At 35.2% G+C, this 130,526-nt stretch overlaps 5 protein-coding genes, 1 long non-coding RNA gene and 2 pseudogenes across 10 annotated transcripts; 5 read left to right on the plus strand and 3 right to left on the minus strand.

Annotated features, from left to right (window-relative positions):
* Positions 1-7,034: 7,034 nt before the first annotated feature.
* Positions 7,035-17,519, plus strand: LOC124846778 (uncharacterized; annotated as a pseudogene). Its single transcript, XR_015785191.1, has 9 exons — positions 7,035-7,259; positions 7,333-7,486; positions 7,706-7,824; positions 7,906-7,987; positions 13,997-14,145; positions 14,579-14,735; positions 14,842-14,906; positions 15,750-15,861; positions 17,107-17,519. The product of XR_015785191.1 is annotated as an uncharacterized LOC124846778 (transcript).
* Positions 17,520-28,883: 11,364 nt separating this feature from the next.
* LOC148201508 (uncharacterized) lies at positions 28,884-29,944 on the plus strand. Its single transcript, XM_088109414.1, has 3 exons — positions 28,884-29,318; positions 29,410-29,633; positions 29,710-29,944. The coding sequence occupies exons 1-3, from the start codon at positions 28,884-28,886 to the stop codon at positions 29,942-29,944; spliced, it is 894 nt and encodes a 297-aa protein (XP_087965540.1).
* Positions 29,945-37,421: 7,477 nt separating this feature from the next.
* LOC124825395 (late embryogenesis abundant protein 3-like) lies at positions 37,422-39,252 on the plus strand. The gene is made up of 2 exons (XM_047297997.2): positions 37,422-37,805; positions 38,968-39,252. The coding sequence occupies exons 1-2, from the start codon at positions 37,422-37,424 to the stop codon at positions 39,139-39,141; spliced, it is 558 nt and encodes a 185-aa protein (XP_047153953.1). The 3' UTR covers positions 39,142-39,252.
* A 1,404-nt stretch (positions 39,253-40,656) lies between these two features.
* On the minus strand, positions 40,657-45,020 carry PPH (pheophytinase). 2 transcript variants are annotated; one of them, XM_047297998.2, is made up of 6 exons: positions 44,863-45,020; positions 43,891-44,656; positions 42,770-42,996; positions 42,122-42,313; positions 41,863-42,019; positions 40,657-41,098 (listed from the first exon to the last, which is right to left on the minus strand). In XM_047297998.2, exons 2-6 carry the CDS (start codon positions 44,584-44,586, stop codon positions 40,844-40,846), a joined length of 1,527 nt encoding a protein of 508 aa, XP_047153954.1. In that variant the 5' UTR covers positions 44,587-44,656; positions 44,863-45,020; the 3' UTR covers positions 40,657-40,843. The 2 variants fall into 2 exon arrangements, with proteins under 2 accessions (XP_047153954.1, XP_087966679.1); XM_088110553.1 differs by having other exon boundaries at positions 43,891-44,766; positions 44,863-44,986.
* A 19,943-nt stretch (positions 45,021-64,963) lies between these two features.
* Positions 64,964-65,615, minus strand: LOC148201509 (uncharacterized). Its single transcript, XR_015785325.1, has 2 exons — positions 65,480-65,615; positions 64,964-65,344 (listed from the first exon to the last, which is right to left on the minus strand). It is a non-coding gene; the product is annotated as an uncharacterized LOC148201509 (long non-coding RNA).
* Positions 65,616-65,654: 39 nt separating this feature from the next.
* LOC124825397 (Plasma-membrane choline transporter family protein) lies at positions 65,655-68,834 on the plus strand. Of its 2 annotated transcripts, none has more exons than XM_047298000.2 (5): positions 65,655-65,806; positions 65,894-66,178; positions 66,382-67,296; positions 67,938-68,171; positions 68,302-68,834. In XM_047298000.2, exons 1-5 carry the CDS (start codon positions 65,789-65,791, stop codon positions 68,476-68,478), a joined length of 1,629 nt encoding a protein of 542 aa, XP_047153956.1. In that variant the 5' UTR covers positions 65,655-65,788; the 3' UTR covers positions 68,479-68,834. The 2 variants fall into 2 exon arrangements, with proteins under 2 accessions (XP_047153956.1, XP_087967230.1); XM_088111104.1 differs by having other exon boundaries at positions 66,496-67,296.
* Positions 68,835-86,227: 17,393 nt separating this feature from the next.
* Positions 86,228-87,005, minus strand: LOC124825409 (putative anion transporter 6; annotated as a pseudogene).
* A 4,651-nt stretch (positions 87,006-91,656) lies between these two features.
* GCT (RNA polymerase II transcription mediator) lies at positions 91,657-129,996 on the plus strand. Of its 2 annotated transcripts, none has more exons than XR_015784880.1 (23): positions 91,657-92,194; positions 93,715-93,969; positions 97,553-97,626; positions 97,701-97,840; positions 103,957-104,043; positions 104,166-104,253; positions 104,336-104,416; positions 106,858-106,935; positions 107,019-107,095; positions 107,235-107,313; positions 107,409-107,732; positions 108,486-108,545; positions 108,968-109,211; positions 109,870-110,130; positions 111,126-112,496; positions 117,424-117,667; positions 117,742-117,889; positions 118,264-118,351; positions 118,486-118,564; positions 119,005-119,300; positions 119,534-120,602; positions 125,188-125,334; positions 126,141-126,281. XR_015784880.1 is itself a non-coding variant. In XM_047298001.2 (23 exons), the coding sequence occupies exons 2-23, from the start codon at positions 93,844-93,846 to the stop codon at positions 129,639-129,641; spliced, it is 5,955 nt and encodes a 1,984-aa protein (XP_047153957.1). In that variant the 5' UTR covers positions 91,661-92,194; positions 93,715-93,843; the 3' UTR covers positions 129,642-129,996. The 2 variants fall into 2 exon arrangements, 1 of the variants encoding a protein (XP_047153957.1); XM_047298001.2 differs by lacking the exon at positions 125,188-125,334 and adding an exon at positions 129,073-129,996 and having other exon boundaries at positions 91,661-92,194; positions 126,141-126,512.
* The last annotated feature ends 530 nt before the right edge of the window (positions 129,997-130,526 follow it).

The raw sequence follows: 130,526 nt of genomic DNA on the forward strand, positions 1-130,526 counted from the left end.
GACATGAGCTTGGGCAAAATTTTCTACGCCAACATCGCGAATCATGTCCTTTAATTTGTGTTCTTCTGGTCAATCTTCCATGGTGGAATCAATAACATTTCCAATTTGGGAGACAAACGGAAAATGTATTTCTTCATCGTGACATATCCTTGTTGTATAACATCGTAGGAAACCATCACAGATAAGATGTTCCTTAATTTGGGTTGTGTTCAACTTTTTCCTATTCAAGCAATTGACACAAGGACATCTAAACTTCACTTCATCATCACTTCTACCCTCATTATGTTGTGCAAATTGTATAAATTCTTCTACCCCTCTCTCGTACTCCGCACTAATGCGTGGTAAATCAATCCAATCTCGATCCATACGTAACTATACTGAAATTATCTACAATATTAAAATAATCTTAAATGATCAATTTGATCGTTTTTATATTCAAGGTTTGATCCTATCTCATTCAATCAAACATAATTACATATATTCAACATACAAAAAATTAAAAATTAACAAAAGAAAATTAATAAACACAATAATAGGAACCTGGGAAGTGAAAAAGCAGACTACAACAGAGAAGATGCGACTATTCACGTTTTGGAACGAAACATATTTCACAGCAAAAACACCATACCTAAACACAACTACAACAAAAAGTAAGTCTGATAATCCAAAACAAAAAAAAACGTATCAACATACTTAAAAAACGCATAAAAATAATCCAAAAATGCAAAATAAAAAACGGAAGAAAATGGTTGTTACCACAGTGATGGAAGCCAAATTTGATAGGATGAAAACATTCGCGAGGAAAAATGAGCAACAACTTCATCAACGGTGACGACGACGACACAAGGAACAATGTCAAGAAGCATAGAAAAATATGGGAGTCACGACGCGTGCCAGAGAGAATTACAGAGATCAGTGAAGAAGATGACATTGTTTGCGTTTTCATGAAATTTTAACCCTAGTAGGGGATACTGCCTCGACTAAAATTAAAATTGAAGCAGTAGAGGGTCTATGACATCGATTATACAAAGAGCCGAGGCTTAAAGTCGCTATAAAAAAATTCAAAAATAATTTGTAATGGAAATTTTGCAAATAAAAATGGTTCCAAAAACTAAAAATTATATCTTAATTATTTAAAAAGGGTTCTGTAAACAACCGAGGCCAAAGGACTGCACAGAGATTTTCTTCGAATTATAGAAGGGAATGTGTCAGTTGGAGCAGAGGGTCTATGACCGCAGTTCTGAAAACAACCAAGGCCAAATACCCTGCATACAAATTATGGTAAGATTGCATATGAGAATCTTAGTGAGCGTAGAGGGTCTATGGCTTCGGTTCTGGAAACAATCGACGCCAAATATCCAACACAGATAGTTTAGTTAGATTGCATATGGGAAATTCAGTGTGCACAGAGGTCTATGGGAACAGTTGTCCTATGAACCAAGGCCATAGATCCTTTACTGCTTCGGGTGGATTGGAACCGAGACATATACTTTCGCGAAAATTTCAAAAATGTCACCGCGACATTTTATGCTTCCTTTTGTTAGTAGTGATTGCTAATGACAATCTCTTGTTCCAATTCTTGTTTTATTATATGTTTCTTCCCATTTAAATTTTCAGTTTTGTTACTTTTAGATTTTGCTTTGATACATGAATTCTGATATTGCTTTTTGATTTTATGTCTTTCCTTTATGATTTCAGAACTTGTATTATTAGAAATAATATTTTACGGATTTTGTTAGGCTTAGTTTTATTGCTTTGTTTCAATCTTGATTCAATATGTTTCTTACTTCCTTTTACTTGCATTTTCTGAATAAAGTCATCCTTGGATTAGTGTTTATATGAACCTGAATTAGTGTTGCTATTCTATCCATTTCCTGTAGTAATTATCATTGTTCATTACTTTGTAAAGAGTCCTTTTGGAATTGATTGTGTAGTTTGTTTTGTTTCTTTAACTAGAGTAGTGTAGATAGGTAATTGCATAAATTTGATTATACATAGTAGAGATTAGGTTTTAATTCTTTTAATATGGGTAATTTGGATGTGTTAGAGTATTGATAAGAGCATTTTAGTGTAATTGAATTTGATTTGAGACTTAAAGAAAACCATGCACATTATTAATGTCTAGGTTAGATACTATAGGACTCCAAAGAAGGCCTAACTTTTCAAGATGTCTTCTTGAGGACATGGGTTGCTTTAAGGATTACGTTTAATTCAATAACCAATTTGTGTTTGACCTTTACTTCCTCTTTTATCTCAATTCTTTTCTGATTTGTTTGATATGTGATTAGGATTAGTTTTCAAATTTGTTTTCTTTGATTGCTATAAGGTTTTCATATCTCCTCTACTTTTTCCATTATTAGTTTCAATATTAGTTTCTTATAAAACATTCAATTCTATTGTGTTTTGTTTCATTCATTTAGTGGAATACCCAACTTGGTTTCTTTTGTAGTAATTGTTCTCCACATGGTGTAACTGAAATTCTAAGTTTAGGCTATGTTATTCATTAATCCAAATTATGTTAGTTGCATTAGTATACCATTTAGGATAGGTGTCATGCATTGTCTTTTCATTTATTTTCATTCATTCACTAGTTTTAGTTAGATACATGTATTATTAGTTAGTTTTATATTTTTCCCCACCTTGTTTTTAGTAAATAATAATTAGGACCCAATTCTACAATTTTAAATTTAATAAGTACCAAGTCCTTGGATTGATACCCTAGTTACCTCTATACTACATTAGTGGGGATTAGGTTTTGTTCTATTTTAACGCGACAAAAGGCGGTTTAACAGTTATGTCAATCCCTTATGTGGTTGGGCTCAAATGAACCTTCTTCTCCATAGACCCAACAATTGGTATTAGAGCTCAGCACAATCATCTTTCAAGAGAAGCTATATGTAGAAGAAAACTTGAAGAGAAGTTGTTGATGATGAAAAAGCGCAAGATAACATAAGAAGAATAATAACGTTAAAAGAGAGAAAAACTTAAAGTGTTCTTACATCGTCTAACGCTCAATATCTTTTGAGGAAAAAATCTTTTTAAAGAGAGAAACATTTCAAGTGTTACATAATGCATTGTATTTTAATATATATCCTCTCATTGAGAGTTATTTGTTTGTACCTTGTAGAAATCTATTTAAGAATTTGTTGTAAGTTCTGAAGAGAACTCAAATAAGGTTGAGTTGAACGTCTAGACAATTGTCTAGGGTTAGATCCTGGAGAGACTAAACTCGGTCTAGTCGTGTTGACTTGGATACTAGGAGTGGTACTAATACTCGTTGTAACCAAGAGTGATGAGAATACTTGGTGAGATCCTCCAGAGGCAAAACTCGTGTAACCTTGAAAAGGTTAGTGGAACTGCTTAAGACTTGTTAAGGGAGAACTAGACTAGCTCAGATTGAGCAAACCAATATAAAAATTTATGGTTTATTACTTTCCTATTCAAAACATTTCCCATTTACTGATATTGTAAAACCTAGCATTTAGTCATCTTAAAACATTTTACACAGTCTCTTTATAAGATATTACACATTGCTTTGTAAAAATATTTTGAAAACATTATTCACATCACCCCTCCCCTCCCCTTTTAGTGTTTTTTCTGTAATTTCAAAACCATCTATTAAATAAAAATCATTGAGTGATAACACATAGTCTACACTAAATAGAAAAACTCTTCATTCTATCATAATACCAATATGCATCTTCACACAGACCAATGTAGCATCACACAAAGGATTATTCCTATTATTATCTTCTCTTTTGTGTTTGGAAATGGCGAAATCAAAAGTGAGGAAGGAATGTGTATCTTCTAAATTGTTTTCGATCCCATACAAACGTACCTTTAGTCATTTGAAAGAAAAAGTGTATATTGCTTTGGATCTTCTTGATGACAACATTGAAGAAGTCGTACTTTGGTTAACCTAAAGTAATTGATCAACATCTAATATGGTATGGTGCGACTAAAATATTAACATGTCCATGTGTATCAAATGTTGGCCTATAAGTTCCAATTTCCTTTTAACATAACGATTGAATTGAATGCTAAGTTATGAAGATATACAAAAGAAATTATTAGACTTTTTAACTCATTTATGGTAAGTTCTTCTACAAATCTAAACCTCGTCACTTTATCAAAATAATATTTTACTTGAAAGCAATTATCTAACGACATACTATGAATTTAAAAGAATTACTATCTAACCTACAAATATTGGAATTCTAGAAATAATGACAACCTAACACAACTAGTCCTTGAATAAGTTATTTCATAAATACTACAATACAAATACTTTAAACAAGTTAGAAAAATTAATTACCCACGTTTGCTACTAAAAAATTGTTATTGACACATCTAAATTTATTGAAAAATGATTTGTAATTTTTATTACACTAAAAACACATTTTTATTAGAAATTTATTTTTTGTACTACGATAAACCTTTAAAAATAATATAATTGATGTCATTATTTTAATCATTACATTTTTTATATTATTATAATGATATCTATTAAAACATTGGCCCACAATAGGAACAGTAGAGGCCCAAAAGCCTTCAGCTCAGATACGAAAAAGTTAAGTTTCACTAGAAACTTCTTCTCATCAGAACGCTGATGGGGCTCAAGGCTGTGCGACACGCAATGAAAAAAAGGAACGCGTGTTCTTCCAATAAGCTATTCCGACGAGGCAGACATCGACACCGCTTGGTCATAAAAGAATGGCAGGGTTCAGGGAGAGAAGACACGGTGATAAAAGGTAAAAAAAAAACTATATCTTTTTCTTATTACAATAGTGTTTATTTCTAAGCTTTCTTTTCTTCTTCTTCTTACAAAAGAAAATACCGGAACCCCGTTATATAGGATTCCGGTGAGTACAAAAGGACACCGGGATAATTAATTATCCCTAACAGAAAAATAAAAACACTAAACAGAAAATCCTAAAACACAACAAGATGATGCTCTAAGGAGAAATAATGACAAAACAGAAAATTAATAATATCTTTTAACATTTATCGACCAAATGAACTTATTGGCCCAACAAAGTTATTTCCAAACAAACATGTCTAATCGTCTTTATGAGCATTCTAAATTTTAATTTAGTGAACTGTATGTGAGATTTCTCTTGCTAAAAGTAAATAATAGTATCTAGTTTAATATATGAGTAATTTCTTCAACAAAAGCCCTCTTTCTTCAAATTTTAAAGACTTAGGTCTTTGTTTTTAAATTTCATTACTTTTAGAGCTGTCAAAACGGGTAACCGGCCTGACCCACTACGGGTTGGCCACTTAGTGAGTCAACCTAACCCGGCTCATTTATTAGCGAGCCAAAAAAATTCGAACCCGACCCGACCAACCACGGGTTGGTGGGTTAAACGGGTTGGCTCATTGGCTCACTTAATTAACCTTTTTTTCACCCTCTTCTTCTCAGATTCTTATAACATGTTACTTTGATCGATCAAATTGAAACAGTAATAATTGGACCAATTGATATAAAAAAAAATGAAACAAAAGAAATATATTGTTATATATATTCTAAGCTATCAAGCATAAAATTTTGCCAATTTAATTTACTGAGATATACACAACTGTTTGACCAAGAAACTACATATAGCCGTTAACAAAAATATATAATAGAAGATAAAATTGTCATGCTTGTAGATAAGTCTAAAAACAAGATAAAACAAATGATATATTCCTGAATTATCCAATCTATAATATTATCCATCTATTAAATTGGAGTCCCGAATGGATAAATCCACAAATATTATGCTCTCTTGAAGCATCTTCTTCTTTATCTCCATCTATAAGTTTATCCAATCTATAATCTTAGGGTTTTATTTGCAGAGGAGAACTTTTGGAAAGACAGGCTATATTGCTAAGTAAAGGTTGTGCATTTTGAATAATTAATTTGATTTCAATAAAAAAAATAGGATTTGAATAATTAATTTAATTAATAAAATAGGTGGGTTGGTGAGCCAACTCGACCCACCACAGGTTCAACCCGTGTGAGCCGTGTTCTTAGTGAGCCGGGTCAAAATTGGCTCGCATCAAAATTTTTGCATTTTTTTCCAACCCAACCCGGCTCAAACCCTTGGTGAGCCGGGTTGACTCACGGGTTTCAACCCATTTTGACGACACTAATTACTTTGGTTGGTTTTTCTTCTTTCTAAAATAGGATGACCTATTCTTACTTTTATTAAAAAATATTGATAATTTTTATTTAATTAAACTATTTTTTATTTGATGTCAAATATTTAACTTCTAATTCAATTGATTTATCTCCTTTTATCACCAAAATCCTAATCAAAGTTAAGTTAGGATTTATGGTAAGAAATATTTACAACTCGAGAGTACACTTCCACTTTAAAATTATTATCTCTTGTTTTTCTAATCGGAGGATTTTTCAAACTTCTACTTGCAGCAATCGATTTTCGAAGATTTTGGATGACTCTTAGTATCAGATTTATAGTGTGAAAGATATTTTTTACAGATTTTAATATATTTTATTAGTGACTATTATTTTGTGAATGCTTGAAACCTCTTTTATTTATAATAATCCACCTATATTAATAATTTATTAATTTAATGAATTTTTTTTTTCTATAACAAAAATAAATCAAATGTATAAAATTGTAAAGCATACAAAAATTAATCAAAACTAATTTTATTAATGATTTAAAATAAAATACATTGTCAACTACAATGATATAAAAAGAATACATAATATTTAAAGAATATTACAAGATTGACTAAAAAGCATAATATGATCGAAAATAACTCAATCAATTGAAAGCACATGGCTAATGTTGATGTCCCAAAGTCAGTAGACATCATCTTGCTTTTAAGTTTCAACTTTTAAACAAATATATGTTGGACTTTGTTGAGTTTTATGATGTTTTTACATTTGGTAGGTACTTCCACGGTATTGTCATACACCGAAAATAATTGATGCATTTGCAGAAAGATCCTGATATGTTAATAATTTCTTTTAATAATTTTTTGACAATAAACAGTGTATCATTGTATTGGTCTGTCTGCTGCCTAGTAAGCCGTTAAAAAATGTTGTCAACAAAAAGTTCTTAAAAAAACATTTTCCAGTGAACTCTAAAATTCCCTGAACCCCTTTCTTCCCGCGCCTTTCTCTTCCGTATTATTCTCAAATTTCTCGGTTCTTCGCCGTTTTCTCTCTCAAGAAAATGGTTTCACAGTTCGGCATCAAATTGGCCGTCCACCTCATCACCAAGCACTTCGGCAATCTTGTCGCTGTAATTCTCTCACTTTCGCGTCTCTCTGATTTATTTTGCATCGTCACTGATATTGAAAGTTCTGTGTGTGCAGAAAGTATGCGAAAATCTATTTAGTCATGGAGCCCTCACTTTGGATCAATTGGTTCGCTACTCGGAGCTTACTAAGGACCAAGTTAAGAACTCCCTACTCGTCTTAGTTCAACACAATTGTTGCCAAGCATTTGTTTCTGCTCCTAAAGATGACGGTATCATAGCACTATTTTTTTGTTTAATTCCTTTCTTGTATTCTTTTTTTGCTTTTCTTTTTCTTTTTAATTATCGTTGTCTACTTGCAATAAACATGTTGGAGTAAAATAATTTTTATAAAACGGACTTCCTAGATGTAGTGGTAATGTTTGCAACGAATACTTCTCCATTAGGGCGTGATTGGCTAATTATAATGTTCTGAATTATTATGAATGCAGATGATGATGTAGACAGATTGAGAGTTAGGACTCAGTAATTGGTGTTGTTTGATAACATAATCCACCGATTGAGATTTTCCAAATTCTTGGAGACTGTGTCTCGGAAGCTTGATGAAGAAGTCGGTTTGATCCTTATTGGTTTCTTTGATGCTTTTCCTTTTATGAGTTAGAATGCTCAGTATTTTCCACTTGTTTTGCAGTGTGTGGAACTTCTTGATGGTTTGCTTCGTGATGGTAGGCTTACCCTGAAACAAATGGTTGACAGAGCAAGTCAAGGGAAAGGCAAGTGTTTTATGATGCACTTGATAGGTCGAGTGCTGTTTTGCTTATATTTGTTGATTTAATTATAACAAAAGGTATTTTTTTAAACAAATCCGCACATGTTTTCTTTTAAAATTTGTGTAACCTAACGACTGAATCATATGTGGTTTAGTCATAATTCCTTTTTGTGAATCAGATGAGGGCACTGCAGATAATTTTTAAAACTATGAAAACAAAAGGTATGTTTGGAGTGGATCAAGGTACATGTACTAGCATTGTGGTCTGATTTGGGTTGGGTTATAAGTGTGGTACATTTTACACAACTTACTAAATTTGTTGTACATGAAGAGAAGGCTTAATTGGGTTAAAGTTAGAGGTAATGATACACAAAGAACTATACGTGTCTTTCTAAATTATGTTAAAGAGTGATATATTATTAGGCCTATAATTGAGCAGGATATTCATTTTAATCAAACACATAATTGACTCTGAATAATATGTTGAAATTGTAGTAAAATGTGCTGACAAAAATCGAACTGCAATTTCCTGAGGCGTGTAGATTCACTGTCCTTAAGGACTTATCCACGATGTATTGCCCAAGTCTCCCAGTATACAACAGGAACTTCTCGAAAATATTCGAGGATCACAAAACTAGCAAGAAACTCTATACGAGTACATACCCAGGATAGTTTTAGGAAAGAAAATGAGAGAATGAGAGACAAGAATTTTATGATGATGATTTTTCATAAACCTGGAAATGAGCAAAGGGTCCATTTATAAGTGGCAAAAACCAACCCTTGCACTGAATGTTGCTATAGGAACATTGCCAAAAAGGACATTGGAAATGATCGTTGCGAAGGAACGTTGCAAAAGTTTCTTTTGCAATATTATAATAATATTTTACAACAATCCCCCACATATTGCAAAAGAAAGTTAAAAGAAAATGTCTTTGATCCAAACAGTTCTGTCTCAAAAGTGATTTCTCATTTTGCAGGTAATCCTTTTTCAAAAGAAAGTTATGTCATCTTTGTGTAAACTTGGAAAATGATTATATATAAAGCAATAGCGCAAATCTTTGTTCTGATGGATAATCAGAGATTGAAAGTAAGATAAGAGTATTTATATCCTGGGTCTTATAAGATGTAATGCATCAGAGCTGGTATAGTAAGCTATATGAACCAGTCTTAGATCGAGAAACTTAACACACAATGTAATTGGTATAGCAAGCTATATGAGCCAAAGACACTTGACGTGTGTTAGAGGTTTATCAATCACAATACACCCCCACAATTCTTGCTGTTATCGCTGTGTTGCGCTAATTAGGCCGTGCGCATTCCCGGTATTCATGAGTGTTCTAGAGATCATGCCAAGATCTCATACAAGCGGCCCCACTCGACACTCATATAGGTGATTTCATCAAGTGTATGCTGCAAATCATACACCACCCCATAAGGGATATGAAAATCATTAAAACTTTGTTTAAGCTAAAATTCTTTCACCATAAAGAATTTTAATGACAAAGTTTAACCTCTCATAATGCAGTCTCTAACACTTTCACATACACCATAGGAATGGACATGATTAAAATCAATTTAGTGTTATCAGAACTAACAAGTGACTTGTTTTTACCCATATGAACCTTATTCATGGGATCTCCAATCACAAAGGTTGGGTTACCATCACTTGTTTGTTTCAAGTGGCTTAAGTCCCATTCCCCTCGATGTTTCTAATACATTTGTCTTCCCAGGGGTTTTGTTAGAGGATCCGCTAGATTCCGTTCTGACTTCACATAATCAATGGAAATAGTTCCACTCTTTAGTAGCTGCTTCACCAAATTGTGTCTCAATTGTATATGTCTATTCTTTCCATTGTAACTCTGATTTTTAGCTATAGCTATTGCCGATTGGCAATCACAGTATATTGATACTAATGGGGTTGGTAGTGGAATGTTCGCTAAGAAGTTTTTCAACTACTCAGCCTCATTACCAACAATCTCAAGAGCAACAAACTCAGATTCCATTGTTGATCTTGCAATAATTGTTTGTCTGGCTAATCTCCATGTAATCGCACCACCCCCGAGTGTGAATACATAACCACTAGTGAGTTTTGTCTCATTTGAATCAGAGATCCAGTTAGCATCATTGTACCCTTCTAGTACAACGGGAAATCCACTGTATTCAATGGCATAATCCATTGATCCTCTTAAGTATCTCATAAGCCTAGCAAGCACATCCCAATGTTCTTGATTTGGACATTGAGTGTACCTACTCAGTCTACCTCTTAAGTGCAGTAAGCTCCCAATTATCTGGCATACTGAGGTTGAGATATAGATTTTCCTTTATTTTTCATTAATTTAGAATTACCATCATAAGGGGTACTCACTAGTTTAAAGTCATAATACCCAAACTTCTTAAGAAGTTTCCCAATGTATTGTTCTTGGGATAGTAATATATTATCTCCCTTCCTTATGTTTCTAATACCTAAAATCACATTGGCTTCACCCATGTCTTTCATTTCAATTTTCGATCCTAGAAACAATTTAGTTCTAGCAACAATTTCATTGCATGTACCAAAAATTAACATGTCATCCACATACAAACATATAATGACACAATCACCATTTTCAGATTTAGAGTACACACATTTATCTGCATCATTAGGTGAAAAACCATCACAAAGCAAAACATTATTAAGTTTTTCATCACCATACAAAGATTTTAAAAGTTTACAAACTTTATTCTCTTGACCTGGTACAACACACCCCTTAGGTTGAGTCATATAAATTTCCTCCTCTAAATCACCATTTAAAAAGGCTGTTTTGACATCCATCTGGTGTATCACTAGTTTATGGATAGCTGCTAGAGCTAACAACACTCGAATGGAGGAAATCCTAGTCACAGGGGCAAAGGTATCAAAATAATCTATGTTGGGTTTTTGAGTAAAACCTTTAGCTACTAATCTTGCCTTATACTTCTCTACGGATCCATCAGGATGATACCTTTTCTTAAAGATCCACTTACAACCAATGTGTTTTGCTCCTTTAGGCAGATCTACTAAAGTCCAAATATTATTTTTCTGAATTGATTCAATTTCAGTCTTAATGGCCTTATCCCACTATTTTGCATCAGGAGCATTAATGGCTTCTACAAAGCTACTAGGATCATTATCAACTAGATAGGTATAGAAATCATTACCAAATGAAGTTTTTTTCCTCTGTCTTTTACTTCTTCTTAATTCCTCACACAAGGCATCACTATTATTATTATCTACAGGTTGAGATGTTTCACTAACCTTTAAAGGAAAAAACATGTTAAAAAAACTCAGCATTTTTTGTCTCCATTATAGTGTTACGCTCAATCAGATCACTTTTAAGAACTAGAAATCTATAAGCAGCACTGTGTTCGGCATAGCCTAAGATCATACAATCAGAGGTTTTAGAACCTATTTTCCTTTTCTTAGGATCGGGTAACATCACCTTAGCTAGACACCCCCACACTTTTAGATATTTAAGGTTAGGTTGATATCCTCTCCACAGCTCATAGGGAGTTTTACCAGTTTTCTTATGAGGTGTTCTATTTTGTAAAAAACACGCAGTAAGTAAGGCTTCTCCCCAAAGGTTATCAGGTGCCCTAGAACTAATAAGCATGGCATTCATCATTTCCTTAAGAGTTATATTCTTTCTCTGAGCTACTCCATTAGACTCAGGTGAATATGGTGGGGTTACTTCATGGATAATTCCTTCTTTAACACAAAATTCATTAAACAGTACATACTCTCCACCTCTATCTGATCTAATCTTCTTAATTTTCTTATTTAATTGGTTTTCTACTTTTGCTTTATAAGTTAAGAACACATCAAAGGCTTCATCTTTATGTTTGATTAAGTACACCTTAGTGTATCTAGAGTAATCGTCTATAAAGGTCACAAAATAATTTTTACCTCCTCTAGACATGGTTTGTTTTAAATCAGCTAGATCAGTATGAATTAACCTTAAGAGTTCAGTTTCACATTCTACGGTATAACATGTTTTCCTAGTCATTTTAGATTTTACACATATATTACATTTACTACTCTGTTTATCATACATATTAATTAATCCTAATCGTTGTAATTTTAAAACATACAAAGAATTCACATGTCCTAATCTAGCATGCCATATATCATACGAGTCAACAATATAAGTAGAAGAACTTGATTCATTAATAATTTCAGAAATGTTAAGTACAAAGAGACCTTGATCACAATATCCCTTCCCCATAAAAACATTATTCTTTGTCATAATGATCTTGTCAGACTCAAATGACACTTTAACCCCAGCTTTTCCCAGTATTGATACCGAGATTAAATTAACTCTGATAGAAGGCACATGTAGGACATCATTTAAGGCCAGAGTCTTCCCAGATGTGAGTTTAAGAACCTTTCCTTTTTCTAGGACAGGAGTTGTCCTAGAATCACCGAGATACACATGTTCTTCTCCTTCTCTTACACTGATGTAAGAGGTAAAGGCACTTCTGTTTGCACAGATATGCCTGGTAGCCCCAAAGTCTACCACCCACTTGCTCACATTGGTCATCAAATTTGCTTGTGAAACGACCGCAACAATAATGTCATCTCCTTTGGCTATATTAGCTATAGGAGGATTGTCGTTTCTTGCTCTTCGCCTGCACTGAGGTGCATGATGTCCCGACTTTCCACATACAAAGCAATTTCCTTTCTTCTTAAAGGTAGGGTTAGATCCATTGGGACGAGATTTTTGGAAATAGTTTTTCTTATTCTGATCAGGTTTGTGTTCGTACCTTTTCAAAGCAGGTCTGTCTTCTACCACATTTGCTCTTGCAGACAAGGTTTTGGCTCTTGCAACAGCACATTCTTTCCTGTTGGTATCTTCAACAATTATGTGATTGATGAGCTCTGAGAGTGACATCTGCTTGTGTCTGTGTTTCAGTTGTTGCTTGTAATCAGTCCAGGAAGGTGACAATTTCTCGATTAGAAGTTCTGAAACAAATTCATCCGGTAGAAGGATGTTCTCAGCTTTGATATCTTCGAGCAGCTTGTGGTACTCATTGATTTGCGACTTCATGTCCTTGTCTTCAATCATCTCCCAGCGGTAGTAGTTTCCTATCACGAACCTTTGTCTGATGACATCTTCGGCAGTATATTTGAGAATCAACGAGTCCCAAATATCTTTTGCTTCCTTGTAGGAACAATATACATCAAACAAATCATTAGAGAGTGCACTAAGCAAAGTGTGTCGGCATACCTTGTTCGCGTAAATCCATTCTTCAACTAGTTTTGAGTTTGAAGGAAGACTGGAGTCCGGTTTCGGAGATGAAAGAGCAGTTGCAACTCCATACATGTCAAGAAGGGTGGACACACGTTCTTGCCAGCGTTGGAATTTCTGTCCTGAGAAGATTTCGACTTTTGACACGTCCGGAAGTGGTTTTGCAAAGACCGTCTGAGTTCCAGAAACAATGTTCTGACTTTCCAGAATCTGGTTGTTGATGTTAGCCATAAGTCCTTAAGATTGTAGTAAAATGTGCTGACAAAACTCGAACCGCAATTTCCTGAGGCTTGTAGATTCACTGTCCTTAAGGACTTATCCGCGGTGTATTATGCAAGTTCCCCAGTATACAACAGGAACTTCTCGAAAATATTCGAGAATCACAGAACTAGCAAGAAACTCTATACGAGTATATACCCAGGATAGTTTTAGGAAAGAAAATGAGAGAATGAGAGAATGAGAGAAGAGAATTTTATGATGATGATTTTTCGTAAACCTGAAAATGAGCAAAGGGTCCATTTATAGGTGGCAAAAACCAAACCGTTGCACTGAACATTGCTATAGGAACATTGCCAAAAAGAACGTTGGAAATGATCGTTGCGAAGGAACGTTGCAAAAGTTTCTTTTGCAATATTATAATAATATTTTACAACAGAAATTACTGTATTTAAAACATGGTTGAGCTCATCTGGATCTCGCAAAATCACGAATCCTTTCAAATTATTTTATTTTAAATGATATACTTGCAGAAAATTCCTTGGATACAAAAGTTGTACGAGAGATACTGAGTAAGCTTTTAACAGCTAGACTTGTCAAAAGCTGCCCTGTCCCTGAGCCAGTTGTTTCTATCTCATTTAAAGAAACTACTACTAGGAAGCGGGGTGCTAAGTCTGCCAAGGTAAATGACTGCTCACTCAGGTCAATTTCTTTAGAAAGTTGGGTGATCTTTGGTTAATGGTTTGGGGTGATAGGCATTTTCTGTCTATTGGGTGTGAGCAGGTGAGATTTCTAATGGGGTTCCACTAACAGCTTTGTTGAGGAATAGTGAAGCTTTTTTCCCTTTGATTTAGCTATATCCTAGTCGATATAAGATCTCTAACATATAGTGAGATCAATTTACCAATTAATTGTTGTTTTTTGTATGCCCGATGATCCTTCATTTATTGCTTGTTGTTTAAGATGCTTAGTCAAATAAGTGCTACTAAGTTGAAAATTCACAAATATTCTTTGTTACCATTTTATTGAAGTTGCACAGCAATGTGTTCACTCTTGGAAGCTGGATAATAGAGTTTTCTAAAATCACTTTAAACTTTGTAATGTATGCCTTTCAGATATTTGAAGCACCCGAGACATTAGAGCAACGTGTTGTAGAAGCAGCAGTGCCTGGGGATGCAATCAGATTTTCATTCGCTGCGGATATGAAATCTAATGTTGACAAAGAAACAAATTCAGATGATAATGAAATTGTTAGCGTTCAACAGAATGATGGTAGGACTATTGTCATCTTTTGTGGTCAGATCAACTTAGTAGTTTTTAGTTAACAAAATTTTTCATACAAGTATAATTTTTTTAAGTCATACAAAGTTTGGTGCAGAAAAAGAGGAGGAAATTCTTTGGCGTGCCAATTTTGAGGAGTTTATTCGTCATCTTAGACATAAGGTAGATATTACAATATATTTCTTATCTAACATGGTGCTATCACTACCCAGTCTACCTTTTTTCCTTGAATTTTGACCTTTTTTGTACATATCTTTTATTTAACTTACTGTGAAAGGATATTGAGCTTTGGAGTTATAAAAGCATACTAGATGGTTAGTGATAGTCAAACGTTTTGAATAAGAATAACAGATATTTTATTTTCTGAAAAGCTATTTTCTAGAGTATATAAGTGATGAAAGTTAAATTTGAAATTCCCTTGTCTTTCAAAGAGCAAAAATTCTGTTTAAAATTAGTCAAATGAAAACTAGTAATAATAAATGTCAATCTGGATAAACAAAGCATGAAATCACACAGATTGCTTGTTGATTGACACTGCTCTTTAACATTTGGCTTGGTTAAATTTAAGTTGACAATATTTTTGAAGCTATGTTCAATGGTCATCTTTGCCATAAGTTAGCATCAATCTGTATCACGTTACCTTTTGTACTTATAAATTTATGGAATCAGATAAAGGAAGAAACTCATTGTTTTGGGTGGGGGCTATATTTACATGAATGAACCATTATGTATTGTTTCCTGTAAAGCAGTTTGACATTTACTTATTTTTCCTTGTTGATGCTACTATATTTACTGTTGCCTTTGTGAGAAATGTGACAACAGAGGTTTTGTTATATTGTTTATGTGCTCTTTGTTTTCTTTTTAATTGTTCTAATTAACGATTGTAAAGGTTTCATGGATATCATATTTATAAGCTGTGTTGAATTGATTGAGATAATTTTTTTATTCTTTTGTCTGCATATTGTTGTCAGAAGCTTGCAATTAAATATTCTATGCATATTGTAGGCATTGATTGAGAATATAAGAACTCAGCATGATGATGGAACTGCTACTGTCTTAAGTGCAGTATTGGAGGCAACAAAAACTGTAGAGAAAAAAGTGAAAATGGAGAATTCAGGTGAACCAAATTCCTTGCTTTATGATTGGGTTTTTTTTTTCACTATTGAGAAAGAATAGAGGGAAAACACAAGATCTTTGAGGAAATTATTAAAAGGGATCACGTGGTGAAATATACTTGATAATTTAAGTTTTTAACTGAACCCAATCTATGTAGTTGAGCCAGTGTGACAAGGTTGCTGTTGAGTGTGACCTGTCTCTCAAATGCGGAATCTCCTTAAATTTATTAATTCATGAAAACGAAAATTCAATATTCAATAACGGAGTATTCCCAAATTCATAAGAGATTTATTTGTCTATGTATTATTGCATTCGATCTTTTAGGTCCAAACGCCGCCTCGATAGTTATGTCAAGCTGTCCTTAAGCCTATAAGCGATATATAGACTTTAGCAACCACGATATAGTTCTTTATTTGAAACATAATTTCAGTTCTTTCTAAAAAAAAAGATAGAATAGCTAATTCTACAAGAAATTCCTAGGATTTTGGTGTAAGTAATGAGGCCATATATAGATGGATGGATGAACTGATGGATAGAGGCATATGGCCTAGCCTCTTTATAGGGGTTTCTGGTAGGTTCCTGAATTGGGAAACTAATCAAAGACTCTCTCACTCATCAAGAAGACATAAGAAAGAGAGAAAGCTGAATATTAATAAGAGTGTCTGTACATAAAGAATTCAGAGGCTTAAGAGTGTCTGTACAGAAAGAATTCAGGCTTAACCCTCTTCACAGGTCATAACTTGTCTACAATCAATGTACTCAAAAACTGCCTTCTAACTATCAATCAATCTATTTATACAATTCCTCTGCCTTCTATCCTAATCCCGTTTCCCATTATATCCAAATACCCTATAACCTAACAGTTTCTTAAGTAGTTTTGTTGTATGGTGCATCTTGTTCCGTTTGCTGCCTCCCTCTAGTCCTCTATTTTTTTCTTTTATTAAGGATTCCCTATCCTTCCTTCTCCTTTGTAATTGTTTTGTTGTAGATAGATGGAGGCATACGACCTCTTTAAAGGGGTTTCCCTAGTAGATATGTTGGATGATGTAGCTTGTTTCGTTGATTCTCTCTCCCTTGTTCTCTGTTTTATTCTTTTGTTAAGAAGGATTCCATGCCTCCCTTCACTTTTGTAACTTTCTTGTTATAACGGATTTTTGTTTCACCATATAGAGAAAAGAAAGACGTCCATGGGACCACTGTTATCTCATGGTTTTGTATTGATTTATGCTGTTATCCTATGTTTCAGTTCCCCTGTCACTGGATACAATTATCGCAGAGGTGAAGACTAATACAGGACGAACGATGACTATAGATCGTATCAGTGCTTCCCTTAGCCAGTTGGGCTGTTCACAGAGGATGATTGTAGATGATGCATATAGTATTGGTAAAGTTGATATTTTCCTCATGGAGGACTACTTTTGATATAAAACATCTATCATTTTATTTTCTTATTTGCTAATGTTGAAGAACCCTTTCAATGTCCTGGTTTATAATTCCTTTAGTGGTTTGTAATTCAGAACTCTTCCCTTTTCAGATTTGAAGAAAATTATTGAACGGGCTCAAAATGAAGAGGTTTTAATCTTTGTGTTGTTTAGTAATTGCACCATACACACATGCAGACACATACATATTTTGGTTGTGTAAAACTGTCTAATTTTACGTTCCGTGTTGCGGGTTGAGTCAATTGTGTTGAAAAGGTATGGAAGGGATGCATACTGAATGTTCAGGCTACTGTCAAAGGATGGTTGTTTTCATGACACAGATCAGGTGATTTACTCATTAATGAAGTTAAAATTAAATTTGCTAATAAATGTAGTGATTCTGTCAGTCTTCTTTCATTGATGCTGACAGTTTGTGATAGGAGATTGAGAGTATATGAAAGGCGAAGGAAGTGTTAGTTAGCCTAACTGCCCTGACAGTTAGGAAAGGCGGGAATGTGTCTGTATAAATAGATAGGCTTTGTTAGTTGTTGGGGGATTTTAGACTGTGGGTAATCTGTACAAGAATTGTTAATCCTGTAGGGGGAGGTTAGGCTCTCATAGTGGCCTTATACTTGTATTCTTTGCTATTGATAATAAAAAGAGAGGTTATACAGTGTTCTGTTAGTGCATTTGTGGTAATAGTTTGGGTTTCTTGATCAGAAACCTATCAATTTGGTCCGACCTCCCGGATCGAGAAGCGGCCCGATCATCCAGAGCGTTGTCGTTTCAACAGGAGCACTGCCGGTTTTCCTAAGGAGAGGGGTGCCGGAATTAAGAAGTAGTCAAGAAGCTGCCGGATTGAGACGCCGCCGGATCTAAATTGGGTGTGAGAGCGAGAATGGAGAGGGATACGGAGGGAAGATTGGAGGCAATCGAAATTACGATGGAGGGGATGAAAGCAAAGTCCGCTGCAGTACGGAGGGATTTACAGTAGATAATGAGGATTCTAGGTACTCAGGTCAATAACTCGGAGGGACATTCTGACGATAGCTCCGTGAACGAGAATCAACATCGAGTAGTGGGGGAAATTGGAGGCAGAGGGGTGGGTGACCGCAGTGAGGACCAGAGACCATGGCGGAAACGGGTAGAGTTACCCACGTTCGACGGGATGGAGCCCCTTAGTTGGCTCAATAGAGCGGAACGATTCTTCGACATACAGAAGGTGACGAGCGATGAAGAGAAGGTGGAGATTGCGTACGTTAGCATGGAAGGAAGTGCGACTTACTGGTTCACGTTCTGGAAAGAGAAGGCCAAGAACCGTTCTTGGGAAGGCTTGAAGGCGGCCATGGTCAACCGTTTTGGAGGAGGATTCAGGGGAACGGTGTTTGAGAGGTTGGCGACACTGCGCCAGGAGGGTACCGTGGAGGAATTTGTTCGCGATTTAGAAATTCTGATGGGCCAGACCAAGGGCGTGCTGGAAGAACAAGTACTGGGTTATTTTCTCGCCGGATTGCGCGAGGACATCAAAGGGCAAGTGAGGATTCAAGATCCCTAGGAATTGATGGCAGCGATGCGAATCGCTCGCGACGTGGAAGATGAGACGCTACGAGCGAAAGGGGGCAACTGGAGTGGGTTCAAGATTAACCCATCAGGGTCGCGATCAACGAGGGTAGTGGTGCGATCCGAACCTAATAGACCCATGATGAACCAGTCCGGAGGAATAGAAAGTATAAGGTCGACGAGAAGAGACGGAGTCGCGACGAGTACTAACGCGGAGGTGAACACTACCGGAGGGAGCGATAACAGGGGAAGAATGGTGAGGAATCTTCCTTACCCAGAATTCCTTAAGAGGAAGGAAGAGGGTCGATGCTTTCGTTGTGGGGGCCCTTTCGGCCCTGGCCATCGTTGCGCTGAGAGAAGTTTGCGCGTGTTACTCTTAGCAGAGGATGAAGAAGATGATGAAGAGGAGGATTTGCCACCACCCAAACCTCCTGATCAAGCTTACCTGTTTCAACCTTGAGGACAAGGTTGTTTCGGCCGGGGGTGTAATGATAGGAGATTGAGAGTATATGAAAGGAGAAGGAAGTGTTAGTTAGCCTAACTGCCCTGACAGTTAGGAAAGGCGAGAATGTGTCTGTATAAATAGATAGGCTTTGTTAGTTGTTGGGGGATTTTAGAATGTGGGTAATCTGTACAGGAATTGTTAATCCTGTAGGGGAGGTTAGGCTCTCATAGTGGCCTTATACTTGTATTCTTTGCTGTTGGTAATAAAAAGAGAGGTTATACAGTGTTCTGTTAGTGCATTTGTGGTATTAGTTTGGGTTTCTTGATCAGAAACCTATTAGTTTGAGATTTTAGTCCAATTAACTTGATGCTTTGGATTATAGCTCACTGCAGTAACCCCAATCCAGTTTTAAAGTTTGAATTGAGTAATGACATTTAGGGCTGTTTGAAATATTATAAATGTTCTCCCAGCAATTTCTAAATATTATCTTCATTTTTGTTATTTAAAAATTATATTAGTGTAGACACATACCTTTAGTTTTGTTAGATATATTATATCTTTTATCTTTTAGTTAGTTTGTTATTATTTCTGATTTGTATTTTGGGCTTAGCCCATATTTTTTCTATTATAAATAGAGAACCCTATGTGTGTATTTAACACAAGGGAGATTAATCCCAAATATAGTTTTTCACTATATTCAACTTGGTATCAGAGCAGGTTCTCTGATCTTCTTCCGGGGTCTCTACCGGCGGCCGGCCGCCATGGCCGCCGGTAGCCCCTAAAATTTCAGTGGGCAGCCCTTTTTCTTCTTCTTAAATCTGTGCCACAGTCAGCACCAGTGCAGCCAGTCGCCTCTGCCGTTGACCATCGCTGCTATCCGCCGCCGCCGATCGCCGTCACAGTTTCGACCGGTGACCAGCGGATTTGAAGCGTCTCCTCGAGCGATGGCCAACCCCGTCGGAGTCAAGACCAAACTCATCTTCACGCGCCTCCACGCGTCGCCTGTCTTCAGCTGGTCTCGGGTGCGTGTGTTACCACGCGCTGCCTTGTCGCCGGCCACCGTCACAGTTCCGACCGGTAACCAGTGGATCTGGATCGTCTCTTCAAGCGCAACCTAGCCCTGGTGGTCGCCGTCTCTGTCTCGTCCGCATGCTTTGTCACGCGCCTCCTCTCTCCGGTAGATCTCAGACGCGTGTTCATCACGCGCCGTCTTCTCAGCGTCGGCATCAAACCGCGCTGCTGCCGGTCGTCTCGCCGGAGCTTCTTCTCTCTGTTCTGACCCTCCATAGCAACCATAGCTTCCATCTTGTTTGGTCTTCACAGAATCTCCATCTTCTTCCTTTCTCACTAGATTTGCCGCAGTCGGCACCGGCGTAGTCAACCGCCGCTGCAGTTGCTACCGTCTCAAACGGACGCAACTACGTCAGTTCTTCTTGGGCTAGAGTTTAGCTCGATCTTCTTGTGATACACTGCTAAGTATCACACCACTTGGGAGTTGTCCAACAAAGAATTTTGGACCTCCAACATGTCTTTGGATCTTTGATGCCTTTGTTTAGCTTAATATTTTGTTTTGTTTTAGTGGTCCAGCAATTGTGATATTTCACATTTCCGCCGTTCACATTAAGGGGGGAGTACGTTTCCAAGACACTGCAAGTCACATAAATATGGGTGTAGTCCGTGCAGTTTTGTAGATTTCAGCTACTACTGTTGATCCCGTCACCCATCCATCATTGATGAGGATTTAGTGTAGTCCCTGCAGTTTTGTAACTCTTAGCTTTCAGCTACTACTGTTGATCCCGCCACTCATCCATCATTGATTGGGAATCAGTCCTTGCAGTTTGTCACTGTCCACCACTGCTCTTCTTCATCCACTTTTGAAGTTGAAGTTTCACAAGCTATTGTTAGTCCATCTATGTTCGCCTCATACTCTTGAAGACAAATCATCTAGTTCAACATTGAGTTCATCGATTCCAAGCTTAGTTCATACAATTTGTATGCTCCAGTCTGATTTCGGATCGCAATCCGATATTTTTAAGTCAATTTTGGCAGGATCTCTTCAAACTCAGCGGCACCAAGCTTCAGATGTCAACAGCGTATCACCCACAGAGTGATGGCCAAACGGAGATAGCTAACAAAGTCCTTCAACAATACCTTCGTTGTTTTGTCCACCATCGACCCTCATTATGGGGGAAATTCTTCGCTTGGGCCGAATGGAGTTTTAACACAACCATCAATGCATCCACTGGTCTCTCCCCATTTAAGGTTATATTTGGATGTAAGCCCCCTGCCATTTCGTTTGGCTCTATCGAGTGCACATCGAACGCTGTTGTCCAGTTCGAATTAGCCACTAGAGCAGATATTTTGCAGAAACTGGAGCGCAATCTTGCAAAGGCGAAGGCTTCTATGAAAAAATGGGCTGACACTAATCGTAAGGACATTCAATTCAGTGTGGGTGACTGTGTATATGTGCGCCTCCGCCCCCGCAGGCAAGTTTCCGTTGCTGGTCCTTACATTAGCAAACTCCAGGAGCGTTTTTTTTTTGCCCTTTTAAAGTCACCAATAAACTTAGGGCAGTCGCATATGAATTGGAACTTTCCCCTTCTGCTCGAATTCACGTCTTTCGCGTTAGCTTCTTACGCCCACACAAAGACCCTCTTCCCAATCCACCACTCCAGCTTCCTCCCGAAATTGACAAGCATCAGCCCATACTGGAACCCGTGGCTATTCTAGATTGAAAGTGGGATAATTCTACCCCCGACCCTCAAATACAGGTCCTCATACAATGGTTGGGATTACCCCTCGAGGAAGCAACTTAGGAGCCTTGGCATGTCATTAAGTCTCAATTCCACCTTGAGGACAAGGCGACTCTTGAGCCCGCGGGAGATGTAAGGATCACTTGGCCTATTACACTGATTCCCTCCAATGAGTCCACTATAGTTGCATCATCACATTTGAGCCACTCCACTGATTCTGAGGCTGTGATATGCAGGACTAGTAAAAGGCAACTTCAGCCACCTCAACACTTTAAGGATTATGTGGTGACTCTACCTCATGTACGTGAGAAAGGGAAATCTGTTAGGAATGATTAGGGAATCACAAGTTTGTTATGACTTTTTCTGCTGTTCCTCTTCCTTTTATTTTAATTGCCTTGTTATTGTTAGGAAGTTGTAAGTAAGAAAGTGCATATATAGCACATTTTGGGTGCAGTAAAGGGGTAACAAAAATGAAAGTATTTGGTTGATTATTCTCTCTCTGACTATTCTGCTCTCTCTGCTCCCCTTTTCTGTTATTCTCTCTCATATTTACCTTTCAAAACCTCTGCTTTGGGAACATGTACTGGATGAGATGTATCACACTGCCTTAAATTTGAGCCTAAGAATGGCTTTTGAGCAGGAAAAGGATGAAGAGGTTAGTACATCTAAAGTTGTTCATAAATTGATTATAAGATTAGGTTATAATATCTTAAGCAAGTGTTATTTTTGTGTAAACCTCGTTGTGAGACGAATGTGGTTGTTGTAATTTCCCATCCTCCATAGATTTTTTTAAGGAGTCTTTCATCTCTTTATTTTTATTCCTAATATAGTTGATATTTGTATTGATTTACCATCATCACTGTATTTTTGCCGGTCATCAATGTCTTGCAAAATTATTGAAAAAAAAATCATAGCTGAATTAATAAAATGTTATATTCAAGGAATGATAATGATCCTATTATCTGCAAAAAGGGATACATTAAGGACGTGTGAGATATCTGTGAAAATTAACATATAATAAACAGTGAAAAATTATCGTAAGTTAAATTGTTAGATACATAAAATCAGCTTTTTAATTTTCTTTTTTAAATTTAAACAAATGTCCCCCAAAACCATCAATAACTCCGAAAATAATTTCCTTCCTCCAACACCAGCTAAAAAATAAAAAATTTAAATTATTCCCAACATACTCCGAGACTGTTGAAGTTAAGTCAGTCAAGTTTCTGATATGTAGACTATACGGATTTGTCGTCTATTTTAAAGCATACATATATTACAACTAATAATCATGTCTTTGTAAATCTTTTAGGTGCAAATGGTTATAAATTTTGCATTGTACATTGTTTTTGCCCGTTATCAAATAGTCATTATCTGAGCTGTTGTCAATTGAGAATAGGGTTCCCCATTTTTGTACTTCGTCTGATACTCGGAAACAAAATTGTTTCTGTTGAAAGAGATCGAGAGAAACTTTTTCTGCTGATCGGTCTAACCTACTCAGTAACGACTAAGCATATCCGGTCAGTTCATCCTACTCGGTAGTAACAAAAATATATAATGTAGTTGGTACTTTTTGGTGCTAATGGCATGTTGTTGTACAACAAGCAATGCTTTTCATTTTTACTACATTTGCTGCGTTAAGTTTAATATATATGTTGCTTGGTTTGCACTGAAGTGTTCTTGCTACTTGTTTCAGCTTTTAAATGTTCCTAAAGTAAAGCTTAATGAGCCAGGGCCACTGCAGAAGAAATACTAATTTGGCAAGCTACAAAACGTACACATTTTCTAAAGTACATATTTTTTTACATAAAATTAAAATAAAGGCTTTCCAACTAATTCCATGGATATGAAATCCAATTCTTTACACATTCATTTATTTTCTTAAAGTATGAGAATATTAAAATAACGCTTTAAATAAAAAATTATCACTGAAACAAAATTTTTAGTTACAAATTTTAATTCTACAATAATCTATAACTTATATATGAATTAATTTTAATTATAAATTTACTATTGTTTTTATAAAGTGTTCGTAGAGAAATTTATAGATAGTATGTATCTTGAGGCCCTTCATAATCTTGCCCTGTGTTTCACCCATGATTTTTTTCCCACTGTTAGAGACCTAACATACAATTATAATTCAACTTCATAGAATGAATAACAATTATTATAATTATAATAATAATATTAATTATCAATTAAGTAACAATACAAATATTAATAATAAAAATAAATATTTTAACATAATTTACATTAATTATTTTACATTTTAAATTACTTTTATAATCAAAGGTAAAATGGTAATAATCTAATTTTATACATAAAAATGTACATTAAATTGAATAAAGCTTTATTATTTGCTAAAGATGAGGCACTTAATTCAAAGGAAAACAAACTTTTTCTTATAGGAATTCCTTTGGGAATTTAATCAACTTTGTTATTTTAATCTACACGTATTAGACGGTATCATCATACAAATTAAGTATAGAAGTATTCAAATTTACGGTTAAATTTTTTTTTACGATCCAAAACCATATGGGTGAAGAAAACCTATATGACACTTTTTTTTATAAATATGTATAGTATATCCGTCAATTTACTCTCCATGGTTTCCCCCAACTCACAGGAGGCTAGGGTCAAAATATCCTTAATGAAAAAATTTATAAGATCAAAATATCTAAAAAAAAACACTATGGATTAGGTCAACCCAAGAATTTTTTCTTTAAAAAAATAATGTTCATTTTAAACACACAAAAAAATGTAATTAATCGTAATTTGTTACATATTTAAGTGTTATAATTTCTAAAAATGATCAAATTATATTTGATAGGCCAAATTATTGTCAAAAACATCTATACAAATTTACTAAAAATAAAAAAGTAACAATATTTTTATAAAAATACTTAATTACTTAATTCATTGTCACATAAAATAGTTTAACAATTAACTGAAACTTTATTTCAATTTAAGAAAGTTGTATTCTACCTTCTTCAATTTTTATTTTTTTTAAATGTTCAAAAACCATTTTTGAAAAATATTTTTTACTGAAAATGTTATTTATTTATTAAATTCATATAGAAAAAGTAACAATAACTTAGACCCTCTTTAAAAAAAATTAATAACAGTGATCAATGAATAATTAAGAAAATAATTAAATTATGGTTATAAATACTGAAAAATTATGGTTATAAATACTGCACCGAAAAAGTAATAACAGTGATCAATAAATAATTAAGAAAATAATGAAATTCATAATTTCCTCAAATTGAATTTTTAACATGAAAAATAATCTCACATTTTTTTTCTTAAATTAAAAAATATATAAAATCTAATGATATAAGGAATTTGAGTTTGAATAACTAAATTATGAATTTGTGAAAAATAAACAGGTTTAAAAATTAAAGTAAACATAAGTTTATTTAATGGGACTAAACTCATTTTAACCCTGATCCCAACCCACTTGAGAGAGGGTTTTGGGGGTTGAGGTTTTTTTTTTACCCCACTTAAGGGGCTTCCTAAAATGGAGCTTTTAAAAGAATGGTTTAGAGCTAACCCATGGGTCATGGATCAAATTAACACCTCTATTTGACACAGAGCACAAAGGTAAAATGGTTTAGACCTCTAACTGAATTAAGTTTATTTTGATTCAATTTGTTTTTATTATGAACTTTGATGTTATATTTGAAGGAAATCAAGAACGAAGTCAAAATATTTTTGACTTTATTATCTTTTGGTACTACTTTATATTTAATAAAATTGAGATATGATGGAAAATGTCAGCAGACAAAAACAAGTATGTAAATGTGTTGTGATTTTAAATTTCGCTATAATTCTTTTTTTCCTCTAATTTTTATAAAATATTTAATTAGATCCTTAATTTTTATTTGATTTAATTTAGTTTTCTAATTTTTTTAAAATGATCCAATTAGGTTTTTTCAATTATTAGATTTATCTTAGATTTATATTAAAATTTATACATTAAATTACTTCACTATATAAATCTAAATATTTAAATTAATTTTAATTTTAAGGTAGAATGATTTGATTGATAAATTATAACAGAAATCTAACATCAATCTAACATAATGATTGAATTGAATATTTTTTAAAACTAGAAGACTAAATTGAACCAAATAAAAATTATGGATCAAATTATATTTTTTATAAGAATTAGAGGAAAAATAATTATTTTAGGCTTTAAATTTCCTATTTGGTTGTAAGTTGTAAGCATGTTGATACGACAGTTCAAATGTTAAAACAATATTTTGTTATTTTATAAAGGTTTAATCCTTTTCGACATCCCTATTTGTGCAGGAATGTCTCAGACAAGTACTCGTTTTCTATAGTGTGTCAAAATGGTCCTTAATTTTGAAAATTGAAATCAATTGAGACCTTCCCGTTAAGTTAGCTGGACGGCGTTAAAGAAATTGATGTGTGGGTTGATGAGATGACCAAATGGTACTAACGTGGCACAATACTGTTGTTGACATGGCTTATTGGTGAGTTTTTATATTTAAAAAAGTAAAATTTTTAAATCAAAATGCAACGTTTTGATTTTTAATAGAATAAATGAACGTTACGTTAGTTTTAATTAATTTCAATGTTGGGGAATTTGGGATAATTGGGAGAATAGGGTTTTGTCGAGGGTTGGCTTTTGTGTTCGAATTTGGGGGACAATAGGGTATATCGGTGTTATTTGGTATAGTTGGTGACTAAATAGGTATCATTTCTAGATTTGCGAGTGATCTATCGGTGCTATTTCAGTAGAATCAGAAAGGTGTTGGCGGTGAAGCACGTGGAAGGCAGTGGCGAAAGTGTTGGAAGTGAACCACGTGTTCAGGTTAGTAAATGTGCTTTTGATTGAATTTTTTGATGATTTTGTCCTTTATGGTTGTACTCCACTATTGCATGTTGTATATTGTTTTGTTTTCGATTGCAATGTGGTCCCCCATTATTAAAGTGTTGTTTGATTGTCTTTTTCAGTGGGTTATGGTTTGTATATATTGTTAATGCTTTTTGTTGTGGTCGGTTGCAATGTGGTCCCTCATTGTTAAAGTGTTTTCTTACTTTATAGGTTAAAATATAATTGTTGTGTTGTACGTAATGGAAGAAAATTTTGAAGTTGTTTTCCACCATGGTGGAAAGTTCATAAATGAAGGAAAACTTAAGTATGAGGGGGAGAGTACAAGTTTTTCCTTTGACCCAGACATGTGGAGCTATTTCCTTGTAGTCAGTGTAGTAAAAGGTCTAGGTTATGATGGGTTTAAGGAGTTGTTGTACTGTGTAGGTGGTGGTTCTTGTTGGAAAATAGGTTGGAACCTTTGTTGGATGACATAGGAGCCATGCACATGATTACCTTAGCCAGGCTTAATGGTGAGGTTCATCTATTTGTTGTTCACAATGTCTCTGAACCTGAGGTGATACATATGTTAGAATATATTCCTCAAAATATAGATGAAGTAGAAGTTGAACCTGTAGGTATGGTTAAGGGTGAAGGTGAAGAGCAAGGTGGGGGTATGGTTGAGGGTCAATGTGAAGAGCAAGGTGAGGGTATGACTGAAAGTGTTGTTGTTTTAGAAGAAAGAGTTGAGGCTGATGATGTTGTTGAAGGAGAAATTCAAACAGAGGTTGGTGGGGGTGAATGTGAACAGGATAGTGAAAGACAATTTGAGGTGGCTGTCAATGAAGGTGAGAGAGGTCAGTGTGATGGAACCACTGAAACTGTTGTTGTTTCAGAAGAAAGACTTGAGGCTGATGATGTTGTTGAAGGACAAATTCAAACAGAGGTTGGTGGGGGTGAATGTGAACAGGATACTGAAAGACAATTTGAGGTGGCTGTCAATGAAGGTGAGAGAGGTCAGTGTGATGGAATGACTGAAAGTGTTGTTGTTTCAGAAGAAATACTTGAGGCTGGTGATGTTGTTGAAGGAGAAATTCAAACAGAGGTTGGTGGGGGTGAATGTGAACAGCATAGTGAAAGACAATTTGAGGTGGCTGTCAATGAAGGTGAGAGAGGTCAGTGTGATGGAATGACTGAAACTGTTGTTGTTTCAGAAGAAAGACTTCAGGATGATGATGTTGTTGAAGGAGAAATTGAAACACACGTTGGTGTGGGTGAGGTTGAAGAGGATGCTTGTGATGTTCGTAGCTGGACCAGTAGTGGTCATGATGATGGCAATGATGAGGTTAATTATGACTGTATGGAAGGTCTGGTTGATGTTAATGTTGAGTGTGATTTAGAAGAGAAGGTAGGAGATAGAGTGGCAGATTGGTTTGGTAATGTCCAAGTTGATGTGCAATCTGATGATAGTGATGTGGATGATGGAATGAATAGTGATCATCATAGAGGTTTGTCCGATGATGAATGGAAATCTGATGAATTAGACAGTGGAGCAGAAAGTGAAGCACAAGATGATGAAGAGGAGGGTTATGGGAAGTTTGTAACCTTTTGCATGCCTAAGACAATGGTAGATTATAAATGGGATGTGGGAACTTATTTTACTGACAAGCAAGACTTTGTGGATGCCATCAAAACATATGCAATAGAAAATGGCAAAAATATTAAATATATTAAAAATGATAAGAAGAGAATGAGGCTAAAATGTATGGGTGCTAAAGGAGAGTGCCCCTGGATGGCATATTGTGCTTATATGGAAGCCATTCATACGTGGCAATTAAGGACTTTGTTGACAACCACAGATGTAGTAGAGAGCACAAATTAAGATTACTTAATGCAAAATGGCTGAGTAAGAGGTTGGAAAAAACTGTTAGAGAAAATCCCCAAGTAAAGGGAAAGGAAATTCGTGAGAAGATAAATAGAAAATGGAATGTAGGTGTATCTAGATGTATGGCTTATAGGGCAAAGGCCATTGCTTCAGACCATGTTGATGGGTCTTTCAAAGACCAATATAGAAGGATTTATGATTGTGCGAATGAGGTTTTAGCTCTTAATCCAGGATCCACAGTAAATGTCAAAGCTGAAGAGAATGTGGATGGACCCATTTTTATGAGGTTTTATACATGTCTAAAGGCCTGCAAGGATAGTTTTGTGTCCTACAAGCCAATTATTGGGTTGGATGGTGCTTTTCTGAAAGGAAAATATGGTGGTGAAATGTTAACTTCTGTTGGTAGAGACGCAAATGATCAAATGCTACCTCTTGCGTATGCCGTGGTGGAAGTAGAGAACAAGGATACTTGGAGATGGTTCCTTGAACTTCTGGTTGAAGATCTCGGTGGGGAGGAAGTAAGTTCATCATTTACATTCATGTCGGACCAGCAAAAGGTAATGCACATGAGCTATTCCCCGATTATGTTAATTAACTTTCATATTGAAATCATATTTCTAACAACACTGTCATAATTTCATTCAACAGGGACTACTACAAGCTGTACAAGAAGTGGTGCCTGGAGTTGATCAACGTTTCTGTGTTAGGCACTTATACGCTAATTTTAGAAAGAAATTCCCTGGAAAACAACTAAAGCGTTTGATGTGGAAGGCAGCTATAGCAACCCATCCACAAGCATGGGAAGCAGAAATGAGAAATATTAAACAGCTTAACGATGAGGCTTTCAAATACTTGTTAAAAATCCCTCCCAGGTTTGTATTTAAATTTCTATTGTTAAAAATGTGCCAACTTTTCATAGTAACATTGATGAACAAATATATGTTTTAGGTACTGGTCAAGATCAAGATTTAGCAGCAAGCCTCAGTGTGATACTTTGGTTAACAACATGTCTGAGGCTTTCAATAGTGTAATGGTGCATACAAGGTCTAAGCCAATCGTAACCATGTTGGAGGAAATCCGCCTTTACTTGATGAAGAGATGGGCAACTAACAGGACAAAAAGTCAATCACTTTCTGGGAACATTTGTCCAAAAATCAAGACTAGACTAAAGAAAGAGTCTTAGTTAACTAAATGTTGTGTTTGTAAGGAATTCGGACACAACAGGACTTCTTGCACCAAAGCAAAACAAACAATTGATTTGAACTCTCAACAAACACAACAAAGTAACCCATCAACTCAACCAATCATGTCATCATCAAATCAGGAAGAAGCTGCAGTTTAAGGGGATAAATGAACAAATTTAATGTTTTTTTTATATCTTTTTGTAATGTCTGTCATTTGAACAACAGTTTGGTAATCTTTTTCTATTAGACAACAGTTTGGTAATCTTTTTGTATTAGACAACAGCTTGGTGATCTTTTTGTATTAGACAACAGTTTGGTAATCTTTTTGTATTAGACAGCAACTTGATGATCTTTTTGTATTAGACAGCAGTTTGGTAATCATCTGACAATGTCATTCTGCTTTTATCAGTCTGTATTTTGATGTTTTATATTGGTTTCTTCACCTCTGCTTATCAATGAAATCAGTCTGTTTCTTCACCTCTGCATATCAATGAAATGAGTCTATATTTTGATGTTTTATATTTGTTGTACACTTTTGTCCAAATATATGCCTTATTATTGGGTGATGCAAAATTCTTTAAAAAGTGACCCTGAGCAATGCAGATTTTTTTAGACTCATAAAAACACCTCAGATATGCATGACGTAGGTGTATGATAGCAATATATAGACTCATAAAAACATAACAACTTCAACATAATAACATTATTTACTCATCACATTCCATAACAAAAATAGAATTTTTCACTAATAACAAGTCTGACTTTCATTGAAATGGAAGAAAGGTACAACACGGTTACAACCCATCAGCCCATTCTCATCAACATTGATACGCAAATTGTGTTTATTACACATAAAAGAAAAACCAAAAATATCAACACCTTCATCCACTTTTCAACAACCAACAAAGATTTCTCAAACTTAACTAAAATTTTCCTATTACTATCCATTTCTTCACTGTGCATCGAACTTTCTTTGTTTCCTTCACACTTGAAGCATTTGCCCCTTTCCTCTTCCACAACATAATTGAACCATTTGAAGTAGTTGCAACCACCCTCTTCAGCACCACTCTGTATAAACAACAATCTCTTCTCAAAAACACTTCCACATAATAGAAACGTCAAATAAATCATACCTTATACTTCGAGCATCCCCAAAATTGCTTGCCACGATTCTTCAAAGTTTTAGCAGTTCTCATCGCACATCTGAGTCCACAGTGGCAAATCGGTGAACACACATTACGGTTCTCCTTCCGCCACACATTGCATGTCGACGAACAACAAGAATGCTCCTTCGACATCGTCTTCGAACAACTACATTCTTAAACCCACCCACTTGTGTCAAACCAAAATTCCCTTCTTGCAACAAGCTCAACAACCTCCAACACGAACCTCGCTCCTCGCTCTCGTCAACCAATTTGGGGATTTCTTCAATTTAGGGATTCCTTCATTTAAAACGTTCATTTATTCTGTTAAAAATCAAAATGTTGCGTTTTGATTTAAAAATTTTACTTTTTTAAATATAAAAATTCACCTAATAAGCCAGGTCAACAACAGTACTATGCCACGTCAGTACCATTTGGTCATCTTAGCAACCCACACATCAATTTCTTTAACGCCGTCCAGCCAACTTAACGGGAAGGTCTTAATTGATTTCAATTTTCAAAATTAAGGACCATTTTGACACACTATAGAAAACGAGGACCTATCTGAGACATTCCTGCATAAATAGGGATGTCGAAAAGGATTAAACCTAAAAATACACAAAGCAAACAATAATAATTTTGGTTTGAGTTAAAGTTATATTTTCAGTTTTAGTGTAGAAGTTATAATTTTTAATTGGTGAAGATAGATAGATCAGTGAAGTTTCAACTTATAATTTTGAATAATAGAAAAACAATAAGGTTAATCTTTTTTTCAAATAGCCATGAGACACTTGCTTGGGTATGCTGAGTTTTAGTGGAGAAGATACACATCAATGGTATAATTATACTACTTTTGACACTTAGAAAACTAGTTGATGGGTTGCCACGTAACAACTAAATATACCAGCAAATATACTAGGTAGTTTGTATTGAATCAAGTATCGTGTTCATAGGGATTTGGTAGAAAACACGATGTTTCAACTATGATATTTGATAAAACAGTAACAATGATTTTGATATGTAGAAAACAAATTGGTTTTGTGAAAATAAAGTAAAATACTTTGAAAAACAATTTGGATTGCAAAACGAGTGACTTTCAGAAGATTGGACTGTGTTGAAGTTTGACTCCACCACTTTATTCCTCCCTTATACCAGATTTATATTAGATATGACGCTGCAGATGATCAAGTCCTGGAAGTTCTCTTAAATGCAACTCTAAGTTCATTCTTGGCACCTAAAGGCTAGGATCACCAAACTTCAGTATGATTCCTCAATGACTACTTGAATGGATCACCTCTATTAAGATTAGGAATTTATATCCAGCTACAACCTTAGATATATTCTTAACATCTAAAAGCATACAGGAGAAATGATTGAACCACAAATTGAAACTAGTTTCCACTTAATCCCAAGCCGGTAAAATAAGATGACGGATCAGTTTATCCAAGAACAAGCATAAATCAATTCACAAATGTGTGATCAAAAACAAACATTCATAAATACAAATAGTACCGAATACAAGAGAGTTCAAAGTAGTTAACATCTCACTTTAACAACACCTAAGAGATTTAGCTCCTCATAATGGATGGAAAGAAGTTAATACATGGAAGAAACTTCATCTCCTATTCCTCTAAGGATATTCTTTAAAATGCAAAGGAAGTGTGTGAGAAAACTCTTTAAATTCTGTCTCTAAATCTCTCTAAAATAGTCTTTCAAAAGTTCTCCAAAGAGCTCTCCAAAAGTCTCCTTAAAATATAGGTGAAATCTTGTTTTTATAAACTCTGATAGCGTGGCTTTCATGGCTCCAACCATGAGGTTTCCTCCTATGTAGGTTTCCTCTATGGCTTAGGCTGTGAGCTTTTAGGCTGAATCCTCCTGAGATTGCTTCTAGGTGAAGGACTCTTCATGGCTTGAGCCTCAGGTTAGGGCTTGAGGTTTCCCTCCAAGATATGTTTTCTTTATGTGGCTTAGGCCCTAGATTACGTTGCAGCCACACTGAAGTCAGTTTGTTGTGAAATGCTCAAAATTTTTTTGCTTTTGTTTATAATTCAACTTTGACTCTTGAATTTCATCAAAACCTGCAAAACAAATAAAATTGAGATTATTAACACAAATATTTAACAAATTCAAAATAAGATAAGTGTCAAATTATCATAAAAATTACCTCATATTGGACATTTATCACTAGTATGCTAGGAGAAACACATCAATGACTCCCTTTAATAGTTTGCTAGGAGGAACACAAACTATGTTCTTACAAAGACTTTTAGCGAAAGGATAAAATTCAACAAAGTTTTGAAACATGCAAATTAAGATTGTTCTTTTTGTCTTCTTTTCGGAAAACTTTTGAGCTCAGGTTCTCACTCTTCGTCTCCAATGGCAACCTCTCTTCCGAAAACTACACCCAACGTGTTCCGAAGACAACCCCAAATCGGGTCCGCCCATCAGCCTCCGTCGCGCCACCAGGCGCTGCTGTCACAGGGGCACCATGAAGTCATCCCCATCATCTCCACGATCCGCAAACCGAAAATCCCAATCCCCAAAATCGGAGAACAGCAGGAACCCTAAACCCAAAGCTCAATGGCGCCGCCGCTTTTTCAAATCACTGCGTCGCTGCCCTCGCCATCTTCATGCATTCAAAATTGCGAATCGAAACCCTAAAATCCCGAATCAGAGACAAGCCCTTTCGGCGCCTCCAAGTCCGCCGCATTGTCCGACCCATCTTCCGCGTCTTCCGCAGCACCCACGGCATCCACGTGCCGTTTTGTTTCTGCCTCCACAACGTTCAGTTTTCGAATCCCCATATGTCATCAACAATTTAGGGTTCCCGAATGAATCTCTGACCAGATGGTTCCTTCTCTGTCATGGAAGGTTTCATCCAATCTCGCCTCTGTAGGGCCTCGGCCAGCATTGTCAAAATCCACCGTCACCCATTGTGAACGCAACAATTAAATTTGGCCTGAACCCCACTTTTTCTGAACCGTCTGATAAGTCCGACACATGGACTCAGCGTCCCTCCAAGGTCGACCATCTCCTTGCCGTTCGACCATTTAAAGGTCGACCATCAAAGACGCACCACCCTCCAGGGCGTCCACCTTGGTCGACCAACAAAACCGAATGTCGACCGTGACCGATCGACAAAACCTGCCTCATGGTCGTTCGACAATGTCCAGCTCGACCATCAAGAATGAGCCACCACCAAGGTCGTCCACCTTGGTCGACAAGACCGAGTGGCCTCAACGTTCATCCCTGGCGATCAACCATTCCGCCTCACTCATGTTCGGCCACCCTCCTCCATAACGTTCGTCCACTGGATCCCCAACGTTCGACCATCCTTGGCCTCGACCATTCGGCCACCCGCCTCAGTAACGTTCGTCCACTCGAATCCGCAAGCGTTCGCTCATTCGACTACATCTGATGCTCGCACATTGGTCCTCAATGACGTTCGGCATCTTGGTCTCTACCGCTCGACCATACTTCAACACGAGCATGTCAGCGTTCGAGCGCCACTGACGTTCGAACACCGCTCGACAATCCATATCAACGAACGTTCAAAAACCGCTCGACATGCCATGTGACGAGCGTTCAAACCGTCCACGCGTTCAACCTACGTGTCGAGCGTCCAAACCGTCCTCACGTTCTACCGCTCGACACTTCATTTGGATTCGGCCACTCGACGCCAACGACGTTCGTTCTCTTGGGGCCAATCGTTCGCCCATTAGATCTCACGGACGGTCGGCTTAGAGCGTTCATCGGTTCGCTCAACATCGATGTCAAGCAGTCGCCCGTTCGTCCTCGCCCTTCGGATCCGAACGCTCGACAACCCCAGTGTACGAGCGTTCAAACAGTCGGCCGTTCGGCATCCCTTTGGTTTTCAACCACTCGGCCTCACATTTGGCCTCTACTGTTCAACCATACATCTACACCAGCACTCAAGCCTTGGGCCGTTCGTCCGCTTGCCTCAGTTGTTCAACTGTAGGTCTCAATTACGGTCGGCCGCCTGGCCTCCACCCTTTCGCCTCAGTCGTTCGGTGATTTGCGTCTCAAGCAATTCCAGCATTTGTTATCACGGCCGTTCGCCCTAAAGCGTTCGGCCAATTGCGTCTCACACGTTCGAGCACTCGTTCTCGCGGCCGTTCGGTCTAGAGCGTTCGGCACTTCGCTCGTCATTAACGTTCGGTCTCTAGCGCTAGGACTCATGTGCCACTTGGCCGCTCGACAACCTAAATGCCGAGCGTTCACACATTCCTCACTTTCGACCTCACATGTCGCTCGGTCTCTACTGCTCGACAATAAACCAACACGAGCGCTCCAACATTCGGCCATACTCTTGTTCTAGGCGTTCGGCATTTCGCTTACCATGGACGTTCGGTCTTTATCGCTCGACCATAATTCAACACGAGCGCTCCAGCATTCGGCCAAACTCTCATTCGGACTCACTGTCGCTCAGCCGTCCAATCTCTTTGACGCTCGGCCTCAAGCGTCCAGCATTCGGCCTAAATAACGTTCGACTGCCAGGTTTAAATCGCAACCGAACGGTCTTATCTGTATTTTATATATTATATTTCTCATGCAGGTCACAGTAGACGGTCAACCAAAAACCGCGTGTTCTAAGGGATACACTCCCTCTGGTAGTTGTTCGCCCAAGAACACCCAGAACATCAACCGCTCGACAATCCATGTCCACGAGCGTTCTAAGGGATACACTCCCTCTGGTAGTTGTTCGCCCAAGAACACCCAGAACATCAACCGCTCGACAATCCATGTCCACGAGCGTTCTAAGGGATACACTCCCTTTGGTAGTTGTTCGCCCAAGAACACCCACAACATCAATCGCTCGACAATCCATGTCCACGAGCGTTCTACGGGTTACACTCCCTCTGGTAGTTGTTCGCCCAAGAACACCCAGAACATCCGCTCGACAATCCATGTCCACGAGCGTTCTACGGGATACACTCCCTCTGGTAGTTGTTCGCCCAAGAACACCCAGAACATCAACCGCTCGACAATCCATGTACGAGCGTTCAAAGAGTCGACCGTTCAACCTCCTCGCTCGACAATCCCTATGCACGAGCGACCAAGCTATCGGTCGTTCGGCCTTAAAGGTGTTCGACCTTTAGGTTTCGACCGCTCGACAATCTCTATGTACGAGCGTTCAATCAGTCGGTCGTTCGGCCTCACTCATTCTAACTTTTTGCCGTTCGTCTCCACCTCTTTTTCATCCATCAAACTCAACTGCTCGGTTATCCTTGATGTAAAACGTTCAATTCACACATTAGCGACAACCAGAAACACGCCCCCCAACACAGCGAATACAGCCTCCCTCAAACCCATAAGTCCTATAGTTACCACGTCCATAAAACAGAACGGTTAACTCGGACTTGGGAGGCATGTTATGTAGTAAGATATTTTATCTTAAATATTATATTTATTACATAAAATATCTTAAACGGTTAAGATATTTATAAAGCCACTAACCACATTTTTAGGTAAGGTGGTTATTTCTTATTTTGCTTATAAATACAGTAACAGGGCCAAGGTCCAGGTACGTTCTCTTTATGCTCTAGAGACCCTAGACAGTATCATAATCACTCTCTTGAGAGCTGAGGCTCCATAATTCACATCTGACTTGAGCGTCGGAGTATCTTTGCAGGTACCTCCCCTACTTTGGCGAGTATGAACAACAATGATTGGAGAAAAGCACGCGTCCCAGACAGCGTTCCAGACAGCCAGGAGCAATAAAGACACACCGGACAAATGTACACCGAAACACAAAGACTTTTAGCGAAAGGATAAAATTCAACAAAGTTTTGAAACATGCAAATTAAGATTGTTCTTTTTGTCTTCTTTTCGGAAAAAAAAAGTTTTATCTTTTATATATTATATATTATATTACATTTATATATTAATATTATATTATATATTATATTTTAAAATATTATATTATCTTTTATAATATTTGTTTAATATTTTCTTAATTAAAATATTATTTACCATATCTATTTTTTAAAAGAATCTTTTAATGTAAATAAATTCTTAAAGTATAATTTTGTTGGTAGCTTAATAAAACATCCGAAGAGTTGCCTAGCCACCCTTTTTGCCTAGCCACCCTTTTTTCCAAACTCCTAAAAGGTAAATTCACTGAGTTAACGTTCAATTCATCCAGATAAAAAAAAATCACCATTTTTTGTACACGCACTGCTAAAATCCACGTGTTATATTATCCTACACCACAACACAAGTAAGAATAGTGCATAACCAACACGTGTTGTGCATGCACGATCCATAACATTCCAACACTTGCATGCTTATATTTAGAACAAATTGCAATAACATGAAACATTCTAATCTCATCCCCAGAATGAGTCATCAACAGCTCAAGAAACCACAGGCAGATCTTGAGATCTCCAATTACGGCGACTTCTCGGAGAAGACCATCGACCGTCTCGAGCCGGTGGTTCCCACCGGCATCGGTTCTGCCGCCATAGATGGCGACCCTATAACCATCGGAGAAGCTTTGGAAGCGGCGGCCATAGCGGCGGGGAATAAAGCGGTGGACCAAAACGACGCAGCTGCGATCAGGGCGGCAGAGATTAGGGCTTCCGGAGAGAAGAGCGTGAGGTCCGGCGGCGTGGGTGAAACGGCGCAAGCGGCGGCCACTTTCAACAGTCACGTCAAGCGAAACCAAGACAAGACGAAACTTTCCGATATATTAACGGTAAGAACATTGCCATTTCTTTCGCTTCTTAGTTTTCTTCTAAATAAAAATTAAATAATAATGACACAAAAAAATTTGCTTAGCAAAATTACATTAGAAGAGATTATCACTTAGATTTTACCATATATATCAAAAACCATGGATAGATATACGTTGAATCGAGTTTAATGTTTTTAAAATTTTATATACTTGTAAGAAGATATTTTATTTATTTAAATTCATTTAAAAAATTATCTCCTATACAATAAACATCTTGAATCATTATTTAGGTGATTTCTTATGTGAAATAGAAATTAAACATTTAAAAATATTATTTTTTTATTTTAAATTTAAATATAATTTAATTTTAGTTTAGCCTTTTTATCTACTATTCTAGAAGTCATAAATTTTAGTTCATAATCCAATTAAAATATATAAAATTTTTAATTGATCAAACTGTATGGGTATGAAAATAAATTAGACAAACAGTTAAATTAAAATACAATTTGAGAATTATATTTAGTTTTAATTTTAAATTCTATCTTACTTTAATATTTAAAAGCTGATACATAAAAATATTAATAAATAACTATTATGAAGACTAAAATTGTATTCAAGTATTGGTTTTAAAGTTATGACTTTTTTATAAGTCACGTCCTAAAAAATATTATATAGTTTTATTATTTTCTTTAGTTATAAAATTATTTTGAGTACATTTAATATATGAAATATGTAAATTATTATAGAAAAAAAATTATTAATTATTACATAACTAATTAATGTTCAATCTTGTTAAAAGTATTTGCAGAAGTGTTTTTTTATGTGAACTTAAATTAAAGTGTTTGAAAATAGTAAAGTTTAAGAACTAATTTAGAAAATTAAGATGTTCAATTTTTTTAATACTTTTTACAATCGTCACTCGTCACTTTGATAGATAAGTTTTGTTTGTGTAAATAGATAAATTTTTAGTACTTCATAATTGTTTTTATTCTTTCTAAATGGTTTTTTAGATGGTAGATAGTTTGTTTTTGTAAATATATTTTATTTTATTCTTCTAGAAAGTTATTGTTTATATTTTTTTATGAGATTGAATGAGTTTGCTTTTTCTTTTAAGGAAAATGTTTGTTTCATGTGCTTAATCATTTTAACAATTTTGAATGGGATGACGATGGCATCTTAAAAGGATGCCTCAGAGAAGCTCTCAGTGGACAAGGCAGTGACGAAAGAAGATGCTGACGCTGTGTATGCGGCGGAGGTGCAGTTTACACGGCGGGGGGAGGCTGAGGAAGGGGTTGCTAAACCTGGCGGCGTGTCGGCATCCATGGCCACTGCAGCTAACCTTAATCAACAAAATTGAGGCTTGGAGTATAGTGTTTGCCCCTTTTTGAAAACGTGTTTTTGGGTAGAAGCAGCTTAATTTGTAACTACTGAATATGAATACTGATTTTGATTTGTGCTTTTGTTTTAACAGTTAAACGTTTGTTTTATTGAAATTGATAATCGCAAATTTACTATCAATATAATTAAATTATAATTATGGTTAAATATGTTGCCACATCATATTAAATGATCCAAAACAATTATAGTCACAATTCCCTATACTCAATTATTCAAATAATTTTAATGCACAATTTTTACCTAGTAAAGTTAATCTTTTTACTGTCATGAAAACTCTAATTCTTCTTTATATAAGAAGCTCGTGTTAATCTTTCCACCTAATTCATCCTCTATTTCCTCTATTTCAATGCATACCTTAAAAATCATTAATTAAACTTTGGAATTTCATACATCTCCAACATTTCATACATCACTATATTCCAAAAGTTTATATTAAACATTTAATATATTCTCATAATTACAAAGTCAAATCTGATAAAATTTCAAATAAGTAAAGATAATTTACCTATACCAAAATCTCAAGTTTCTTTTTGAGCTTTGAGTAATTAGACCTCTTTATTTCAGGTTCTTAACTCAAGTTAGGACAAATTACACCATTAAAGGATTTCATATATAGATGCATACAAGCTCTAAGAGAAAACCGTAAGTTTTTCACAGAAATCAACATACAACACAAGCTTAACCGCAATTCAGCAACTTTAACAAGCCACTCAAAATTTTAGATCATATAAACAATATTGTGCACAATTCAACATACTACACAAGTTTAGTATCAACTTAACAATTAAATCATGCAATTCATTACCATGGAACAAGGAAATCACATATTCATAAATTTTAACAAATTAACAATCTCAAAATGTAAAAGCTAGAATTAAATTAGTTTCACTTACCTGCAAAAGAAAAAAAAATAGCCATAGAAAGCTTAAAAACCAAAATACCATGTACACATAAAAACATCACAATAACAACTTACAATGAGAAACCAGTACACATAAAAACATCACAATAACAACAACTTAGAATGTGAGAAAATGATCGTAAAAAGAACTTTAAAAAAAGTGATTTTTAGAGATGAGAAGATCATCGTAAAGAGCTTTAAAAAAAGTGATTTTTAGAGATGATATGTTTAGAAAACAATAAAACTTACCTATGATAAACTTTTGGATATATATTGACTTTCTAAACTTAAAACATTTTCACGTTGATTCTATTAAAAAATGTTATTATAAACTTAAAAATATTATTTTTTTTAACCTCTTTATATCTTTTAATATAATATATATTTAAATATCTTTTAATATAATATATATTTACTAACATAAAAAATACACACAAATATAACAAGTAGAATGAAATTTTACGACTTCAATGCTTATTTTACCTTAAAACAAATAATGACTGAGAAACGTGTTTTTTTTTTTTTTTTTTAATTCTTATAATATGTTACATTATTCAATTATAATTCATTCACTGTTCTTAATCAATTCAATCATTAATCCAATATTATAAACACAGTAAATTGAAGTTACAAATATGTGATGGTTCTGAATCTAAATATAACTTCTTGAGAGTGATGATAGTAATACACTAACCTACTTCTTTTAATTAATCACTATACAAAGTTGATTTATATTTGAAGATCCATGAGCTTCACCACGTCACTGAGATTTGGGTGCCAGAATATTTTTCAACTTTGATTGAAATTTGATCAAAGATCTTATCCTGTCCCAAAGTGAGACATTGGAAGTGAAAAATCTCACCATCACTGACCTTCTTGAACCTTCTCTGGGAAATTCTAATTCCTTGTTAATAACAGTGTGCTTTATACTGTCTACATCTTCAAGCAGTGGTAATGACACAGAACCCTGAGACTCAAGGTTTCTGATCCACCCACGAAGTAAGAAATTTATGATCTGCAAAGAAACTTCTAACATTAATTTTTGAGATCATGACAATCATAATATACAAGGAATACAATTTAATAAACGTTAAACTTCAATGAATTCCCATAATCAATTCGAAGAACTTCATGAAGTTAAATATTAACATTCTTTTCTAAACTCTCAAGCCTGACAAAGTTGAGTAACTCGACAAGTAATTGTGGGAAGATAACAAAAATAACAAAGTCCAGCTCAATTCTTCCCTATTAAAATAATATGCAAAATAATGGGATGTATAAGAAACAGAAAAAAGATAAACTAGCAAGCTCTTTTCTGGGTTTTATTTACCTTTATGTATGATTCAGTTTGGTATTATCCTTTCTAATGAAACCCAGTTACAGAGAACGTGTTTCTAACAATGAGGGAAACGGCATAGCCTCTTGTCTAACCCAGAAAAGGGTAATGATAAATGTACACCCCATTTTCAAGGTGAATATGTAGAAACAAGAGGGAAAAAACGATAGATGAAAAGTTGGACCCACTAAAATTGGTGATTTTTCAACTACTCCCAATAATAGTGGATAATGTGTTGTTAACATTTCTCAACAGGGAAAGGCAAGCACATGGAAGAAATTATTCCTATTCATTAAGCAATATAGCAGTAGTTCCATAATCCAATTTTTAGTGCATGTTTATTATCATGTAAAATTGATAAACTTTTAATCTTCATGGTCTCAGATTGCAATTAAAAAGCGCACAGACAAATTTTCAATCTGGTATGAGAGGATTTTTCATACCTCAGGAACTTCATCATGAGGGCAGTGACCAGCAGGGCTGATTTGATAATATGGAGCATCAGGCACCTGTCTTTGAACCTGGAATCCCCAAAGTGGTCCCACCCAGGGATCTTCTTTTCCATACATGAGGCAGATTGGCACATTGTTTCCTCGACATCTAAAATGCAGAAACCATGAAAATCCTTCGTGAATTCATGCATATCTGGTACCGAATTGAGTGAAGGATAGTGTTTCACTACAGAGAGCTTGGAATATCTACCTGGATAATGTTTCACTGAAGGATAGTTCTCCCTGAGGAGCAAACATTATTGAGGCAAATGATGCAGCTGCAGCTGGATGCCTTGTGGTTTCAACTATGCGTGAAAAAACGTTATCTACGTTTGTGGAGTGATCTGCATAAACCTGACTAAGTACTTCAGCAATGCTTTTAGGATCAGAAATTTTCTCCCACCTAAAAGATAAAAGATTATGTTAATGGAAAACATAAAATTGAGTACACCTAGAGTTGCACTCTCCCTCTCACCAATTATGAACATTACGGAATGATGCCTCAGAAACTCGTCCTGAACACATCAAGGACAAAAAAATAAACCATCCAAAACAATCTTCCGCATTGTAGTACATATTTTAGGGCTAATGGTAATAAACCTCAGTGGCTTTGTCTGTATGATAGTTTCTTCAGGGTTAATGCAGTGATGTTGTTGTTAATAGTGTTGTAAAGTTTCTTCTTCAAAATAGAACACCAGGTTCATTAAACAGGGTTTCTTATTTACCACTCACATATTAATGGATAAGTACGTAACATGCATAAACTCTACTTGTATTCAAGTTCTTAACTAAAATATTGAAATCATGTCAGCAGAAAAGATAGAAATGAAGCAATAAATAAAAATAAATCCATACTTACAACAACTCTGTAAGTTTCTTTATACTTGAAGGTAGGGGGAAAGTTCCAGCCCATGGAAATATTTTGGCTAGTCTTGGATTTTTTATTGGATTTGGAAGAAACCCCCAAAAAGGTGTTGCATTAAGCAACGTGACACCTTTCACTAAATGAGGGTTGCAAGCTGCAAAATACAATGCAACCAATCCTCCTAGTGAGTTGCCCACGAGGTATACTGGTTCACCAATGACCTGTTGTAACAAATAATTAATTTGGATAATTTCTTCAATGATTAATTTCCAAAAGCAAATTAGCTTCATATTAAAACTAATTCTCCCGAGTCTTCAAATTATAGAATATCAAAATCCTTTGGATCAACTATTTTTCAGATTAGCCAATGTGATTATAATAACATTTAGAGCAAAAGATTGCAGAAGGTTACAAAGATCTAAGAAAGATAAAATCTTTAATGTAAAAGTATTTGAGATACAGCAGGTTTATTCTCTTATTTAGACTTCCATTAGAGATTTCATTAAACATCACAAGTATATGAAACATTGAAATACTGACTATTGTTCACGGCTCTTTTAGAAACAATCTAGCATATGAACCAAATTTTTGCAGCATAGAATAACTTAATGGCAGTGGCAATATTTTTATTGTCATGGCAGTAATGGTTTCGCAGACAACAACTCTAGATATTGGAGGAGGGAAAAATGGTGCATCCCAATAATAATCAAGCAAATATTGTCTTGGTAAAATGTCATCAATGCAATATAAATCATACCTCAGTAGTTGAAAACGTATTGTTACTAGACCGACCAAAGGAACGAAAGAACAGAAAATGAGAACACTTACAGATCCAGTCCCACGACGAATATCAACAGAAAATCAGAGAACTAGCTAGTAGTAGAAAATTTTTCACCTCATTAAACAAATCTTTGGTATCATGTGACAAACCAACTAGTCCAAAAGCTTAAATTGTTAGATGTAGACTTGTGACGATGTAATCCATCTTACAACAAGAAATCTAAAACTACCGAATGAAAGATGCAAATTCACCTAGAACAGCTCTATCATGTAGCTAAAAAACTGGACTCAGATAGCTAAAAAAGGAATATTAACAAACAATTCATGTGCCTTACCTCTTCTACAAAGCAACGAACTTGATCTTGCCACAGATCGACTGAGTAAACAAGCTTAGCCGCCCACGGTTCAGTTTCATCTCCAAAACCCCATGAAGAAATACCTTCATTCGATGCAACCTCTTCCTTAGACAGAGGGGCAGGGTCTTCAAAAGGCAAAGACATCCCTTGGCCTAGAAAATCCAGAGCCCAAACTCTGTAGTCACGCCCCAAATCCTTAAGTTGCTTCTCATAATGGAAAGAGCCAACACCAAAACCTGGCAGAAAGAGAACATTAGGAGAATCCACGTTTTCGCACCCTGCTTTCTCATAGTGCACGTTGAGTTTAGGCTTCCATCTCCAAAAGCAACTACTTATTTCTGTACCAGATTCACCATTTGAACCATCAGGTAGACCTGGAATCAGAACCTTTGTTGCAAGCTCCTCTACCCCTGAAATATCCCTTGCTCCCTCTTCAATCACATAACTCCCACTACAAACTTTGAAATTGAGTCTTTTAGAGCCTCTTAGCTGCACCCGACCCATATCACAAAATCTCAAAGACCCACATGTAGAAGTAGTGTTGGTGAAACAACCTCCTAGTTTTCCTATAGAAGAAACTATTGATTGACGTGAATTCAAACTGTTTTCAACCAGTTTCCACTTTGAGTTCACAACTTGACAGCATGGTGCTGACCCATAAGAAAGAGTTTCCATACCCAGAAACAGTGTTCAACTATAACAGCAAGAGGAAGAAAACGGTTCACTGCAAACTCCACTCGATTTCCTGGGATAATATAGAAGAAATAGAGCCAAATTAAAAAAAGTTCGTAGTTCTTAACGCCGAATTGATCCTGTTTTATCACCGGGCAAACAAAGCACGCAATACATCATGAACTGCGTTTACAATAAAAGTGGACTATGATTTTTTAGCAATTCGAGCTTAAAAACAATCAGAATCATTAAACCTTGACTTGTTTAGGGAAAAATTACCTTTAATTTAGTGAAAAAGGAACATGAAAATCTGCTGCTTCCCCAGTTTTTCAGAGTGTAGAACAAGAGTTAATGAACAGAGACATGTTCCAAGATCGTAGATATGTTTCTACTTGCTTGAAAGATTCTCTTTCCTTTTTATCACATCACATTGGTATGATTTGTATGATTTTTTTTTTTTCAATTAGATCACGTGGATCTAACTTACATAACTATTTCGTCATTTGTCAATTTAATTAAATTATTTGTCAAAATTTATAATCTGGCATATTATATATTTTTTAAAATTTACTTAATGCCTCATATGTATAAATTAAAATTATTACATATTTTTAAAATATTAAAATATAAATAATTCCGCCATTTCTTATTTTTATAAACTTTAACACATAATTCAAAAATATATATCTAAATATTGAAAAAAAAGAAATATATATATATATATATATGAACTATTTTTTTTAATTAATATAAACTTTATAAACATGCTTTCTATAAAGAAATAAATTTAATTATTTTTGAGGTAAATATTTGAGTACAAAAATATTCAATGATTAAGATTTGGTTCAAATTTAAGATTTAATTATATTTTAGTTTTAAAATTGATGTCAAATCTATTTTTAATCCCTTAAATTAAAAGAACTTATTTTAGTCTCTTAAATTTAGTAAAATATACTTTAATTTCTTTTAAACACCAAATTTGAAAAATTAAAAATAGCTAAAAAAGAATTCATTGTAGTTCCAAAATTTAGTATTTAAATTTTAAAGTCTTATTTTTTAATTTTAAATATATATATATATATATATATATATATATATATATATGTGTGTGTGTGTGTGTGTATATATATATATATATATATATATATATATATATATATATATATATATATATATATATATATATATATATATATATATATATATATATATATATATATATATATTCTAATTTTATGTATACTCAATATACTTTTAATTTTTTATATAATTTATAAATTTATCATATTTAATTTGTAAGTGTGAATACGGGTTTCGTTGTTGGAATTGGTGTTGGTGTGACTTCTTTTTTTGTTTGAACTCGCGTTAGTACGTTATTTTATTTTTTAAAATTATTAAGTTTAATTTTATGTTTAATATACATATTAAAAAGTCAATTAATATTTTTATTTTTTAATTAGTTAATTTTTAAAGAATAGGTTGAACTTTAGAAGTATCATGTTAAAACTACAATATTATTTATTTGAATTTTGTAAATAATATAATTAAAAAATAAAATTTTAAACTATATTCTTATTTTTAAAAGAATGAGTTAGCAAACATTCCATCTTATTTCTGATTTAGGTATTGACACGTTAAACCGAACATCCCAATCAGATTGAAAACTAAAAATACCAAAACCCGTTTGAATAGATTGGCGGATCACGCTTATCCGACCCATTTAGTCATTTCCTCCAGAATGTTCTGGCTACCGTATGAACCACCCACCTCACCAGCCTCGTGCTCAAATAGTACAATTTCACACTAATTTTGCTTTAAATAGATAAAAATGGTTTGCCAGTTGATTAATTATAATTTTGATTAATTATAATTTGGCATGGCTGAAAAAGTTTTTTTTGGTTTAAAAATTAAATCCCACGACTCTTTTCATATTTTAATGCAGAACTGATTTTGTTAAAAGAATACAAACGAAACTATTGATGTTATTTTGAAAAAACTAAAAGATGTTAAATAAAAATGTAGTATGACCATTTCTATTTTAATGTTATCAGGTAAAGAAATAAAATAGAGTTTACGTTTTTACTTTAATATCAATTTAAATTGAAAATCTATTGTTGCCTTTGTTAATAATATTATTGTCTAGTTCATTTTATTATAACAACTATTATTATTATTAGAATAGTTAGTTTCATTATTATGCTATATTTATTATCATAATTATTTTGTATATTATAATTACCATTATTTGACTATTTTCCTCATCATCATTGTCACATATTATAATCTATTCCTTTTCGTAGTGAAAATTCTATCTCTAAATAAGATTAATATTAATTTATTTTTATTCTTTTGGGTTTTACCATATTCATGTCTTATCTCATTTATCATACTCCAACTATCAAAAGAACGTAAACCTAAACGTGAATGCATTGAGAATTTTAAGAATTCTTTAATAAATTTATCAATGTTTTAATAATTATCCTAAAAATTGTACTAATGATTTGTGATTAACTGATTCTATAAAACTTTTCTAACACTACATAAAAAAGGTAAATTAAAATAGGCTTAAATAATCTTATTAGTTCATTTATTCATTATCTAATAAATAATGAATGAACTAACTGATAATTTATATATCATATTTTTGTATATTTATGGATGAGATAATTTGATGTGAATGTTATGAAGAATACCTAAATATTAATAATAATTTTGTTTGTTTTTGTGCAATGGTATGAAGAAGTAAGGAAAGTGAGTGTGTGGAGGAGAAAGATTGAGATGTAGAAGAAAACAAAGATAACTTACCGTAAAGGGATTCTCTTTAGGTTGCGTGGAAGCGAGGCGTATTTACATTGGGTCACTGTCTTTTTAGCCAACTCATAAGTCAAAGACAAATGCCAAAGTGAATCAATTTAAATTTGATATAGATAGGTTAGGTTTTGTTCTGGATGTTAAATCTAATTTCATTTTAATATTTTTTTTAAATATATATATATATATATAATAGGTATATGCTTTCATTTATTTTTTAATTTAACATTTAAGAAAGTTATGTTTTATTATATACATCTGATATAGAATTAAATTTGTTTGGCTTGTTAATATGCGTGTTGGAAACCATTACGAATGGTAAGTTGACTATGTTTGATTTTTTTTTCCTTTTCACAAAAATAATAATAATAATAATAATTTTAATTAATAGAATTATTCAAGTTTAAATTAATTTATAGTTGAAGGTTTTGCTGGAGGAATTAAATGAGTAAGTGTTATTCAAGAAGAGATGTTCTTGAACTATTGTTACTGATTATATTGGAGCTCGTTTATTCTAACTAGCTATTACAAAAAAATTTATACATGCTTTATTTAAAATAAACATAATTTAAAATAAAATAAGATTTATATGTATGTATATAATATTGGGTTTTATTTTATATTATTTTTATAGTATGTCTCATTTTCCTATTTTATGGTTTAAAAAACAAAATTTTATAATTTCATCATAGTAGTCGTCTCCGAAAACACATGACAAACTAATGTTGTGAATGATTCAATAACGTTTCAGGGAACAAGTACCTCTACCCTCGTCTTTTTGTTCGCTCCAAAATGCACCTCAAGTTACTTTCTATATTCCTCTACACTTTAAGTGAATCCTCACCTTAACATTTTTTCTCCGCTTGAAGATTAGTAGTTGAATAAGGGACTGTAATTAAATAATACTCCTTTCCCTCCTAATGTAAATGAAGTATGTAATATAAACTAGGTAAAATATAAGATGTATAATATATATATATATATATATATATATATATATATATATATATATATATATATAAACTGTGGTTATAAGTTATATGGTGTAACATTATAGACATATGTGCAATTATGTTCTTGATTTCTATATTTATAAAAGAAAATTAAATATTCATGATATAATAATAATGGTTAAGTTAATTATGGTAAAAGATGTCCCAAGATGAAACATAAATAATGGTTTGCAGCATTGAAATGGAAATTAGGTTTTCAAAAAGAGGTATGTGAAGGGAGGGTTAACACAAAGGTCTCTATAATGGTAAGATATTATCCATTCTAGGTTAAGCTTTTACGAATTTTATTTTGGTACCACTTCAAAAGACCTCTTACTCATTGAGGTATCTTATGTGTATATAAACTCATTTTCATCTCTTTTTTTATCTAATGTGAGACTTTTGTTTGTATCCTAACAATCATTCCCTCAAACAAAGGACTATGGTTCTCCACCTCACCTTCAATGGAAGTTTTTTTTTAATCCACGAGTACACCATGGTCTATAGACCCATGGTCACGCCATTGAGCATATCTTGCTCTCCACCTCTCATGATTCATCTGGTTGTTTGCCACCAGTCTTGAGCATCTCTTGCTTTTCACCTCCCATGATTCATCTAGTTGTTTGTCACCAGTTGCCTGCTAAGGCTTCACCTTACCATGGAAGGATGTACTCATCTAAGTCGGTCACCAAGACTAACCATTAGGTATGATACTGATTGTAGGGATGGTCAACACACATAGGTCTCCACAATGATAAGATATTGTCCACTCTATGTTAAGCCCTCACAGATTTGCTTTTGATACCACTCCAAAAGGCCTCTTACCAATGGAGATATCTTATGTGTATATAAGCTCATGTCCATCTCGTGTTTTTTATCCGATATGGGACTTTTGTTTGTATCTTGACAGTCTGACCATTGGACAAGTCACGGTCTTAGAATTTGGAAAAATAATTTGAATGAAACAGGAAGCGTAATGTATGAAAAGATGAAATTTACACTGATTAGGTTCATCTAACATAAAAATATCTTATTGTACCATATGACCATCCAATTAGCCACAACCTGAACGGTTAACTATAGCCTAGGTGGTCAACTAGTGAGCCCGACCAATCGTGTACCAGTCCGAAGCAGAAATCAGTGAGCTTGGATGAAATGTCAAACAAGTCAACTGATCATACACTAGCCCGGATAAAGGTTCCAAAACTCAAAGCTCATACCTAGAACATGGAGTATGCATCATCGAGATCGACCGATCACCAAACAGGTTGATCGACCATGTACCAACCTGGAGCACAAGCTAGTGAGCCTGACCAACCACCAGACAAGTTGACAGGCCATGAAGCCTAGAGCACAAGTTAGCGAGACTAGCCAATCATGTACAAACTTAGACAGTCAACCACTAACTCAGCAAGCAAAAAAACGAGCTCGATTAGCCACCACAACGACCGATTAGTCATGAATTGGACTGATTGGGATGAACAACCCCATAGTAGATTAACTCTAAAGTTGATCAAGTTAAGTGTAAAGTATTATTACCTATTATTAGGTCATAGTTAAGCTAACGTTAATAAAAAAAATACCACGAAACCTATAAATAAAGATTTGAGGTACAAAGGTAGGTTACGTGCATTAACTATCACATTAATTGTTATCTGTCAAAGGTTGAGCTAACTTTCTACATGTACCTTTATAACAATTTGGACGAACAAAAGCTCGTTTTCTAGATAGCATTTGAATTTTGGACGACGCAACACAAGTTGAAGCATTGACCTTGATCACATACCCGAAACAGTTAAAACATCAATAAAGATTAGACCTTGCAAGTAATATAGAGTGAGGGAAAGTAGGGTTTGAGAAATTGTAACAAAAACAGGCATAGTAAGAAAGGTGTAAGTACATCAAACATATTAATCTTACCATTTTTAGTTTCTAGTGATGTTAAAAAGTAAAAAAATAGTGATTCCTATTCAACAATTTCACTAAGTAGTGTTCTAAAAGGAAAACCACAATGTACAATGTCTAAAGAGATTTCAGAAAAGGGGTTTCCAAGCACGAAAAGTATATTAGCATTTTAGATTGAAAAAACATTTTAAAGAGCATTTTAACATTATTTGCGAAAACATAGAAAATGGAGAAGATGCATGTTGTTAGGATAAACTTAAATTTTAGAGGTTTATTAATAATATTATTTGAGTCTTATTTTATTAGTTTGTGTCTAGTAATATTTAGTTTGAATTTGATATAGATAAATGTCGCAATTGGGATCGGGACGGGACGGCGAACCAAAAATATTTAAGAAAGAAGGTTTTGGGAGTCGTCATCATAATATATTCTGGAAAAACTATGGAAAGCCATAAAATAATACATGGTCTACGAAAATTAGATTTTGGGTTCAAGAATTGGTTAGGGAAGGTATTAACATCCTATCGCGTCTACCCAAAAGCAGTACCTTTAATTAATTGTACAAAGTTGATATGGTTTTCAAAATATTTAATTTTCCCCAAAAATTATACTATAAAGAAACCAAAATAATTTTTTGTTTTATAAGTCCGACAAAGATTGACTTTACTTCTACGTATCTCAATTTATGATGGAAAATCAGGGATCACGTAGTTCTCGTAAAAAAAAGTTTGTTTAATGTTAATATTTTGGTTTTGAAGATTTTGTATTTTTTTTATTTTAGGAATGGTGGAAAAAAGGAAAGCAACAAGTACTAGACCGATGAGGACGGTCACACGGGTACCTGTACCTTTAAAACAATATTTAATTATTTAGAAAAGAAGAGTTATTAAGCACTAGGACGATGCAGACAATCTCATAAGTGCTGATATTGAAAGTCATATTTAATTATTTAAAAACATTTATTAAGCACTAAGACGATGCGGCGATCACACAAGTGCTTATACCTTGAAAGTCATATTTAACTATTTAAAAAATATATATTACGCACTAGGACGATGCGGACGATCACACGAGTGCTCATACCTTTATAAATGTGAAAACATCTTATCTTTTATTTTATGATTTATTATTTTTTGAAATGAGAAAATATGTAATAAAAAGTATTCTTTATTTTTTGGGAATTGTTTATTTAATTTTTTTAAAGGAAATTTGAAAATAAATAAATAAATATATATATATATATATATATATTATGTGATGGGAGAGATCTATCCAATACCAAAGCAAACAAGGGAAGACCTTATTTTTATGATTTAAAACAAGATATTGTTAGTGGTAAAAATAATGGTCCTAGAAGAAAATGTCAAAGTTAAGTGTAAAAGTAAAATGCGTATAATATGAAAACATAATATAATGTCCAAATCAAAAGAAAAAAGATGGAAGTGACATACCTCCCAACCATTAAACTTTTGATACTCCAACAATTTCTTCCTTAGTAATTGTTGTTAGCATAACCCATTTTATGTGAGAACTTATTCACCCTACACCTTCCTTTCCTCTTTCTATGTTTTTCTATGTCCCTATTATTTATGTGTGCCTCTCTATCTTTTTTGTCATATTCCTATCTTCTATGATAGGGTGTGTATCTATATACACATTGTAATATTATGGTAATCTTGCTTTAATTGTGAATTAATTGACATTGAACAAAATAGAGAAAGAAATAGCCTTAGTTGCAATATATTTAAATCAAATCATTGATTATAATTATTGTCAAACACTTTTTCAAATTTTAGGATTATCGTCAAACACTTTTTCAAATTTTAGGATTATATCTTTCTCTATTAAAAAGAACTTGACGCAACAAATTATAGTATAATATCAAGATATTGTTTCTAATTATCATAAGGAATATTGCTTATAGTTATTAACATAATATATTGATTCAAATTATTACCATATTAAAAATATTAGAGTAAACAAAAACAGAACATTCAGTTTAAGTTTCAAGCATATAAAAGTTGTAATCTCATACTTTTTCTGTTATATGAAATACACAGAAGTTTATTCAGCACCTTGTTTGTGTTCTCTTATGCTCTCTCTCGTTTCCATTGCTTCCATCATCATCTTCTTCACCAGCGTGTGTTTGTGGACGAACCCTAGCAGAGTCGTTTTTCTCTGCCTTCTCTCTAGAAGCTTATCAGCAAAATATTTGTTTCTCTCTCTTGCCAGCACATGTTTTCATATAATAACGTTTAAACTTTGGGTGCTTTTTACTCTTATGCCCTCACGTCTAATATGGTATCAAAAGCATAGGTTGTGTAATTCCTGGTGAGTACAGTGAGTGTGTGATTGGTGACTGGAATTGTGTGTATCCAGAAGAGGAGAAAGAAGGTTTCTTTGGGTGTGTAAAAATCAAAGAAACTACAAGATTCTAGCAAGAAAGGGATGACAGGCATTGGAGGTATATAGGGTTCGTTGCCAGTATTTGATGGGAAGCAGTTTGATGACTAACCCATCAAGATGCAAGCCATCTTTGACTTCCAGGATGTTTCAGAGGTTATAGAAGATGGACTACCTGAATTGGGTGCAAGAGCCACTGAAGAGGAGAAACGAAGTTATAAGATGCAGGTGAAACTGGACAACAAAGCCAGATTTCTGTTGTATCAATGTGTCAGTCAAAAGATCTTCAACAAGATCTCCAAGGTTGCCAGTGCAAAAGAGGTGTGGGATATTCTGGGAAGACATATGGTGATGGTGAAAAAAACAAGAAGTTAAAACTGCAGGCACTGAGGAGACAGTTTGAGATTCTGATCATGGATAAGGGTGAAACCGTGGCAGAATACTTTGACAAAGTGCAGGAGTTGGTGAACAAAATGAGGTCATGCAAGGATGCAATTTCATATGAGGACATAGTGGATAAGATTCTGAGAACCCTAACACCCAAATTTGACCATGTAGTGGTTGCAATTGAAGAATCTCGTAATCTGGAGACCATGGAGATTGAGGAGTTGTTGTATTCATTAGAAGCTCATGAGTATCGCATCAATGAGCGCAAGCAGTGTCAAGAATAGGCCCTACAGGCTAGATCACAATTTAAGGGCAAGAAGGGGTTCAAGAAAGGAGGAAAAGGCAGCAGAAAGTGTAAAAACTCACAAGACTAGTAGGGAGAAGAGTCTAGTGAGTCAGAAAAGGTGAAGAACCAAGAGATTGGAGATAGAGAGTGGAAATTTGAAAAAAAGAAAGTTAAATGCTATAACTGTCAGAAACTTGGCCATTATGCCAAAGAGTGTTGGAAAGGTGAAGGGGCTAAAAACAAACCCAAGAAGAGGGCCAATCTGGCCCAAGAGGAGGAATCAGATTCGGAGGCAGTAATGTTGATGGCTAAAACCGAGGATGATTCATCTGAGAATATTGTGTGGTACCTAGATTCTGGGTGTTCCACCCACATGACAGGGAGGAAGGATTGGTTTCTGAAGATGCAAGGGGCTACACAAGGAAAGATTCGGTTTGCTGATGATAGAAGTCTGAATGTAGAGGGATCTGGCAGGGTTGTTTTAAGGGATACAGAGGGAAAAGAAGTGATAATTGAAGAGGTACTGTATGTACCAGGGCTAAAAATGAATCTGCTAAGCTTGGGGCAGCTACTGTAGAAGGGATATGTGATGAAAATGGAGAATAACTATCTCAGCATTTTCAATCAACATAAGAGGATTGTTGTGCAGGCTAAGCTATCACAGAACAGGATTTTTAGAGTAGTAATGAGTGCAGTAAAGCACCAATGCCTCACTACATCAGAAAGTAAGGAGGAATGGCTGTGACATTTATGGCATGGGCACTTAAACTTTAAAGATTTATCTCTGTTAGGCCAGAAAAATATGGTGAATGGCTTGCCTAAGGTGGAAGTTCCAGAAACTGTTTGGAAAGAGTGTATTCAGTGCAAACAAACTAGGGGCAGTTTCCAGAAAAGTTTACCCCATAAATCTACAGAGAAACTAGAGGTGATCTATTCAGATGTGTGTGGTCCTATTCAAGTAGAGACACCTAGATGCAGCAGGTACTTTCTACTGTTTATTGATGATTGGACTAGGAAGTGTTGGGTCTATTTGATTAGAAGAAAGGGAGAAGTGTTGCAGGTATTTCAGAAGTTTAAAAACATTGTGGAGAGAAAGTGTGGGCAAAAAGTTAAGGTGTTGAGAACAGATGGAGAAGGGATTCAGAAATTTCTGTGAAAATGAGGGGATTGTGCATGAGTTTACCCCTCCCTATACACCACAACACAATGGTGCAGCAGAGAGGAAGAACAAAACCATATTGAATATGGTCATATGCATGTTAAAGAGTAAGAGTTTGCCTAACTTTCTATGGGGAGAGGCTATGCTGACAACCACCTATATACTGAATATGTCTCCAACAAAGAGACTTTATTCAGTATCTTGTTTGTGTTCTCTTGTGCTTTCTCTTGTTTCCATTGCTTCCATCATCATCTTTTTCACCGGCGTGTGTTTATGGACGAACCCTAGCAGAGTCGTTTTTCTCTGCCTTCTCTCTACAAGCTTATCAGCAGAATATTTGTTTCTCTCTCTTGCCAGCACACGTTTTCATATAATAACGTTTAAACTTTAGGTGTTTTTTACTCTTATGCCCTTATGTCTAATTATCTTTATCTAGAAACCGATATTTCAAACATATTTTCTAGTGATTGTGAGGGGTATGAAGAACAAAGAGGGGGTGAAGATATGCATAAAACTCTTGGACTAAATTAAAGTTTGAAAATATATATATATATATAAGGAAATTTATTTTATTTTTCTCTTCCTTTTTTCTTTACCCACCATTAATTATTAATCTTTTATTTTTTATTATTTTTTTAAAAAATTACTGACTTATCTGGACGAAATTGGGTATTGACAATAAAATAGGGATTAGTAGTTTTGATTTTTCATTTATTTAGGTGCACTATTATTTTATTTTGTTAATATAAGATATAGATAGATTAAGTAGTTATTTTTAGGTTTAAGGTTTAATCATTTGTGAGGTCCCTATTTGAGGTTCAAATATCAAATTGGTATCTTTCTTTGTTTCGATCTCAAATGGGTCCTTAGCTTGTGAAAATTGATTCAATTAGAGCCCTACTATTAAATTAGGCCCAACGACGTTAGAATCATGTTGACATGACATGCTGATGTTGATTTTTTAAATGACGTGACATGCTGATGTTGGTTTTTAAAATGATGTGGTCACTTATTTTTGTTTGTGCAAGGATGGTTGGTTTCCATAAAGGTTGGGTTTGTGCAAAGGGATTTATTGTGCTGTGAAGAAGGGTGTTGTTCACTGATGGGGGCGCTATTTTGGGGTTCTGCACAGTTAGAGTTTCCTTCTCGCAAAGTCATTATTCTGGGTTTCTTGCTTGGTTCTTTTCTTGCAAATTAGTGTTTCGTGAATTCTTGCTTTGGAGCTTGTGGTTGCGCGATGAAAAATAGGTTTTGTGGTGTTTGTGAGGAAGAAGGGTTTGTGGATTGCTTAAGTGAGATTTTGTGGTTTCTGGTTTCCTATGCAGGTACGAATTGGGAAAAATATGAACGCTAGCTTCGCGGTGGTGGTTGCTCGAGGAAGATGGAGGCGCGATTTGCACAAACTATTGAGATGGACCTACGATTGGGTTCAGTGGATTAGCTCTAGAAGTAGAAGATTGGTTTAATCTGGATGAGTCACGGTGGTCCGATTTAGTGGATGCGTAAGGAAGGGTTCTTGTAGTGGTGCGTTAATGGGTTTCGCAGGTTGCGAAAAAGATGGTGGGTTTTGTTCGCGATTGGGTTTTCTTATGTTTATAGGTTTCTCTGTGTGCAGATGGATGCTCATGGTGGTTGTTTTTCATGCTCGTGGTGTTGTTGCGGCGGAGAAAATGGTTGTTGTCAATGTCAACTACGAATGAACCCTAATTTTAAAAATTGAATCCCCAATTTCTTAAATTGATTCCCCAATTTATCCTAAAATCTAACTTCCTTTTTCCCAATCTCTAATTCGAACAAAGTACTCAGTTTAATGTTTAATTCATTTTTGTTTATTTAAGAAAAAAATAAAATGACACGTAAGAATCACGTACACCAAATAAGAAACTCCACGTCATTTAAAAACCAAGATGATCATGACACGTGAACGTCACAATAACGCCATTGGGCCCAATTTAACGATAGAGCTCTAATTGGAACAATTTTCAAAAAATAAGCTCAATTTACCAAAAAAAAGAAAGGGACCAATTTGAGATTCCAATCCCAAATAGGGACCTCACGAATGATTAAACCTTATTTTTATTTTGAGTTAATTGATATTTTGTTTTTAGTTTATATTATTTGTACTTGGCCCAAGATCATATTTAGACTTATTTAAATGGTGTTAAGATTCAATGAGAAGTATCATAGTGATTTAGAGTCAAATACTCATTTGTTCATCACATTTTTTTTAACAAAGTGGTATCAGTGCTTTATGCTTTGATTACCGAGAGAAAAAAACTATAGAGATGGGAGACTCAAACACCATGAGGGAAACAATGAGTACTTAAGTGTTCTGTGAGAGAGATGACAAAGATAGTCAACGAAATGAGTGTGTCCTAGTTGTCGGAAAAGATTAATTACGATAATTGGTCTTTGCAGATGTAGATTCTTCCTAGATCCCAAGATGTATGGGACATAGTGGGGGACAGGTACAATAAACCCGCAAATGATGAACATCAAACAATAACCTAGATTATTGCATTGAAAAAGATACGGGTGAAAGACGGATCGACTTTGTACTTTCTATATAATACAATGGATGAATTGGGGTTCGAGAAAATAGCTAATGCAAAGTCAGCAAAAGAGGCATGGGAAATTCTAGAGGTGGCATACAAAAGAGATACTCGCGTGAGGCAGGTCCGCGTACAAGCTCTCATAAGAGAGTTTGAACATATGAAGATGGATGAAAAGGAGGGAGTTGTCGAGTTTATAACTCGAGTGCAGAAGATGGACAACCAACTCGAAATGAACAGAGAAGAGGTGTCTCCTAACCGGGTTGCAGACAAGATATTGAGAAATCTAACTAATGATTTTGAAAGTATCGTTGTCACTTTTGAAGAGACAAAGGATCTGTTAACTCTCACTATGGAGGAGTTAGTTGGGTCATTAAAGGCCTACGAATTAAGGAAGAAAAAGAAAAAGAAGAAACCTGACGATCAAACACTACAAGCATAGTTTAACTCAAATGGAACTCAGAATACTTAGAGTCAAGGTCTTAGAGGTAACACACGAGGAGGCCGCGGATGATTGTGAACGTGGCCAAGGAAATTTTAAGGTTGATAATGAAGAGAAAAATAGTTAGTAGAATTGGTGTGGTCAAAGACAAGGGAAAGGTCGAGGAGATCAGTCAGGAATGAAGTGTTTTAAGTGTCGCAAGCACGACTACTATGCGAACGAGTGTAGATCGAGGAAATGCTACAATTGATGTAAGGCTGATCACATTAAAAAGTATTGCCAGGCTGAGACAAAGGAGGAGCCAAAAATCTCCTTAGTGAAGATGTAGAGGAAGAGTGTGGAATCTTGTTGATAGCAAAGAGCTCGGATGTAGAGAATATGGACATGGAGAGGCCGGTCCCAATAATGGATGAAGTGATATCGATAAATGACGCGACAATTGTGGAGAAGGAAAACCTGAAAAAGAAACTCAAATAAAAAGATGAAGAGATTCAGCAGATAAGGAGACTTTTGGTTTAAGCTAATGAGATTATGAATAAACAAATGGTTGAGCTTGAGAAGATGAAGAAGGCGGTTGATGTCAAAGAGGAGGAAACATCTAGTGTTCTTGAACCAGATAAAATAGGAAGAGGAAGATGAAGATGTTGAGAAGAACCACGGTATGAGAAACTCAAATACTAAGATAGCAAAAAATATGATAAGTAAAATTTTAGACGAGATGAAAAAGTTGGCCAATGTTATTGAGAGGCCAACCAAAGTTGTTGAAAAATCATCTAAAATCAGAAACGAGTTAGTCGAAGTTACTGAGAAGTTGAACAAAACAAAGAACAAGTCGGTCAAAGTATTAGAGAAACTTTTGTTAGAATAAATTTAAATTTTAGAAGTTAATTAGTAATTTTGTTTGAGTCTTATTTTATTAGTTTTAGGGATTGATAGTTTTGATTTTTCATTTATTTAAGTGTAATATTATTTCATTTTATTGATATAAAATAACTATAAATTAAGTAATTATTTTTATTTTAAGTTGATATTTTATTTTTTATTTTTATTATTTATACTTAGTCTAAAAACCCTATTTATACCTTTGTCAAAGTTCAATAAAAATTAACACATTAATTTACATTAATTTAGAATCAAATACTCATTTATGTATTTTTTTTTAACACAATTAGACTAAGAAACCTTCTTTTTTTAACACAGTAGACTAAGAAAGCCCATGCGTGATTGTATGCGGAAAGGAAAATAAAGTCTGTCATCTGAGTGGATGTAGGGTCGAATTGAAATATAGGGTGAGAGACTGACATGACTAGGTTTCAGAAGATAAAAAATTGACTAAAAAAAGAAACAAAGGGATTGGGTTTAACAGACGAGGGTGAGTTTGGGATGTTGCAGGTCACATGTTTGTGTTTTACTCTTTCACGTCTTCAAATTTCCTTCTATTTGTAGCTAATTGAGGATTGTTTTCTTTTAGTTTTTTTTTTATTGTAATTTATTGTGAACGTGAAACGTATATAGAGCATGTGTTTTTTACTCCCCCCTTTGTAAAAATTATAGATATATTATTATAAACTAACCATACTTTAATATCATCTAAAAGAAATACATAAATTTCCTACATTAAAAATTATGAAAAATAAAATCAATATAAAATAATCACAAACATAAATTAATAAAAAAATTAATTTGATATATTTACATTTTAAGTCGCTATATTTTTTTTATTAAGAACCATATAATCAATCCTTACAAAACATTTAACTCTAACACTTACAAAATATAAATAACATTTTTCTTACAAATTCTCTATATTGAAGTGTTTTTTTACATAATTTTACTAACGATTCTTTATTATCATTTATTTATTTTATTTTCCGGACTAAAATAATATATAAGATTAGTGATTTTCAAGGATAGCAATTTTACCATCATTGGATGACAACACTATTTTTCTCATTTTTTTTCATTCGTGTATTTGCATTTACTTTTGAAGTAGAAAAGAGAGAGGAATAAAGGAAGTCATTATTTATGTTTGGATAAAAGGATATGAGTGAAAATATGAGAAAGAAATAGGAGGGGAGTAGAGCTACCTCACTGATGCAATGAAAAAAAAAAAAGTGGAGATAAGAAGAAAAGAAAGTTGTTTGGTTGGGAACTTCTCCATAGTTGATGGAGTTTTTAAGAAGAGTTTTTTTTTTTTTTTATATTCATCCTTAGTTAAATGTTTTAGTTTAATCGGAAGAAGTTTTTTAAGTTAGAACTCGTTCTTATTTAATGCAATTTTTAAGAGGATTTCCTTAATTAGAATTTGTCCTTATCCAATATAATTTTTGGAAGAGGTTTATTGGTTGGAACTCATCCTTAACCAAATGTTTTAGCTCGATCATGAGAGGATCAGGTTGAGAAGTTGTGGTCGATTGGTTAAAAAGGCCGAATGGTTAAGATCGACTGGTTGAAGTCGAATGGTCGAGCCGAATGGTTGAGGCTGAAATGCTAAGACTGAAAAGTAAACAAAGAAATTCAGGTCGAGTGGTTGATGTCGATAATGTCAAGACTAAAATGTCGACAGAGAAATTTAGACTGAATGGTTGAGGTTGAATGGTTAAGGTTGACTTGCTGAGGTTGAATGATCGAGTTGAATGGTTAAGGTTGGATGACTTAATAGGTCGACTAGACAAATAGGTCGACTGGACAAATAGGCCGAAAGGATGATGTTGAATGGTTGAGGCCGATTATTTGAACAGGCTGACATGGTGAGGGTGAAGTGTTGAAGCCGAATGGTTGAGGCCAAAATGTCAAGAATGAAAAGTAAAGAAATAAATTTAGTTAGTTGGTTTGTGGTTATCAATTGTTAAGTGTTAATCTGACATTTATTCTATAACTGATCTGTTTGCCAATCGATTAAGATAAAAAACTAAGATTACTGACAAGGAAGATTGATCAAGATAATCGATCAGTATGATTAGCTAAGATTATCAATCCAGATGATCGGTTAGAATGATTAATCAGAATGATCAGTTTAAGATTAATCGACTAGAATGATCAATTTACGAGTAATTGATTCTTGTAGGTTATTTTATTGAAGGAAAAGTTGAGAGAGAGGAACACAATATATAAAACTGCATTGATATTTTATTGAGGAGTGCTATTGCTTTTATAAAGCAAATAACTGAACGTAAATGCACGTAAATGTTGGCATCTATAACCACTAACAAATTAGTGCTCTTAGTGCCTAAAAAATAGCAAATAAATCCTACCAGTCAACATGACTTTTATTTTCCTAAAAAATAGCATAACATATTATTTTAATTTCTAAATTTCCAATAGTCATCAATCAACACTCCTCCTTGACTTTGGAACTGCAAACTCTAAGCTTTTGTCTCAAGAACTCAAATCTAGATTTTGGAAGTGCCTTGGTTAGGATATCAGCCACTTGATTTTCTGTTTTGCAGTAAACTAGTTTCACTTGTCCTTCTCTTAAAAAGAAAAGCTTTATCTTAAAATGCTTTGTTTTGCCATGAAAAACTGGATTATTTGCAATTGAAATTGCAGCTTGATTATCCACAAAAATCAGCCATGATCTTTCTTATCCAAACAGTTTGATTGACAGTAGCTGCAACAGCAACATACTCTACTTCTGTTGTTGATTGGGCTATAAGTTCTTGTTTTTTGGAACTCCATGAAAAAACTCCAGAACCAAGAGAGAAACAGTAACCAGAAGTGCTTCTCATATCATCAACACATCCTGCCCAATCACTATCTAAATATCCATGAAAACTTAAGCTTTCAACTTTGTTGAACCATATACCATAATCAATTGTGCCATTAACATATCTAAGAATTCTTTTTGCTGCTTGAAAATGAATTTCACTAGCACAACGCATGTACCTTGATAACAAACTCATCGAATGCATGATATCTGGTCTGGTGGTAGTTAAATACATTAAGCATCCTATTAAGGATCTAAACAACTTTTCATCAACCTTTTCAGCACCATCTTCTCTGCAAAACTTTTCTTTTTGGTTCATTGGAGTTACAGCTGACTTACACCCTTCCATGTTGAACTTCATAAGGACTTCCTTTGCATACTTTTCTTGGCACACAAATATTTCATTTTTCTTTTGCTGCACTTGCATACCAAGAAAAAATGTCATCTTTCCAAGGTCTGTCATTTCAAAGATATTTTCCATTTCTTCTTTAAACTTGTCAATCATCTCCTTAAAATTTCCTGTAACAAATAAGTCATCAACATATAGAGATATCATAAGTATATCTTCGTTCACCTTTTTAATATATAAGGTGTACTCACTTAGACTTTTCACAAAGCCTAAGCTCATTAAATGTGCATCAATTCTGCTATACCAAGACCTTGGTGCTTGTTTCAAACCATATAATGCCTTTTTCAGTAGATAAACCTTGTCTTCTTGTCCTTGAAGAGCAAAACCTTTTGGTTGTTCCACAAAAATTTCTTCCTCCAAATATCCATTCAAAAATGCTGATTTTACATCCAATTGATGTATAAGCCAACCTTTTTGTGCAGCTAGTGCTAGCAGCAACCTTGTTGTGTCTAGCCTGGCAACTAGGGCAAATGTTTCAGAGAAATACACCCCAAACATCTGAGCATATCCCTTGACAACAAGTCTTGCCTTGTATTTGTTCACAGAACCATCAGGATTGAACTTGGTTCTATAAACCCACTTTACTCCAATGGCCTTTTTATGACTAGGTCTATCCACTAACTCCCACGTATGATTTTTTTTCAATCATTTTAAGCTCCTCTTCCATAGCATTTATCCACCTCTTGTCAGTCGCAGCCTCTTCATATCCACTAGGTTCCATGACCGCAACATTACACCTTTGATAAATGTCAGAAAGCAATCTTGTTCCTCTGACAGGTTCATCATCCACATCTTCATTCTCCTCCTGCAATCCAAGCTCATTGTTGCCTTTCCAGTTCAAACAATCAAATTGTTCAAGGAATTTGTTGTCTTTCCAGCTCCAACAATCAAACTCCAAGAATTTCACATCCCTGCTAACAATGACTTTGTTGTTATGTGGAAGATAGATCCTGTAGGCCTTTGAAATCAAGCTATAGCCTACAAAAATTCCAGGTTCTGCTTTCTTGTCCAATTTGTCTCTCTTAATATGAGGAATATAAGAGAAACACAAGCAACCAAATATCTTTAAATTAAAGAGCTCAGGTTTGTAACCGTACCATGCTTCAAAAGGCGTTCTTTGTTGTAAAGCTTTTGTTGGCAGTCTATTGAGTAAAAATACTGATGTATTTACAGTCTCTGCCCAGAATTTTTTAGGCAACTCTTTGTCATGAAGTAAGCACCTAGCCATCTCCATAATCGTCCGATTTTTCCTTTTTGCAGTGCCATTTTGCTGAGGTGAATAAGGGCTTGTAAGTTGGTGTTCTACACCTGTATCTTCACAAAACTTGTTAAATTTTTTGGAAGTATATTCAGTTCCATTGTCGGATCTGATCATCTGCATTTTGCACTTGCTTTGATTTTCCACCAAAGTTTTAAACTTCCAAAAAATGCCAGCAACTTCATATTTAAACTTCATAAAATATATCTAACACATTCTTGTCATGTCATCAATGAAAATAATATAATACCTACTGCCATTCAATGATTTTGTGCTCATAGGACCTTCAACATCTGTATGTGTCAATTGTAGATTTTGTATAGCCCTCCAAGTCTTGTGTTGTGGAAATGAGAGTCTTGTTTGCTTTCCATATTGACAAGCAATGCATGTAGGAAATACTTCTATATCAGGTAAGCCTCTGACCATGTCATTCTTCTTCATGAATATTAGAGCATTATGATGAAAATGGCCCAATCTTTTATGCCAAAGTATTGTACTACTGACCTCTTTGTGCACTGCAGCCTGTTCTTCACTCATGAAGTCCAAAGTAAAGTTTTTTCCTTTCATTCTAACTTTAAATACTTCCTTGCCTGCTGAATGTTTAAACATGCAGTTTTTGTCTTCAAACAACACCTTATAACCTTTTTCAAGCAATTGAGGAACACTCAACAGGTTTTGGTTAATTTCTGGAACATATAAAACATCTGAAATCAGTTTCAAACCTGTTTGACCTTCAATTGTTACTGTTCCTTTGCCTTTTACTGCAATATATGCTCCATTACCTACTCTGACTTTAGAAAGTGCAGTTTTGTCAAGTTCTTTAAAGAGTTCTCGATCATAACTCATGTGATTTGTGCAACCACTGTCTATGAGCCAACTTTCTGTGGAGCTATTGGTAGCAAAGCATGTAACAACAAATAATTGTTCCTCTTGTGGTTGATCCTCAGCAACTTTAACTTCTCATTGTTGTTGATGAGATTTGCAAATCTTTTCCATGTGCCCTAGCTGCCCACACTTATGACACTTTACATCCGGTCTCCACCAGCACCTTTTTTGTGGATGATTGGTTTTCTTACAGTGAGGACAAGGTGGAAAAACCTGAGTATTATTATTCTTATTGTTGATCTTGTTTAATCTTCCAAGTCTGATATCAGTGTTCTACTTCTTCCTTTGTTTGTTGTCATTGCTCTGGAATTTGACTTGAAAAGCACCCTCCACAGATCCTTCTTGCCTCATAAGTCTTCTTTGCTCTTGGGCTTGTAAAGCATGTAGCACCTCTGCTAAAGTGATCTTAGATAGATCCTTTGTGTTCTCCAAGGTAGCTATAGAAGCTTCATATCTTTCTGGTACTGATACAAGAATTTTTTCAACAATTCTTGAATCAGAAAAAACAGTGCCCAACAATCTTACTTTGTTGGCAATGCCAAGCAACGTATTTGAGTACTCTTTGATGGTATCTGATTCTTTCATTCTTTGCAGTTCAAATTCTCTCATTAAATTCAATACTTGCATGCTTCTAATTCTCTCATCTCCTGCATATTCTTCCTTCAAGTAATCCCAAATTGCTTTTGTTGTGTTGTGAGACATGATCCTGGTGAAAATTAGTTTTGAAACACCAGAAAATAGACATGCCTTTGCCTTTGCTTTCCTGGTTTTTTTCTCCTTGTAGGTTTTCATCTGGGCTACAGTGGGGTTGTCAGGCAGCGGAGCAATATCGTAATCGTCCTCCACCGCTTCCAAAGATCCAAAGCCTCTAGAAAGTTCTGCATTTTTATGGCCCAGAGATCATAGTTATCTCCATCAAAGATAGGAGGAGCAACTTGAGAGAAACTTGTTTCAGCGTCCATAGGTCCCGTAAGATATAGCTGTTGATACCAATTTGTAGGTTATTTTATTGAAGGAAAAGTTGAGAGAGAGGAACACATTAATATAAAACTGCATTCATATTTTATTGAGGAGTGATATTGCTTTTATAAAGCAAATAACTGAATGTAAATGCACATAAATGTTGACATCTATAACCACTAACAAATTAGTGTTCTTAGTACCTAAAAAATAGCAAATAAATCCTACTAGTCAACACGACTTTTATTTTCTTAAAAAATAGCATAACATATTATTTTAATTTCTAAATTTCTAATAGTCATCAATCAACCATTCCAAAGATATACCAAGTGGTTTTCTTAATTGAAGGAATAAAGGGGTTTGAAAAAAAAAAATCTAACCACAATATATATGGAATGTTACAATCCGAAAGAAATTTGTTAATTGAAACTCGTCATTAATCAATGAAGTTTTGGAGAAGGGTTTGTGGTCATTATCTTCAATTTCTATTTCCTTTCCCTTTTTGAAGTGCACTGTATAGCGAAGGCCCACGTACTCTGTAGCTGTTCTCCAACTCGCTACCCGACACCCCAATTCGTAAACAGAGCTCATGTAAAAATGTGTCACCTATGAAAAAAAAAACATCGTAAAAGCACTTCTTATGTTAACGGAGTTACAAACGAAAGATTAACATTTTTTCAAAAAACAAAAAATGTTCATTTATTTATTACTGAGGAACAAGCATGGTACGCAAACATTTACTTTCTAATTCTGTACTTTCCTTGCATGTCTGATAAAATATTCGCGTTTTACGAACCCATTTCCACGTGCTGTGTTTTCTTCTGACACGTGACAGCAGCGTTGCTCCACGCGCTGTTATGGCATGTTTGCAGTTCGCAACTCGTGGGTCCAACATAAAAGATACTTTCTTAGAAGGCAAAGGCATGGTAAAAAAAAAAGTCCAAATGAAAATAAAATATAACAGTTCAAGACAGTAACGTCATCTCTCTACCAACATTCGTTTCTCAACTCAGCTGACACACCGCAACGCCGCCGCCGTCGCCGCCGCCAATGGGTGTCGGAGAGCCTGTGAGTTGATGGTTTCAGCTTTTTGTGTCTAAGGGGGTTGCTATTCTGTGCCAAGTTTTAATCTTTCTTTTGTTTTTGGCATGGTAGGTGGTGGTTGAGAAAGAGAATGAAACCGTGGTTGGAGCAAAGAAGGAGGAAGACTTGGAGAAAGGGGAAGTGGATGTTGAAGAAGAGAGAAAGGTTAAGAGCAATGATGTTGTGGATGATCAAAGTTATGATCATGAAGAATCTCATCTCGCAGGTTTCCACAGGTTGAACCCCACGAACCCTTTGAGAATTGTGATCAATAGTTCCACAAGAGCTGCAACTCCTTCTGCTGCTCAATCTCAGCGTCCTCACACTCAAACTCGCTCCACTCCAACCCCACTACAGGTACTTTTCTTTCTCTCTGCAGAGGAGTGAAATGCCTTGTTCAACTCAATTTTTTTAAGGAAATTTGCATCTCTTTTGCTAAAGATTGTAATGGGTTCCTTGAGTTTGCAGTAATTCTGTATGTGTTGTGTTTGTTGTTTTTTTCGTGAATTTTTTAATGTTACAATCTTATAAGGTATTGTTCTATTCCCCTGTTTTAACAGCAACCCGAAGTAGCGAATCTGAATTCGAGAAAATATACCAACAAAATATCCTTGTTTCTCTTTGTTCTCCACTTGTTTATAGCTGTTGCGTTGGTGTGCTTTCTTGTGTTCAAGGGAGTTCAAGGGCTTATCCAAGAATCGGAATCTACCAAGAGGAAAGAGAAAGACGTGTTAAAGTATTTTCTTCCACAAGTGGAGGCTTCATCTTTTATGAGCATAATCCTTGCGTTCATTTGGCAAGGGGCGATCAGGAAATGGCCCACTTTGATGCTTCATTTCATACTTTGGTTTACTTTTGTTATGTCTCTGGCTGCTGGGATTCTCCTTATTTGCTTTCAAAAGCCTGCCACCGATGGTGTTGGAGTGTGTTTCATTGCTTTTGCAATTGGCAATGGCTTATATGCTTGTTGGGTTAGTCACAGAATTAAGTTTTGCTGTAAGGTCTTGAGTCTGTCTCTTCAACCTGTGTCCAAATTCCCTGATCTGAACAAACCCACATATCATGTTCTTGGGGCTGGATTCTTGTGGATATCTCTGTGGATTTTAGCTGTGATTGGAGCACTAAACTTCTATTTTCCTCCTTTAACCATCATTCTGTTGGTGCTGAGTTTGCAATGGACTACTGAGGTCATGAGGAATGTCGTTAACATCACTGTTAGTAGGGCCATTGCTTTGTATTACCTCAGAGGAATGCAATCTAACACCCAATTTTGTTTTCTGAGAGCTCTGACGCGGAATCTTGGAAGTGCTTGTTTGGGGTCTCTCTTTGTGCCTGCAATTGAGGCCCTGAGGATTGTTGCACGGGGACTCAATTTGCTTGAGGGAGAAGATGAATTCATGTTCTGCTGTGCTCGTTGTTGTTTAAGAGTCATGGATTGCGTTTTCAGAAATGGCAATGGCTGGGCATATGTTCAGGTAACTCTGCAAATTAACAGATTTTAATCGGTACACATAACTGCACTTCATGAAATTCAGTCAATGTGTGATTCTCATTTGTTAATCTTTCACTTTTGGTAAAATTGAGTTTTCCCTATTGAGCCTACAATCAATGTGTTTCGATGGCTAAAAGCTAACGCTTTGCTCAGACATGCCTCTCCATAAGAACTTATAGAACAGAAGAAAAAAAAATATTACATAAGTTTATTTTCATAAGTTCTCATGCATAAATTGTATTAACTTATATTAAACTCATTTCATTTTTTTCTTAATTTTCTCTCCTACAATACAAGCCATTTAACAAACATGCCTTTCTTACGTTTTATTGGTTGGTTTTCTCAAAGTAAGATTTACCTGTAAGCTTGATAATTTTGTGTGTTTGTCATATACCCTTTGGATTCTTTCATCACATGGCCCCTACCGAGTTTCAAATTTTTATAGTGGTCATTTTGCTTGTGATGAAGATATGACTGAACAATCACTATCTGACTGCCTCTGCTTCAGAGTGGTCCTTGCTCCAACTTTATTTGACTACACATTCAACACCGTTAGTGCATAGTTCAAGAAAAGGTATTTAACTAAACTAAGTGGTTTGAACTCATTTGAATTCATCTAAACAGATAGCAGCATATGGAAAAGGGTTTGTGAAGGCATCTCGAGACACTTGGGGCCTCTTTGAGAAGGAAGACATGGTGCCAATTGTAGACTCTGATATAACCAGCTCAATTTGCTTCCTCACAGGAGTTTGCAGCGGCTCTATTTGTGTCATTTTTGTAGCTGCTTGGACCCATACAGTACACCAATCTTTCACAGCTACCTTATCCCTCCTCACATTCCTCATTGGATACCTTTTGGTTGGTACCCTTTATCTCACAACTTTTGTATTATTATTATTATGATGATAGTAGCAGTTCACAAATGAATGATTAACATGTGAGCAAGTGGTGTTAATTAATTAACATATTCAACTTTTTGACTCTGCAGACCAGAATTGCCATGGCAGTGCCTCATGCCTGTGTGAGCTGTTACTATGTATGCTATGCTGAGAATCCAGACAATAGATTGTTTGATAAAACAATTAAGGATCGCCAAGGCTTGTTAAAAACTGGCCGTGATGTGGTTCCAACACCAAGGGGATTCAGGAGGTATACGAGGAACTGATCCGACTTCAAAGTTCTTATCTGGCTTCTCTATTTTCATTGATTTTGCAGACATGGTTTGCTAGACCGTGTTGTGTCCAAAAGGGTTGAAAAATTGGAGTGAAAACCAAACCATGGTGATGGTTTTGTTGAGAATGATCTGGTTGGCACAAAGGTGGAGGGTTATCAACATGGCCACTGCAGAAAGTGATTTGTGGCCCCCTCTCTGTACTGATATGTATAGTTTTTTGCATATATACTTTTAGGATATTCGTTAGGTGAAGTTATTTATTGTATCATGTGCGTAGAAGCCACTAACTTTTTATTTAATTATTCTTGCAAGTGTTCCACGACAAAAATCAAAACCGAGTTATTGCATATTGTTTCATGCTCCATATAAAAGGTTGTTTTTTTTTATTCAAACCAATGGCATAAGATTTTATTGTATATTGGAACAGTTACACAACTTCGAAAATTTTAAATTTTAAATTTACAGAAAGGCCATAAAGTTTATTTCCAAAAAAAGAAGACTTGAAGAAATTCTAGGACTAATTACTTCATCCGTGTCCTTCATTTTTCTTTTCTCAGTGTAATAGTTTTTGTGAAGTTTTATTTTCAACTAAGATTAAATAAGGATGAAGATGAATGCATTTTGTTTTCAACTGTTCTGATTTTTTAGGGAGTATATTGCTGTATTTGTTGTTACTTATGTCTTGTGTTTTGTTTTCGATTAATGATTTAAATATATTAATATAACTTTTGAAAAAAGGAGAATTTGTGGTTCTTTTATTTAGGTTTCAATTTAAAGGCATCAAACTACCTAACATTAAACACAAAAAAACATTAAAGTTGTAATACTGTTGATGACATCAGGAAGTGGAAAGAAATTATTAAAGAGATCAAGGGTTGCTATAGGTCAAAAAGTTAATAAAGTAAATTGCATATAGACCATCAATAGTTAGACTTCAGACTTCAATCCGGTACGGAGATGGCGTGAACAAAAAACAAACAGTTTTTTTTGTTGTGAGGTGCGGTGTTTAAAATTATTATTATTATTATTATTATTATTATTATTATTATTATTATTGATTATGTAATAATTTTAGATTAATTATATAATGATCGTAGATAATGTTAAATTATTACAAAAAAAATGTTGGTAAAGTATTATTATTTATCTCGAAAACCTTAGTAGGAGTGTGTTGGTTATGATTGTTGGTAACAATGAGATTAGTAGGAAGTAAGCACGGTCTGAATTTTGGTGGTTATTACTCTTGGTAATATAACTTCTATTATATGTTGCAATTTGCTTTAACTTTTTTTGGTGAAAAATTTAAAAAAAGACAATTTCTGTCGAAGATGGAATGACTTGTAAAGAAAGAAATATATCATTGTCGAGTAAGTAATTCAGCTTCTAGAAAATGTTGTCCATTGGTTAATTAAGTCAAAAAGTCTATTAATTTTTACATTCCAACTCTTTCCTCTATATAATAATGTCAGTGGGAAGAAAAAAGCTAGATCCTTCATGTTCCAATACAATATTTTCCATGGTTTGAAAGTTTTAAGTATGTGTTGGTAGAGAAATATTAGACTTAGGTATGTTAGTTTTGAGTGATTAACTGTTTACATAAAATTGAAGGTGGGAATTTGCGATCATATTTTAAGTTCATTTGCAGTGAATTGAAAGTGACGAGTGCGAGATTCGTCCTTCATCCCATCTCGTGTATTATGAAAAGGTTTATGGGTAGGTTTAATCATTTGATAAAATTATTTTTGGTTTAGCTATTACGTGTAGTACTGATTTTTTCATCCCCTGTCTTTGCTTTTTGCTTCAACCAATTTGAGAGATTCATAAAGTACTGTTTAGTTTTTTTTTTCTTCCACAAAAATATTGAACATTTTTTTATAACAAATACATTAATATTTTTTATTTATTATAATAATAATCTATTATTTCAAATGATTTTTACCAAAAAATATAGGTTAAACTCCTCTAGTTGTCCCTATTTATGTAGGTTTTTTCCATTTTAATTTCCGTTTTTTAAAAATCTCCAATTGAGTCCTAAATAGTGTTAATTTGAAATAATTGAGCATGTGCCGTTAAATTGACTTAACGAGGTTGGAGGTTGACGTGTTAATTTTTTTAAACGTGGCATGCTGAGAGTTGAATCGTGGCATGGTGAGAGTTTTATATGTGAAAATTGGTAAAATGTGATAATATAATATTATGGAATTCTGAAATGGGATTTAGGGTTCAATAAAATTGAAATTGGGATTCAATTTGGGATTAAAAAACTGAGAAGAGAGTGCACCGCAACCTTGCGCGAAGTCCTTAGTGGAGACGATACATACTTAATTAGGGATTTGAAGCTTCATCATTGGAGTTTCGACGTGAATCGCGAAGTCGTTCAACGTGTGCGTGAAGTGGTTCGACTGGAATTTGGTGGAAGGTTAGCATCTCTACTTTAGATAGATATGAATTTAATATTCGGTATTTTTTGTTGTTATCTGGCGATGCTTTTTTGAATGTGAGGTTGGGATTGTCTAAAAATGTGGTGTTTGCATATTGCGCTTGTGGTCCCCATGTCCCCATAGTTACACTTCGTTTGTTTTGTCATTATCACTTTAGTAAGAGTGTTTTTTTGTTGTTTTAGGCTTATTTCTAGGTGTAGAATATTCTTGATTGTGTTGTCTGTGATGGATGATGATATAGAGGTTGTTATTCACCATGGGGGAAGTTTGTCAATGACGGCTGCTTGAAGTATGAAGGGAAAAGTGATACAATGTTTTTTTATCCTGACTTATGGAGTTATTTTATTGTAGTCAGTATAGTCAAAAGTGTTGGGTACGATGAATTTAAGGAGTTGTGGTTATCTGTTGGATGTGGTCCTGTATTAGACTATAGGCTAGAAGCCTTGTGTGATGAATTTTTAATGGATAAAAAATAAAAAATATCAAATTATCTTTAGTGATAATAGTAATATAAAATTATATTTAAAAATAATATATTTTTTGGTAAAAATTATTTTAAATAGTAAAATAAAAAATAAGTAAATAATTAATATAATATTTATTTATTAGGAAACTGAAATTTTTTTGTTTAAAGAATATTTTTCTAAAATATAATTTAGTCGTGGTTATAAAATCGGTTAAAAAAATGTTAGAATGGTTCACGTATTCCATTAAGATGGTGGAATCGATTACATTCTGCAAAGTAATCAATTACGTCCTCCCACAAAACTTTAATGAAATCGATTCCACTCCTAACTTACACCATAGAATCGATTACATGATGGAATGATTCTTGATTCATCTTCACCTCAAGTTGATCTTCATTTAGATGGGTTAATTGTTCATCTTCAACCTTAACTCCTCTTCAATTGAAAGACCATGGACGCTGTAAGTTGGCCTACTTGCAACCTGCATCAAAACTCTGTAAACCATGAACAATGTTTTCTATGAACGAAGAAACTCACCTCAAATAATTCGCAAAAGACTCCCTTAACAACTGCCAAACACTAATGACCAGTGTCTTTCTTTCTGGGCAAAAAGAGTTTTTCCCCTTACATACCCTCAAATATTCCATTAGTGATGAATGAAAAACCGCAAATCATCTAAACAAATGCAATTTTAAAAGGCAAATCTGTCTCCACCGCAGAGATTCTGTCTCTTCCTATGTCCTGATGACTCTCTTCCTCCGCATTCAACTCTCTTCCTTCGTACTCAGTAGTTGCAGCAGGGTGTTTTATTGATCTCCATTTTACATGAATATTTTGCTTTCATTTGTACATTAAGAGTGATCGTGGTGTGTGGTGGTCGGTTTGAGCAGACATTGTGGTTGGGGTTTTGGGGGAGATTTGGTGGTTTTCTATTTTGGTGTTGCGTGCTCTTACCCTTTTCAGGTGACTTTCAGACGACGTTGAGGCAGCTTTGGGTGTGTTCTTGAAAAAAACGGTAACACTTTTTGTCTATTTTTGAATATTTTTGATTACGTGTGGAACTTTTGTCGTTGACGTCTGCTATGGGATTTGAGGTTCTGACATTTGAGCTCGTGTTAGAAAATTTGTAGAAGATTTCTGAAGGGATTTACTTGAACTGAGTTGCGGATTCGGGATTTGGTCATTGTGTCAGATCCATCGTTCATAAGATCGTATTTTTTGCATTATTTATTTTTTAGTATAATTTTGATGTGTTATTTTTTGAGGTTGAATTGAATTTTGGTTTCCTAGAGTTTATAGTGAATTGAACTTTGAACCGATTGATGAATTGTGATCTTGTAAGTACTTACATACAATCAATTTTGTTCACATTATTTATTATTTATATTATTTATGTTAATCATATATTGTATTTTGAAACGTAATTTTTTATCCCAACTGTTGCGAGTGGTGGTGTTATGCAGTCAATTGTCTGAGTAAGAAAGTGTTTATACTGAATTCATTAGGACACAAGGGTCGAGCACGAAAATGGGTAGATTAGGCAATGGTAAATGAATTTGTCGTCTTACGAATTTTGATAAAAACTATATTTGTAGATAAAAGTATACACAATGGTGGTAGTTGCATGGGCTGGATCAGTTGTTATCTTTGGTCGACAACGATGGAGGCAACCATCATTGACATCTTAATGTTATCGAAGCAGAGCTATTTTCCCAACCAAACACGTAAACGTTAAGTTGAAATGTTTTTTCAATGGTGTAGGAAGAATGTCCAAAACTGTTTTACAAATTAAAATAAAAATTTAATTTATATTTTATAAAGTTAAATTTAATTAAAATTAAAATTAATTTATATTTTATTAGATTAAGTTTAATTAAAATTAAATTTTAATTTATATTATATTTTGAGTAGTAATTTTATTTATATTTTATTTTAAAAATTTATAAAATATATATTTTTTTAATATTTGCGATATCTACAAATATTTTTTAAATGAATATTCAATAGGTAATAATTGAGATTTTTTATTACAAGTCGAATAACAAATAGATACATATCTAACCTGATCCATTACCATCCTTAGGAGAAAATGATATACTTGTGAGTTATCCAGTTTAAATAATATAAATTCATTAAATTCTAGATATTTCAGTATCAGTTGATCAAGACATGACAACTAAAAACACAAAAAGTGAATAATTTGACAAGAAAGAGATTGTGATTAGATATTTTAAATATAGATAATATATTATATATATGATTGTAAGGTTTTTTGTTTATGAGATGACAACGAGCAATAAATTCATTCCACACATAATATTTATCAGAATCAAATGGATAAAAATGCCTTTAAGAGTAGTTGGACACATAATACTACCATGAATGAAAATCAGTTTGAGACATCTCCATTTCCAAACCATATCAATAGATAATTTGTATACACAACTTAGGAGTTTGGGATGCCTTGTCTAGTAAACTTAATTGACATCAATGTATCATTAGTACACTCCACCTATATAAGAAATTCACCATCTTTCGGGTTCCGACAAGTATGCTCTCACTCGAACCCTTCACGGAAGATCAGGGTCGATCACCAGTGCAACCCACAAGGGGATCCCACTAATCAGATTCCTTACACCTTACAAGTAGGGATGACAACGGGTCAGGTCGGGTACGGATAATAATGCCTACCTGCAACCCAACCTGACAAGAAAAAATCCACTCGTTACCCGCACGGATACCCGCTAAAAAAATACCCGCGGATATTTTAAAACCCGTGGATACCCGCGGATATCTACAAATATTTAAAAAAATATATTTTTATAAATTATTAAATAAAAATTTAAATACAATTAAAAATATATATATAATATAATATAAATTTAATTAAATATAAATTAAAATTTAATTTTAATTAAATTTAACTTTATAAAATATAAATTAATGTTAATTTTAATTAAATTTAACTTAATAAAATATAAATTAAATTTTTATTTTTGTTTTTTTCGAGTAGCGGATATCCGCGGGAACGGATAGTATAATACCCGCACTCGACCCATTTATAAGCGGGTATTAAAATACTCGCTACCCACAACCCGCAGGTAGTAAATATTCGCAGATATTAACTATCCGTCGCGAATTTTATCCGCGGATATCCGCAGGCGCGAATTTTTTTGCTATCCATACTTACGGGTTTACTCAACCGTTGACTCGCACACATGTCACACTCCTTGGTCCATGTTTCAAGACAGGCTGAATGGGGAGCCCTCAAGCTGACGCTTGGAGCATGCACATGCCGAGACACACTTAAGGCATGCGTTGTCGTCCACAAACGTGACGATGACGTCTCCATGAGCATTTCAACAGCCCGATCTTAGGCCACCATCACAATCTGTGTCGGTCAATGTCTCGAGTCGATCGATAGACTGGCTTTCACCATTCCACGTCCGACTGAGACACATCGTCAGCCCCTATCCGCTTCCCTCTTGATAATTTCAATCACTCTTTGACTCTATTTTCAAAGTTACTTAGGGATATAAAGAGTGCATTCCAACCCCTAAGTCTAAAAAATCATGACTTTGAAAATTTTCCAAATCTTAGCACCAAACACCAACCTACCCAAGTCCCACCACTAAACTTGGTTATCTTGAAAACCAACCAAATTGACAAATTTCTTGCACTGAGATTTTTATTATGGTCATTTGGGGATATAAAGAGTGCATTACAGCCCCTAAGTCACAAAAACCATGACTTTGAAAATTTCCCAAATTTAGGCACCAAACACCAACCTAGTCAACAGGAAAAAAAATGGAAAAATGCATCTATAGGTCGAATTTGGAGCTGATTTTTTGTAGTCCACTATATACCAACATAATTAATTTTCCGTACAAATTTCATTCAATCCGTTAAAGGAAATTAATTTTTATGAATTTTGAAGAAAGCGGCTAAACTTCAAAAATTCTGAACTACTTCAAGATGGATTAGTTTAGCAACCAAGTCTTCACAACACCATTTTCATTCCATTTGAAGTGTTTTCCAACTTATGAGTCTAAAAAACCATAACTTCGAAATTTTCACAAATCTTAGCCCAAGCACCCAGCACAAACCTAGCCAAGTCCCTCCACCAAAGTTGGCTAGCTTCAAAACCAACCAACAAGACAAATTTGTTACACCAAGATTTTTACAGTAGTCATTTGGGATATGAAGAGTGCATTCCAGCCCCTAAGTCTCAAAAACCATGACTTTGAAAACTTTCCAGATCTTTTCACAGCGCACAAACTTTGCCAACTCCCACCACCAAATTTGACTAGCTTGAAAATCAACCAAATCGATAAATTTCTTGCACCAATATTTTTAAAGTAGTCATTTTGGGACATGAAGATTGAATTCTAGCCTCTAAGTCTAAAACTCCATGACTTTGAAAAATTTCCAGATCTTTGCACCAAGCACCAATCTAGCCAAGACCTACCACCAAACTTGGTTAGTTTAAAAATCAACCAAATTGAAAATTTTCTTGAAACAAAATTTATTGTAGTCATTTGAGGACATAAAGAGTTCATCCCAGCCCTTAAGTCTAAAACATCATGACTTTGAAAATTTCCCAAATCTACGCATCAAGCACAAACCTAGCCAACCAAGAACAATGGAAAACTGCATCTATAGATCGAATTTGGAGCTAATTTTTTGTAGTCCACTATATATCAGCATAAGTAACCTTCCCTCCAAATTTCATTCAATCAGCTCATGGAAATTACTTTTTATGAATTATGAAGCAAACAATTCAAATTAAATTTTTTTGAACTACTTCAAGAAGGATTGATATTGCAACTAAACCTTCAAAGCATCATTTCGTTCCATTTGAATTGTTTTCCAACCCATAACTCTCAAAAATCATGACTTCAAAATTTTCACAAATCTTGGCCCAAGCACCCAGCACCAATTTAGCCAAGTCTCACCACCAAAGTTGGTTATCTTGAAAACCAACCAACAAGACAAATTTCTTGTGTCAAGATTTTCACAGTAGTCATTTGGCAATATAAAGAGTGCATTCCAACCACTAAGTCTCAAAAACCTTGACTTTGAAAATTTCTTAAATCTTGAAACATGGCACAAACTTAGCCAAGTCTCACCACCAAACTCGGCTAGCTTGATAACAAACCATACTGACAAATTTATTGAACTAGGACTTTTACGCTAGTCATTTGGGGACAAAAAAGTACATTCCAGCTCCTAAGTCTAAAAAACAATGACTATGAAAATTTCCCAAATATTGGTACCAAGCACCAACCTAGCCAACTCCCACAACCAAACTTGGCTAGCTTGAAAACCAACCAAATTTACAAATTTCTTAAACTAAGATTTTTTCACTAGTCATTTGGGGATATAAAGAGTGCATTCTAGTCCCAAAGTCTCCAAAATCAAAGCTTTGAAAATTTATCAAATCTTTGCACCAAGCACCAAGCACCAACACCCGCACCAAACATGGCTAGCATGAAAACCAACCAAATTGAATAATTTCTTGCACCAAAATTTTGACACTAGTCATTTGGGGATATAACGAATGCATTCCAACACCTAAGTCTCAAAAATCAATGTTTTGAAAATTTTCCAAATCTTAGCATAAAGCACCAAGTTAGCAAACTCCTACCACCAAACTTGACTAGCTTGAAAACCAACAACACAAATTTCTTGCACCAAGATTGTTATAGTAGTCATTTGGGAACATAAAGAGTGCATTCCAACCTCTATGTCTAAAACACCTTGACTTTGAAAATTTTCTTAATCTTGCCATCAAGCATCAACTTAGTCAAGTGTCACCACGGCTAGATTTTAAACCAACCAAGAAAACAAATTTCTTGTACCAAGATTTTGACAGCAGTCATTTTGGGATAGAAAGAGTGCATTCCATCCCCTAAGTCTAAAAAATCATGACTTGCAAAATTTTCCAAATATAGGCACTAATCACCAACCTAGCTAAGTCCAACCACCAAACTTGGCTATGTTGAAAACCAACCAACAACACAAATTTCTTGTACCAAGATTTTTAAAATACTCATTTGGGGACATAAAGAGTGTGTTCCAACCCCTAAGTATAATAAACCATGACTTTGAAAAATTTGCAAATCCTGGCACCAAACACCAACTTAAATAAGTTTCAACATCAAACTTGGCTAGCTTGAAAACCAACTAAGAAGATAGATTTCTTGCACCAAGATTTTGACAGTAGTCATTTGGGGATAAAAAGAGTGCATTCCAGCCCCTAAGTCTAAAAAACCATGACTTTCAAAATTTCCAAAATTTAGGCACCAAACACCCACCTGACCAAGTCCCTTCACCAAACTTGGCGAGCTTGAAAACCAACCATATTTCCAAATTTCTTGCACCTAGATTTTTGCAATAGTCATTCGGGGATATAAAGGTGCATTCCAACCCCAATTCTAAAACACCACGAGTTTGAAAATATTCTAAATCTTGGTTCCAAACACCAACTTAGCCAAGTCCCTTGAAAACCAACCAACAAGAAAACTTTCTTGCACCAAGATTTTTGCAATAGTAATTTAGGGATATAAAAAATGCATTCCAACCCCTAACTCTAAAAAACCATGACTTTGAAAATTTCCCAAATCTAGGCATCAAACACCAACCTAGCCAATCGGGAAAAATGACAAAATGCATTTATAGGTAGAATTTGGAGCTAACTTTTTGCAGTCCACTACATATCAACATAAGTAACCTGCCCTCCAAATTGCATTCAATAATGCTCACAGAAATTATTTTTTATGAATTTTGAAGAAAATGACTCAACTTCAAAAATTTTGAACTACTTCAAGATGATTGGTTTTTGCAACCAATCCTTCATAGCACCATTTTCATTCCATTTGAAGTGTTTTCCAACCTATAACTCTGAAAATCATGACTTCAAAATTTTCACAATTCTTGGTCCAAGCACCAAGCACCAATTTAGCCAAATCCGACCACCAAAGTTGGCTAGCTTGAAAACCCACTAACAAGACAAATTTCTTGTACCAAGATTTTCACAATAGTCATTTGGTGACATAAAGAGTTCATTCCAGTTCCTAAGTCTAAAGAACCTTGAGTTTGAAAATTTCCCAAATCTTGAAACAAAACACCAACTTAGCCAAGTCCCACCACTAAACTTGGCTAGCTTGAAAACTAACTAAATTGACAAATTTCTTGCAACAAGATTTTTATAGTAGTCATTTGAGGTTATAAAGAGTGCATTCCAACCTCTAAGTCTAAAAAACCATGACTTTAAAAATTTTCCAAATCTAGGTACAAGCACTAAGCATCAACTTAGCCAAGTTCTTCCACCAAACTTGGTTAGCTTGAAAACCAACCAAATTGAAAATTTTCTTGCACAAAGAATTTTATAGTAGTTATTTGGGGATATAAAGACTCCATTCCAACGCCTAAGTCTAAAAAACCATGACTTTCAAATTTTCATAAATCTAGGCATCACGCACTAAGCATGCCAAGTCCAAACACCAAACTTGACTAGGTTCAAAACCAACCCACAAGAAATATTTCCTGCTCCAAAACTATTACAGTAGCCATGGAGTACTATAAAGAGTGCATTACAGCCAACAACCATTATGAATCATGTTTTTCATTGCACAAGTATATAGTCTTTCGTCTTCCTCAATTTTTCACAACATTTAAACTGAAAAACAGACAATTACTTTTTGGGCAACTTAGAACAGAAAAAGAGATTAAAATTTTGTTTAAGATGAAGGGAAGGGAAGAATCAAAGCGACAATGGCCAAATCTTAGTGGATCTTGGCAGCAAGGTCACTCTGCCACTTACAATACTATGTCGCGTATTTTAGTCGTTTGCAAATGATTCTGCCTGACGCTCGATGGGAATTGCGCTTCAAGGCGTCTTGTAAGGCTGATTCACCGTACGAGGTTCACCCACGACACGTGCCTCTAGGGGACAAGGCCTCCTATTGATGGTCGGTAAACAAACGCAAACACACTCATCGCTTCTAGCCCGACTTCTAACTTATAGGCGTCCCGTCATAATCTAACGCACATTAGATTCACGCCACTAGCTTTTCAACCAAACACGATGACCAATTATGCAAAAAAATGGTTCATCTCATACTAGTTTGAATTATTATTGCATCACTGTCATCAGTAAGGTAAAACTAACATTTCTCACGATGGTCTAAACCAAGCTCATGTTCCCTATTGGTGGGTGAACAATCCACCACTTGGTGAATTATGATTCATAGTGATAGGAAGAGCCGATATCGAAGGATCAAAAAGCAACGTTGTTATGAACACTTGGTTGCCACAAGCTAGTTATCCTTGTGGTAAATTTTCTAACACCTCTAGCTTTAAACTCTAAAGGACTAAAGGATCGATAGGCCACACTTTCACTATTCATATTCCTATTGGAAATCAGAATCAAACGAGCTTTTACCCTTTTGTTCCACACTAGTGTCGCACCAGCCAAACTCCCCACCTGACAATGTCTTTCACTCGGATCGACCGACCGAATTCGGTTTTAGCACCCACTTGTCCTACACCTCTCAAGTCATTTCACAAAGTTGGATTAAACTCAAGCTCAACAGGGTCTTCTTTCCCCGGTGATTTCGTCAAGCTCGTTCCCTTGGTTGTGGTTTCGCTGGATAATAGACAAGGACTATGAGAATCTCGTTAATTGCGCTGTTAATTGAATGCACAATTAATATAATCGATTTGCAATAAATGTTTGGTCAACATATTTAAAAATATGACCGTTGTGACAGTTATGTCAAGCATTTAACCAGTTTTCAAATATTAACAAACTTAGTCGAATACAAGGAGCATGCAATCGATTAAGTAGAAACACTCAGCATATATTTGAAAACTTTTCTTCTGAAAATACATCACAGCACACTTGAAAAATATTTGTGCAAAAATACGAGTTTTAATCGATTTAGTCAATAATGTGATCGACTTAAAACTTGTTGTTTTGCCACACTTTAAAGTTCAAACAGCCGAAGCTAGGTGCTTGTGATTTTTCATTTCCGAAACCTCATATTATGCATACACAGATAAAATCACATATCAAACATAGTGGTATGCTATAATCAACACATTATGTTCACAAATATGCATGTACTAATACAACACAGTAAGCATAAACATATAACATGTATAACACAGTACATACACATGTGTTAATATTAATTATGTGTTGTCATCATCAAAAACACAAATATTACTGAGATTGTGGGTTCAGCTAAACCTGTGCTCCCCCTATCAACAATCTCATCAAATATATAAAGATCTCACTCAAGGACACCACCAAAAATCTGGTATCAGCTATTTATCGTGTGATAATCGATTATCCACTTATGGTGATCAATTATGCATTTAATAAATGCACAACGACTAAAAATATGCCTAAAAACTCTAAGGGCTAGTCGTGATCATCGATTATTGTAAGTCATAATTGATTATGGATAATCGATTATCATACACTAGTAATCGATTATTCTAGAGACAAAATGAGTTTTTAGCAAACTTGAAATTCTATTTGTGATAATCGATTATCTTAAGTGGTAATCGATTATTGCAAAGGTTTTGTGACTCCAAAATAAATTTTAAAGTAAACAATGTAGGGAATCAACCACAAATACAACCCTATACATAAATCTACTTATTACAAAAACTTTAACACAAAACACAAGTCTTCAAGAAGATCTCCTTGCAACATGAGCACTTGAGACTTGATTTAGGCATCATCAAAACTTCTAACTTCAAGATTTTGCTAACAATCTCCCCTTTTTTTATGATGATCAAAACTCCTTTGATTTAAAGCTTTTTGTAACCTATACTTATATCCTGTAACTCATACATAACTGAAACAAAGGGATTAATAGACAATAAATAAATATTTTAAAACCTTTAAACATATTTCTCTCCCTTTTTTATCATTATTAAATAAAGTTATGTATGATTAATTTATTTCTCCCCTTTAATATAATACTTCCCCGAAATATAAGCCATAAATAAATAAATAAGGCAAAAGTAATGATAAAGCAAATTTCTATTAAACACAAAGCACCGAAAACATGAGGTAAATATGCAACAATCTGGCGGTGGACATAAGTATTACCCTGAAAGATAAATCTGGTGGAGGGAAGAGGCCTCAATCTGACTTCCATTATGGGTACTCCGAAACGCTTCTTTTGAGACATCTACCCCTTTATATTCAAGAATTCTTGAGACCAATAAAGCGTATGGAAGAGGGTAGTGTGGAAACCTCTTGGCCTTCATCATTGTGTTCAGATGAGGCTAGACCAATGGATCAGGATGTCATTGATTATCCCATATATAATCATGAGATCAGTTTCAGAGCACTAGACATGGTTTGAAGCACGGGGACATAGTAGCCAAATAATCTAAAAGTGGATCAGTCTCTCATCCTTCTTGAGACCGCCCACAAGCAACTGGTTCTTGTTGATGAGCACCTCAAGATCCTTCAAAAAAGAGCATAAGACCATGATTTTGTTGAATCCTGCAAGGCCTTGAGAGAGAAGAACCACGTTTGTGGAAACTGAAACATATATACGTGGAACCAGTTTAAATCAACATATGTGGGAGAGATCAACCTCCTCTCCTTCCAAAAGGTGGTGAATTATCTATGTTTTTCTTCATCAGAGATCCAACCACTCAAGTTGTTACGGCGAGTCCTGGGTTGAGTAGAGGAAGAAGGATGTGAACTTCTTCTTATAGGAAGCTTTCTTCTATAAACCCTTTTAGAAAGTAGAAGAGGGGAAAACTAGAGGGGTGGATGACAAGATGCACACAATAGAGCGAAAATGTGAACTAGAATGTATACAAATCACAAAGTATGAGATAACAATCGTTTATGGACCCCTATATATAGTATTCAGACCCTAAAAGCTTCATAAATGCATAATATAACCATTTATGACTGTTACAATGACTATATTTTGAGTTTCCAATGGTTAGAACTCATGATAATTGATTATTGCTTTAGATAATCGATTATCGTTTCAAAACCAGCTTCTCTAACTTGTGAACTGTAATGGTTGCAATATCTTTTAAAAGATTTGCATATACCATGCCCGACTCCTTACTCAGTCTATTGTGACAACAATTCTGCTATTCACATTTCCAAGAATCCCACCTTTCATGAAAGAACCAAACATATAGACATAGACTGCCACAATACTAGACAAAAGCTTCAAGATGGTCTCATCAAGCTTCTCCATGTGCCTTCTACCAATCAAGTTGCGAACGTTTTCACCAAATCTCTTTATCCTTCTCCTTTTAACACTATTACTTCCAAGCTAAACATGCATGATATCCATGTTCATCTTGAGGGAGGGTGATAGAGATCTTCACAGATTGCTTCTTCCGTATTACTGAACGGTAGAAAGAAGGAACATGTCGAGCGATATTGAAGATGAAGAGTATCGAACGACTGTAGACAGTAAGGTTACCAAGCTCTCGAACGGCTGATGGTAGAATGGCTGAAGGCTACCGAACGATTGCTTCTTTCGTAGTTACCGAACGATTACTTCTTCTGTAGTTACCGAACGATCACTTCTTCCGTAGTTACCAAATGATCGCTTCTTCCGTAGTTATCGAACGATCGCTTCTTCCATAGTTACTGAATGGTAGAAAGCAGAAACATGCCGAGCGGTAAGGGAGGTGAAGGCTACCGAACGTTATAGGCGTGAGGTTGCCGAGCGGCTTAATACTACCGAACGGTGGAAACATGGAAACCATTCGGTTGTAGTGTTATAGTATATTTTTGAATATACTATAACCCATCAGCCTATAACTTAAAATAATCGATTATGGCTTCATGATAATGGATTATTGCAAAACATATTGACATTTTCTAAAGGGAAGGATAATCGATTATCAACAAGGGATAATCGATTACGGCACGAGGTTTTATGAAAAACAAGAAAATGCAACAAACAAGACCTTTAAGAGATTTCTAAAAATCCCAAATCCCTTCTAAGCTCATAAAATATATCTTTGGGCAATGTTTTGGTTAAAATGTTTGTTAATTGGTGCTTGGTATCTACATATTATATCTCACAATCTCACTTTTGAGCATGGTCTCTAAGAAAGTAGTGCTTAATCTCTATATGTTTGGTTCTAGAGTGCATAATGCGATTCTTAGTAAGATTGATGGCACTGGTATAATCACACTTAAGAGGTATATGGTCAAGGTATATTTCAAAATTCTCTAATTATTGTTTCATCCATAAGATTTGTGCACAACATTTACCTACAATAATATACTTAGCCATAGTATTGGAAAGGGCTACACATGTTTTTTTCTTAAAGTGCCAAAAAACTAAGGAACTACCTAAAAGGTGACATGTACCACTAGTGTTTTTTCTATCTATCTTACAACATCTATAATCTGCATCTGAAAATCCTACAAGACTAGGTTCAACCCTAAAAGGATACCACAAACCAAAGGACACAGTTCCCTTAAGGTACATAAGGATACGCTTAACTACGGTGAGGTGAGATTCTCTAGTACAAGCCTGGTACCTTGCACATTCACAAACACTCTGCACGATATCTGGCCTACTTGTAGTAAGATATAATAAAGACCATATCATGCCTTTATATAGAGTTTGGTTTACAAGTGTATCTGATTCATCCTTGTCAAGATAACATGATGTTGCCATAGGAGTGGATGCCTCCTTAGCTTTTTCCATTTCGAACTTTATCAGGATTTCTTTACAATATTTAGTTTGGGAAAGAAACGTACCTTCTTTCGTTTGCTTTATTTGTAAACCAATGAAGAATGTCAACTAACCCATCATTGACATCTTAAAGTCACCCTGCATAGTCTTAGCAAAATCCTCGCAAAAAGATTTATTAGTTGATCCAAATATAATATCATCAACATATACTGGGTAAGCAGAATATGTTTTCCTACTCTTTTAATAAATAAAGTGGAATAAACTTTAGCTCTATTAAATCTATTTTCTAATAGAAAATTGATAAGTCTTTCATACTAAGATCTAGGAGCTTGTTTTAAACCATAAAGGGCTTTCTTTAATTTAAAGATGTGATTTGGATTTCAATGATCTTTAAAACCATGTAGTTGTTCAACAAATACATCTTCATTTAGAAAACCATTTATGAAAGAACTTTTAACATCTATTTGATATAATTTGAATTTCATAATAGATGCATAAGCAAGAAGTAGGTGTATTGCCTCTAACCTGGCAAGAGGAGCATATGTTTCATCATAATCAATATCTCCTTCTTGGCTATATCTTTGTGCCACAAGCCTAGCTTTGTTCTTGGATATATTTCCATCTTCATCTAATTTATTTTTGAACACCCATTTTGTTCTTATCACTTGATGAGTGTTTTCTCTATGTTAATTCTCCCACTTGATTCCTTTCAAACTTGTTTAGTTCTTCTTGCATTGCTATACACCATTGATTGTCTTGAAGAGCTTCCTTCAACTTAGGTTTTAATTGTGAAACAAAAGCCACAATCATACAATAATTTTTTAAGCTTCTTCCAGTACTTACCCCTTTTGAGACATCTCCAGTAACATTATCTAATGATAATCCTCAAGATAGTTGGCATGTCTTAGCCAAATCTTCAAGTTGAGGATTGTAAGAAAAGAACGTCCTTATATCTCAAGCCAAGAGGAGGAGGGGGTGAATTGGATTAACCCTTTTTAATTATCTTTTTGAAATCTTTATGAGTTTTTGGCTTCTTGAAATCAATAAACAAATAGTAATGAATAAATAAGTAGAGAAAGATCAAGCACACAAACAATCTATATTGGTTCGGCTATCACAAGCCTACATCCAGTCCTTTTTCAACAACTTTAGTTGAAGGGATTCCACTATAATGATTGAGTATACAAGAATATAGAGACAATCCTCTCCATGCACTCGTGTCACCACTCAAAATCAAAATAGCAACCCAAGAGATGAACAACCTTAATCTCTTACAAATACAAAGAGCAATCCCAGCTCTTAACCCCTACTACACTCGTATAGATACACAATATAAATTGTTTGAAGAACCCGATCTTGAATACACTCTTCAAAGTGCAAAATTAATCAGAACCTATGTAGCCCAATTGCCTTGAATGAATCCTTGTTGATTGATCACCAAGAAAGCTTTTTATTCCTCCAAGAACATTTCTTTGAGAACACCTATACACAAACTCAAAATATTTATTAGTATTTGAAAATGTTAAAGTTATGGAAAAAGGTTTCAAGACACATATTTATAAGTTTTTCAAATCCCATTGTAGTATAATCGATTATGTTAATCGCATAATCAGTTATGTTTTTCCTTTGTTTTAACAATTTATCTTATGTTTGTAATTGATTATTTAAACATTTAAGCATATTATTGATTCATTTAAAAATCTTAACAAATTAGGCTATATGTAATGGATTAGACTGAGTTCTCTATTTTAATAATTTATCAAACTTATGTAATCGATTATTTCCACACTTAGTTATATTAGCCATCCATTAAAAGTGTTCTTTATTTTTATAATTTCAGTTGAGCGAGAGACTTTTCTTTTTTCTTTTGTTTGGTATGAATAATGTAAGGTGGGATTGTAACACATATTTACAATTTGCTATAACACTTTGAAACCTTGTTCTTAACCTTTACTAGCCAATAATGGTACAAGCCAAAGAAGTAATAATGACGGAAAAAATCATATCCAGTTATAACAACATGACCTCTTATATCCAAGAATGATATAACATGGAGATGTAATAAAAATTAAATCCCCAGAATAAGAATACCTCTTAAGCTATGAAATTGAAAAGGTTACTTGAATAAAAATTCTCTCCCCATTAAAAATAGTAGAAATACAAAAGAACTAAAAATGCATAAAAATCAATGAATGAAAAACACTGTTCTCCAGCTTTATGGACTTGAAAGATCAGAATTAGTAGCCTTAGCAGCCTCAATAAGCTTTCATGTTAGGTCAACGTCCACACTTAAGTACTTGTAGTATTAGAAACACCCACCACTATTCCAGCGTATCTCGAAGAAACATCCATGTGAGTCACTGTAAATCTAGCTCTGCCAAGTGCCAAGGAACCAAGAGCCACAAAAGAATAAAAGACAACAACACCAAAAGTTATGAAACTGGGAATCACCACCAAGGCAAAAGAAGTAACCAAGAATCCTACGATGTTTAAGAATTTCCTGGTTTTGGTGACAAATAATATTCTCCTGGTGATCAGGTAGTCGATAACAACACTTCCAATGTCGGAGAACAGGAACATGTTGAGATAGGGCAACATTTTAAAGTAGGTTGGAGCCAGTTCATAAGCACATATAAAGCATAGTGAAAGGTGAAGTTATTGACAATGATCGCCCAAACAAGGAAGCTGGTTAAAATTTTGACCTAGGGAATTTTGGGTGAAAGTACTTTTCTGATGTGAGAGTTATTTTTTTTTATTGATGGGTAAGATTGATTCCCCACAACTATGGATTTGGGATTAATGGTGTATTTGAACCAAAGTAAAGACCATGAAGCACCCAATGTCGCCTCCGCAAAGAACATAGATTGAGGGCCTCTATACTTGACCAGAGGAAGAAGAAGAGTTTGGTAAAGAACATTTGTTGGACAATGTTGATATTTTTGGTTTCGAAGATTTTATACTTTTTCGGTATTTTAGGAATTGTGGGAAAAAAAGAAAAGCAACAAGTATTAGGCCTATACCGACGATCACACGAATACTTATACTTTTAAAGTAATATTTAATTATTTAAAAAATAATTATTAAACCCTAGGACGATGAGGATGATCTCGAGGGTGCTTATACCTTTAAAGTCATATTTAATTATTTAGAAAGAAAAATGATTAAACACTAGGATGATGTGAACAATCACATGTTCATACCTTTATGAATATGAAAATATCTTTATCTTTTATTTTAGGTTTAATCATTCAGGAGGTCCTTATTTATCGAGGAGAATCTCAATTTCGTCCTGTTCTTTTTCGGTTTCTCAATTGGGTCCTAATTTTATGAAAATTGCAACAATTGGGTCCCTACCGTTAAATTGGACCCAACGGCGTTAGTGTGTGGTTGACGTGGCACGCTGGAGTCCCTTTCTTAATTGACGTGGCATGCTGGAGTGAGTGTTTTTAATTGACGTGGATTAATGATGTGCATTTGAGTAGATTCCAGAACTAGTAGAAGGTTATTTAGAGGAATTTAAGATTTTGGAAGTTTTCCCCATACGAATACACAAAACGGTGTGTTGTCCGAGATCAAGGAATATCAAAAATCAATGAAGAATCAAGGTTGAGGTCACTGATGTAGTTGGAGGAGAGACTACACCTTCGACGTTGTCGCCGAATTCAATGCCTCCCCCAACGTCTTCTTTCCATCCACTGCATTTTTCCACCTCCTATTTCACAAGGGGCCATTTTTTTAGTATGACGAACCCTTATCAAAAATTCTCCCAATTCTTGTTTTTTACTCCTCGTACAAACCCTAGCATTAGAGGGTTTTCTCTCCTTTCCTGTTTTATAAAGAGGCTTGACAAAATAGGGAGGCACCATTCTCCTTCCTCTTTTGGCTCTGGTTAAGGTCTTTAGAGAACCGATTTCTTCTCCCCTCTTTCAGGTTTTGTTTCGCATCAGGAGGACGTCAATCTCCTCTTCTTTTTTTGGTTATAGCGCGGTCTTTGCAAGGAAGGAGATGATGGGTCAGATAGGCGCGGTGTTTCTGCGACATCTGGGTTCGCTCTCCGACGACGAAAGTCTCTGTTAGTTGGCATTCTCGTGGCCGCACATGGCACTGCATTAGGGTTTCGTTTTAGGGATTTTGGGGTTTCTGATTTTGGGTTGAGTCTGAAGAAGAAGACCTGCGTTTTGTTCTTGTTTTTTGTGTTTTGTTTTGATTGAATTGAAAAATAAATAAAACGAAAGAAATATAACGTAGATAAACTTTTAAAATGAAAAGTAATCAAAAGGAAATAAAAACGTAAGGAAACTTTTAAAATGAAAAGTAATAAAAAAAAAATCTGCTTTCTTCTGTAATGTGTCAGCCACCTCAGTTAAGTAACCGACTCCAGCGTGCCACGTCAATCACACACTAACGTCGTTGAGTCCAATTTAACGGTAGGGATCCAATTGTTGCAATTTTCACAAAATTAGGATCCAATTGAGAAATTGAAAAAGAACAAGACAAAATTGAGATTCTCCTCGAAAATAGGGACCTCCTGAATGATTAAACCTTTATTTTTATAATTCATTGTTTTTATAGAAAGGGTAAACACGTGAGATAATAAAGAGCACAAAAACAGAGGTCTAGAAAGCAGGCAAAAACTCTTAAAAAAAAGGGTGCAAATTTTAAAAAGAGGTGTAGGAAGAAGTTGTGAGTTCAGGCCCAAGCAAAATCCAGAACATGAAATATATGTAATAAGATTTTTATTTTTAGTTTTTGGAATTGTTTATTTAATTTTGTTCTAAAAAAATATTTAAAAATGGATATCACACAGTGTGATGGATCAAACCAACACCAAAAGAACGAAGGAATACATTCTTTTTATGATTTTTAAAACAAAATATTTGTGAATAGTAAAAATAAAGTTTCTAGAAAAAAATGTCAAAAGTTAAGTGTAAAAGAAAAATGGAGGTGGCATACCTTCCAAACTTTACAGCTACTTTTTATATCCCATGTAAACTTTTGGTGCTCCAACTATTCCTTCATTGGTATTGTTGTTGGCATAACACCCTTTTCCCCTCTCTTTCTTTGTCTCTATTATTTCTGTGTGTTTCTCTATATATTTCCAGTGTCCTCTTTGTTTTATGATGAGATGAGTACTTATAAACACATTGTAATCTTGTCTTAATTGTAAATTAATTGACAATGAACAATACAGGAAAATAATTGGTCTTGATTGCAATATATTTCAAAAATCAATCAAATCAAATAATATCTAAGAAATTGATTAAAATAAAATAAAATCAATTTTTTAGATCTTTCTTTTTTAAGAAGAAGATGATGCAACAAATTATAGTATAATATCATATATTGTTTCTAATATTATTAGAAATATTGTTTCTAATTATTGACCTAATATTGATTCAAATTATTATCTTATTAAGAACATACCTTTATCTAGAAATCAAGATTTCAAAATATTTTCTAGTGTAAAGGTATGAAGAACAAATATGGGGTGAATATATGTATACAATTCTTAGGCTTTTGGGTAGACGAAAATGATTAAAAATAAACAGAGTCATTTTATTTCATTATTATTTGTTATCATAATTTCTCTTTTGAGCTAAATTAAAGTTTAAAAATTAGAAAAAATTTGTTTTATTTAAGGGTTAAATATGTTTTTAGTCCCTAAACTATCAAACGAATTTTTTTTAGTCCCTCTTTCAAACTAAGCTACATTTTGGTCCTTCTCCTTAAGGAAACCATAATTTTTCATCTTCTAAAACCGACGACGTTAAAAATAAGTTGAGGTGGCTAATGGTGGTGTGCCACGTCATTTTTTTTTCTGACACTAGTAAACTTTTCCCAGCTCCTTTCCCTCCCTCTCCCTCCGACTCTACCACAACTACCTCCGGCGCCACCTTCAACGCTACCTCCGGCGTCACCTCGAACACGTCCGCCGTGATCGCGAGCCGCCCCTTCCTTCCCACGGCCGTCCCCTGGCCACGTTTTCCTCCTTTGCAATTTTTGTTTTCCTCGTTTTTGGATCTAGTGTTGTATGGGTCATCAAATGCTTTGATGGATTTTTGTTCTATTAGAACCTTTTAGTTTAGCTTACTGATATGTAGTATGATTATTTCTTACTCTATAATAGCTAATTCGAATTCACCCTTCCAGATCTTACTTATTCGATTCACCCTTGATCGCAAGCTAATTACTGATTACTAATTACTTCCCTGTCCAATTCTAAAAGCATGAATTATGAGTGGCTAATTACTTTTGAAAATATTTGAGGTCGATATTTCGATGAGATATTTGCACCGTTCAATTTTGTTGCACGAGCTAAAAGACATTGGAATGCATCTTGATTTGTTAGGATATGGAAATTGTTAGTGGAAATGCATTTCACGAGAAAGCTAACATTTGAACCGATAATTGGTGAGATCTGTATTAGAAGCTGACCTTATACACTCTGATGTTTTTCTGTTTAAAATATGCCTTGGATTCACTTTAAGTTTATAAAATTGGGACTAATTCTACTATTACTAGAAATGGAGTTTCTTAAACCATAGTTTAGAATCTAGTCGGTGCTTATGTTTTTAACATGTCCTTGTTTTAGTTTCGTCGTTGCATTTTCCCTGTTTTAAGTAGTTGCGTTAAATTTCAGATTTCCAAGGTCAAGCAAATAAAATCTTAAAATATTAAGATGTGCTGGGGAATGGAGTGCGAACATTCGACTGCTTCTAATCTGAAAGTTTTTATGATAATGATGAACGTAATGAAAGTGAAGTGAAAATCATTATCACTAGAAACTTATTATTGTATTGAATGAGAATTTATCCTATCCCAATGGTTGGAAACTTTACTGTCAGACTCTCAATGACCATTGCTTCTTTGTTTTCTTGATTTCAGATCATGGGGAAGTCCAGAAGGGAAGTGCAGAGATATTTTTCCGCAAAGTAAAGTTTTGGGAAGATAGGGACCTGTAGGAGGCATCACGACCAGGGGGTTGAGTTTCACAGCGGTGGAGGTGAAAGACTTCAAGATCCGGCTCTAGGGGACGATCGTGGAAAGGAAGGGGCGGCTCGGCTTGCGATTACGGTGGAGGTGTTCGAGATGGCGCTAGAGGTGACTGTGGTAGAGTCGGAGGGAGAGGAGCTGGGAAAGGTTGACTAGTGTTAGGAAAAAATATGACGTGACACACCACCGTTAGCCACCTCAGTATCGTTTCCTTAAGGAAAAAGACCAAAATGTAGCTTAGTTTAAAAAAGGACTAAAAACAATATAGTTTAGGAAATAAAAACATATTTAATCCTTTATTTAATTATATATATATATATATATTTTGAAAAAGGAAATTTATTTTATTTAATTTATTATATTTTTTTCTTCCTTGGTTTTTATTCATCATTAATTGAAAATGTATTAAATAGTTATTTTTTTAAAAAAAGAAATAATTTAAATATTTGTTTTAAATAAGAAGTAACGTGGGCGATAAAGAATAATTTAAATATTTGTTAAATAATTACCTATTTACGAGTGTCTTTTAGCCTAGGGGTGGAACGTTGGGTTGAAGAGGTTGAGTGTTCATATCCCGGGCATCCTAAAAGGGTTTTTGATTTTCTAGAAGAGGTGAGTTGGACCGCGAACACCTCCTTTTTTTTTTTAATTATTAATTGCCTTGAGTGACTTAGGGTCTGAGGGGCAGCGGCGCGAGAGAGAAAGAGAGAAAAAGAGAAAAAGAGAAAACGTTCTTTGCGAAACCATCCAACCCCATATCCTTAAAGTGCGAAATTTTCGTGCAACCGCGATTGGCTCCTTTCATGTTCGGGGATCGAAATGGGAAGGGAGATCTTTCATTTTAGAACCCAGGCTTGGGGCGTGATTCATTGAGGGAGAATTCTTCGGGTTTTCTTGGGATTTTGGGGGAAACACGGGGAGAGCTTAATTAGTGGCTAAGTGAGGAAGGCGAAGAGGAGGAGAAGAGAAACGCGGCAGAATGGCCGAGAGGAAGACTCGAGAGAACGCGGAGGGCGAGTGAAGAGCGTTAGGATTGAAGTCTTTCGGTGACAAGGGTGTGAACCGTGAGAGGAGCTAGAACCAAATCAAGGTATGGGGAGCTACTCTGGTTTTGTTTGATTGCTTGTATGTGATAAAATTGTGTGTTCGGGAAAGGGACATTTGGGCGATGATACTTGGTTCAGTTCATGGTATCGAAGGGTATAGGGAGTTTTTTCATTTTGATTGGTTGTTCGATATTATTGAAGCATGTAAGTATAGCTGTGTAAGTTGCGAATTGGGAATAGCCTGTGTTGTGCGATTAGGGAATGAGGATTTATTTTCTGGTTGAGATTTTTCATTAGTAATGATGATTGAACTGCGTCAGTATGTGTTTAGTGATTCAAATGTGGTTTAATTTATGATTGGATTAATTATTATAATTTTACTGTTTTAAGCATTATAATTGTTGGTGCTGTTATTAAATTTTGATCTTGTGTCTGAACCAGTATTTTTGGTACGGAAAGTTGGTGTAGAATTTAGGAGTAAAATACTTGCTGTTTTCGGTTCAAAGGAGTGGGTACATGCTGTTTTTAGTGCAGAATTAAGTTTAGAGTGACTTAATCGTGCATTAGTGGTTCAATATATAGAAATGAGAAGTAGTATATTTTGCTGGACAAATAAAATTCTGGTGATGTTTACTTAGTGAAGATGAGATGGTTGAATGGAGTAGTTTAACCTGGTGAAAGTTTGAGAAGAAAAATTAATCTGCAGGATTTTATTTATGGGTACTTTGGTGGCGGTTTTTATCTGACTAAGTCCTTGGACATTTCATTGAAAGTTAGTGAAGTTTTGGAGATTGTATGTTGTAAATTAATTTGGAAAAAATGGTAGGACCGTGGAGGACTTTCTTGGATTGGTTTGTGAATGCAATTGGTTTTTTTTTTCAGTACCCAATGAATTTTGTTGACTTATGATAATAAGTCTTGATGTGGGGTTAATGATTATTAAAAGAAAAATTTTATGTGAGAAAGTTAGTGATGTGGGAGAGTTTGGTACGTATATATTGAGATGTTATGGTGACTAGCATGGAAGAATGTAGATAGGCAATAAAACAAAGAAGGTAGGGACATGACTGAATAGTGTGGTTTGACCATTTAATTTGAGGTGTTGCATTGGATTGCTAGAAAAATGATTAGAAAAATGATAGACAACTATGAACCATTGTCATTAAGTATTTTGTATGATGTTGTGCTGATCGAATAAGGATAGACCGAATACATATCAACTTAATAATCCGATATGTATTTAACAAGAGATGTATACATGATAAATAGGATAACCCTAGACACAATATAATCATGATAAATAGAGTAAATATCCTAAGAATAATAAAAATAATAATAATAATAATTATTAGATGACATAAGAAAATATACAAAGATACATGTTTAAAGTTATTATAATAAATTAATATATTCAATCAGAAATTAAAATTATTTTAAATTACTAAATTAAAAATCACATCTTTTATCTGAAGAAAGATTTCTTATGTTTCATATTTTGTTGATGGTGGATTTCCTTGTAAATATGTTTTGTTATTAAATTATATTTTTGACCCCTGTGCAAAAGAAACACTCGTGAATCAGCGGTGCAGTCTGAATCAGATTCGGAAATTTCAAAAGGAATGGGGTGCTTTTATGGTTGGTTTGTGCAAGAGCAGAAGCACGTAAAGGATTCCTAAACCCTCGTCCTATTTTTATGAGGTCGGAGTCTGACCCAAACATAAACAGATTCGCCGTATCTCATTTGCAGCAAAACCCTAACTCAATTCATCGAAGCCTTCGTAACAATATTCCAGTTATGTGGACAAATGTTTTCAAAATCGTAAGTCTTTTACTTCTCACTTTTGTTAATATGATTTATTTTGTCTAACCTTTATCCGTAAGCTGATTATGTTATTTGTGCTGTGCTCACATCATGAATAAGTTTGAACTCGTTTCAGTACTAAAAGTATTGCAAATTATCACATAATCCCTCTTTCTTATGATCTCATGTAATTTTATTCTAGACATGTTCTGTATGCTTGCAGCAGGAGGCTTTAACACGACCAGCTTTTATTTTAACTCGTTCTTTCTTCCCTATTTGGTCCAATACTGCAATCGTGGTTTTTCCTATAAGTATCACAATGGTTGACAGGATAATCCTTTTGACCGTAACTGCAAAGAATCTTTGTGCTGAAATGCAAATTTTTATATGCTTTGGCCTCCTCCCACAATGGATGGCCAGTATCACTATCTCCCTGCACAGGCTTATAATTATGTTGATGTTGCTTGGACTAGTGAATCACCTGATCCAAAACTCAACTTATCTATAGGACTTTATCTTCCTTTGATCACCATTAGTAAAACAAAATGAAAAGGCTCTTCTGGATGCAGGGACAACTAATTTTTTGTCAGTTTAATTTCTCAATTTTATCAATCAATGACATGAATGTATATCTACCTCATAAAAAAACCAACTTAAAACTTGTTGCTTTTGTGGGAAAGATGTCAAATGATAATAAAAGAACCTGTTGGTCTAATCAGAAATCTCAAGGTCAAATCTTTCATTTCCAAGAATAACATCAATATTATAACTGGGACTTCAATATTATAACTGGGAACTAATGGTTACAACTCAAGATGTGTTTTGGTTAACTTTTACTATAAAATCATATATCCGTACTTGCTTCTTCTTTATAAATTGCTTTCATGTCTTCTTATCTGTGTATATATTTGTTAGGTTACTTTATGCCAATAACCTAATCAAGACTCTCTTCTCACCACAACTCTCGAATAAAGAATGGAAAAGTATGTATATATGTATTAATGATGAATGAGTGAATCAGAATACAAGAATCACCCCCAAGGAAGCCTAACCTTCCTCCTCTGGAAAATATCCAGTCTGAACAAATTCTCCGATCCCCCTCTCCCCCTACTTAGTTTATTATTTATACCTTCTCTCTCTTCTAACAACTATAACATATTACTCTCCTTACACGTGTCTCACACGTGTCTAACTCATTCTCTTTTATTCCTAACATTACTCCCCCCCTCAAAATCAACCTTGTCCTCAAGGTTGAAGTTAGGGAACTGTTATTTGCCGTAATGCTCCTCTTCCCTTCCCAGGTGATGCCCTCCAATTCAAGTCTGGAGGCTTGGGTGGTGGCAAATCCTCCTCCAATATCTTCCATTCTTCCTGGATTCTATCAACTTCCAACATTCTGCTCCTCGAATCCTCCACCGATGTCTTCCATTCTTCCTGCTCAATCTCCATGCTCAACTGCCACCAATCTACTTTCATTTTTCCCAGGGATGCCAAACAGGTAGCTCCTAAATTCACATCCAAACCTCCCGACTCAAAGAAATAACGTTTGTCTCTGATTTCTAATCCCTTCATCTCAACAATATATTCATTTCCAGTGCTCAATATGTCCATTTTGCTAACAGACTCACGTAGTCCACTCATCATCGCCCCCCAAGCAGTATCCCAATCAGTCACCACATATGTAACATGATCTGGAACTGAATCCTGCCCAAAAAATTTTCGGAGAACCTTAATTGCATGTTTGAGATGACCCGAAGAGCTCCAGCTTTGACCATCTGTGGCTACTTTACCAACTTCTAATGCAATAAGGGCAGGAACCCCAACTGCGTTCCTAACATTACAAAACATAAAGTAGTGACCTCTAGTGTTTCTCCTCGCATTTGTTGCTTCCAAGTAGTCCCCAGCATAATCCCAAACTTCACTAGGAAATTCCAGAACCACTGTATTTAGAGTTCCATAACTAAAACGCTTCCCCGAAAAACATTTCCATTGTGGCAAAGGTGGGTACCACTGTATAGTTCCAGCCTTCAAACTGCCCAGTAAAACAGTAACAAGAACAGTATCACCAAAGAAATCGTTGTTGTTTGCTGTAGAAACTTTGATTTTATAATTTTGACCAGGCTCCTTGATATCATTTGACACATTTGTTACAATGTGGTTCACGGGAATTGTGATTCTTTCTCCCAGATACTCAACAACGAAACTGTGACCCCTTATAATCATACCATGATCTCCTCCAAAACTCCTATACACTTCATCGTGATTCCAATCGGAAAGAGAAACATTATTAAGTGAAGCAGCACAATCATGCTCCAAGTGAGTGTAGTGCCAATCCCTAACCCTCCTCTCCTGAGAGTTCAAAATATCCTCATCAAGCTTTCTTTCCACCGAACTGTCCCTTTCGGAATTAAATGGTCTATTTGCCGAATGGTTTTGTTTGGTTTCTTTGTCATTGCGAAAGTAATCACTGTTCATCATTGTCGACCCAAGATCGAACGGATCACCAATCAACGAATAAGTATCTGATCTTCGCTCAATAGCCCCCACAGCCTCAACACCATTTATAATGCCAGCTCCAAGATCGACAGAAACAGAAAATGAGTGATCTGGTTTTCCCGATGCTTGTGGCACCGAATTTCCCAACTCCTGGAAGTCCTTGTTGACGCTTCCCTCCTGTAGCTCCGCTGCCAGCTCCTCACACACGGTGTCTCGATTCAGTTCGCCGAACCTCCGCGTCAGCGCTTCCGTGAATATCTTCCAATTTGGATGTCGGGTTTTCTTCCGCCAGAAACGAATCCAATAGTAGCTCGCGCCTCTCTCCATACAGGTATATACCAACTTCATCTTCTTCCTCTCCGTCAAGTTCTGTAGATCGAAAAATTTCTCTGCCTTCGCGATCCAGCCCATGGGGTCCACTCCTTCGAATGTTGGGAGTTCAATGCGTTTCATCCCGCTACGTTGCACGTCTCCTCTGTCCTCTTCCGCTTCGTCCTCCGACTTCTCTGGTGGTCGCCGTTTGCGTTCAGCGTTGACGGAATCGCGACTCCCTTCGGAGCTCCGACGCTGGTTCCTTCTTCTCCCACGGTCTCGATTAATGTTTCGTCTTCCACGGTCGCGACTCTCATTTCGAGCCCTTCCTCTCATCTCCTCTCGAATCTCTTCCAACATGGCTTCCATGGACTCGAACTTTCCTTCCCACCTTTCCTCCAGTGCTTTCATCTTGTTCTCCATCGCGCAACTCCTCCGATCTGGATCCGGCAGGTCGGACCAAATTGTTAGGTTACTTTATGCCAATAACCTAATCAAGACTCTCTTCTCACCACAACTCTCGAATAAAGAATGGAAAAGTATGTATATATGTATTAATGATGAATGAGTGAATCAGAATACAAGAATCACCCCCAAGGAAGCCTAACCTTCCTCCTCTGGAAAATATCCAGTCTGAACAAATTCTCCGATCCCCCTCTCCCCCTACTTAGTTTATTATTTATACCTTCTCTCTCTTCTAACAACTATAACATATTACTCTCCTTACACGTGTCTCACACGTGTCTAACTCATTCTCTTTTATTCCTAACAATATTGTTGGAAATTTGTACAGGGAAGTCTGCATCAGATATCATGGTTCCAGTATCTTCCTCATGAACCTGACCTAAACCCTCTACCTGATAAAAGGTTAGATTGAATGCATTTTCTTTGGTTTTGGTTCCTTGGCTTAATAATATCAAGGCTAACTTCTGTTTGAACAGTGTAAAAGTGGACCAAAAGGATGCCGCAAATTTACTGGTGCTTTCATCACATCTGCAGCTGCAGAAGGAGGGATTTCTCAGCACATGGACCAATTCCTTTGTTGGACCTTGGGATCCATCCCAGGGCTTGCATAATCCAGGTGGTGTGTTTTGTATAAACGTTTTCACACTTTCCAATAACTTAAACCTGAGACATAAAAATTATAGGATTGACATTGAATTCCATTTAAAACAGAAAAAAAACATGCTAGTCGATTGTTGACTTAGTGTTTTTGTGATCCTTTGCATGTGTCTTTTTACAAGAAGGGTGGAAATGGTTACCCATTTTCTACTTACCTAACACTTTGTTTGGAGTGGGAGAAAAAATAAGAACAAAAGAATAAAAGGAAAGACAGTTTTCTGTCTTTTCATGTTAACTTTTGTGTTGTTATATGTCTGACTATACTTTATGGTAGTGAATGTTGGACTTTAGAAGGACATCGTAAAGAAAGGGTGAGAGTAACAAACATTAGAATGTTAAGATGAATGTGTATCCACACAAAAACGGTTGGGATACAAAATGATTGTCTACAAAGGGATACTGATGGAATACAAATTAAGGAAAATTGAGAGGAAATTCGTCAAGGTGGTTTGGACATGTACAAAGAAAACCATTGGAAGCACCAGTGAGGAAATTAGAGTTGGGACGAGAAAGGTGAAAAGAATAGGTGAAGGCACTAATATGCAGTCCTGGGACTGTTAACATTTGTGCTGCATATTATTGTTAAGAAAAACCATGCATTCTGTTCTGTTCTGTCAGCAGATTTTACAGAAAACAAAGAGGAGTTACAGGGCAGTTATGGACATTAACTTATGGTTATAAACCAGTGTAACATCCTAGAATTATAAATAATTTAGAAAATAAAATAGACAAAGCCATGATAGGACAATTATATCAAACAAGTAACATATAACACTAATATCCCCTTCAAACTCAAGGTGAGAGATTTAGGCAAATGAAATCGGTCACATTGAGTTTGCTTCTACGCAAGTGAAAGCGAGTGGATCAGAGTGGTTTTGTGAGAACATCAGCCCACTTATCAAGACTGGGAATGTGAGACACCACAAGTTGCTTGGACAACACTTGTTCATGAATAGAAAATACATCAATCTCCATATGCTTGGTCTTGGAGTGAAAAACAATTTATGAGCGATAGCAACAACACCTTGGTTGTCACAAAGAATGACATGAGTGGAAAAAGGAATTTGTAAGTCTATTGCTTGGATCCACGAAAGCTCAACAAAGGCTTGGGCTAAGTTGCAGTACTCAACTTCAATGCTGGAACGAGTAATGACATGTTTGTGAGACCACCATGAGAGACTGGGACTTAGAAAAATAGTAGTGCTAGAGGTGGATTTTCGGTATCGGAGGCCCAATCATCATCACACATGGAGGTGATGTTGAAAGTGGTGGAAGGAGAGGCAACATCTAGATGAAGACCATAGGAAGTAGTGACCCTGAGATAGCATAGAATGCATTTAACAACGATCCATTGAGTTTCCCAAGGGTGAGAAAGAAAGTTGTAAACCTTGTTGACAACATAGTTGATGTCGAGCCAAGTGCATACTAAAAAGAACCAACCACAGAGAGATAGAGTGTAGGATCTAAAAATGGGGTAAAGCCAACGTTGGAGAGTTTGCAGGAAAAGGTAATAGTAGTGGAGATAGAGTGAGCTTCAATCATTAGGGTTTTGTGTAGGTCATGAATATTGCCTTGAGTGAGAACTACAAAATTGGGAGAATGATAATTGATCTCAATACCCAAGAAGTAGTCTAAGATGACTAAGTTTTTTGAGGGAGAAAATGGCATTCAATTGATGACTAAGCTCTTGAATAAGAGATGTGGAGGTTTCTGTAACAAGAATGTCATCAACATAGACCAAGATGTAAACAATGTGACAATGTTGATGGCAGAAAAATAAGGAGGGATCAAATTTGTTGAAATGGAATCCAAGAGAACTAAGGGTGGACATGAGCTTATCTAGGCGCCTGTTTGAGGCCATAGAGAGCTTTGTTGAGGCAGCAAACCTAGGATTTTTCAGGGGTTCAAAACCAAGGGATTTAGTCATACAAATAGTTTCATCAAGAGACCCATTGAGTTAAGGGTTGTGGACATGCAAGTGAAATAAGTCCCAACCATGTGTGGAAGCCAAAGTGAGGATAATACAAATGTTAAAAGGCTTAATAACTGGAGAGAAGGTTTCTTCTTTAAAATCAAAGCCTTGAACCTAATTATAGCCCGTAGCAAGCAAATGGGCTTTGTACTTGTTAATACTACCATAATGATTATATTTAATGTGGAGAACCTATTTGTAGCCAACAACCTTTCGATCAAGAGGTAAAGTCACCAAATCCCATATGCATTGATGAAGAAGAGTGTCATATTCAAAATTCATAACAACAACCAAATGGGGAATTTTAATGGCTTGGGAAGACATTGGTGAGAAACTGTGAAGGACGAGTGTGGCTTGTGGCAGTAGTTTTGGAACGTGTTTGCATAGGATGAATGTTGGATGGGACAGAATGAGGGGGAGACTAGAAAGAAGGAAGGGAAGGATGACTGGTGGAAGGGGAAGACTCATGAGGTGAAGACTGAGATGAAGAGGTGGGAGAGGAAGACTCAAAGGATTAGGAGGGGGAGTGATGGATGGGGAGACAAATTAGGATGAAGATCAAAGTATTGAGTAGGGAGAGAAATAAAGGTCGTGGCTTCAGGAAAAAGGGTAGAATAGGGAAACTAGAGTTAATTGAAAATAAAATCTTTAGAAGTATAGATGCGAGCAAACTTGGACAAACAGAGATAACCCTTGTGAGAGGTGGAGTACCTGAGAAAGACACATTCTTCAAAGTGAAAGTCAAGTTTGTGAATGTAGTAGGGGTGAAGGAAAAAAACAAGCACAACCAAAGAAATATAGAGTTATTGGGAAACTTTTATTTAAGACAGTGAGAGGAAGTTGTGGGTAACCTATTAATTAAGTGAGCAATAGTTTGAAAGGAAAAATTGTAAAATTTTAAGGGAAGAGAAGCGTGATGCAAAAGTGTTTTAACCCCAATTTAGTAATATGACAATGTTCGCGCTCCAAACACCATTTTGGTGATGAGTGTTTGGACAAATGAGCCGACAGTTGCAAGAAAGGATTCAAAGATCTAAACTCACTACCCTAGTTAATATGAATACTGTTGAATATAACGAAAAACTATGTATGAGATTAATCTCCCTTATGTTGAATATATACATAAGGTACTTTATTTATAATAGAAGAAATATGGTCTAAGTCCAAAATACAAATAAGGAATAATATCAAACTAGATAAAGATAAAAGATAAAGATAAGATAAAACTAATATATCTAACATTCTCCCTCAAGTTGGTGCATACAAATCATATGTACCAAACTTGTCACTAATATAATCAATAGACATAGTGAAAATATATGCTTCTGCACTCGAGTGACACCAAATTGTTAATGATTTACGAAGACGACATAGAAGATGAAATACCAACCCAAAAGACTCCTCCTGAGGAACAAATCTAGGAGGTTGCTTCATGTAAATTTCTTGCAAATTGCCTTTGAGGAATGCCTTGTTGGGATAAATAGTCGTTGTTGAAGAGACATCACGACTATAAATAAACTAACAAAAGCCATCTTTGCCATGGGAGAGAAAGCATATATGGATGGGTTAAACGCAATGGTGACAGAAGGGAGGTCAGAAGAGACAACAACGGAAGAAGCCATCGATGAACGTAAGAGAGAAACCTTAAAAATCCAAGATTCTTTAATCAAGGCACCTGAGCAAGGAAAAAGAGCAACCTCGATGCTCTGAATGCTGCCACAAAGGAGACGGGACGTCCGATCACGCACAACAAACCTGAAAGAGGAAAAAGAGCGACCTCAACACTTTAAATTGCTACTTGAGAAGAGACAAGACATTCCACCATCCACGATGAAAAAGGGAGCAAATCCATAACTTCAAAAGGCGCTGAGAGCGCGTAGGAGCTTCGATGAAGACGTTGTTGATGGCACTTTGGTCTCTTGACCAAGACAATTAAAACCATGTGATCGTCGGTCGAAACTGGAACTCTGGTAGTGGCAGTGGTAGATGACGGCGCCAGCAGTGGCGGGTGTAGTAGTAGAGGCAACGGAATTTTTTTCTCAAAAGAACCTTATGCTTTAGATACCATGTTGAATATAGTGAAAAACTATGTATAAGATTAATCTCCCTTGTGTTGAATATATACATAAGATACTCTATTTATAATAAAAGAAATATGAGTTAAGCCCAAATACAAATAAGGAATAATAATAAACTAGCTAAAGATAAAGATAATATATCTAACAAATACTATTATTTTAGTATCAAATTGATGATCAACATGAGATTTTAAAGTTTTGAAAAATAGAATAGGCTTCAGAATTTAATGTAGGTGGGTAAAGCAACGTAAACTTGGAAAAGGCATTATCAAAGGATACAATGGAGGGGACATGGGATGGTCCCCACAGGTCACTAAAAATTAATTGAAGTGGTTGTTTATAAACTGTGGTAGAAGTGGAAGAAGGTAAATGATAAGACTTGCCAACACAACAAGATGAAAAGAAAGCCAAATTTTTATTATGAAAAGGAACATTAAGTTGAGTCATTACAAGTTTAATACATTGACATGATGATGACTTAATCTAGAATGCCATAAAATGAGAGCCTCTGAGGGAGATGGAGCAATTGTGGAAGACACAACAGCAGCAAGAGTGTTTGTGGACAATAGTGAGGTCAAAATAAACATCATTATCAAGAGCAAATTGACAAACACTATGGAGATTTTTGTGATAGATTGAACAAGCAGTAAAGATGTAGATTAAAAACAAAAGATGAGTGGGTACGATGACGAAGAGAAGTGGAACCAGATGTAAGAACATTCAAACCTTCACAATTGCCAACATATTTGTGGTCCAGACCATCAGAATGTTTAATTTGTTGAATATTTTGGGAGTCACCAATAACATGAAAAGAGGCTCCAAAATCAAGGATCCAAGAACTGGTCTTCTCAGGAGTGGAGGAAGAAGCGAGCATGGCACTGGGAAGAGTGGAGGCAGACTGGGGAGGGGTAGTGGCAGGAGCAGGAGTTGTTGAAGACGAAGCAGTTGTGGATGTGGGAGGAAGGTGCAGAGGTTGATTGGTGGTTGGATCATAGGACCAGTGTATGATATCGGATAGTGGAAAATATCAAAGACTCGAAAAATCCTTTATAAAATTATAACGGAAATCATAATGGGTTATAGTGAAAAATTTGGTCGAAAGAAATATAATATATGCAAAAGTAATGATATTACGTCTACAAATTCAGATATGAAACTAAAGAAGAAAAGAAAAATTTAAGAACATAGGTGGAAATTGACAAAAAATAAAAACAGACATGCAAGGGCAGTGGGCTTACGGAGAAGAAGTTTAGGCGTTAAAACCGCCTATCGCCCGTCAGCTGCAGTTGCTGCCGATAGTCGACTGCATGTCTGGTTTATTTTTTGTCAAGTGTCATCTATGTTCTTAATTTTTTTATTTTCTTCTTCTTCACTTCCATATTTGAATTTGTAGACATAAAATCATTACTTTTGCATAAGAATTGTATTTCTGTATTTTTTTAATATTGTATATATTATATTTCTTTTGACCGAATGTTTCTGCTATCACATGTTATGATTCTTGTTATAACTTTATAAAAGATTTTGGGGTCTCCGATATCTTCTGGTATACAATATCGATAACACTGGTTGTTATATTTGTAGAAAAGGGAGGGCTGAAGAAGGATATTGGAGATTTTTTTTAAAATGGGGTTTACGGAAAATAATGTCTTTGAAGATTTGGTCTTTAATCAAGCTTGATGGTGTCATGTGATGCCCTTAGCCTACCTTATTTAGTGGGACAAGGCTTTGTTGTTGTTTTATGTTTCAATATAAAGAAAATGAAGGGAAAGTGGGAATAAAATATGTAATCATGTTAAATACTTAACTGACATTTAAACCTTTATAATGTACAAATATAAATGAAATAAGTATATGCCTGTCATTTTGCTACTTTTCTTCCGCCTGTGTTCTTTCCTATCATGAGTTGAAAATAATTAAAACACAAAATCACCCGTTATTTTTTTTTTCTTTTGAGCTTTCCAAACATTAAACTTTTTAATTCTTCCAAATGATTGCAAACTTTCTTCTATATTTAACAAGCAGATGAAAAGATTAAGCTGTGGCTTTTTCTTCCGGGGCGTCATTCATCTGTTGTTGAGACTGCTCAGCCAGCAGTGTGCAGATTAAGAGGTATCACGTAGAACTGAACCCTTGTGATTGTTATATACACTCCCTTTAAACGTTATTGGATGGTGTTTTCTCTCTTGTGTTTACTGGTTATATGTTTACACGGGATTTTGTTTATATTCAAGTTGTTGCTTCTGGACTTTGGTTGGCTCCTGGTGACTCAGAAGAGGTTGCAGCTGCTCTCTCTCAAGCTTTGAGGAGTCGTATAGAAAGGTTTCTTTCTTTTCTCTCAATACCTGATAGTGAATTTAATATTGATCTCATATCTGCCATTTTATCTTATTGAATTTGGCAGGGCTTTGCTTGGGTTATGTTACATGAGATTTGGAGATGTATTTTCAAAGTTTCATCAATTTCAAAGCGAAGAACTATTTAGGTATGTTCTTGCTATCATGGTTATCAAACTTGCACCACTGTGAAGCTATTTCCCTACCAACAGAGGAAGTGAGGAGGTGTGGGGTGGCCCAGGAAATGAGGATGAAAAATAGGGTTATCTTTTTACTATGGAGTAGAATGGGTATTAAAAAAAATTAGGAAGGTGTAAAAGAAATAAATGGGGTGCAGGAAGTGGCAGCCTCTCTCAATGGACACTCTCCACTCCCCTCACTGCACAGTGATGATTATTATGTGTTTATTTTTTAATTTTGTATTGAAAAACTTAAATTAGACCATTATTTCTGAAAATGGATAAAATTCAATGACACTAATCCAAGTGCATCCTGATCTTATTTATTTTAACTATTAAAGTTATATAATTTTGTAGACTTATTTGAATTAGGATATTAGTTATATAATTTTTTTTATGTCAAAGTAAATTCTTATAAGTTTATGAGTCAAGTTAACGGGTTGAGTTGAACAGGTTTTCACTAGTTTACTAAATTTTTTAGTTTGACAACCTTGCTTGCTATATTTAGATTTGTTGTAATATAACGTAGTCCAATCACTGTCAGTGGAGGCTATTATTCCTGTACTCTTATACAGATAATTTAGTTAACTAGCTTTTTTGTAATATATAAATAGGATTTTTTGTAATCACAACGGTCATTTACACTTCATTAAAAATCTTCAGTTTCTATCAAATATCTCTATCAATTTTTGAGGTGGTATTATTAGAGCTTGGATAAGCCTAGTACTAGGATCTTCGGAAGGATTCAACACCTTTGTTGAGACAGAAGAACGGTCCATCACTAGTGTATCTACTCCTAGTTACTACTCAACTCAATTTCTCTTATGCCATTAGTGAGAAGCTTTAAGAAGTAAACTTTCTCTTTTAGAAACTGTTAATAAATGGACTTTAAGCTTAACTCAAGCTTACAAAACTGACTTGTAAGGTGAGATTTGCACTTACATATATATTCAAAAATTGGTTTTATCCCTAGTCGACGTGGGACTTCCAACACACCCGTTGCATGTCGAGGTATATACATTTCTTGCGTGATTACGTATTAATGGGTGATCCAGTAACAGTTCGATAGCGGGTGAAATAGTATGCCCAACAAACAACAAATTTCGCTAGGATAGACTCTAAACCATAACTCTAATACCATGTTAAGAAGTGAACTTTACGTATAACTAAATCTTACAAAATCGACTTGTAAGGTGAGGTTTGCACTTATATATATACTCTAAATTGGCCTTATCTGTAGTTGACGTATAACTTTCAACAAAAACACAGATTGAGAACCTACTCATATATTGCTTTTTGTGGTTTTCCATTGATCCCAAACTAAAGCCTTTAGGAAGACCTATAATGATATTTGGACTAAGACCATGATCCATCCTAATGATATTAGGAAGACCATTGTTTCCAACATTACTTTTGTGATGTTGGACATGTAGGAGAATTTCAGTAAGCCTGATCTTTTTTGTTGATCTTGATACTCTCATGCCTTTCAATAATAATGCCGAGCAACATGTTGACCAATGCATCAATTTTTCATAGTTCTTGCACTTCTTGATCTTCCACTTGGGCTTGATTTAGTTTGTAATCAGATACTGCTTGGCTCCACTATTTTTGTCTATGATATTGTTAACAAACAGCTGTTGGGCACTTGCACTTCTTTACTACTCATGCCTTTATATATTCTTCTACAATTGTTCTGGCGTAGATTGATTCTACTGTTCTAATCTCTCATTCTTTTAATTGTATTGGTTGATGATGTGATGGTCACTGTCAACATCCTTGTTGCGTTTACTGCCAAAGCTTTGGCTATGTTTGAAGACTAATATAATACCACACCATGGCTCAACAGCAGACTAAAGTTGCTAATGTTGCTCGAATAACTTTTTCCACTGTATCTGATAACGTTGTTATCTCAGTTGCTGATTACAATGAATACTCCATCTCAAGGTAGCCACTTAGTCGCAAAAACGTCCTTGCTCAGACTGGTTATCTTGTTTCAATTATTACTCAGCCTCACTCCTGATCCCTTGATTCTTGGATTCTTGACTCTGGTGCATTTGATCATATGTCATTCCTCTCATCTATCCTATTTGGATTCCCTGCCAAATATTATAGCTTTTTACACTATCCAACTCAACATATTCTGTGTTGAAACAATTTTCTCGAACTTCTAACTGTACCATAACAGGCTTCTTTTCCTGTAGACCTGAAGTTTCATATAGATCTACTCATGTTTTGTTAACCTGGAAATTGCTAAATCCGAAATCCCACCAAAGCTGGTTAACTGGACAATGTAATTTGTACATAATGTGTATAATCTAGCTTGTAAATGCTTTTTGACTGTGACCGTGCTATCTTTTTATTTATATATTTTATAATTTGAATTTGCTATTGCATATTTCTGATACTTCCAGAAGAGGACAGCCTGCAGTTGAGTTTGCCTTTGCTGCAACTGAGGAAGCCATCTTCATACATGTCATAGTTTCCTCAAAGTAAGATGGTGTTATTTCTCTTTTTCTCAATATTTTATTTAAGATTGGAATACTTAGGTATTATTTTCCCTCCTTTGTATCAGGCATATCCGGATGCTTACAACAAGTGATTTGGAAAAAGTATTAAAACATTCGGTGGAGTCTACATGTAGACTTCCAGGTTGGCATGCTCTGTGCACATAAAATTTTGCTGGTTAAAGTCATTTCTAAGGGTTACTAGCAATATGCAAACTTCATCTTCGTTTTATGGGTGGCTTTCCTTGACACCATTTAATTTTACTTGTACATTTTTGTTGCAGTGATTGTTTCTCCTCATGGAATACGTGGCAGCTTGACTGGTTGTTCTCCAAGTGATCTTGTCAAGCAAAGTTATTTCAGGTCCCTTTCATACCCTTTCATATAGACATTTGATATATCAAGATATCACCCTTGACAGAATTCTTTTTTTTTTTTCTTTGTATTTCTAATAACAGTTCTACCAAATTTAGGGTGTCCAATGGAATTATAGGTCTACCATATAATGTTTCCCAGGGTGTTGGTTGCCAGCTGAGGGGGCAAAATTGTTATGTTGAAGTAAGTCTGGGTTTCTCAAGATCTGACAACTCTTTGCAGCCAAACAAAATTAGTGCCAGGAATTTACCCACACTTCATGTTGCTGAATCTCCTATTACCGGACGAAGTGATCACAAGGGATCAGCAGATCACTTGTCAGATTATGAGAAAACATTTCTGTATCCAACTGAGGCAGTGCTCGTGCCAGTTTTACAAACATCATTAGCGAGGTCTTCCTTGAGAAGGTATTTATGCTTCCATGTTATCTTACTTTATGTTCTCCCATTCTTCAATTAAGTGTAGCTGGTTTTCCCACTTCATTGTTATAGATATAATAATTCAATGTTTAATTTAAATAAAAAGTTTATTTGGCAAAGTGTAAGGAAATTTGAAAATATTGATCATGCACATGAAACTGAAAGGAATATTAAAACAAGAAAAAAAATGTGAGCGACGCAAAATTGTCCAATCCCAATGGAGGGTAATCTCTGAATCATATCCAAATCAGCTACATAGAAAACAATTCTACTCATCAATACTGGTGTTCTTCTCTTGATATGTGAACCAAACAGTAGATTTGAACAAGAGTGGTTAAATTCCCGTGTTGGTGTGGCTCACTATCATGATATTTAGCAACAGTACTCTGTTTCCATTTGAACAGCAATATGGAGTATTGTGCTCCATATACGTAACCTCTCTGTATGCAATCTCTGTTTTGAACTATTTTCTCTGTTTTCAATGTCCTCCTTTGTTTCTTGTATAGTACAATCATCTTTACTTGTTTTCATTTTTACTCATCTATTTTTGTGTACATATTTTACTCTATTAAGTGATTTCACCCAAACCATAATTAATGCTGTCACTTTAGCTGCAACAAATTTATTTTTCTCACATGACTATGTGATGTGTGCATTGTTATTGTCAGGTCATATGAGCCATTATACTTCAAATCATAAAAGAGGCAGGCACTGACTTATCTTTTAATGTGAAACATACAGATTTTGGCTGCAGAATTGGATGGGACCATCTCTTCCCAGTTCCTCTTCCTTTATTCACTGGTTTGTGTTCTCTCTATCGCTCTTTGCATGTATGCACGTTTTTTGCCTGTGATATTTATTGATTCTAACATCTTTGATTTTTATAAAGTTTAATTGTGAATCCTGTGCTACTTCTGTCTTCTACTGATGGCTGTCTAGCATACAGTCACTAGGCAGCCACTTACTTTTTAAGAAAAAGTCACATATGTTGTTGTTTCTACAATTTTTGTTATTAGTACTTCCATTGTTTTCTATTTTAATTTTTTTCTAAACAAAAACAAAATGTTGTCAATAGATTTTTTCATCAACTTTATCTCTCTTCTATTCGTCTTCGAAACCTTTTCCTTATAATTTATTGGTTAATTTCTTTAGCATATAAATATGTTTGAGTACAATTGTTCTGGTTTAGTTAAAGCCGTAAATTTTTCTTCTTCCTTCTGCAGTGCTGGTAATGAGGATTGTTGTGAAGATCCTTGGACTGAAATCAATGGAGCCCGTACGCAAAATAGTTATGATAGTAGTAGCAATAGCAATAGTAGCAGTATTAGTAGCTTAAGTGCCAGTTCTAGTGATAGTGATCACAAGACTACAGGACCAAGTGAACTGGAGGCTGATGCTGATTCTTTAACATGTAGACAGTCTATGGTGTCTTCTGCTGATCAGCTGGATAGTGATGGCCCTAAATTGGTATATCATTATTTATTTTGAAATTATAATTGAATTCATTTTTACTCTAGAAGAAAGTTTATCAAGATGAGGAAAAGAAAATCATGAAGAACTCAGAAGATATTTGATCTTTTTCAAAAAGAAAAAAAGAGAAGAAAACCAATTTAACGAAGCTATCCAATCACTATGCATATCTGCGATGGACCTCTTGAAAATCATGCATTAAAGAGGAGCAAATTGCTGAATCTTATCCCCCATCATTTGTCAAGCCTATCAACCTCCATAAATATGTGAACACCATCCTAACCAAATGAATCAAATAATAACATAAACTGCAGTGCCATATAAATGTAGTCCCTAGCCAATTACCAAAAATTCCCCCCATTGTTTTGTTTGGGATGAAAGCAGTTGTCATATTTTATTGTATGATGAAAGGCATGCTGGTGTATTATTTTTTTAAACTGTAATGTATTGCATGCGTGACTCAGAAATACTGTTCAGTGCAGTTACAATGCCCTTAGGTCCTTCACATGATATACATGGACTCGTACATTTTAAACTCAATTGTTAAACGCCAGTTTTGCAGTACCCTTGCAACATATTGATAGACATGCTTCTCTCTTTATTACCTAACTTGCTAAATTGTATGCACATGAAGAAGTACTTGCTAATTCTGCAGGGCTCTAAGAGGTCTCGAACAGGGGTGACAGAGTCATTAAGTACTGCCACAAACATTCCTGTGCAAGATACTTACATGTCTGATTTTGGTTCCGTGGAAGTGACCAATTCAGCTATTACAGGAGTAGGAAATGAGCCAATTGCGTCTTACTGGGACTGGGATGATGATGATAGGGGCATGGAAATGGATATTCAAGCCCTTCTATCAGAATTTGGTGATTTTGGGGACTTCTTTGAAAACGATGTCTTGCCTTTTGGAGAGGTATCTGAATGTTAATACTGCAATTTACAGAGGATTCCTGGTTTTGATTTCCACTTTTTTCTGCTCTACAATCCTAAGTTTTACTGTGAGCCATTGAATTGTGACTTCCATTACTAAACAGGTGCATTACACATTTAAACACTTCAATTGTAAATTAGACATCCAAAGAGGTCATGTGCTACTCTATAATTATGCATTTTGTTTGTTGATAGGTATTTAGACCTATAACAAAATAAGCTTTAGAAACTGCAGATCTTTATTCCAATAATACATCAAGTTTCCTCCAATGTGGAAAAACCACACATACAACATTTAGTTATTCGAGAGAACCAGACTCTCCGCTCCTATTCTTTTCAGAATAACAAAAACAACGAAAATACTGCCAAAATAACCGCCTACGCAGACTTTATAAAAGTTTGAGACAACAAAACCTACCCACAGAAAGTTATGACTGAGAAAGTTATGACTGAGAAAGTTATGACTGTCTGTCCCTTTTATTTCTCCTAATATAAACATTCCCCTTAACCTATCATTTGTTCTAGCAGCTTGTTTGTTGGAACGGTATAAGTTTGATTCTTGCATACAGTATATACTACACTTTTTGATTTGTATGCCTTACACCACAATATGATCTCCTTGAATATGAAGTGGGTTTGAAGATCCTAATTGCATTAATGAAGTTGTTTAGTTTGTTCTATCTTCTATTGTCTTTGTTTTGGACTGTCAAGTGTTTTCCTATTTTATTATGCCTGGTCTCTTGTTTCTTACACGTGTCTGTGAGTGATGTCATAAATTGTGTTTGATTATATCTTGATGATTCTTTATAAAATTAAAATTTTGATTTAAGATTTGTTTGATTGCATAGATTGTATACTTTTCCGGTGTTTACTCATCATTTTTTTAACTCCTGAATGCTTCAAATTTAGTATTCTTCTTTTTCTATGCTTCTTGGTCTTATATCCCAGTTTCTTAATCTGTGATAATTTTTCTGACAGCCCCCAGGAACAGCAGAATCTCAGGCACTTATGTTTTCTTCCCCAGATTATGGAGATGTCAACAGCAGTCCGGGTGGTGTGATAGATGTTCCAGATCAAATACTTTTGCCTGTTGGGTTTCCTTCCTTTGAGAGCTTTAACCCCCCTCCTTCAACATCCGTAGAGGAATGTCTTAACAAAAGTCAAGATAACTTAAATAACTCTATGTCTTTGGGTCCATCCAATCATTCTCAAATGTTGTATACAAGGGAGTTTGATCATATAATGAAAGCTGAAGCAATGATGACATTTGCTCCTGAATTTGGTGCTGTTGAGACCCCTACCTGTGAGCTGTCCACAACATTATTCAGAAGCCCATATTTTCCAAAATGTCGTAAAGCAGAGAGTTCAAATTCAAGTTCAAACAATTACTTATATAGTTCAGCACCACCCTCTTCTCCTTGCAATGAAGGATCGGAGGGGAAGAATGGAATGTCTGTCAATACAAAAACAGGGTCTGGAAAACATGATTCTAGTACAAGTCTCCTCTCAAAACATTACTATACATTTGTGGAAAGTAGGAAAGAAAAAAATGATAAAAATCCTGTCATATGTAATGATAATAGCATTGCTAAATCTGAGGGGATACTGCCACTCTCAAACATTGGTTCTAATGCTATTGTCAAGTCTTCCCTTAGGAAGACAGCTGAAGGCACCCATGAACCAGAGCATGTTCTTCTATCTGCAAAAACTTTGTTGGCTACTGATATAACATGTGTTATGTTGCAAGCTTCTGTGTGCAGATTACGTCATACTCTCTTATCTTCAGGTAACCTAATGACCATTGGTTTTAGTAGGTCAACTGGGGTTTCATTTTTGAATCAGCTTCCTAGTGACCCAAATACAGCAACAGACAATATATCTGGCAAGTACGATGTGAAGAAGAAAGAAAATATACCCATCCGAATTGCAGGTGATATTGATGGAGGAATGCTTGACGGTCACTTGAATGCCCCTGTTGGTGTTTGGCGCACATTAGGATCTTCAAAAGTTGTAAAACCTTCAAATTCAGCTAACATGGAAGTTGGTTCATCCTTTTCTCATAGTTCTTTCAATGAAGAAGGTATTCTTTCTTATGGTCAAAGGAAGCCGCTTCAGGAGCTACTTGATGGGATTGCTTTGCTTGTACAACAAGCTCTTTCCTTTGTTGATCTAGCCTTGGATGCAGATTGTGGTGATGGTCCTTATGGTTTACTTGCAATGCAAGAACAGTGGAGGCGTGGATTCTGTTGTGGCCCTTCCATGGTTCATGCTGGCTGTGGGGGAACTCTTGCCTCTTCTCATTCTCTGGACATTGCCGGCTTGGAGTTAGTGGATCCACTTTCTGCCGATGTAAGTTTTTACTGTTGTTAGCATTAGAGATAGAACCTAAATAAGTACTTGAGGGTGGCAATCTTCACCTGTTAATTGAATTTGAGGGATCGTGTTAATTATAATCCCACATTCTGGTATCATAGACTATCCTAAATCCATTAAAATAGTTACCAATCATATCATCGACGTACCAAGCCCAACGTGTTGGGTGTGGGTGAGATTTGAGAAAATTCCCTTTATCATTTGTTAGAATGTAATTACCTGTTATAGATTTTTAGGAAGTTAACAGTTACATATTCTAACAAATTAGGATGATTGATTCTTGATTATTAGGTAGAAATTTATTATAATTGATTTTGTAAATTAGTATAAATACATATTGTGTGGTCTAACATTAGATACACAATACATTAACCAAATATACCTTTCTATATGGTATTAATAGTTTAGGGTTTTTTGATCTTCGATCTCTAGTTTTTCTTTGTTTTTTCGGATCAACGGTACCCATAGCCATTGTATACCCTTTTTTTTGTCATTGAGTGTCCCTTCACACCGGTGACCATTGCGACCATAACTGTCATGCGTTTCACGCGCCCATCTCAAATTATGTTTTCTTTCCTGTTTTCGGCATGATCCACTTGCTGGCACTCCCTCTGCCTCCTTCCTCACACTCATGCATCCCATTTTAGCCCCATTTCAAGTTCATTACCCATGGCTTTCTGAAAGCTCACACTCAAGTACCCCTTCTATAATGACTTTTACCATTGTTTCGTTGTTTCCATGTGAAAAACTGATAGAGACGAGCAACTATAGCTCTCGGGTTGCTACCATCCAGCTATGGTTTCCAGGTGAAGGTTGTGTCAACCACTTGACCTAACAGGCTAAAGACTTTCCTGGAATGATCAAGCCAAATGGATGCAAATTGATGCCTCTTTGTGTAGCATTCTCTGGTTCTCCATTGATGTTAAATTGTAGCCTCAATACCACGTGTTTACTACGTGTTATGATGTATAAGCCAAGAAAGTATACTCCAATGATGTTCATCACCTTTACAATGTTGTCTCCAACCTTATTACTGTGAAATTGGAAAATCATGATATAGAAACATATCTTGGTAAGCTCGATTACTTAATTGCTGATTTTGATTCACTAATGCCTTTCACTAATGATGCAAACAAACACGTTGAAGAACATGGAAAGATTTTATGGTTCTTGCTGTACTTCCTCCTGAGTTTGACTTTGTCCGCAATCAAATAACATCTGGCACTGTTGTTCCATCTTATGACACCTTTAGTAAATAATTACTTCTGCTCTTAATTCCTCACATGTTTGGTTAGTCTCTTGTACCTCCGATTGATTCATCTGCCTTTTACTCTCAATCTTCCTATCGAGATGGACAGTGGAATTCTTGGTCAATGCCCTCATTGCAATTTTTCTCAACGATATGGCCATACTGGGGCAAAGTGTTGTACAAAAGCACGACAACAACCCAAGATAACTAATATTGCTCACAGGTCATTTCTCCAAAAGCATCATTTGAGATTTCAATTTCTATTGATCCTATAATGAGTTTCTCCAATACAAGGTAGCCATGCAACCTACACAACCTATCACCACTGTTACTCAGTCTGGTAATGTTGTAGCCTATATCTTTTAGTCATCCTCCCTTGGACCTTGGATTCTTGATTTTGGTGCCGCTGATCATATGTCTGGTAACAAGTCCCTTTTCTCTTTGCAAAATCTTTCAAGTGTATTTTCCTTGGTTACTCACACCTTCGAAAGGGCTATCATTGTTTTTGTCCTCAACTTCAACGCTATATAGTATTTGTTGATGTTATTTTTTTTGAGACTACTCCCTTCTACACTTTAACTATATTGGAAGTCAATTTTACAATAGAATCTTTAGAAGTCTCTCATGTTTTAGTTCAGGTAATGGCTTCTCCTTAATGTCCATTGTTTCAATACCACATACGGTTTGAAATTCCAATTATGACTCACTCCACTAATCCTCAAGCATCATCTCCTACATTGAACTTCCTATTCTTATATGAAAATGTATTCTTCTTCTCGTAATCCTAACTCTCTATGCTTTTACCATCATGATGGCTTGTCTGCGTCCTATTTCTTCTTTCTTTCTTTAGATTTTGTGTCTATTCCTAAGACTATAGGTTAAGCCATGGCTGATCCTGTCTGGCGCTAGGCAATGATAGAGGAGATGGAAGCCTTACATTCCAATACACATGGGAACTTATTCCTTTACCTCCTAGAAGGAAAATTGTTGGCTGTCGTTTGGGTTTGTACAGTGAAAATTGGACTTGATGGTCATGTTGATCAGTTAAAAGCTCGCTTGGTCGCCAAAGGATATACATAGATTTTTTATCCAGATTATGGGGACACTTTTTCCCCGTGGCCAAAATAACTTTTGTTCATCTCTGCTATTCATCATTGGTTTCTTCATCAACTAGATATTAAAACTGCATTGTTACATGGTGAATTTTAGAAAGAAGTTTATATGGATCAACCTGCTAGTTTTCTTGCTCTTTTGTTTGAAGCAATCTCCTCGGGCTTGGTTTGGTCGTTTTAGTTTTGCCTTTATACAATTTGGCATGACTAGGTATGAGGTTGATCATTCTGTCTTCTACTTTCATTCTTCTTTTGGCAAGTGCATTTAACTTGTTGTGTATGTTGATGACATTGCCATCACCAATAATAATGAAACTGAGACTGGAATTTGACAACTCAAAGAGCACCTTTCATAGTAATTTCGTACTAAATATTGGGCCTTGTAAAATATTTCTCAAGCATTGAAGTTGTTAAATCTTTTGGAATTATCATTAATCAACATATGTCCTGGACATTCTTACTGAAACTGGTATGCTAGACTGTCATCCTTGTGATACTCTTATGGATCCTAATATCAAGCTTCTTCTGGGGGAGTCATTGAAAGATTTAGAAAGATATCACCACCTAGTAGGCAGACTCAACTATCTCACCATCATCGAACCCCACATCACTTTGCGGTTAGCGTTAGCTAATTTCTAAATACCCCTTGTGATAGCCATTAGGATGCCCTTGACACATATTCTTCTATACATGAAATATGCTCCAAGACAAAGATTATTGTATGAAAAGACAAAGGCAATACTAATATCACTTGTTACCTTGATGTGTATTGGGCAAGATCACCATCAGATAGAAGGTCCATTTTTGGGTACTATGTTATTATCGAAGGAAACGTAGAAGCAAGAAACAAAATATAGTTGTCAATTCTAGTGCAAAAGCAAAAGATCGTAACAATCACTTGTGAGCTTACGTGGCTTAGGCACTAGTACTACAATTAAAAATAAGGGCCATCCATGAAACAAACCTTATTTGTGACAATCAAGCTGCACTTTGCATTGTATCAAACTCGGTCTTTAATGAAAGAACCAAATACATTATGATTGATTATCACTTTGTTACGGAACTGATTTTGTCAACTCTAGCCATTAGTTGGGTGACATATTCACCAAGTCCCTTAGAGGCCCTCGGGTTGAGTATATATGTAACAAGCTTAATGCATATGACATATATGTTTTAGCTTGAGGGAGAGTGTTAAAATGTAATTAGCTCCATACAAATTTGTAGGAAATTAACACTTAAATATTCTAAGGAAATTAGAATGATTGATTCCTGATTATTAGCTGGAAATTTATTATAATTTATTTTTATAAATTAGTATAAATACATATTCTGTGGTTTACATTAGACACACAATGCATTTGGAAAATATACCTTTCTATGTCATGCTTAAGTTACATACCAGTTTAGAGTTGAGTTTGACTTAAACTGACATTCTAAGAAGTGCAATATTTTGAAATGGTGTTTCTGGTACACATAACCTTTTTACCATAATATTTATGGTATTAATAATAGTATTAATAGTTATTAGTATTAAAAAGATAATAAATAACAACTATTATTACAAGAGAATAATTTAAAATCACTAATTAAGATACATTATACATGGACCTCAGCTAAACACACCAACTACTTGAAAGTAGTAACCATTAAATGCTTCTATTTCTGACATGATAAGATGTTGATCCTCTTACGAAATACATCATCTTAGTGTTCTTTCCTGTTTTTATATTGAATCCTTGTTACGTATCGAGTGGGAGACGTAACTAGAACTAGCCTTGACACACTCTCACAAACAATGAAGAATAGATAATGGCTGAATAAGTCTCCTTTTATTGAAAGAAATATTGAATCAAAGAAAATAAACAATAAGTGGGAGCATAACCTTCGTCAGTCACCTGAGAGCATAACCTCTCTTACAAACTCACAAATCAAAAGCATGCCCTAAACCAAAGCGTCAGGGCTTTATTTATAATTATTATTTTCCTAGGATATATTTCTAATTACTGTAATTAACTTATACTGAATAATTCTCTAGGATACTGCTCTAATTACCGTAATTAACAATATTTCCCTAGGATATGACTTTATTTACTATAATTACTAAATATTTCCTGCCCATCCTAACCGCTGCGGCAGCTAGGATGCTTCCTTGCTGCTTCCAACTGTTCGGCATTGTCGCTCCCCTCGTCTACCGTTCGGCTTGTTCGTTCCCCCTCGTCTACCGTTCGGCCAACTCGCTCCCCGCCTTCTACCGTTCGGCTTGGTCGCTCCCCGCCTTCTACTGTCCGGCCTGGTCGCTCCCCCTTGTCTACTGTTCGGTCCCCTTCTCTCTCTCCTATACCTCCTTCTCTCATATACTTTCCGGCCCCTAACAATCCTTTACATAATATTCTTAATAATCTACTTTTATGAGTTTGTTTTATTTGTTGTAATCTCGTGGGGTTGCTTATTTTAAAACTGTAGGCTAATAATGGTCAATGGGGTTATTGATTGAGTTTTGCTTCACTTTTTATACTTATATTCCAGTGTTTCGAATTCCCAGGTTCATGCATCCACTGTCATCAGTTTGCTGCAGTCTGACATAAAAACAGCATTGAAATCTGCTTTTTCCAATTTGGAAGGGCCATTATCTATAACTGATTGGTGCAAAGGATGCAATCCGTTGGTTGATACTGGAAGCATAGTTGATGGAGTCTCTGTAGAATCGACCAATAATGAATGTAGAGATTCTTCAGAACCAATGAGTCCATCCCAATCATCTGTTGGTGGATCTTCCAGTATTAAGGGTAGAAGTTTGCGTTTGCATTAGTGATGGGATTTTTTTGTTCATGATGCTAATACAATTTGGTTACTGGTGCAGTTTCCAACATGATGGATGGTGCTAAGGTGGATGAGAATTCTCAAAGGAGATCTGGCCACGATTTATGCAGTACGGAGTTAGAGCAGCAAACATGTTCCCGACTTAAACCTACTCTTATTGCTCTTCCATTTCCTTCTATACTTGTGGGGTAGGTATTCTTCTTGTTATTTGTGCTTAAAGAGAAGTAAGTTAATACATGATTGCCTGGGGTTCAAGCCTTTTTATAGTATTTGAGTGAATTTATAATATTTGAGGCTTTAATTCAGTTAGTTTAGTAATCCCTATAATCACGGGATATCTTTGTATTTATCTATGTATAAAATAGACACTGGTTGATCTCTCTTGGTATTTGGCCGTAAGAAATTTCAATTCTTTATTTTTAAGTGCTAAAAATAACCCAATAGATTAATCACTTGCTTATTTTCTGGTATACTGTCCGTCTTATATTGAACATGATAAGATATATCTGGTACTGTAAAGTTTGGTATTTAGTTAACCACTCATACATAGCATGTCTAATAGGTATCAGGATGATTGGCTCAAAACATCAGCAAACTCCTTGCAGCATTGGGAAAAAGCTCCTCTAGAGCCCTATGCTCTACAGAAACCTGTAAGTTCATTATTTCTAATTGCTGCTGTTATTAATGGAACCTTCTCTACCATATATTCTGACTTATTTACCCAATGTGTATGAGCTTAAAGGCATGATTTCATTAATATCATGATATGAATTGTTGGTTGTAGATTACGTATCATGTCGTATGCCCTGACATTGATCCCCTTACTTCTGCTGCTGCTGATTTTTTTCAACAACTAGGAACAGGTAAGTAGTGGTAATTATGATTCAGTTTATCTATGAAGACTATTTGATGATGTTTACGAATTGCATACATACATATTATGGTATATCTTGGTTTTAACAAATTATTGTGTTCGTATTAAATTAATTATCATGTATTAATGATAGTAAAAAAAAAGAGGTGGAGGAAAAAATGGAGAAACCAGAGTTGTTGAATCCTGTCTCCTTGGAAATAAAAGTAATCTTTTTGATGGATGTAGTGGCTATATGAAGTGCTTTGAGGATTATGTGTTTCTGGTTTTTTCTGTTGTACTAATTAAATGTAACTATAGGTGATTGCTGTGCCAGAGCTGCTCTGCTTCTAGATTTTTATGCATTGTGACTGCTGTTTAAGTTTCACCCTTCACTCTGATTTTTTGTGTTGGTTTGTTCTGTTAGTCTTATTTTGCTTTTATTCTTTTCAGTGTATGAGACATGCAAGCTGGGTACTCATGCACCTCAAGGCTTGGGGAATCAGATGGAGATAGAGTCTTCAAAGTTGTCATCTTGTGGTTTTGTTTTACTTGACTGCCCCCAATCAATGAAGATTGAGAGCAGTAATGCATCTCTTGTTGGTTCAGTGAGTGATTATTTTTTATCGTTATCAAATGGCTGGGACCTGACTAGTTATCTCAAGTCTCTTTCTAAGGCACTTAGAGGTTTGAAAATTGGCTCTTGCTTTTCTACAAATCCAGGCGAAGGAAGTAACAGTTCGTGCTTGGTAAGTGACTTGTTTATTGGCAAAATTTTGTAGATTGAATGGTTATTATGTTCTCTAAGAGCTGATCAGTCCAAATTATGACTAGGCTTTAACAACTTGGTTGTTTGAACTATTAATGGCATGACACTGTTCATTACAGAAAATAGTTTTGTTATAGCATATTTCCCTAATTTGTACTGTAAATCTATGTGCATTGGTGATTTTGATCTCATCTTTACCCCCATCACGTTTAGGTAATCTATGTGGTATGCCCATTTCCTGATCCCACTGCAATTTTGCAAACTGTAATTGAATCTTCTGTTGCGATTGGATCTGTAGTCCAACAGTTGGATAGAGAGAGGAAATCTAGCTTGCATAGTCAGGTTGTGAAGGCATTAAGTGGCTTGGCTGCTGTCGACGAGGCTTCTCCATCTAATGTCCTTGTGCTTTCAGGGTTTAGTATTCCAAAATTGGTCTTGCAGATTGTTACTGTGGATGCCATTTTCAGAGTCACTAGCCCATCTGTCAGCGAACTTGTCATTTTAAAAGAGACTGCTTTTACTGTGTACTGCAAGGCTCGTCGAATTTCACGTGGAATCTCTAGTGATTTTTCTCAGTCTGCATTTTCTGGTAGATCTCATTCTGTTTTGACGCAGCTGCCTTCTCCCATTTCTGGGATGTGGAAAGATTGTGTTGGTCCTAGAATGGCAGGACATTCTCTTCCAAGAGAGGGTGACATTGATGCTAGCTTGAGGCCTGGTACTTGGGATAATTCTTGGCAGCCAACAAGGACTGGGGGATTGAGCTGTGATGCAAGTAGAACTGGGGATATTTTTCTCCTTGATGAAATTCGTTACATGTTTGAACCCCTTTTTATTCTGGCAGAACCAGGTTCTCTTGAAAGTGGTATTTCAGTTATTGGGAGTCCCACTTCAGAATCTTCTAAGGCATTGGTTGATGACAGTAGTGGTAACTATGTACAGAGTACAAGTACAGCAGGAAGTGTGGAGTCTGCTTCAAGCACTGATGGATCTGGGTCTGATCCGAAGACTCCTGCAAGCCTACATTGTTGCTATGGATGGACAGAGGACTGGCGTTGGCTTGTATGCATCTGGACAGATTCGAGGGGAGAATTGCTGGATTGTAACATTTTCCCCTTTGGTGGAATAAGCAGTAGGCAGGATACAAAGGGACTGCAATGCCTATTTGTTCAAATTCTTCAGCAAGGTTGTCTGATAATTCAATCTTGTGACCCTGGCCTTGCAAGGCCTCGAGATTTTGTGATAGCACGCATTGGAGGGTTTTATGAGCTCGAGTACCTTGGTATGGTTTCTGTCTCTGCCTTTTATCCTGTGGGTTATGTTATATGCACATCAGATTTTGGGTATGGCTTATCCACAAAATGTCATTGCCGTGGCATAATTTAGACATCAGTGTGAGGTTAAAAAAATATAATAAAATACCTACAAATAACATAATAATTCAATATTATAGGATGCTGTAAATAAAATTTTATATTTTTTACTATATTATTATTATTATTTCTAGATTATCATACTATATTCTTATAATATTTTTTATATTTTGCTACAATTACTATCCTTTTATCATTACTCTAGTTGGTTATATTATATATTATGCTTTACAAAAGAATGTTGTTGGATTTAAACTGAGGTCTAACAGTCCAAAAATATCAAGAGAGGAGTAAAAAAACTAAAACCCTGATATGATCCAACCCACTCATTTGTAGCTTGCACCAACCATATCGATGAAACTGAACAAGAGAAAAGAAATGGGAGAGTAGTGTCCAAGACTAAAACACCAAACTGAGCAAAGCTGAGAAAGATACCAAGAGAGATTTGCTCGTGTGATAAGACAACACAATTGAACCAAGTTGAGAAAGATACCAAGAGACTGAACAAGAGAAAGGAAATGGGAGAGTAGTGAGATAGTAAAGTGTCCAAGACTAAAACACAAAAACTAAACAAAGTTGAGAAACATTATGTTAAAATAATTACATCTATGTATCATCATTAAGCTTACTTAGGGTGTAATGTGCTAGTTTTTTATTAGTTGTACCTATAATAGTAACTAGTTCTGCACCTACGTGTCTAGTGCATTCCTTTAATCTTCCATGTACTCTTATATCAGTCCTTTATTATAAATAGAAGATTGTGAGAGAGATCTAGTAAGCCTTCTAGAAATATATTTTCTGTTTTAATCTCAAGTTGGTATCAGAGTGGGTCAATTTCGCTCTGGTTTCTATCTTGTCTTGTCCACCGGCATTAGTTACTATTGTCTGCATTTGTCCAGTGTCTTTTGCAATTGTCCACTACCGTTTGAAGCTATTCACTGTTCTTTGTCGTTTCGTTGATGTTTGTTGCCGTCCATCGTCGCAGTTTCGTTCGACGACCATTGGATCTAGATCGTCTCTCCAAGCGATGACCATCCCCTTCGCTGCCAAGGTCCAATTCTTTGCCACGCACCGCCTTTTGCTCGTCAGAACGTCACCGCACCAACTCCATAGCTATTGTCGAACCCTTCTATCTCCATTTTCACCCTCAACTTTATTTCGATAACGTCCAGAATCCACCCTTATGGAAAGTCACCTAGGGTTTTCGATTTTCCTCGCTGGTTCTTTGTGCCTTGATCAAAAATGTCATTTGGAAGTAAATGGAAAAATTACCTATCTTGGTCTATCGTCGTCGAAATGTGGTTTCTTGGCCAAGGACATTATGATTACCTTGAGCAAGATTATAGCCATGTACCTACTGAAAAAGCCAATCAGTGGAAACTAGTAGATTTCCAGTTGTGTGCCCTGTTATGGCAATCAGTGGAACCTAGACTTCTTATGTCTCTTAGAGATTCCAAAACTTGTCATTCCTTTTGGAAGAAAGCTTAAAGCATCTATGCTAACAATATTCAACGTCTTTATGACACGACAAACAAGCTTGCATCTCTTAAAATGGAGACCATGATATGGTGTCCTTCATGATTGTAGCCCAATCTATTGTCTAAGAACTGAGGATGTTTTCGGAAGTGAACTCTTTGGAGGATATCAGAAAGAAACTGGACAAATATTATATGGTATTGATCCTTCGTGCTCTACATCCAAACTTTGATCATATCAGATATCAACTTTTGACTAGTCATGAGGTCCCTTCCATGGAAACCTTTACCACATGCCTTCTTCGTGTCCCAGCGTCTCAAACTCAAGAAGCTCATGAACTAGTGGAACCATTTGTCAAGGTTGCCACACAAGGACAAGAGGACGTGGCACCTGAGGCGGAGGTCAAGGAGGTTGGGGACGTCCTCAATGCATAAAAGGATGGGTCACACTCAAGAGAATTGCTACTCCTTGTATGGTTTTCCTTTTCTTTCAAAACCACCAATATCTCGAAGGTTGAAACTGCCTATTCCAAGTTCACTGAGGATGAATATGACGAGTATCTACCGTTGAAGTCTAACAACTTGGCACAAACATCTCAATCTCCCATAACATCAACATGTATTTCTCAATCCATAGAAGGTCAAAATTCATAGGTAATTAACTCAGGTGCTTTTGATCACATTTTTGGTAATACCTCTTTGTTCTCAACTGTTTCCTTTCAAGAAAAACGTCATGTCATAACCCTTGCAAATGGCTTTAAAACTTCCTCAAAAGGAGCCGATCATGTTTGCCTATCTCCCTCCCTAAATCTAAACTCTGGTCTTTTTGTCCTTTCAATTTAATTCTCTTAAGCCAGTTAATCAAAATGTTAAATTGTTCAATAACTTTCAATCACAAATCTTTTGTTATAGAGGAGCATGGTTCAGGGAGACAAATTGAAGAATGATATGAAGTTGGAGGATTGTACCATTTTAGATCTCGTCCAAGGGTGTCTTGTGTTAATGCTCCTAGTCCTAAAATGTTATATGATCAGCTTGGCCATCCTCATTTGTCAATTAAAATAATGTGTCCTGAATTTAGTGGTCTTCAGATCTTAGAATGTGATCCATGTCAACTCGAAACATGTTAGATCTTAGAATGTGAATTTATTGTTTCCAAGCTTGGTACATACAATTTGTATGCTCCAGCTTGAAGGTGAGTGTTAGAATAATTACATCTATGTATCTTCGTTAAACCTACTTAGGGTGTAGTGTGCTTATTTTTTTTATTAGTTGTAGCTATAGTAATACCTAGTTCTGAACCTTGGTGTCTAGTGCAGTCCCTTAATCTTCCATGTACTCTTGTTTCAGTTCTTTATTATAAATAGAAGATTGTGACAGGGATCAAGTAAGCTCTCTAGGAATATATTTCCTGTTTTAATCTGAAGTGATAGCAAGAGAGATCTGCTCGTGTGATCAGAGATCACAACATATGCACCCAAAACTGACAGAAACTTGCTAGACAGAATTAGTGAACCATGAAATAGTTTCCTAGGTGCGTTTTGCATAAATCATGACTTAGAAACGAAAAACCCAGTGTACTTTTTGAATTCTTTTTTAATGTCCAACTCAGCTTGTTGAATTGGACATGGCTGATAACATTGGCTAGGACATGCAGTGTAATTTTCTGGAAAGACACTTATGCAGTACTAAAGATAGTGGCTGATTCACACTATTAAATTCTGGTGTATAAATTCCCTGATATTGGCCAAACCTATACTCATACCAGTGTCAGTTGTGACTGCAAAGTGAGAGTTGTTGGATAAATGAACATTATGGTTCTTGAATCTGTAAATCAGACAAAAAGCTCGGAAATTACAATGTAGTCCTTGTATGGGTAAAAAGTGGGACAATTGCATCATATTGATCTTAATGACAAATTGGTCTCTGAATTTTACTATTTAATGTAAAGTTGGTTTTCAAAAAATGAAATTTAGTGTCAAATTGCTCTTTAAACATGATCTCTGAATTTAGTGTCAAGTTGGTCTCTGAATTTTACAATTTAATGTAAAGTTTAATGACAAATGGTTCTACAAAACTTAACAGAATGTATTGTTTCACTTGTTTAAGTCAAGTTATTCGTTCTTTTAGAGACTAAATTGTCAGTTGTTTACTCATTCAAGAACCAAAATGGTCATTTATCTGATAATTATTAAGTTCCCAGTGTTGGTTTTATTTGACGGGTTATGGAGCAGTTAGTGGGTCATTTCTTTTAGTTCTAGTACATATACATATTATACGCAACAGGACTTCCTAATGTTTGAAACCAGGTCCTTTGAAATTTGGTTTGGTGGTTGTAGTTTTTGATAGCTTCAGATACTGCAGTATTGTGCAATGTGTAGACATATAGCAGTATTGTGCAAAAGCCTCCATCTAAATTGTGTGAAGCAATGTCAGAGCAAGTGAGCATCTCACTTGTAATAATACAATAAAAGGGTAGTCACTTCCAATTATCTAATATTTATTTCATCAAATGTATATAGCAAATTATAAAATGTGTTCATGCCATAAAAGTCATGAAAAGAAGTTAGAAACTGCACTATTTTTTCTATTATAGTTTTTTAACTAATTCCTATTAATCGAGAAAGTTACACTAACATCCACACCCCTTGTGGTTCTTTTATATTGCACACGCCTCTGCCTTTTTAACATTTAAAATGACTCCTCTTATAGGGATTAAGAAGGATTATTGTAGAGGTTAAAAGGGTAAAAGTACCGTGTACAATTTGAACAAAGCATGCGGTATCGATGTAATTCACTTATTATTACTATTATTATTCAGTTCAACCTGTGATGTGTTGGTTGGAACAGCGTCTTGCATTTTTGTATAATTTAATATTGTTCGGTTCATATGATTGAGCTATTCACTGTTTAGTTTATCAAAATGAGCTCTATAACTTGTTGATGAAGAAGAATTTTGCCTTAGTTTGAAGTATTGTCCTAGATGTATTTGAACTTGTGGGTTTATATCATGCTCAAGCTGTTCCAATCTTCAAGTTATCATGGATGAGAATTAGCATGCTACAGCTAGGCTAAAGTGCCACGGCGGAGAGGAGTGGCTACAGGCCACAAGGGATGATGACTTGGTGGTGCAGTTCAGTGTGCATCGCATGGAATGGTGGGAATTGTACGCTCTATTCGAACTTTTTCGTTATAACAGCCTCATCTCCCCCTTTTCCTTCTGTGATCTGTTGCAACCTGTTTGTCTGTCCATGGCTGCAAAGTTCTTTTGAGCTCTTCTAAGTTCATGGAAACGGCACTGGGTTAGGGTAGACTCCTAGGCTTTTAGTGAAGGAAGTTTGGGATTGGGAGAATTAGGCCAATTTGCCAAAAACATTTTTGGGTGTTTTTTCTCCTTTTTCTGTTTGTTCGTGACTCTATTTTGAGTCTGACTTTGACAAAAGGAAAGCATTTCATTGTGCATATAACATAAATAAACTAAATAGTAACAAAATATGATAAATTATTTGATGCAGAACATGTAATATAATAAACAAAATAATAGTAATAAAAAGTAAAGAAAACATTATATACTTGGAGTATAATATATGACGTGATAAACTAAATGACAATAGAAACTGAATATAACATAATATTTAATATAATAAATTAAACAATAACAGTAATAAAAATATAATAAACTAAATAATAATAGCCATAAAAAGAAATTCACAATGCTGACTATTCCGCTGTGTGCTATACCACTATTATGTTTTTTGAGCTTGCTACTTTGCTTTATGGGATTTAAAACTAAATAAGTTATTCATAAACACTCACAATGGTGCATGGTTGTTTGTTGGCATATTTGCATTCATCAAAAGTAAATTAGCTTTATTTATATTTTCGCCACTTTAGATTGAGAAGCTAATTTTCATTTGTATCTTATGACTACTCTATACATGCATTTTTACCTGGATTATTTTTTTCAAATAGAATGGCAGAAAGCCATTTATTCAGTTGGTGTATCTGAGATGAAGAGATGGCCTCTGCAATTGCGGAAATCTATGTCTGATGGGTTGTCTGCAACAAGTAATGGTTCTTCTTTGCAACAACAAGACATGAGTTTGATCCCAGAACGAACTCTTCCTTCCTCGCCTAGTCCCTTGTACAGCCCCCATACCAAATCCACTGGTTTTATGAAAGGCAATTTAGGGCAACCTACTGCAAGAAAGCAACTTATGGGTGGACATTCTATGGTTGACAATTCAAGGGGTTTGCTTCATTGGGCACAAAGCATTAGTTTTGTTGCAGTTTCCATGGACCATACATTACAACTAGTTCACCCAGCAGATTCCTCCACTCCTGGTGAGTTTTCTGAGCTACAATTATTTCAAATTCTATTTTGTTAAATTGCATTCATATGAGTTGTTCTGATGGATATTGAGTAGCGGCACAAGAATAGATGATATGAGAAAATGAAAAAATATAGGAGAGAAAGATGATATACTAGATTCTGAAAATTTTGCAACACAAGCTGAAATTGTGATTATGATAAATGTTACAATCAGTGAAGGAAATAGTATATATTTATACAAGCTTATATCAACTGTCAGTTAACTGATAGCTGTTATGGCCTAACAAAACCATCAGAAACCTTTACAGACCAAAACATGTCTTGGTAATAGTTTCATCTTTAATGGAGGGTTTGCATAGGGTATTGTAGTATTTTGTCCCAATACTCATTTGTAAACATACCTCTCCACAGGCCTAATCTGCTTGGATAGAAAATTTAGTGTCAATGTCTGTCTTCTTAATAATACCTGGATACTCTAACCTAGATCTAGTAACTCACACTATATGTGTGAATGTGTTATGTCATATCCTAATGGTAAAGTACAAGTGGAAACCCATGCCTTTGAGCACGTGTCCAATTTTGTCATAATTAAAAAATTAAACATTATAATAATTATTAAACTGAAACATAAGCAGTTACAAAATGTATCTATAAAAGAAGCTGTTACTAAAAATAAATCCTTATTATTAATGGTTAGGTAATTTTTATACAAGTAATAAAATAAATAAGATGAGTTGTGTTAGAATATTTACCCTATTTATCATGATTATATTGTATCTAGGGTTACCCTATTTATCATGATTATATTGTGTCTAGGGTTACCCTATTTATCATGATTATATTGTGTCTAAGGTTATCTTATTTATCATGATTATATTGTGTCTAGGGTTATCTTATTTATCATGATTATATTGTGTCTAGAGTTATCCAATTTATCATGATTACATTGTGTCTAAGGTTACCCTAATTATCATGTAATTTTGTATCAATTTATTTTTATAAATAGAAGATTATGAGAGAGATCAATTAAGCCCTCAAGAATTATTTTAGAGTTTCAATCTCAAGTAGTTGCATTCTCAAGGTAACAATATAAACACTAAAATAGTATTTTAGTAGTTACAAGAATAATATTCTTTATTAGTAATTATAGATGACCATCCAAATATTTCGTTAGATTCATATCCGGCATAATAAAGTAATAAAACAGGAGTCCAATCTTGTCTAATAATTTTAAATTGTTTGACTCTCAAATTGGTAGAGATTGGTGTTAATAATTTTAGGAGAGGAAAATTTTCTTTATTTTTGTACATTATTCCAAATTACATTAGAAATTATAGAGTAGGCTAGGAGACATCCTACCCATCCTGATTACAAAATGAATAGGGTAGAAAATAAAGGAGAATAGAATCAAACCAGATTTTAATAAGTAATATTAATTGATCATAACTAACTAAATAGTCTTCTAGAATCCGTTTTTGAAATTTAAATTAAAATAAAAATGCATACAACTCTCAGCAGGTACAATTTCTATCAATTTCGACATGCTTGCTCCGAAAATGTAATGTCCATTAATTTCGATATGCTTGCTCTGAAAATGTAGAACAATGTTTGGAGAAATACTGATTGTTACCTTGTTATCATCCTACAACTTGGTGAAAGATAGGAAGTTGTAACTCTGGTTGAATTCCTCTTAGGCATAACATTTCTCTAACTATTTGTGTGCCATTTCCCTATATTTTAATTTTTGTGCTACTGGCTACAATTTGTTTTGCGTCTCCAAGTAACCAAATTTCCCTGAACAAAAGTACAATAGCCAGATGTTGACTTTTGGTCAACTCTTCAATTTTATCATAAGCCTTGCCGCCCAATTTTCTCAAAAGGAAGTCCCCTTCTCCTAGAACTTTTTATTACCTAAAATTTCTGTAATCTTCTTCAAGATGTTCATGTGGAGAGCTGATTCAATAACCTTCCTTGTAATCTTTAGTATTTAGTGGTATCTACTCGTTCACGCTTTACCTCCTGGCTTTTTATTAGGATCTATACTCTATGACAACCATTACTTTCTTTGGTCTTGCAAATTCCATCCCAAAATTTAAATACTTGAGGCCTTCAATCTCAAAGTCGAAGGAAAACATTCAACTAATTATTTTGTCCTAATCATCTCTCATGTAATCCTAACGGCATCTACGTAAACAATAACCATTACTATTTTTCCTCCAAAAGAATGTTGTGGAAACTGTGGTCTCTGACATTGAACATAACTTTGGTATAGTTCCACATTCATGACAAAAATTGCATTTTTTAAAGTTGCATTGCACCAATACACCAAAAACCTGTTTTGGCAATAAAGGTACTTCATCATGATTCTCAACTTAGGATTTCTGGATAAAAGTTTTAATTGTAGATATATTGACATCGGAAGAATAAATTAGTATTCCGCAAAGCTACTACGATACACAATCTTTTTTCTAATGCTAGCTAATGGTTGAATATTCATAATTAAGTAAATCATGTAAGTATTATAGCAATAACTTTTTAGAGGGGAACTGAAAGTAGTGGTGTCTATTGCAGGTTACATCGAAGGTTTCACTCCAGTGAAGTCTCTTGGTTCTACATCTTCTGCATACATTCTAATTCCTTCTCCCAGCATGCGATTTCTTCCTCCGACAGTTCTTCAACTCCCCACGTGCCTCACAGCAGAGTCACCACCACTGGCTCATCTGCTTCACAGCAAGGGTTCCGCTCTTCCTCTCTCTACTGGATTTGTGGTTTCAAAAGCAGTACCTTCCATGAGGAAGGACTATAGAAGCAACCTAAAGGAAGAATGGCCCTCTATACTTTCAGTGAGCCTCATTGATTATTATGGAGGTACTAACATCCCCCAAGAGAAAGTTGTCCGAGGAATTAACAAGCAAGCTGGTAGAAGTTTAAGCTGGGAAGCTAAAGATTTTGAAATTGAGACCCACTTGGTTCTGGAGTCTATTGCAGCAGAGCTTCATGCCTTGTCTTGGATGACAGTGAGCCCCGTATACTTAGAGCGGCGGACTGCGCTTCCCTTCCACTGTGACATGGTTCTAAGACTAAGAAGACTTCTTCACTTTGCCGATAAAGAGCTCACCAAGCAGTCAGATAAATCTTGAGTACGCGTTATATACAATGATGGTGAAAAGTGCTCATTGGTTAGAGAGGAAAGAAAGCCAAACTGAGCTCAGTAGACTGTATCATACTAGATTCACTGTGATTATATGTAAATTAAGTGTAGAGGCTGATGTGTTCCAGGAAGAAATAGATTTAGAAATCGTTGGGAATGTACATGAGCTTTTCCAGAACATCTGATTTTAATCCAGATTAGCATAATTGATAGAAACTGATGATTGTAGTAGCACAGAATACCATATTCTCTATCTTTGTAGTATTTGGGTCTCCGAAATTTCATTGCCTTTGTAATTAGATATTGTAAAACAATAATGTGACAGTAACTAATTTTATGCTTGACATTAGTTTGCTAGGTATAATTAATTAAGTCGTAGGCTGACTAATATGAATCCTTGCGATTAACTGTATTTTTTTTTATTAGTGGCTTTTGTCCAGATATTTGTCATGCTACAAATTGATAGCGACATTGATTGCAAAAGGTTTGATAATGGCTATACATTCTTCGAGGGACTAAGCAAGGTTCAATAGATTCGTTCTTATGAGAAACAATGACCTAAAAAGTGAAAGAGGAGTTATAATGAATGATTCCTTAACGTCTTAAAGAATTTATAAAATTTGTCTTGTTATATTTAGATTTAGTATCTATTAATTCAAAAGCAAGGGATCTTTCTGCACCCTTATTTTTCTTCTGCATCATCATTATAAATAGTGTCAAAACAGGTTGAAACTTGTGCGTTAACGTGATTCACTACTTGTTTAAATTAATTTAGATTTAAATTAAAAAATACTATTTTTGGAATTGAAAAATAAAAACTTGTAATTAAATGAGATAGTTAGTTAACTTGTTTAATTCACTAATTTATGGTGGG

Source organism: Vigna umbellata, chromosome 3 (assembly GCF_029865625.1).
Source record: "Vigna umbellata cultivar VRB3 chromosome 3, Vumbellata_1.0, whole genome shotgun sequence".
NCBI classification, from domain to species: Eukaryota; Viridiplantae; Streptophyta; class Magnoliopsida; order Fabales; family Fabaceae; genus Vigna; species Vigna umbellata.

What these genes read in the sequence shown, in the direction of transcription:
- LOC148201508 (XM_088109414.1), top strand. Translation starts at nt 28,884, where the DNA reads ATGGCTTATAGGGCAAAGGCCATTGCTTCAGACCATGTTGATGGGTCT. An exon ending in TCATGTCGGACCAGCAAAAG is followed by an intron (nt 29,319 to 29,409) that starts GTAATGCACATG and finishes TTCATTCAACAG; the next exon opens with GGACTACTACAAGCTGTACA. An exon ending in TTGTTAAAAATCCCTCCCAG is followed by an intron (nt 29,634 to 29,709) that starts GTTTGTATTTAA and finishes TATATGTTTTAG; the next exon opens with GTACTGGTCAAGATCAAGAT.
- LOC124825395 (XM_047297997.2), top strand. Translation starts at nt 37,422, where the DNA reads ATGAAACATTCTAATCTCATCCCCAGAATGAGTCATCAACAGCTCAAG. An exon ending in AACTTTCCGATATATTAACG is followed by an intron (nt 37,806 to 38,967) that starts GTAAGAACATTG and finishes GCATCTTAAAAG; the next exon opens with GATGCCTCAGAGAAGCTCTC.
- PPH (XM_047297998.2), bottom strand. Translation starts at nt 44,586, where the DNA reads ATGGAAACTCTTTCTTATGGGTCAGCACCATGCTGTCAAGTTGTGAAC. An exon ending in TTCGTTGCTTTGTAGAAGAG is followed by an intron (nt 42,997 to 43,890) that starts GTAAGGCACATG and finishes TTGTTACAACAG; the next exon opens with GTCATTGGTGAACCAGTATA. An exon ending in TTCAGTGAAACATTATCCAG is followed by an intron (nt 42,020 to 42,121) that starts GTAGATATTCCA and finishes TCTGCATTTTAG; the next exon opens with ATGTCGAGGAAACAATGTGC.
- LOC124825397 (XM_047298000.2), top strand. An exon ending in CCACTCCAACCCCACTACAG is followed by an intron (nt 66,179 to 66,381) that starts GTACTTTTCTTT and finishes CTGTTTTAACAG; the next exon opens with CAACCCGAAGTAGCGAATCT. An exon ending in TCCTCATTGGATACCTTTTG is followed by an intron (nt 68,172 to 68,301) that starts GTTGGTACCCTT and finishes TTGACTCTGCAG; the next exon opens with ACCAGAATTGCCATGGCAGT.
- GCT (XM_047298001.2), top strand. Translation starts at nt 93,844, where the DNA reads ATGAGGTCGGAGTCTGACCCAAACATAAACAGATTCGCCGTATCTCAT. An exon ending in CCTATGCTCTACAGAAACCT is followed by an intron (nt 118,352 to 118,485) that starts GTAAGTTCATTA and finishes TGTTGGTTGTAG; the next exon opens with ATTACGTATCATGTCGTATG. An exon ending in AGCAGATTCCTCCACTCCTG is followed by an intron (nt 126,513 to 129,072) that starts GTGAGTTTTCTG and finishes TGTCTATTGCAG; the next exon opens with GTTACATCGAAGGTTTCACT.